The sequence below is a fragment of the Mchenga conophoros genome, linkage group LG1 (genome assembly GCF_057382185.1).
Source record: "Mchenga conophoros isolate Kocher_MC1m ecotype Shallow Benthic linkage group LG1, M_conophoros_male_GT1.1, whole genome shotgun sequence".
NCBI classification, from domain to species: Eukaryota; Metazoa; Chordata; class Actinopteri; order Cichliformes; family Cichlidae; genus Mchenga; species Mchenga conophoros.
The window spans coordinates 32,978,946-33,123,124 of NC_140526.1; the positions used below are offsets into that span (position 1 = coordinate 32,978,946).

Below are 144,179 nucleotides of genomic sequence, written 5' to 3' on the forward strand. Positions count from 1 at the left end.
ATTCATGAATGTACTGAAGCATAGTATTTGGGGCTTTAACGTGCTTCTTTTTTCAATCAGCACCAACCACCTGATTTTCTTTTTTCTGACAACATGTATATATTCCAGAAAACAAAACAAAACAAAGGACTAAGGCTATTGTTTGACTTGCAAGTCAAGACAAGACTTGACCCGAAGTGTTTGGCTGTCTTTTACTCTGTAATTCTATGTGCATTTATTAAACATGCTGATCAGTACAGGGAAAGAGTAAACTGCAGAGGAACATTGCTACTCTTGTAAAAGAGATGGGAGAGGATGCATTAATTGAATTAATGATAATAATGTAGGTAAGACATATTGTGCAGTGTGCCTCAGCACTTTCAAGGAGAATTCAACATCATAACTTTGGCTTTAGGGTCTTCATAAAGTCAATAAGATGGACCTGGTATAATGCCCTGTCAGATTTACATTATAAACCAGCTTGCAGTTTTATATAGCAAGCACTTTATGAGATTAGCACTTTTTTTTTCTTCATGAGCTGCTTCTGGAACAAAGCACAAGCTGCATTTAGCAGTATTATTTATGGGCTTTTCTTTGTTCAAATGTATATTTCCAGCTTAGATTTAGAATAGAACAGGTTGATGCTTTGGACCCTGAAAAAATCCAGTTGATGAATTTGTGCTGTCCATGACCTGCCAATAGGGCTTTGGCATTTCGTAATAACATTATCAATTAATGATAAGTGTGACTCGTAATCTGTGCTCATTTCTTCCCCCTGTTTAGGCACATTCTAATTATCCATGAAATAAGGGACAGGTGTTGCTGTATGTAATAAAAATAAAAGGCAGCTATGGATTTCTATTAGCACATGAAAGTTATAATAAATTCAGTATTTTTATTGATGATATTTCTAGTCCAATCTTTCCCGTTTGAGGAGGTTTTCAGAGCCTCGGGGAAAAGAACCTTAACTGAAGAGAAAACAAAAGAAGAGTCAAAGCAGTGTTCTCAAAGCCAAAGTTATAATGAAGTCCGCACAGACGTGCAGCTATCTTCTCTAGCTGCAAAAAACGCCCCCCCCCCCACAAAAAAACCCCCCAACTTATTCACAAGGGGTTGCCACAGTGGATTAGCCTGTATGTATGAATTGGCAGGTTTTAGACCGGATGCCCTTCCTGCCGCAACCAAAAAGGGATTCGTCTCCTGCCAGGACTGAACCAGGGATCTTTTACTTGTTAAATGAAAGTGTAAGCTCAAATATAAAATTATACTGTATAAAAACAGTTGGTGGATATTGTATAGACTTTTATGACTCAATAGAAATCTTTTTTTAGTGGAAGTATACTGCATTGAAATTTTAAATCGGATATCGACTATTTTAATTGTTTCCACCAACCATTTCACAGTTGCTTCTTCCTCATAAATATCGGCTGTGTGGGTAAAATATGGCAATATGTCGTTCTGCATTCTAGACACAATTAGCAAGTTGCCATGCAGTCACCAATTAACCCAACAAGCACAATGTAGTTTTGTACTTTAACCCAACCAAGTAGCAAATAAAAAGAAAGACAGGAAAAAGAGGTCCAGGCTTTTGGGAGATTATGTAACTTTATATTAAATATTCCCTACTGTTTTTTGGTAATCTTTGATAATGCCAAGCTCAGACTGCACACACCACTGGCTCTGCCTGGCTAGCTGAAGCTGTTTTGCTTTGATTTCTCTAATGATTCTGCCTGAAATGTGATCTAACTCAGTCAAACAGTACTTTATGTGTTTAAATACAAAAAAAATAAATAAATAATGAGAGGAAGAAGAAAAAAATAAACTGCTTAACTCCTGTATTAGCAACAGCCTTCATCAGACATTTCCTGTTGCTTCTTATGCAACTTGAACATAGGGTGAAGAGAAATTTCAGAGTATTCTTCCCTGCAAAAATGTTTTATTTCATCATCATATTTCTGGGATGTCTTGATTAAACAGCCCTTGTTAAGTCATGCTATAGCATCGCAGCTGGGTTGAAAATTTTTCCAACCATCCTGCCATTGATTTACTTGTGTGCTTTGGTTCATTGTCTTGTTGCATCACCCAGTTTTCTCCTAAGCTTCAGGTCCAGGCTTGCTGCTCTTATGTTCTCTATTCCCCCTGAAAGACATTTGAAAACCAAACCCACTACAACACAGTAAAGTATTGATAAAGCAGAGAACACACACACCCTTTTCCCTGTGCAAGCATTCTACAAATAGACAAATGATTGGATTTAAAGCACATTCTCTAAAGCATTAGCATATCTAAAGTTTAGAGAAAATAATTGCATTTGTGGATGCAAACAGGTTTTTGGGGTTTTTTTTGTTTTTTTTCAAAGCACAAGAAGTTTATTACGTTTATATCGGCAAAGTCAGAGCAGGCAAAAAAACAAAACAAAACAAAAAAAACCCAAAGTGAGGCCTGAGTGAAAGGATTAAGAGAAGAAGAGGGCCCAGAGCAAGAGCTGCTGCTGGTCTGATAACTTTGCTGAGGAAACTGATTCACATTGGCATTTGGCAGACATCAAACCATTACCACTCGCAGAGGACATAAGGAAAAATAAACCGACAGTTCACCCGACACCCGCCCCTTCAAAATATAGCTTGAAACCACAGCACACACTGGTTCAAATATTCTTTTGTTTTTAGAGCTGCAGCTCACATCAGCTACAGCCACTTAACTTGATTTATACATGGCTCACCAAGCTTATTTAGCCAGCTCCCCGAGTTAGTTTATATGGCATTGATGATCAGTAAATTAACCTGATAGAAAGGGTTTATTTTCAGTGCCAACCTGAATAAGCTACAGCACTTTGCCTCGAGTCCTTTTTTTCTGTTAGGTGCTAGAAATGAACGCCTAAAATCCTACACCAAAACATTTAATTGTCTGTGAGCACAGTTCATGTTTGCACTCAGTAATTACTGAATTACAAGTAATGACTCCTTGAAATTAAACAGTGATGGATCATTAAGATCCATTTGGGATTTTTTTTTGTCTCTAGATTTAACATACCAGTAATGACTATGGCTCAATATTCAACCTATTACCTTTGTTCATTTTAATGGTTTTTAACAAGTAGTGGTAGAAAAATCAGCATAAGCTTTAAATTTGATTTAGTAATTTAGGACTGACAGCATGCATAGGAGTAAACATGAAACATAAGCCTAACAGTCTCAGGCGTGAAAACAATGATCTTAATTGTCTGTATTTGGAAAATGACCAAATAAATGCAGAATGTCAAGAAGAGAGGAGTCAAAGAATGTCAAAATACTGAAGAGGTATTTCATAGAGTATACTTATATCATACCCTGATCTAAATGAGTGATATTCAAGTGTTGAGTGACTATGTGCCATGTAGGGTTACAGTACTGAACGTCAATAATGTAAATTCAGGTGACCATTTGGTGTGTCATGAAGCTTTTACTGAAGCTAAAAATCATAAACTCAATTACACTTTAATCAATGAGGAAAAAAAAAAAATTTATGGGTCGAGTGGCACCTCTACAGCACTTGACCTATTAAACATCCTTCATCTGATAGAAAAAGCTGGGCAAAACATAAGGAGATGGCCTGTGTAACAACTTGTGTGTTCTTGAGCAGGACTGCTAGCGGTTATACTGATAAATGAGAAAAGGAGTCGAATGATGTGATATCTAGACCATTCGGCTACAGTCATGAGCCCCTTTAGAGACACCTGTTCAACTACTCGTTGATGCAAATATCTAATTAGCAAATCACACTGCAGCAACTCATGGTATACAGACATGCACAAGACAATCAAGACAAGTTCAAATCGAGCATCAGAATAGAGGAAGAAACATTGTCTGCATGACTTTGAAAGAGGGATGGTTGTTTGCGCCAGACAGGCTGGTCTGGGTATTTCAGAAACTGCTGATCTACTGGGTTTTTCCCCATGCAACCATCTCTTGGGTTTACAGAGAATGGTTAGAGAGAGAAAATGTCCAGTGAGCGGCGGTTCTCAGACAGAAAATGTCTTGTTGATGCCAGAGAATGGCCAGGCTACACATGGGCTAGGCTCCAGTCGTCCAATGACCCTGAACTGGATAAGGACAAGATAGCTAGTTGGGTGGATAGAAAAAATAAGCTCCAAGATTGTGACACTTTGTCAGAAAATCTTATGGTGAAAATTAAGGGGAAAAAAAAAAGACCCATGGAAAATGAAATTGAATATTTCACCACTGAGACCTCTAAATAATGTCAAAAATGTTAAATGCCACAAGTGAGATATTGCCTCAGGAGCAGTTGACTGTACCGGCTGGCTGTGATGAATCAACAATCAATACGATAACCTGTGTGAAGCTTAATCTGAAGATAATCTATCCCAATTTTAGCAAAGATTGAAAAGAATTTGACCAATGACTTTGACCCTTTGCTTAGACACTATAGCACTTGGATCTAGAGGTGTTAAGAGACTTCAGAAAAGAATGGGTACCTACACAGCTATGCTGCTTGGCCACCAATAAACTTTTTGAGGGAATTCAAACTGAACCAGTGAGCAAAAACAATCAATTATCTGAGCTTGTTTGATTGAAAGCTTAAAGGTTTCAAGGGTTTGTGCCTTCAGCCATTTAGAGCCAGTACCCCTCAAAAGCCGGTCTTTGTATAAAAGTGGTTCCTCAACAGTTATTGCAAACTTTTTTGTAATGTAATGTCATTTTAGGCCAAGATTCAAGAGAAACACACACAAAAAAGGCTTCAAACAGCACAGTAGCACCAAGATCCAATAAGCCCTCATCTTCACCCTTCAATTACATCCTTGAAAATGGAGCTGATGACACTCCAGTACTTTTGCTATTTAAGGCCTTTTAATACACTTTATAGACACTTAAAAGGTAAATTATTAAATACTAAAACAAATACTCGCTTTGGGACAGAGGTCTTCTTCAGAAGAGATGCCATGATTTGATAACAGAACGTAAAATGTTTGCAATCCAATTATTTTTTTAAAAAATACCTTGCCTTTGCATTTTATTAAACCTAAATGGCCTTTCCTCCCAATACGTATTAGAGTACAAGATCATCCTGGTCACTTACAATACCAGTAGTTCTCTGCTCCTGATCTCTCGGGGACAAGTTCATACTTCATCCTAATCCCTCTTCACCATCAAAAATAAACCTGTATGTGTTTAACTTTGTATTTGTGAGTCAGGTGTCTGTACCCACTCAGCCCCACTTCAGCGTGGTTTAATGTGCCACAGCAACCCCCTGAGCTCTAATATCATCTGAGTCTTTCTTCATATTCTATTCTTAATGCGTCTGTTGCTGCTGAACTTTTCAGGCTGACAGGCGATAAATATTAATAGGAATGCATAATGGAATGAATATTGGGAATTATAATATACATAATATTAGGATGAGCAGTCTGAGTCTATCAAAATGATATTGTCAGATTTCAGTCCAACTTTCACATTGCTTTATACTTTTAAGTTTTTAAATGCGAATGATTTTTTTTTTTATAGATAAAAATCACTGAACAGCAGCTGCATAGAAAGAAAGAAGTAAAAATCAGAGAACTCATTTCCGTTGAGACATTGTGTCTCTGACATTGTGAGCTTCAGAATGTCATTTTCTGTGTTACAGGCTGGTGTTCGGTTTCTTTTGCAAATGAGCTTACCAGAGATCCTCATTAATCAGTTTGGGGGGGGGGGGGGGGGGGGTCTTGGCAGCGTTGGTGCAACACAAAAGAATATTTTTGTTTATGTTTTCTGTACATTTCTTGTTTTCACCAATTTTAAATAAGCCTGCGGCACATTTGACAGTGTTCTGTTTTGAATGAGTGTAGCGGTGGAAACAATGGGATAGTGGCAGCAGAGGGAGCTTGTTAAAAGAACAACAGCTCTGGCTTTCATGAGAAATGAGTATGCCGACGACTGAAGTCATGCTGTGCGAGGATCCGCAGACGCCGTGAGATGCCTGCACACAAATGCACATGCCTGTTCCTGGAATGGTGGTGTGAGAGCGAAACAACGTCCACGGGTACAGAAAGAGTTCTTTCATCCAACATGTGGTCACTTTTGGTAAACAGTGTTTGAGAAAAATGAGCAGCCATTTCTGTCTATGCTGTATTTTTTATAGGTTAAAGATGTGCTTTATTTACATATACAGAACGTCAGGTGTCTCCCTGGGCTTGCATTGAAAAATTAACATGAGAAAGATCGTGTTTTAGAAAGGAAAACTGGATTTTATTTAACTATAGCCGAAAACTTAAGAAACAGAAAACCTACACTTATTTTACACAATTACACATTTTATTGGCTTTTTTTTTTTTCTTTTCTAAATCGATTGAAGCAGTCAGTGAAATGCAGCGTGATGTTCATGCCTGGCATACACCGAGACCTTGATTTCAGTCCAGTCAGACTTGAATAGAGAAACATTTGAACCTAAGGACATTGATTTGACAGCTGCTCACTCATGAGTTGTCCCACAGTGCTTCACAGTGTTCCTTCAGATTCTTCCAGATCGCAGGCATTCAATCTCCTTCAACCCTGAATCTACCCTTACCATCAAATTTCATCAAATTTGAAGCAGGCTGGCATGAAAGGCAAATGATTACAATCTGCTCTCCTGATTGAACTCCACTAACCTTTCTGCCACAAATGTCTCTTTGAAAAGCACCATCAAATATCAAACTATTCCTTTTTCTTCCATCGGAAGGGCTGAGGGGTCCAGTCCACATTGCTTCATCTGGACTGCAACGTCAAACAGGTAGTCGTAGCATTCGCACCTGGAAAACACAGGAAAGATGCAACAGAAATTATTAAAACTAATATGCTTTTGCAAGATTATGACACAAAATAAATAAATAAAGCCATAAGCAGAGATGGTCTGACCTTTGCACTTTAGTAGAGGGGATTTGTGCAGTCAGGTAAAAGTCTTAAGTCCTGGAGTCTAAGTGGGTGTTGTACAAATTAGTTGCTTATCACGTCATGTAACCACTAGGTGGCGTTTTAGAGCACCCGCTATTTATATTTTACTGTATATCAAATGTAGAACAAACAATGAACATTTGTATCTCTGATAATGTTTATCACATAATGCCAAATTCCTGTTGAGAACAGGTGAAACTATATCAGTGAATATTGACATTGACAAAATTTGCCATGCTGCCACAGACATGCCCTGCAACAAAACCTCGAAATTTTTACAAGTTAGCATAACAAAAGCTTTTAGATTAAACTAACCAAAGAACAAGTATATAAGATTCAATCAAAATGGGGTGTTATTGTGTTTATTCTGTCACACAGGCCTAGAGAATGGTCAGCAACCATTTGGCAACCAGTCAGGAGGGAAAAGTGTTCATCACCCAGCTGGTTGCATACTGGTTGTTGGGAACAGTGATCAAAGGGGAGGTTTGGACACTAGCATGTGGCTATGGTCACCACTAGATTGGTTGGAATATGCCAACTTGTCGGCAAACAAACAGCTTGCCAAGCAGTATTGAAACTGTTGAAAAATGTGATGAACTGGAAACCGAGAACGTTCACCTTGAAAGTGAAAGTCCATCATGCTCCATCAATTTGGAAAACATTCCCTTGTACTCAGAAAAAAGTCAGTGTCTTGCATGCAAACTATAGCCGACTGCAGGAACTTCTAAAATAATCAGAAACCAATCTTTGAGACAGATTTCACCTGATGAAAGCCAGCAACCACTTGGGAGTACACATTTTTCGTTAGCAACCAGAGGTTGGCAGAGGGTTGCCTTTGTGACTGTGGTCTGAAAATGGCAAAAACCTGTTAAATTCAAAGTAGTGAACTTCCTGTTATATTGAGGCAGTGGTTTCAAAAATATTTCCTTTTTCAAAGCCATTCTTCATGATGCCGGGGCATGGCGTTAAATGAAAATGCAAATTTTTCATCATAAAGCATCATCTAGATCTGAAGGCTCTTCTGAGTAAGCTGGTAACTGTGCAGGGGCGGGTCTAGCAAAGTGTTGGCAGGGGTCCATGTAGGGCATTAAAAGGGAAAGGGGGGCACAAGGAAATACTTTCTTATTCTCATTTAAAATGTCTCACTTTTAAAAAAATAATTATCTGAGTCTTACAACAAACGATTGATAGATTGATACATATATACCATCAGAACAGTGTACATCACAGTCACAACAGTGTTTGTTTTCATTGAAAGGCTTTATGATTTTTCCTATAATGGCAGGCCGGTCTCTAGTCAAAATGCCCGGGACGATTTTTTTTGTCCCAGTCCAGCTCTGTATGCAGCTCATCTGCAGTCTGGTGTTACCTACATCTTCCTATTCAGAAGGCAGAATTTCCGAGTTCTGAGTACAATCGAAAGCACCACGACTGCAGTTTTTTGTGTTGCATGTAAAAAGCGAGGATAGAATGGCTAGGATAAAATCAGGCGTGGGATTTCTCTCGTGGAAATGTGCACATTATTTTTTCCTTTCTATTGGTAGGTGGCACAGTGCACTTGTGGCAAGTAAGCAAGCTAGAAGACTGGCAATCTTGCTGGGTATCCAGTTACGGAAGCAACACATTAACAAGAGAATTCTGAGTTAAACCAAAGTTACTTTCCCTAGTAACTAGTTACTCTGAAAGTAACGAGTAACTTGAAGTAACTGAGTTACTTTTGATAGAAGTAACTAGTAATGTAACTAAGTTACTAATTTAAAGTAACTTACCCAACACTGCTCATTAGTGATATGTAGATATGTTCGGGCTATCTTTTCATTAACCACAAGAGGTTTTGGACTGATTGGACAACGTATGTATGACTTACAACAACTTAAAATTTCATGGTGAAAGACAACCCTAATGGAAACTCCAAATCTTAACAATTCACCTTCTACGGAAAGTTTGACAAACTATACTAGAAATGTCAAAAACTTCATCAAAAGTCTTGTTTTGCATATCTTATCATGTTTATAGCAACAAGTGGAATAGTGCAGTGAAATAAATGCTCACATAGTCTTCGCTTTTTCCCACGACTCGCCCCACACATAGACACCATGCCTGCGGACAAGAACTGCACATGAATCTGGGTATTCTTCCATTGCCCGAGCCATCCGGTCTTTCAAGTCCTTCTCCTCTGGTGTATTTTCAATAATCGGCACAACCAGGAAGTCATCATACCTGTGTAAACATGACAAATGACACAAAGGCTGATAACTGCTAAAGTTGTTCCTTTTCACCCTTTTCCCACCAGAGTACAGTCAGATACATGCTCTATATGCTTGTTCTCGGAGGCTGACGCTGCCATCAGCTTGCCAGAATCTTTGATTGGGTGGCAATCAAAAGGAGGCAACACAGTGAGGGTAAATCAAGCTTTGAACTTAAAATAGTTGAGCATGAACCCTGTGAGGAGTTGCTGTTTCTCTTATTTGCATTTTATAACCAGGTTTTAGACTGCTGATTAAACAAAACAACCTCAGACCTGTGCAGCATGTTAAAAGCTAAACAGTTCATCATTTAATATAATCTGCTGCCACCCTATTTCAACAGGGTTTAACCATGGTGCCAAAATTTCCTTCATTCATTCAGCTGTGTGGTTAGATAGCTATCAGTACATAACAATGAACACTGCATAAAAGGTTTCCTAACCAACATCAGGGTTATTGGGAAAGAGATGGCAATAAACACGGGCAAGATGATGATGTATAAATAGCCAACATATTAAAAAAAAAAAAAAAAAAAAAAAAAAACCCCTCTTCAGCACATACTGCGGTTATGCTTTTCTTAACCCCGACCAAAACAATAAACCAAACATGTTTCCACGGAAAGCTCGCTGAACTACTAGGCAAATGCTGGAAATTTCTACTGCCAGATTGAAAGTACACGAGCTTGTGCCAAAACCCTGCCTCGACTTAATCATTCTCGTTGGACAGGTTTCCACTTCATTTACCATAATTGTTCTCAGCTCATGAGTTTGTTTGGGATACGTTGGATAACATAAAAATAAATAGTCTATACCAGGGGTCGGCAACCTGCGACTCTTTAGTCCTTCTATTGCGGCTCCGCGTGGTTTGGGAAAATAAATTACAAGTACTTAGCTGAAGTGTATTTTTTGTGTTAGTTCTTTTTAAACTTGTAGTTCTAAATTGGAAGATTATTGTGATTTTGAAATATAAAAATAAAATTATATTTTATTATTTTTCGTCGCTCAAAATAAGTGTCACACTCGCGGAAGCCGGTATACACGCTGAAACGCCATGCATTTACAGAGACTTTCAACCCCAGGTTGGCCAATTATGCACTGCAGACCACGCCCCGCCACACACATTTACCAGGTAAAATAAATATAAGTAAATAATATTTATGCAGAATTTTACAAATATTTATTTTTCATTTTTTAGTAAATGGCCTGTATTTGTATAGCGCTTTACTAGTCCCTAAAGACCCCAAAGCGCTTTACACATTCAGTCATCCACCCATTCACACACTGGTGATGCAAACTACACTGTAGCCACAGCGCACTGACAGAGGCGAGGCTGCCGGACACTGGCGCCACCGGGCCCTCTGACCACCACCAGTAAGCAACGGGTGAAGTGTCTTGCCCAAGTGTCTTGCCCAACGACCGAGACTGTCGGAGCCGGGGCTCCAACCGGCAACCTTCTGATTACAAGACGAACTGCCAACTCTTGAGCCACGATCGCCCCGTTGCATAGTAGCATAGTGCTTTATTCCGATATAAGGGTGGCGGCTCACAGCAGTTTTTGTTTGCTGGATCATTTTAGTTCAGCTGGGTGTCTTTCCTTTTTGTTATATTTCTTTAAGAGTTCAAAATGTGTTCGTTACATAAATAAAATGTAATTTTCTCTGTAGCACTTCATGGATTTCATAAGCAACACACTTTAGTTGTTCACAAAAAGCATAAAGGTAAAAAACAATACATACAGTGTTATCTTCATTTTAGATGTCAAAAAGTATTTGCAGCTCCCAGTGTTTTCCTTTGCATAGAAACCGGGTCCAAATGGCTCTTTGGGTGTTCAAGGTTGCTGACCCCTGGTCTATACGTAGCCTCAAGTTTAACATATCTAGTGTCAACCACTTCATTCAAGTTTGTGTTTCTACTCCTTTTCCGTGACCATATTTGCATAACAACTTTGTTACACCATGAGAAAATAAATAAATAAATAAATGCTTAGAAGCTCGTTGGACTTCACTAATCCTTGCTGCTTGATTGCATACCGATAGTTTGTGCCTGAGGTGCCCTTACGAATCCCCTTGATCATCTCCTGGTGTGTTATCCTGAACTCTTTGCCAGGATAGAGCAGCGTTGCCATGACAGCAGCCTTCGAGTGGGTGTGTATAACTGCCTGTGCCCCTGTATTTTAGCAAAGGAAGAGGAGATTTTGATGTGTGAGTGTTGTCTATTGGTACAGTCTTTCGCAAACGATAATTTAAAATAAAATAAAAAGTTGTACCCTTCCCCTAACAATGACCTCAAGTTAATGGTTTTCTACAATTGAATTTTGTTTCCATGACAAAACGGTGTACCCATTTAAGTGAACATAATCACAGCATTTAGTACATGAATCAGGAGCATGCACCACTCCCACATTTCATTTAGCTTTTTAAATTAGAAAACATCTGTAATTAAAGAAGTCTTTTCTTTTTTCTGTGTGCTGTACTAAATCATCACTCAGACTAAAAGAACTGCTTCATTTAAAAGATCACTTACAGATCTTTTTCTTTTTTTAATTGGTGTATGCAAATAGTGGCTAACGTGGGTGGTAAGCATTGTGCAAAGAGCGACTAACCTCTCATAGTATAGGCGTTCATAAAAAGTGGTGTGCACTGGCTCTTCTTCAATGTCTTCCAGGCAGGAGGACAGCTGATGTCCCTCTCCTCCATGTCACAAACAAACATATCTTCTGGCTGAAGAACAGAGTTTCAAAACTGTTGATCACTCACATCAATCTGCTCTCTATTGGGCAGAACAAAGTTTCACACCACTTACAGTCTCCTCACCTGGATTCTCTCTTTCTGAACACCTGATGGTGCAATGTAGATCTGGTCTCTGTAAGTTTTACAGCAAATACAGTTAATATCATGAGGATAACGTAGTACATCCTTCTGATGTGAACCTAGAAGTTATTTCTTCATAACTCCATGAGAAACTAAGGGTTTCCACGTCAGAAAAAAAAAAACTAGTAACTTAAATTTAGAAGGTATTGCATGGCGGCTCAAAATTTGACGTTACTTTTCCATGTTCATAATTCCATCAATTTTGGCACAATCTCCAACACCACTGGCTCAAATGCAGCCCTGAACCAAGACACAGCCTCCACTGTGTTTTACAGATGGCAGAAGACAATGCTGTAGCTGTCCCCATGCCTTTTTAGTCCACTTCCTGTATACCACAGCCTTTTTTTCTCCACCCTTTCCCTTTCTTAAGAACCATTTCTGACGAGTCTTCTGCAAACACTAGATGGACCAACTGAGGGCTAGAGGCATCTCCAAGTTCCTGCATCAAGTCTTTGCTTTTCCTATTTCCTAAGGACATGACTCAAAAAAAATGTTTATCTGCTGAATATCATCTGCTTGCATTTTTAAGCCAGCTGCTTCTTTTGTCCTTTACTTGTCCAGTTTACTCAAATTTTTTAAATGACACTGCGCACCATGTGGACATACGTTTTCACTTAATAGCTTTTTTAAGAAATCACGTCACTGGTGCAAAATCACTTTATATTGTACCATCTTTTGTAGATTCACCTAAAGAAATTGGAACAAATGATTTCCAAGACGTACAAGAAAGTCTGTCTCTTGGAATCAAACTATATCCAAGGACAAAAAATATGAAAAGGGGTGGTTCAAGACTTTTGCAATCCAATTTCACTTTTTTCTTTTTCCACCAGTTAAACACAAAGTTGGCTCAGAGTTTGGCCGTTCAGCTGGAGCACTTTATTGCTCTGCCTTTCCATTTACTTGGAACCGTCTTTGAACTGCAGTGTAAATATCACAACTGTTATGTGTGTAAATATCATGTGACATTTCCCTAATACAGCATTCTCTTTGTTAGAAAACCTGGTATTCTATAGCCTTGTTCACAAGACCTGATGGAACAAAGCCTGGAGTGAAATGCAAACAAATGCAAGTGGCAGTGTTAAATAGAGAAACTCAGCTGATTCCCTCAAAATCTCTGAAACAACCTTTCTTTTTGCTTAAATGTTTTGTGCCTTGACATTTCCCAATAGAGTCTAGTAGATGGAACCATTGTTCCCGTCTTTATCTAGCAACAAACATTTCCAGATAGAGGAGTAGCTTATTGATTTTGAGTGCAAGTTTCGGTGAGGCTGCCTCAGGCTGTGAGTCATTTCTGAGTCAAACCAAAGCAGCTGTGAAGAGGAGGGTGGGGGGCAGGAGAAAAAGGCAGAAGAGCTTAAAATTCAGCCCTGCGCTTACAGCAAACAAAAAAACCCCGAACAACAACACACTTTTGTGTAAAACAACACTACTGCATAATGTATTCTGGCTGCCTGATCGATTCAACATTAGGTCCAATACATATGATTTGTGTTGTTTGGTGATATTTTCTTTTTATCATCACAAAATGCACTGAGGTGATAAATGTCATGGCCGTAAATTACCACGGCATACTCCATCTGTAATGACACAAGCCTGCGTCAAATGTGTCCTATTTTTTTTGGCGGGCGGGCGGGGGGTATGATGTTAAAAAAAAAAAAAAAAAGTCAAACTGAAAGATAGTTATTCTGTCAAACTGCAGGCTTTTTGAGGAATGATCCAAAGTGGAGCTTACAACTGCTCATTTTCTATTTGAATCTAAAGGTATAATCATTCAACAAGATGGAAAACTCTCCCTCAAATCATTTTAGAGTTGCCAGTGTGCATGAAGCTGTGGCTGAATGGTTATCTGGCTTCACTGGAAGTTTCATCAAGTTACCTTGCTGGCTTAAATAAATGTCTGCCATTCCACTCTTCAAAGAGATTTGCTAATGGGAGGTGCTTTCTTTGTAGCTGCCTTCCAAGACAACATAGTTCAAAGATGCTTGTAATAACCTGTCAAAGCCTTCGGTTTGAATTCTGTTTCATTACAGCAAAACTACGGCCTTCTGCTTTTAACCTAGATTCACACACACTGTCAAAACTAATATAACAAACTCCCTATTAGCCTCACCGAATCCTGAATCACTGCCATGCACACACATCCACCAACAAAAAATATTTTTTGGCATCTTCGGCGTTTCCAAAGACATTCGTATTAACGGTGTGCCAATCAGTAATTTTAACAGGAAATATCCTTCACAGATGAGCAACAGAGGATAAGCCTCAACATTTCCAATATTTCACAATGCTCTGCATTGTAAGTTGAAAAAAAATTAAAAATTTACATACGAACCCTTGTTTCAGACTTATCCCTCCACCCGTCCCAGTCACCCATCCCAGCTGGTAGAAGAGCCGACATAACTCAGGAATGAGGACACGTGGATGGTCCTTGTCCTGTAACAGACGCAAAAGTGTAACTTGAGTAACAACAGTTGAACACGTTGCGTCAGCCAGCGTCAAGAAAAGTAAAAACTCATGCACTGCATTTTAAACTTTGAACGCTACAACATTTACACGGCGAACTTCAGTGTCTGCTGATACTTAAAATTGAACGGTATTTGCACATAAAGATAAAATTAACTAGATATTCACAGATAGGGTGGTTAAGAGCCAGATACTTTTTTCCCCACCTCAATATGAAGCTTTGTTTCCCCGGCACAAAAGAATAAATAAATACCAATTAAATTACAACTACCAGTAGCCTATTTGCTTTTAATGTTATACCAAGATACAATCACTTTTTATTGTAGCAAATCAAGGTTTAGTAATGTGGCAACTACATTAACAGTGGAATTTATGTCTGTAAGCAGTACTTCAAATTGCCATAGCAACAGTTCATAGGAAATTATTTGCATATAAAGACCAAAAATGAAAGTCCTCTTTTTTGACAGCTTTACAACCATATCAATCATGGCAGTTCATACATTAACCTTATTAGAAAAATGACATAAAAATCAGGCTTACAGCATTTTATATATCCATAATGTACATTATATAGATTTAGTTTACGAAGACAAACGTTTTCACCGATTCTTTTAACTACAGCACCCTTCGAACCCTCAGCTGGGCCAATAGATTTTAAACGCGCACATCATTAAGCCGTCTACCTCACTAACATCACGCATGAAGCTCAGCTGTAAAGTTACAACCAACAAACTACTCTCTGCATTGTCACTGGAATTCAGTGAGTGATGCAGAAATATAAATGTGACTGAAACTTGATTCTAAATCTGCTGCCAAGTCTCTTGTACTCTGGAATTGTAGCTACTAAAACACACAGTGCAACACCTAGAAAACCGACACAATCAACTCCTTTTATTAGCCCGTGGGTGAGTCATTTTTCAAACTAATTCAGTTAATACATCCTAAGCTTCAAGGTGTGACTGTTGTATTAGCAAGGATAACACAAAGTGCATCAAAATAATTAACTTCAATTAAAATGTTTATTATTTTATTTTATAATTTTTAACAGCATTAACTTCCTGTCTTTTGCATTTTACTGTAACAGTTTTCAAATTCTCACAAGTTTTTAAATCACCATCTCGCTTAAGAAAGGCATTTAGAAGACTTCAGTTTATACAAATACCTTAACATAAATAAATAAAAATCTCTCATGTCACGCACTACACTTGCCTGCTTTTCAGTGGTCTCTTGACCTGCATCTTGAAAGTCATCGCCGGTGCCGCAAAAAGACGACATCTCCTGTCAAAACAGTTAACGGCATTTAAAAGATGTGTCATAATGTCAACAGAAACTGGGCAACGTAATCGGTAACACTTTATTTGGTGGAAGGAGGAAGAGCGAAGTGATTTAAGGTCAAAAGGGAAAAGGATCAAGGAGGAAGAAGAAAGAATTACAGTTGGACTAATTTCCCTTATTCTTTATTCTCCCACATGTCAGTTTCCAAGAACTGACATGTGGTTTCCTTTGATCAATCTTAGATGCTGAGTAACATGTAAAAGGTTATGCTCCAGCTTGAAATCCCTTGAAAACACATTGTTAAATGTATTTTCCTATTATACAAGCATTTAGGCTCTTTTCTTTCATTAAGACATAAATTTTCCATGCCTCACTAGATTCAGAACCAAATACAATGATTTATATTGCATTTCAGCACAGGCGAGTGAGAGCAGCATGGCACTGGCATTAATAAATAGAAAGCACTATCATTAGTTTGACGATGAAGTGCGAAGGAGTTTCTTTTATTTGGAGACACATCGTCAATGAGGAAATGAAAAGCAATCAGCAAAGCAGACCATGACAGACAGTCTTTCATATTTACAGCTTCCCATGGTCACACCGTCTGCACGGGCATTAAGCACTGCGTGAACGGTTTGTTTTATTTGTGACTGCCTTTACTTTTAATGGATGATTTTTATTTTTTTTTTTAAAGGAACTTCTTAGCAAATCTTTTGCTAAATATTAACACCCAACTAAAACAAATTAACACACTGGTTTAACATAGTTGCATAACCTAACTGTAACTGATGTCTGCAAGCTACAGCTATCCAGAAATGGCTGAAGTTGAATGTTGGATGAATTTCGCAGTGTGGATCACACTAATTACAGTTAACTGTTTCCTTTATTCTGCAGTACAGCACTAAAAGTCCATCTGTCCTGTATTTTTTTTTCCTTTTTTTTTTAAATTTTTAATTAAAAATTAAAAAAAAAAAAAAAAAAAATTAAAATGGCCAAAAGTTGCTTTCTGTCTTTGCTTCCTACATTTTCACATGGAAAGGTAAATTTATGTCACAGACATTCAAGAAAGAGATAAATAATAAACCATTATTTCAAGTAAATATATAAGGGATAGGGATTTGTTTGTTTTTTTCCTCCATAGGGGACTTTTACATAATGAGGTGCTTGTTTATTCAAACATTCTTCTATATCACATTATTGAAATACCACAAAAAACACACAGATTCCTATTAAAGACTGTAACAAACTCATTCCCCACTGCACAACGAGGAGCTTTGTTTTATGGCTTATCTGAGATTCTAACTGCACTGAAAGAAAGACATAGCGGTAAATAACATAATATACATACATGTTTCTAGCATTTGCGATTCAACGTGCAGTAAAACTTTTGGCTTGCATAGCAGGTAGTTACGTACCGGTCTACTATTACAGAGGGGAAAAGCCTATTTTATGCCACATGCCAAACACTGGCAGTACAATTACTTAAAGGTTGTTGTAAATGTGCAATTCCAGTTTGAGAAATAAATAAATAAATACATATATTTATGGAAAATAAAACACAAAAGGATAAACCTTTAATATATTTTCTATCAGCCTTGTCATTCATTTCTGATATGCAGATTTTCACATCAAATATTAACTAATCCATTATATTCAAGACGTTTATCGTCATATACACCGCAAAACACAAGTGGTTACGCAGAACAATGAAATTCTTACTTTGCAGGTTCCCTTCACACAACTAAATAACAACTAACTAAAATGAAGAATAAACTTAACCCTGAGCATAGAGCATATATAACCACGGCGTACTTTTCAGTTCAGTTTCTAAAATCATACATACTGTCAATATAAATGCAGTTAAAGAACATACGTGGACTTTACATTTCACCTCAAGCATTACCCTGTGCACCACAACTACACAGGTGACTTTTCGGTTTGTGTTGCAGTTTCCAATGAAATACAGGCTGCTTGCTAACCTACATAATATATATTGTCAAGTCGAACATATACCATTTGCTACACTGTGATGAAAACAATAAAATCTGATTTATCCGAGTCAGTTTACACCGACAGGAATAATTAGACAGCGCTGCAGTGCAAAACATAGCTTTGATGTTAACTTTGACAAGTGACAGCACATATGAAAGTCTTCTTCTTCGAGGAAACATATGTTATCGCAATGCTCACAACTCAGCATTCAGTGTGAGAAGATGCTCGTTCATCTCAAACAAGGGAGGATTATGGGAGTTCATCAACTAAGTTCCTGAGGCTGAGCTCAACTGGTTGCACGAAAAGTTTGCAGTTGTACCATTTGTGCTAATAGCTATGGCTAACATGTAGCAGTGACGATAGCTTCGAAAAATGGTTCCCGAAGCGTGAAGTCTCGTCGTCAAACGTTAAAACAACGACTCGTTTACCTCGACTCTGTAAGCTCAGTAAAATAAAAGTGTAAAATACACCCACTTACTGGACTTTTGGTGCTAAATCAGTCTGTGTGCGATATCAGCGTTCGGACGTCATCAATACGCGACGTGCACAAGCGCGCGTGCAAATACACAACACCGGATGTGATGGCTCATAAACTTTGGCATTTAAACATTTTCGCAGAGCCATCTGCGTTATACGAGCAGGGGGGAATAAAATAAAACAAAACAAAAAGTATTAACCCTTTATGGGGCACTAGTTGAAATGTATATGTAAATTGTCAATTCTAACTCTAGGCTTGTTTTTTTCTTCACTTGTGCGACTTTTTTCAAAACTGTTTATTTTTATGCTGTAAATCAGGCCCAGTGAAGTTACTATATATGGTTACTCACTAATTTAGGGCGCACTTCTTTTTTTTCAAAATAGTGTGTATATAAAAACTATAGGAAGAAACAAATATTTGAAGGAATATGTCTTTATGGACACTTTTTTCTTGACTGACACGTTTGCTTTTCACATATCAAAATGCAGCCCTGTCTAGTTACAGACAAAATCTTCACAAATTGCAATAACGTCCAATAAGATATTGTGGCTAAGCATGTATACGTTTTTTCAAAGGTTTATGTTAATTTAAGTTTATTCCCTGAACTGAGTATGCCTGTATATATAAATATAAAGTAGGCAGCTGCAACAGAAAAATTACACACTTTTAAGTCAATTTAAGTGTAAAAATTACACTGCTGTAAGGTCAAAACAAAAAAAATCACACATTTCACTATTTCTGGCTAGAGAATTTTCATAAATGAGTTAAATTTCTCAATGGATCACTGTACACTGATATACAAAGTTGTGACTATAACATTTAGTATGCATCCAATGCATTGTCAAGTATTGTCCTATATCTATCATAGGTTGTTTTGCTTACCAATGTAAGCTTTTTGTGGTAGTAGGAAGGGGTGAGAACCCCATTTGGAATGGGGCATTAAATTAAACCCATAAAAAGTAGAGTAACCATGCCAATGCACCGACATAACAGTTATTAGTCCACACCAGAATATCAAAGTGCAGTTTAATTCATTCAGCACATTTGTACCGGAATCTTTACTATACTATGCTGTGTATAATGTAGTATAATATATAATATGGATATATGGATAATATGGATAACAACTAAGCAAAGATGTGCAAGAATGAAACAATTTTTTTTAAATTACATATTGGTATAAAGACTATACTACATAACAAGGTATATCTGTAATAGTGTGCAGCCCTACAGAGTTGTGAAAATGCAGTGCAAGTCAGGACAGCATCCACAAACATTAGATGTTATGTTGAAAGAAATCTTCTGCCAAAACGTGGGGAACACTTGATTTATGTTGTTGGTCGTTGCTGTTGTTGTTTGGAGACTGTTGAGAGGTGGGGGTTCTCATGTGCAATCCTGCCATCTATACTATTTTCCGATAAACCCACAGTATCATCAACCCAGGCGATTTTCAGAGAAAATGTATTCATAACAGCATGTTTTTTTCTTAGCGCAACGGAGAGGGAGTGAAAGAGACATGTACTGCTTTATGTAATAACTTTGTTATTGTTCATTACCAATAGCAGGGGTGTTGAACTCCAGGCCTCGAGTGCGGGTGTCCTGCAGGTTTTAGATATCACCCTGGGTCAACACACCTGAATCAAATGATCATCTAAAACCTGCAAGACACCAGCACTCGAGGCCTGGAATTGCCTACCCCTGCCTATAGCATCGTTGTCAGCTATATGGTTTGCCTGTTCAGACTATACAGCATCTGCTACCCTTAAATGCACAACAGTGCCTGTGTTTTACCTGAAGTCAGAAACTTACAGATTATTTCATAAGAATTTGTGCGCCTAGTCTGAACACGCTATCTGTTGGCTTGAAGCCTTTCCACACAGGCACTCCTCCCTCAGTTCATCCTTCTATCTTGTTGAACTCACTCAAAATCCTATTGTGTATGGGGAAGAGAGACTTCAAAGAGCCCTGTGGGCACTCTGTGAAAGTTCCCACATTGGTCACTTTTTAATCTGTCAGACATCAATGAGGGTTTTCCTCTAGCTGAGGTAAGTGGAGCAGTAGGATTTGTGCAACTGTTACCTAAAAATGGCCAAATAATAAATACATAGATAAATGCTCTAAATGCCATTAGCTAGATATTTGATGATCTTTCCTAAACTGACCCAAAATATACAAAATTTATACACTGAGACTTTCCTGGGTCAAATATGATCCATATTCATTCAGATGGATTTTAGAACCATCACCATGGAAAAAAGGTGGCAATAGGGAAGCTTGAAAATGCAAAACTACACATGCCATGTCTGTGAGTATCTTTTTATCCAGCAGTGGTGACAGAGTTCACTGTCATGGAGTATAGGAGTGATGATATATGATCATGTATTATGTCATAAGGAACAGATGTACACTGTATTGCCAAAAGTATTCACTCACCTATCCAAATCACTGGTAGTGTTCCAGTCACTTTCGTGGCCACAGTATTTTAATGGGAACGAAATATCTAACAATAATATTATAGTATAATATAATATTGCCAAGCAAGCTAGAAATGTATTTGAACAACAAGGAAAACAGAATTCCAACTTAATTAAACCAAAAGGATAACATGTAAATATGATAAGATAAAAAAAAACTTGTTCTGGGAATTTATTTTACATTATAACCAAGTATAATCTTTTTTCTTTTTCTTTTTTTTTGACTGAGGGAATTGTTTATACGCTGGCATAATTCCTCCATGTTAAACAAGATAAAAACATGATTACTGTGCTATGCTACTTATGCATAGAAATGTATTCTATGCATAAGTAGCTTTTCATTTTCATTAACCTAATCCTATATATGACCAAGCAACAGTAAAGTCAGACTATCCAGTAGGGTTTATTTTTTATTTATATTTTTTAATAAAGCAGAAAGCCTGTGAAAGAAAAAAAGAATCAATGGATCAACTTGACTTTTGTGACATATATGAACAAGCACTCATTGCTTGTTTGCTTTAAAGCAGTACTTCTTCATAAGGTGAAATAAACTAATATACAAAATTAACTTTTTGTTTATGGTCATTTAAGATTTGGTTGCCTAGTTGTGAAGTATGATGCAATTAAATGCTCCTACCGTTCCTATATTAAAGTAAGCACAGATGTTCTAATAATCCACCTCTGGGTTTTGGAGCAGTGTTGTTATGCTATTATAAACAGAGAAGCAAAGGAAACAGTTTAAGTCATTTTTAATAAAATCATCAATCAATCACAAAAAGTGATTGCTTGCGTTGCTTTTAAGTTGGAGTATAACCACAATGCAACCAGCGATGCGTGAAAAAATGCAAAAAAATGTGTCACAAACGAGTTGACTGATTACACCATCTGATTATTTACAAACTCTCACCAGTTCTCTGAGGATGAGTGCAGTAAGCCAGCGTTGTAACGTGATTGGAGACAGGTTCCTTCCCGCCAGGTGGGAGCAAACGTGGCTGCCCAGAGGCTGAGCGAATTGCATGCTCAACCTTTGGTTGAGCCATTGGTTGCTTGCACTACTTCCACGTGGTTGCCAGATGTGAAAAAGTGCAAACCAATCATTAAGATGATGCCACCTATTTTTACTCTTGTGTGACTTTGCCACGAATAGCAGAGTTTTAGACAGTATCATACACAACATGTATTTAATCATTAGCATGTCTCTTTATAAGAAGTACTTTCACTCGTTCTTTTTCCAAAAGGGTCATCACAGTGGCATAAACTTTACACCAAATGTTCCTGATGCTGTTTTCCCAATTCCCAGGTTTGGGTCTCTGTCCATAATCAAACAAAGGCTCGTTCACTCGTAAAGCAAATGTGTTAACCACTACACCACAGAGCCATAGTGTTTGTATGCTTTACTGAAAAGCATTGCTTAAAAACATAATCTGTCCTGTCTTTAAAGGGAAAAAATGATAATCTCTTACAAGAAAATACATATGATGAAAACACCTCAATAGTTTTTAGGGAATTCTGCTGATTAAGAAAACATGAGGAAAAATCTCTGCCGCATTTTAAAAAGCCTGAGCCAGTGGAGCAGAGGTTTGGAAACAGGGTTCCTACGTGAGACCATAATAAACAAGCTTTTTACACCAAGATCGAAATATCTTTCAAATGCAGATAAATAAAGCAGCAAAAGAGCAGACAACTTCAGATTTGTCCAGACTTGGCTCCCTCACCAAGTTATGAGAATCTGAAAATTTCATCACGCATGGCCCCCGCAGTCTTTGCAGTGCAAAAAGAATATTAGAATAAAACACAGTTTGCCAATAAACCTCATACCAACTGTGAAGCATGGTGTTAGAAATTCTATGAGTTGGAGTCTCTTTGATTTCACACAAACTCCTGGCAATGTTGGGACAATCAGTTGAGGATCTTGTCAGCAGCTGTCCTTTCTCACATGTAGCTCACAGCTCACAGATAGTCTGCTTTACACGCCTGGATAGAACCCGCAGGAGGCAGGACACATGACGCCCACTCGCTCGCTGTGAATTCACTAAATGAACAATTACCTGGACTATTTTTACATGGGTTCAATTAGACATCACACAGACTTTGAAGTTGTGAGCTGGCGAGAGGAAAGACCGTTTAATGTCTGAACCAACTGAGTCTGACATTTGCATTCTAACATACAGCTCTGCTGGGTAATGTCTGTGGTTTCAGGTACTGGTCCGTCAATGATTCATCTATAAATTAGGCCTCATATCAAAGAGAGCTTGAAGATAATGCGAGGCCATATTTTTAAAGTATTTGACTGGAGCTTTCAGCAGAATAATGATCCTGAGCACACCAGCAACCAAGCTACAACAAGAAACATTTTTGAATCACACTGAAATGTTGTGGGATATTTAAAACCTTTAGTACATGCAAGAAAAGAAAAAAAAAGGGAAGGAGGAATGGCTGAAGATGTCAAAGTCAAAGGTCATATTAAAGATCTATAAGATAGTATGTTTGTTAAAGGGCCTGTCTCTTGATTTTATTTATTTATTAACCCTTTAAAACCGGTCAGAGTGGGCACGCTCCGTTTTGCGTAACTATTTTTAAATCCCGGTAGCACTGCAACCACGTGAGCTAGCGCAATAAATTTTTTTGCATATGAAACCGGAGGAGTTGTACTTACATCTTATGCCATCAGCTTGTCCTCGGTCACGGTTTCCTTCCACATATAGCTTTGCTAAAACTGCATAAAAAGCGCTTGCAGCAACAAAAACATAATATTCCAGAAACTCGCTTTGCCGAGCCGATCAGCTGTTCATAACACTTCCTACATCCATCAGCGTGAACTATCACATGTCCGCCATGACCTGCCCGGAACCGGAAGTGACGTCATTTTCGCGGAAATGTAGTTTTTTACCATCAAGGCCTCATGAGCCTATACTGGTGTTTTTAAAAGTTATGTTTGACTTTATGACTTTCTGTGTCGTTTCTGGGATGCTTAGGACTCATATTGCACTGCTGGAAATAGTTTATTTTGATGCATATGCTGCTTTTTTGCAAATTTGCACTATAATATTTATTTTCGTTTTTCCTGCAGTGTATAGAAATTGGTGTATTTCAAAAATAAAACTATGAAGACACTCAAAATAAATTTCCTGTGGTGGGAAACTAGTTTGTGCAACTTTTTTGTATTTACAGTTTTGAGGGATACGCCTCTTAAATTTCTCTAACTAGAAATATATGTTAAAAAACAAAAACGATTTTCAATTTTTTTGTAGTTTATTGCACTTTTTTGCAATTTATGTAATTACTATGCACTTAATGCATGCATATTATTAAAATTTAGGCTGTAATGGTTGTATTGATGTATAGCAACTTGAAATGCTCCCAAAAATGGCTCTACAACATGTAAAAATATAATATAAGCTCTGGCGGACTTGGTTCTATGGTAGGTCTTAAGGGGTTAATCAAATATTCCTTTTGGTGTACCGACAGTAACAAAGTGGACTGGCTGTTTGTTTGTGCAGTTTCCATGATGTGATGACTTTTCCCATGTTACTTTACAACTTAAAGGAGCGGCACCCTACCTGCAATTTTTTTGTTTCATGCCAGGTAATGTTTTATCACATGTTCAGTGAAGCACATAGTCGGCCAATTGCATGTTCAGCACAAAAAAATAAAAATAAAAATGCCTGCCTAAACAGAAACAAAAACACCATTTAGTAATTTAGAACAGGTTATATACATGTTCCTTTTTCTGAAACATTTCTGTACGTCCCTACCTAAATAAAACTACTGGCTGGTTGATAAGGAAGAAAATTATTTGGCAGAGTCCCATTCTATCTGCCCTCCAGTTAAACTGCTTTCCTTCTTGTTGCTTCCAGGCAATATGGGGCATCTCTGAGGTTGGAATGTCATCCAGATAGGGTCACAACTCATAACTGTGTACTTCCTCAGAATTGTTAGCAGGTCTGATCTGTTTTCCAGCGAAGATTAACCCATATAACAGAATTCCAGTCCAGAGCTGAACAAGGAAGTAATGGTTAGAACAAGCAAAAGATTTTTTTGTTGCAAGAGAAATGTGAAACGGAAGAGGAGAATGTCATTGCCTTCAATATACGGCACTGTGCAAAAGTCTTGAGAAATCCATCATTTCTTTATGAGCAATGCTTTAGTGAAACTTGCAAACATTCTTGGAAATACCGGAAAACTGGACAGTAAGGTGAAAACTACACCTGTAGATCAATACTTGTAAACCTACAATAATTTGAACCAGCCAATCTGTGAGAGACACATGGAACTGTTCACTCTGGTGGCTCAGAGACACTGCCCAGTGTTATATAAACAACACAGAAAAAGGTGATCTGCAGTGTGTCCAGTGGACATCAGCAGCAGAAGCTTGAAAGTCAATATTTGGTGTGATCAGTTTTATTCTTCAGCACAGTCTGAACTCTCTTAGGCAAGCTTTCTTGTCATTTCTCCATGCTTTCTGAAGAACATTCAAAGCTTTTCTTTTGATGTTGGCTACCTTTTGTTCCCTTCTAGGTAGATGTTCCCACACTGCTTCAGTAATGTTGAGGTCCGAGCTCTGGGGAAGCCAATCCATGGCTCATATTGTTTCACTGTGTGTGTTTCTATCGAGGTATGCTTTTACTGCATTGGATGTGTGTTTGGGACCATTGCCATGCTAAAAAAACCCCATATTTTTCCATTAATTTTGACAAGATCTCAAACCATGACAGAGCTGAGAAGACATTCACTGTAGTACCTCATTCCCGACCTCCCTGATACATGCTGCAGATGATATGAGCCAACAATTTCTCATTTGGATTCATCACACCATGGCTTTTTGAAACCACCCTTCCACTGAGGCCACTTTCTGATGAGGCTGCAGTGAACAGTAGATGGATCAACTGAAGAACCAGTGAAAACATTGTTCTGTTTTCATTTCCCTAAGGACATGACTTTTGCATCTACTGTATAGAAATTGTTTTTAGACCTGACACTTTTTCTTTTGTCATATGCTTCTCTAGTTACCTCAAATTTTTTAGAGACAGTTGTAGAGACTCATACTCTGACTATGATAGGCCATTGAAAATCTCCTTTCTGTCCCGGCTAACAGATGGATCCAAGTGCAGACAAACACGGGAGGTTCAACGTTCCAGCACCGACTACTCTGTGCTGCAGCGTTAAATAGTCCAGAGGGACGCTGCCTGATCAGCAACAGGTGTAGTAATCACTGCTGGCGGGTGGGCCAAGGGTGAGAGCCCACAATGAGCTCCACCCAGGCAAGCAGGAGAAAAAACAGAACAAACTTGTGGCCAACATGAGCAAGCCAGAGAGGCACAGGGACCATGACACTTTTTGGTGCATAAATCAACTATTAAATCAAAGTCGAATGAAAAAAATAGGAAAAGTATTATTTTTTGAAAGATTACTTTTAATAAAGTGAAGTTTAAAATGTGTTCTTTGCTAGGCTTTCTGTTATGTGTAGAAACAACAGTTGTTCATCCATTTAGTTGGGTAACTTTTTTATGCATGAAGGATTTCACAGATCAGTCTTAAGTGGCTTGAAAACAAAAAAAATGGTAAAAGGACTGGACAGAAAATGACTGAAATAGTAATGTCCAAAGAAAAACTTTGAAGCGCCTTCAGAAAGCCTGGAGAATTATTTCTCATGGTCATTTTAAACAGTATTTTTTATTTTGATGAGCATGTACACATAAGCAAAGTTTTTTTAAATTTTACAAATCTTAAATTCACAAAGTACATTTTTATTTATTAGGTTTTTTGTTTTGCTTTGTTTTGTTTTTTAGAGCTCTTCTTCAGTTGATCATATTGAGCATTATTGTTCTTTGTTTCCCACCATGGTATGTTAAATCCAAACACAGCGTTGAAAGCTCTGACTTAAAATAAAAGTCATGCAATCATGGTTTTAATTTAAAATACAATCAGTAGTTATGTATAAGCGTGTGGTCATGTCTATACAGTGGAATTACATGCAGAGTTATTTATGCATAAAAGTTTTAGAAACATCCAGTAAATATAGTTATTCCATTTCATCCATCCGTTTGCTTCCACTTATCCTTTTCAGGGTCGCGGGGGACGCTGGAGCCTATCCCAGCTGTCATAGGGCAAAAGGCGGGGTACACCCTGGACAGGTCGCCAGTCTGTCGCAGGGCTAACACACAGGGACAGACAACCATTCACACTCACATTCACACCTAGTGACAATTTGGATTAATCAATTAACCTATCCCCTCAAGCTGCATGTCTTTGGACGGTGGGAGGAAGCCGGAGTACCCGGAGAGAACCCACGCAAACACGGGGAGAACATGCAAACTCCACACAGAAAGACCCCGGCCTGATGGTGGAATTGAACTCAGGACCTTCTTGCTGTGCGGCAACAGTGCTAACCACCGTGCCACCGTGCTAATTCCATTCCATTTCAATTAAACAAAAATGCTTATGGAAATGAATTCGACAGTTGCAGTGTGTAGGTCACTGGGTTTGAATGCCTTGGGATTTTGAAGAGGGGAACAATGGTATGAAACATGATAACAGTAAGGCAGAGGGAACAAAGAATGGTTGCTAATTGGTCTGCACAAACCCAGTGAATATGCCACTTGAAAAAAGCCATGCTGTTTTGTAAGTGTGCTACTGTTTGTCCATTCATGTATCCCCACCCCAATATTAAGGGCTCCTTTAATATTGTCTTAAGGATGATGAAACCCATAGTTGGCTTTCATAGGTGTGCTTCGTTTTCCACATTTTGCCATTGCTTCAACTTCTCCAGAATCCTTGGGCAAGATGCTAACCTCAAGTTGCACTCAGATGGATACATATTTGTGTGACAGAAAGCCCTTACATAGAAAGAGCATAGAAAAAAGTGCTGGTGTGAGTGGCTGAATGAGGTAAAGTGCTTTGAGTGCTCTGATAGAGTAGAAAAGCTCTATATAAGAACCAGTCCATTTACCATAGCTATAATCTGAAAGCTCAAAATACTCTTAAAAGTTCAACTGAACAATTTAATCGTGACTATAGTTCTACCAAACTATGTGAAAGACTAAGGCTTCCATGCATTGTACCTCATTATCATTGAATCACTTGCACCGTCTGGTTTGTGTTTTAGCCTGGTGATTCTTCCTACTGTGCATCATAGCTAATAAATTGTGAAATTCCATTCTTAACAGTAACAGAAACAAGCCTCTACTGGGTGTGGAATACAAGTCTGGACAAGAGCTCACCCACACACGCTGAGTAATTCATGACGAATGTCACAACTTCACAAATGCGCCAGAACACCTGAGGCAATAGTCTTGCTGTGACGCATGCATCAATTTCCATCAGATACCAGCATATCACAAGTGCTATTATATACAGCACACACTGCCTGCAGGAAGGTGATATTCAGCTGAGATTGTAACAAAAATCTTCCTAGTGAAGTCAAAAATTGGATATTAAAACTATGAAACCAGGCCAACAATGTATTGCCTTGTTTTGTTAAAATGCCAGGCTTCTTCTGTGACATGGTTATGGAAGATAGAATGATAAGAAAGCAGTGATAAAAAATGATGTGTTGTCTCATGCATCTGTAGAACTGCACATAATGTATCATTTGTCTAACTGAGTCTTGAGCAGTTTCCAAGCCTCTCTTCTGTCATCAACAGATTTTTCCATTTCTGTGAAGGCTTTTTTACATGGTACCCAGAGTTTCACCCGAGTTTCCCTATTATTCAACTGCTGGTTGGATTGCATTACATAACACCCGAGCAATCAGTAATGATCCCTTGTATGTTTTTCTTTTCTCTTGCATGCTTCTAGCCTGCATTACCAGACATGGAGAGATGTAATCTTACACTCATACACTCCTTTCAAACAAAGGCAACAATGGCTAACTTTATTAGGCTTTTAACAGATTCAAATGTGTCAGAATAAGTTCCCGTGTGTATCTTTCTTGTTAAAAAAAAATCCACATGTCATACTTAAATGTAGGTCAATTAAAAAAAAAAATTGCACCTACCCCTTTAGTGACAGGCTCAGGTCCTTGCAAGTATTTCATGCAAACTGTATTTTTCCATTTCTTATATAATCTTAGTAGGTTTATAGATTAGGATACTGATACTGTTTTGACATTTGGTGCATATGTTTGTGCAGCACTTTCTTTCAACTTTTTCTGGCCCCTGTTAAACACCACAGAAACATAACAGAAACACATGGACTACTACACACTAAAAAATGTTATTGTTTTGCCTTCATGTGATACAGCCTTGCAATAAATGATAACCAAATCCCATCATGCAACGCATTTGTTAGAACTTTCACTAGGCAAGGAAAATCCTGAGCAGGAACTTTACATTGATGTAATTTTGACATGAGTGCTGTGCCTGAGGGAGAAAAAAACCGTGAGAAAGTGGATAAGGAAGAAGGCGAGTCAAAAGGTGTGTCTGAGCTCTTGTGTGTTTCTGTGACGCTAGCTTTTGTGCTGTTATGACCTGCTGCTGTATAAAAAGGCAAAGGCATGATTTATCTGGCTCAAAGTATCAGTTCATTGTGCAATATAGTTCCAGCTGACTCTTAGTTACTTCCAATCCTTGATTTTAGCACCTTTCTCTATTATGAAGATGAGGAATCTTCTTTTGGGAGTTCTTCTGGGACTCCTTGCTGCTGTTCATTCAACACCTGTTAATAGTAAGTGGTATTTTTTTTAATAAGTATTGTAGTAAATTGTTTTTAGCAGAATTTTCAGCTTTTTTATTTCAATGTGGATTTGTCTTTGATAGTTAAACTGTAAAAACAACCACAACAAAGCTATTTATTAATTGATGATGAATGATGCTGTATAAAAAAGATTCCATCGCAAGATTTAGGAGCAAAGGGTGTTCTGTCTCAGACAAAGTAATTCCTTTATATCAACTGAAAGTTCACCACTTCCTGTCGAGCCTTTCTCTTTACCCCGTGAGTCAGCACTCTCCTGCTACTACCTAAATCTCTTTATATTTGAAGTATGGCACTTCCTTAACGAGTCACATTTCATTGTTAGTGCACAGGTCTCATTGGCAGAGCTCAATTAAACACAGAAGTCTTTGTGAAATGTTCTGTTCCAGGAGGTGCATTAATGAATTTGTCTTGAAACCAAAGATCAGCGAAGAGCTGTTACACATGTAATCTCATAGGGAACACCAGAGCTGAATGTGACTGGGTGGAGATGTGTGATTTGAGCTGAGCCGCTTTCTTTCATTCATCCTTCCTTTCTTTCTGTATAAATCTAAACTATACATCGTTTCATTGGTTTACTTACACTATTCCATCAGTGTATAAGTGGCATTTAACAACATAAAGCATTTTAAATATGGGCTACAAGGTTAAGGGGGACCTTTGGTAGTAGAACTGCTAACAACTCAATTCATGCTCCAAGATACTGCTAATGTAAGGTCTACTTGAAAAATACCAAGTAGTTGTAGATGTCAGGTAAATATAAGAATGAATTAACTTATAAAGTATCTTAAAATAGAAATATTTGAGAAAAGAAGCAATTAAATAAAAATTTAAATGTTTTCTATTTACCAGCGATTATAATGGTTTACCAGAAGATATGTGACTTCCTTCCTTTGTGACACAAAATCCTAACAATGGCTTAATACTTTTTGAAAGACAGAAAGCAGTTATGTTGGCCTGGTTTATTTGGCGTGGTATTAAAACTGATGCTTTGATGGAGCTGTCTCTCTTTTGTTAACACACTAATACACGAATAGTCACCTAGGTTAATTATTACTGTCTCTCACCACACCTTATCAAAGCGGGTCACATAACAAGCTAACACAAGACTTTGGGCTGAAGCAACATAAGCTCTGTGTGGTCCTTTTGTGTTTAACAAAGCTTGGTAACTTTCCTCCCTACTCATTTCAGAGCCAGTAGGTAAACACTTAAGATGATACATGGATTTTTTCCTTTTTCTTTGTCCTAGCTGTGACCCAGAACCCTGCCAACCCTGATGCAGGCTTTCTTGAGGATGCCATGACGGAGGGGTTCATTGTTGGTCCATCGCCTACGCTTACAACTGAAACACCCAAAATAAGTGCCACAGTTCAAGCATCACAGACACCGGTTTACAACTCTGAAGATATGACCGAAGGAAGTGCTGCTGGAAAGATCAGTGACATCTTAACAACGTCCATCTCACCTCATGAAACCACAACGCTGAGTATTTCAAATGCTCAGACCTCTGGATTCATAGAGAGTGCCGTGAATGATGGCAGTGGTTTAGGAGAGAACAGTGACGAATCACCGATCGCCTTCACACTCGATACCACAACAACGAATGCCACAAATGCACCGACTTCTAACTCCACAGACAGTTACATGTTTGAGGGGAGTGCTGTCGAATCAACAATACCCATCGCACTTGATACCACAACAGCAACGCATGCTCCGACGTCGGACTTCACAGAGCATTACATGTTAAAGGGGAGAGGTTCAGGATATACCTCACCTTCCCTCTTTAGCCATACCACCACAACATCAGTGACAAGTGAAGACCAGTCAATCAACACTTCAAACAACAACGTCTTCTCGCAAACTACTGATCCTACTGTCTCTACCAGTGACGTCACAACAAACCCGGATTCTGGTTCAGGGTCTGAACTGGTTTCTAAAAGCACCACTATGACATCTGGCTCGAGTGTAGAAACTAGCACTGTATCATCAATACTATCAAAACAAAATCGAAATTTTCAGCATCGGGAGAACATTAATAAAGGTAAATATTTTGTAATTAACAATAAGTACCTGTATGTTAAATTGTTGTGGTGTATATGGAGGGGTTTACAATTCTATTTTTATGTGCAATTAGCACCACAGACACAGACGCAGACGACAAACACTGAAACGACACACAAAGGACACGTTACACCTGGTGAGTCAGACAAAAACCACACTTCTGCACAATTAATACATGAATAACACTCATTCCACCTTTATAACACACCTCTCCCATATGACCAGATTGGATCATCATCCTTGGCTTTATCGTTGGTGTTGCAGCACTTGTAATACTCTGTGTTGCCATCGCAACCAGACACAAGTAAGACTCATATGTCAGAGAAACGAACAACATATCTGAGTAGATCTTCTCAAAGCACAGAATTTTAATTAATGTTTTTTATGTTGCAGGTGGAATGGACCAAACCAGGCAAATCTGACAGTGGCTTCAAATAACCTCTCGAACCAGAAGAGGGAGCGAGAGATGGAGACTTTCCTGCCTAATGAGAAACCCAAGGAGAATGGACATTCAGGGGAGTACACTGTCATTCCCCTGGAAGATGTTCCAGAAAATGGTCCCTCATACTGAGATCCAGAAACAAACCCTCTGAAAAACAGAACCGTGAGACTGTGTTTCAAGCACAATAATTTAAAAGAGGAACAAAATTGTCCAAACTGCGGAGCAAAAGGGGATTTGTGGACTCTCACACCTCTGATTCCTGTCTGAATGACAACAATATGTCTTTTCTTTTTTCCCCCACTGACTTTGAAAAACTTTGATGACACCTTTATAGCTGCAGTAAATTTTGATTAGTCTATTTATTGCATTATTACGTTTTTTTTCTTTCTTTTTAAATTTTTAAATTATGTGTTGGTCAGGTAAAGTGTGGTAATGTCATTTATTTCAAATGGAGCTAAACTCTCTACAGTGTTTTTTTCCCAGTTTTTCTTTGTAATTCACGTGGTTTCCTTTTTTCCAGCTGGCCTTTTTTTTTTTTTTTTTGTTAAAAGTGTCATTTGTTACAAAGCTATTTTCTGTAATAATCTTATTGAAGACTGTGTTGTGGACTGTAACTTATATTAAGCTGCTCTGTTGTTTTTTTTGTGGAATCTTGGAGTACTGAATGGTACTCAGGTCACTGAGTCTAGTTCCTCTTGAGAGCCTGCACAGCACTTCAGCAGTGGTAACATGCACTTACTGAACATTCATATGCTGTACTGCATCCTGCCTCCTATGAGGAATAATCACAATGGTAGCTCATCAATAAACATTTATTTGCTTACAATAATCTTTACACACATGCATTGAAACATTTATACACTTTCGGTCCATTTTTCAGACGAATATTTTTGCTCTTGTGATGTGATGGTGAAGCACAAATCCCTTCACTCTTACTTCCATTTAGCCAGTCAGAGCTTAGCATGATCATGAATGTCAGACACAAGAAAATATTTAATGCATTCTCAGACAGACATGTGTACAGAATCCCAAACAAAGATACAAAATAGGAGTTTAATCATCTAAAGATGGTACAAGTCTTACATCTTTATAGAAAACACTTGCTATGGTAGGCCAGTTGACTAATAACATATCATCAACTAAAACAATGACCAATAATAAATTAAAGAAATGGAGAAGCATAAAGAAAATCAGTGACAAATGACTGGCTTACTGCAGTCTTTCCCTTTAGAGATACCCATATTCTCACATACTGAAAAACCCCCATAAGCTTGCTCAGAACCCTTAAGCAACCAAATATGCAGTGGGTCAGTAACAATTTGTACCCACACTGACAAATAGTGGACTTTTTTCCCAGAAAACAATTTGCAATCTTTCTTAAAAACAAACACATGTAATGGATTCTTTGTTAATGAATAACCCTAAGGTCACAACCTATTGAGATAACTAATGGCCCGTTAAATAAATAAATTAGCATTGTTCTAGCATAACTGCAAAGTTGTATATCATTATGGTCATTATATAAATTTTTTAAATAGCAAAAACCATTATGATGACAAAAATATCAAGTCTATACATTTGATTTGTACACTTTTTACCTAAAGAGAGTATATACACAAAGTGCAAGCAGGCACTTTTATTTATATATATATATTTATATAAGCTTCTGCTTATATGAAAAAGAAATGAATAATCCAGTTTCATCTAGTTTTGAACACCAGAGTGAAACTCACAAACATGTACATACTGAGCCAACATCCAATGACCTTGTTGTTACAGCGTCAGATTTATGCGAGTGCTGGAGGCAGAATTTAGTGTGCACTTGCTAAACAGACGTGACCATAGCTAATTAACTGTAGGTGTAATTACAAGCTTGTTATTTCTATCTAAATCTGTTTTGTAGATGCTACAAAACCTTGTGAAGAAGGCCCAGCCATCCTCACTCACAAAACTTCTGTTACTCTTTTCTATTCTAGCACGACAATCCATACTAGCTTTCATCCAGAAATGCTTCAGTGATCATGATCATACTAACTGCACTCTGCAGGTGACATCATCAAGGCAAGGTTGTCATATAGTAAAGAAATAAACGGTTTGAAATAAAACACTGGACAATGCACTGGTCTGTTGAGAGTTTGAGAGACATCCCCACTTCTTCTCATTAAACCTCCAGTTTTTTGTTCCTTTTCTTTTCGTTAATCTCCCCCACTCTCTGTCAGAAACACACTCGTACACACATGATTTCTAGGACACAGCAGACTTTTGATTATTAACAGAAACTCAGTTATCCATACATTAAGGACATACATACAAAAAACAAAGAAATAAACATATGGATAAATAACTGGGAGGACACCCTTTATGTAATCTATTTGAGCTTTACTCTCAGCAACACATTCTGTACTTTGTGTTGCTACATTTAGAGGCCACGCTCTCTGCTTTTAAATCCTAATCTTCACTTATCAGCTCTGACCTTGTGTGTGACATCAGGGAATAATCCCATGAGCTGAACAGTCAAAGGTGATTCAAGGTTTAACTGCCATGACCTTTCTCTGCAATTCAACAACAAGACACTCTTTGCTTTGGTTTCTTTTCTTTTCTTTGCCATAAGCTTACAAATTGTGAAACCGCTGATGGTATCAACAATTCAGCAATAAAATCTGTCAGATTCTGATGCCTTTTATATCACATGCTCCTCGTATATAAGTTAAGCAGCAAGGCCATCAGTCACACACCCTCCTTTAAGCTACAAAGAAAATGGTTTGGTACAAAAGAAACATGACATGTTGCACAGAGTAGAAGAATTTGTTTGCGTTGACAGGACAGGTAGCTTGCAGCAGCACCAAGTAAGGCCCTGAGTGTTGTCAACTGAATGTTGTCTCTACAAGTGCATGGAAGTTTATTACAGTTTGTGCAGAAGTTATACAAACACAAGATCTGATCTAGGGTGAAGATTTGATCCATTCAGTTACCCAGATGGATAAAGGTATTTTCAAAATCTGTCCGACTCCTGTTAACCTCCCCTTAATGCTTTCTTTTCTTTTCTTTTCTTTTCTTTTCTTTTATGTCTTCTTCTTAATATGATTGCTTTTTGTCGTCGCTTGTATTTTTGCAGTTGTGTCGGCAGAAGGTAAAAGTAATACTCATGTAAGGTGCAGCGGCATCTGAATCTGCTTTACCCGCATTTCCATGGGTCTTCCTCAACAAGAGAGAATTCTGCAGTGTTGCCATTTTTGCCCATGGTGACCTGTAAGCAATTATCAAGAACAACTAACTGTTGTGACCAAGGCACTGTTACTGACAGACTGTCAGTGGTTGGGAGCAGAGAAACCATTGCTTCATTACATGTTGGCCATTGACCTTGGGGCTGAGTTTAGTTAGTCCCCGACAGACAAAAACACGTTGTCATGCAGTGATAGACAAGTACATTAAGTCATTTTTCCAGAGTTGGCCATGTATTTAATGGATTCTCTCCCCAACCAAATTACAATAATGATATTCATCACTATACAGGCAATGAACGTGAATAAATTTTTTTTTCTGTTGTTTGTTTAGAAATCTAGCTACAGTATAGACAGGAGGCATGAAACAGGCATTTCTTAAATGAATGCATCACTTTGGATGATTGATGATGATATGGAAAAAACAGCAGTCTTTATGTATACCACTGGCTAAAATCACTTTGAAAATATGGTTAAAAATGTAAGAACTAATAATTTGGTCAGGGCTACCATAAATACATGTCCAATTAAGTAAGCAAATGAAATAAAACAGAAAAATATGCCACATGTACGAGACAATGAATTAGATTAGTGTTGAGCCTTTAAAATAAACTGATTCAGTTTTTATAAACAATAAGAACAATGTATGATGTAGAAGTGAACAAATTTTGATAAACCTGGTATCACAAAAACTGCTTTTTCATATGATCAACAGGTGAATAAATAAATATAAAAAAAATATTTATTTAGCTTTTCACCACTTTAAAGATGACATTTTTCAGTCAAGAATGACTTTTACTATTCACACAGACACCAATATGCCAACATAGGAAGCCACAGAGAAAAGAGTAACAGACACAAAAAGAAAGACAAACACACAGCTGGGAAGGATGCGCTACATACAGGTCTCTATGTCCGTTAACGTGAAATGTACCTTGCAGTCGTCTATCAACACTGAGTTGTGGTGAGCGTACATATTCTGGTTGGTGTTATTTTCAAAGAACGATTGTGTCTTTGCCATCTCAAAGTCGTCCATCCGGACCTGCTGGGCGTCAAAGGAGTCAAGCTCATCTTTGGAAAGGTGGTACACGATGCCTGCTCCATAGGAGTCTCCAACCACATTAACAGAGGTACGGAAACGATCCCTACATGTTAAAAAAAACAAAAAGAAAAAAGCACTAGATGAATAAAAACACCATCCATGCATGCATCCATCAATTGTCTACTGCTTATTTGGGGCCAGGTTGTGGGGACAGCAATCTAAGCAGTGACACTCATATCTCCCTCTCCCCAGCTACCTCCTTCAGTTCTGGGGGAACACCGAGGCATATACAGGCCTGGGTCTACCCTGGTGCCTCCCTCGGTCCTCACCCAGGAGATGCCCAGGAGGTATCCTTGTCAGCTCAAATCACCTCAGCTGGCTCATTCTCGAGGAGTAGCAGCTCTACTCCGAGCCCCTCCTGAATGACTGAACCAGCCAGCCTTCATAGAAAGCTCATTTCCTTACTTGTATTTGTGATCTCAGTGTTTGTGACAATCCAGAGCTTGTGACCACAGGTGAAAGTTGGGACGTAGAGCAAATGATAAATCTATAGTTTTGCTTTTATGCTCAGCTCTCGCTTCACAACAATGGACTGTTACAGCAGCACCAATTAGTTTGTCAAATTTCTGCTCCTCTCTCCCACCACTTGTGAACAATACTCCAAGATTCTTAAAATACTCCATTCCTTACATAAAATCACTTTATTTTGTTTTTAGGGAGTTTTAAATGATGATTCATTTTATCAAGGGAAAAAAGCTAAACCTAAACCTAATTTGGCCTCTATGAAAACATAACAATTCCCCTTGCTAAATCATGAATTAAATGTGATTAACCACATTTTTGGTAAAGCAGGGTTCAGTTTCACTAGTCAAACCGAGGCCTTATTCCTGCCACTCCTGATAAATCAAGAAAGCTCATAAATAAAAGCCATGATATAAAGAAGCAACTTAGAAACAAAGTCACTGACACCTATCAAGAGTTCCAAAGCCATCTCTAAGGCTTTGGGACTTCAGTAAACCAGAGTCAGAGTCATTATCCACAAATGGAGAAGACTTGGAACAGTGCTGAAGCTTCCCAGGAGTGGCGGGCTGACCATAATTACCCCAAGAGTGCATCAACCACTCTCTCAGGAGGTCATAAAAGAACCCAGAGCAACAGCTAAAGGACTACAGTCTTCATATGCCTCAGTTAAGGACATAGTTCAAGTTGCAACAGTGAAAAAAAGGCAAAAATGCCATACATGGGAGAGTTCCAAGGCGAAAAACGCCTGCTGACCAAAGACAACATAAAAATCATCTTGATGGAGACTTAAGAGAAAATATTCTGTGGACTGATGAGATGAAAGTCTTTGGAAGCTTTGAATCCCATTGCATCTGATATAAAACTAACACAGCATTTCATAACGAGAGCATCATACCAACAGTTAAACATGGTGGTGGAGGTGGTAGTTTGATGGCCTGGGGCAGCTTTGTTGCTTCAGGACCTGGACAACATGTCATAACTGAACCATGAATTCTGCTCTCTACCAGAAAAAACAGGAGGAGAACGTATGGTCCATCAGTTCATGCCCTGAAGCTCAAGCTACCTTGAGCAGCACCTCTGAATAGCTAAAAAAAAAGAAAGAAAACAACCTCTGAATGCAAAATGAAGGCTCTGGAGTGGCCTAGTCAAAGTCTGGACTCTTTAGATGCATTTAGATGCTTTGAAATGATCTTAAACAGGCGGTTTATGCTCAAAAACCATCCACTATAGCTGAATTAAAATAATTCTACAGGGAAGAGAGGGCCAAAATTCCTCCAAGGCAATGTGAAAGACTCTTGCTGTCAAGGGTGGCAAAGCCAGTTATTAGGTTTAGGTAGGTAGGTAGGTAGATTTGGATAGCTTTTTTCTTCTTAATAAATGAAAGATCATTTTAAAACTAAACTTTTACTCCAGTTATCTTTGTTTAAATTTGTTAAAGATTTGAAATGCTGAAGTGTGACAAATCCCCCCAAAACAAACAAACAAACAAACAAACAAACAAACAAACAAACAAACAAACAAACAAACAAACAAACAAACAAACAAACAAACAAACAAACAAACAAACAAACAAACAAACAAAAAAGATCTAAGGAAAGGGGAAAATACTTTTTCATGGAGCAAATGTGTAGGTGCTAGAACTTTAGACATTTACTGTGGTTATGTGTTTTCTGAAACAATACAAATATTTCACTGTGTGACTCAATTAAATGGTTTTTCATTAAAGAACTTAAAACCATAACAACCACAGTTATAACAGTGATTACACATGTTAGAGGCCAGTAAAACAGGCACTCTACTCTTTTAATATTAGCAAAAATGTGTACATACAAATAAAATGATTACTTTAGCACATATGCTTGGGAAATTTACAAAAAAAAAAGATTACTTATTTGACTACACGTGATAATATATAGCGGGAAGGATTTGTCCTTATTATTGTAACATCTAAAACTGCTTACATAAAATTTAAAAAGTAAGAACATTGAATGGTGTTAGAATATGTCTGCATGCTTTTGTCATGATAGCAGTGTTGATGTGGCGCTCACAGAAGCCAGTCGACAGCAACCAGGAGGCTGATGTCCTGAGTGGGCAGCCCTACTGCTGTTAGGATCAGAAGCATGGTCACAAGTCCAGCACTCGGGATACTAGCTGCTCCAACACTGGCCAAGGTAGCTGTCATGCTAAATAGGAGAAATTTTCAAGTGTAAGGTTTTAATACACACACATCCTTACTATCTGTACACAGCTAACACCCTATACTATCTCTACAAAAGGTTTTATGATGACAAAAGTATTTTGATAACTAAGTATTGAAACTGGGAACTGTAAGAGTGTACACTGTCTAAGTAAATTTAAACCACAACCTTATTCTACACAATGACTTTTCCTGTAAAGTGAAGAGGGATAATGCAATAAAAGAAATAATGTGTTTTAGTAATTTGGACACCATGTCCATAGGACAAGCTTTTGCAAGAGTGTGGACGTTCTCCCCTGTCTCCCCAGTTTGGGTTGAGAAATGGTGACTGTGTAGGCTACAGCATGACTGACAATGCTTTTATACTAATCAAAGAACAGAGGGACTCCTTGTGTCCTATGGATAGGAGGACTGTAGGCTTACCTTACGGTAACAATCTGGCCCCAGTCGAGGCTGATGCCATTCATCTGAGCGATGAAGATGGCAGCAACAGCCTCATAAAGTGCTGTGCCATCCATATTGATTGTAGCTCCCACCGGGAGGACAAAGCGTGTCACTCTCTTGTCAATGCCCAGGTTTTCCTCTAAGCATCTGAACGTAACAGGCAAGGTACCAGCACTGTGGCAAATAAAACAAGACGAAGCTTGTTAATATGACATGAGAATGAGATTCAGCTTGGAAATTGTGCACCCAATTTGACACTATAAACGTGTAGGAATAAAGAACTCTGCAACAAATAATAGACTGTCTGTTGAGAATTAATTTGCCTGAATCACTCTTTATATTCCATTGATTTTTAAATTTAATTGCATCATTCTTCCATTCAAAATGAAAATAATTTACTCCAAACTATGGTAATTTGATTCATATAAGGTCTTTCAGGCGTTTTACTTTTGAAAACAATCAAAAACTTTAACTTGTTTGAATTTAAGACAGAATATCATAGAAATAACCACAGCTGTGACTCCAAACTTGCGTGGCTTCTTTCTTCTAAGGTTGTGGAATGGTGAGCTGGAAGGAACTGGGAAAAAGCTGAGCTCACCTCTGTAGAGGGAAGCGTGTATCTGGTGCCATTAATAAAACATGGAGATATTCCATGTGGAGGCAAAGTGAGAAAGTGTTGCTAGCAAGCTAATTCCATAGTTATCACTCCAAAAAAACGGTTGCCCTGATTATTTAGCATCTGTGATGGAGTATTTATAAAAGTATTTATAAAAGCATATATCACATTGAAAAACAAAGCCTGATTTCTAGACAGGGATACTGTGGTCCTCTGAGGGTCAAGGAGTCTGAATTCTACAATGTTCAACACAAACAGATGCAAAATTCCCCATACCTGGACGCTGTTCCCAGTGCCGTGACCCAAGCCTGGAATATTCCCATGAAGAACTTGTAGGGGTCTTCTTTTACTATTATAAAATATATCAGTGGAAGAAAAATTCCTCCATGTATGATAAGGCCCACTATCACAGTAACCATGTACATTCCCAGTTGTCTTGCAACCACCTCCAAGTCAGCAATAGAGATGATTTTTCCACAGATGAGGCAAGCAATACCAACAGGGGAATACCTGAAGACAGAGTGTGTATTTTGGTTACAAATATGTCAGGCACAGGAAAATATAATATATAGCATTCATGTCTGTGAAGGTTCTCAGTCATCCAGGTCATTGTAGTCAAATGAGCTTGCAAAGAAAAGCGTCTGGACTTCTTTAAGTTGCTTGAAGACGTTTCACCTCTCATCCGAGAAGCTTCTTCAGTTCTAAGGTCAAATGGTGGAGAGTCTGGTGAGATATCTGGGACTTTCCACCATTTGACCTTAGAACTGAAGAAGCTTCTCGGATGAGAGGTGAAACGTCTTCAAGCAACTTAAAGAAGTCCAGACGCTTTTCTTTGCAAGCTCCTTTGACTATATAGCATTCAGCTTAGATCCTACAACAAGTTGCTTCATGCTGTACACACATATATGTATATATATATATATATATATATATATATATATATATAAAAGAGAATAAATTGTTAGGAATAGGCAACACAGTTTTGCTTTGATTTAGCAGCATGTTGTTATTCAAGTGGTTTGATAGTGTACAAGGCAAGGCAAGGCAAGGCAAGGCAAGGCAAGTTTATTTGTATAGCACAATTCAACAACAAGGTGATTCAAAGTGCTTTACAGAGACATTAGAAACAAGAACAAATAAAAAGCATGATACAAGGCTCCTGTATTTACTCGAGAGTCTCTTTTCAAGCTTTAATGTTCCCCACAATAGAAGCTTTAGGCCAATCACTGGGCTTTTCAATCCAGATAATGAAAGTATTAAAGAGCAAAAATACTTATTATGGAAACCAACGCAACCTGTTGAAATGCATTAGGAATATCCCTTCAGGGAGTGGCGTTTTAGTGTTGGGGGCTTAAAATGGAGTGGGGTGAACTGCAGGTGGGGGGCATGTACTTTTAAGTTCTGATAGCTTTTTTCTACCTTTTAAAAATTGGGGCCTGCAGCTGTTTTAACCTTGTGTGGAACAGTGCTTGTGATGAACTGAACTTACCACATAATTGCACCAACGAGCTTCATAACAATCTCATTGAGTACGTTGAAAAACTCCAACATTAGCTTGGCCTTTTCGCCCATTTTCCCCATAATAACTCCAAAAGCAACAAAGAATCCAATTAAACCTGTAAGACACGGAATATGATAATTTAGTATAAATTAATAGAAAGTTAATCATTTTACTTGCTCGGAGGAAGAATTATTCAGACATATTACTAGACAGCAAAGCAACATTCTGCTATGTACAATACCTAATTTTAGAATATATAAAGTACATTTGTATGTATTGTAGACTAAATCTAAAGTGACAGGCAACCAATCATTCATTTTAAGTACTGTACAGAATGAAAGGCTGTCCTAGGTGTTGGGAATGTTCAAAATACCAACTAGAGCATTTAGTTATAGCATTAATGAAATGAAATGCAAACTAAATACAAATTAAAGTGTGTAAAGAAAATTCAGCCAATGTAAAGTTATAAGTCTTTCCTAAGTTGGTAATAATGTTAATAAACATGAGCACAATGGAGAGGGAGACACCCTACATTAGGCGCCCCTGGTGAGGAGCTCAAAAATCTGTGTTTGCAGACACAGATGCCAATCGATGCCTTTGTGTTATCTGAATGTTTCCCTTTGATGATGGAACTTTTTTTTTAAACAGAACTTTTGTTTTACATCAGTAACCCTGCTAAGTGATTCCATTTATGCACTGGGCGTGCTTTCAAACCTACCCAGGACATTCATCCCACTCTTGAACTGAAGTGACCTTTTGACTGTGAACTGCGGAGGTGCTCTGGTCCTGTTAGTGGGTACTGGTACTTTGGTGGTTACTGTCTGGATCTGGACAGCAAGCAAAGAAAACAAGAATCAGTTGGAGGAACTGACATGTGAATCACATTTTTGCGGTGGACGAAGACCATCTGTGAAACTCCTACCTGCTGGAAACAGGCCTGCACTAAGTTCTCTGGGAAAAGATTTCGGATGAGATCAAATAAAGCATCCACACTGGACACATCGTCGTTCTTCTTTCCCTGTCCAAGATTGGCCCTAAGCTTGGGGTTCCCGGGATGGATGGCCAGCACCAGGACCACTCCTAGGACAGCCGCAATCACCGTTGTCGACATATAGTACACCATGGCCCTGGTGCCTAGTCGCCCACTGGATTTGGCATCCAAACCAGCTAGTCCTGTTGGCAAAGTATGTTTTACAGGATATAATAATATTTACTCAGAATGACAATAATGAATCAAAATAGGCACTAAGATGTCATTAAATTAATCTGTTTAAATTAATCGGCTACTGTAACCAAATTGCTAAAGTCCTTCCAATAAGAGCAGCATGTGGCATGTGAGCTCTAAAGTCCACTTTCAGATACATTAGGATAACATACAGATGGGAAATAAATCAAGTGATTTAGAAATATTAAGTATGAAGTCCAGCAAGGAGTTAGGTCACAGAATGCCATTAGAACAGCTCAGCTGCGCTGTGACAGTCTCAAACTCTGAACTTGCCAATGATTGATGTTTAAATGAGTGCAGTAAAGAGTGCCATCTAGCATGACATGTTTTCATCATAAGATAAAGGTGAGGACTAAGTAACCTTTTACTGATGGATGCGACTGCGGTGGCAAAATCAGGAGGTGTGTAGGAATAAAGGGTTAATGTTCTTACTGTAAAACTGCCATTTAAGTATGAGCAAACTTACAGTGCTTAACAAATTTATTAAACCAAGTATCATAAAACTAAGAAATCACAAATATTTCAGACATCTGTAAAAAAACACATTTAAAACGTAATAATTATATTGCTATTTGTTAGGCAAACAACAAACTGAATTCGTGTTTTTCTACCCGAATTTGAGCCAAACTTCTCTGAGAAGTCTGACATTATCAAGCATAACATTCAACCAATAAAACTAAAGTTTGCTTTTTAGGAATGGAAGTAAATAAATGCATCTTGATATAAAAAAAATAATGATAATAATCATGTGCTTTACTATTTTCTGTATGTTTACTAAAACACTAACATCAACAAACAAATTATTAGATTTTATAATTAAAAATATAATTTGGATTTAAGAGCATGCACACACTGATGGATTAACCATTATAGAAACATAAAAACTCATTTGATTTATTGGTATTGCTAGTTTAAAGCAGCTGTGGCCATAATAAAAGCACCGTATCAGCAGGGGCGGAGCGTGGGGGTGGCTTACTGGGCTTAAGCCCGGGTTGTTTTGTCAGAAGCCCGGGGTCTTTTGGAGTGTAATTTTTTCATAGATGCCTGGCTGACAACTGTATAAAACAAAAAGTACACACAATATTCGAAGCACATAGTGCACCTGATATTGGTAAGATCTGAGCTCAGGCACTAAGCGACTGAGCGAGGGGGCGGGGCAGCTGCTGCCTGTGTGCGCTGTTGGTGAAACGGAGCCAGCCATACCAAGGAGAGCTTAAGTTTGACCAGGTACCAAAGCAAATCATTCGTACCGTACAAATAATGTAAATATGACGGTGCATCACGAAAGATTGATATCAAACTGATCACTTGACCAATATTACGTTACTTGCTCTTCAAGTGAATCAACAAATGGCGAAATGAAAAGCCGAACAAATGCTATTTTTTTAGAGAGTCTTAGCTTACGTGTGTTTATTTCATATTTTCAGTTCTTACCCTCCCCGACTAAATCGGTTTCAGTTATGTACTGAAATATAAGATTGGACATTAGAGGGTTCTTTCAAAGAAAAAACTCAGGTAAATGTTATTTTATATATTATGCTTTGTATGTTGTTCAGTATATTTCTATGCAAAATAAGAGGGATTTCAGTACACAGCAGGATATTCACATTTGTAACCAGATATTTACATACACTTTAGGGAGAAAACATAAAACATTTTTACTGTACAACATCAATTTAGAGTAAACTTTTGTTTTAGATAAATATTGAAATATATTTTGAATTAGTTAAATGTCAGAATAAAGAGAGACAGAGCTGTCTATTTTTTATCACTTTCATCAAATTTAGGAGTACATATACACTAAGTTTATTGTTAATTAATAAGAAACTCCAGACGATTCCATTCTGAGCTGAAGAAGCTTCTGATAGGTTAGTAGAGTCCATGTGAGTAAATTGGTGGCACAGCTGTGGATGCATATAAGGCAAAACACAGAGTCTGTTTCTTTGACATGGGAAAATCAAGAGATGTCAACCAAAACACCAGGAAAAGAATTGTGGAGCTCCATAAGTGTGGCTCAGTTTGAATACAATTTGGTGCCATTTACAATTAAGAAATACAGATAGTTTCTCTCTTTACTCTTAAAGTTAACAAATATGTTTTTTATATTTATCAATCTAAAAAATAAACATTTAGTCTGATTTGATGTTACAATTATAAAAGTGTTTTGATCTGAAGAGTTTGTAAATATCTGGTTTCAACTGTATATTTGATGATTGTCAGCACAAAGAGGGAGAGAGAGGAACAGAGAGGGAGATGGAGAATGAGGACAGAACAGAGATGAACAAGAGCAGGTGAGACACACATGTTAGTCAAATGGTTGTTTACCAAAAGTATCACCGTATCATAGGTCCTCATGTATCTCGTACCTAGTGTTTCTTTTTAGGTTTGTTATTTTTCAAATTCTATATTTATTAAGTTATGCAGGCTTGTTTGCACAACAAGGCTAAATAATTATATAAACTTTTCTCAATCTAAATAGTGGACTTTGGTAGAATTAAAAAAATAAGTGTAGTGCAGGTCTATGATGATTTTTAGTGCTACTATCATCTAGTTCTGATTCTGGTTCTGTCTTGGTTAAATCCTCGGTAGTCCTGATTTTGAACTGTTGTAGTCCTGTTTTAATTCTGGATCAGTTCTGGGTCTGGTTGAATTGGGGTTTAGTCCTCGTGTCTTGATACAGCCCTGACCTTGTTCTGCCTTGCTGCCTAATTAAAAAACTAGTTTTAGGTGTCCTGCATATGATATATATTTTTCCCTATATGAAGTCATTCTTCTTTGAACAAAACTCAAAACAGAGCCAATTAATCTTTCAGTCATTTCTACCCCCCCCCCCCCCCCCCCCCCCCCCCCAAAAAAAAAAAAAAAAAAAAATCCCACATGCATACTACCCTTTTTGGCTAAGCCCCGGGTGTTTCAACTGTCTGGCTCCGCCTCTGCGTATCAGTCTGAGAGAACACATTTTGCAACTAAAACTAAAACTTAGGGAAACATAACTGCTGTAAATAATGATGGGGTGTACAAAAAAAGACATTGTGCCACAGAACTGAATCTTTTAACTAGAGACTGATACAGTATCAGTTTGCTAGTATTATTTGCTAATATATTGGTCAGCAATATTTAGTTTTCTTAAAAGTAATTTGATATCTCATGTTGTAACCTCAGATATTTTTGAAATGAATAAATATAAAGCTATAACACAACTATAAGGCATAAAAAGGTCAAACACAATCCTATATTACAGTCATTCTGCTCAGCTTGTTAAAAAAACACCTGGCTCACAGGGAACTTACTGTAACTGTGTCTCTATGCTTCACACCAATGCGACTTTCAGCTCTATTTTTTTCTTTGCACAGTAACAGACTGTGGCTCATGCATTCACTAAAAATAGATCCCAGTGTAGAAAAACAGTAACACCTGTGTACTTGTGCAGTATGAAATCAACAAAATCTGTTCTGTGGCTCTTTTTCCTCCCACTGCTCCCCCCCCCCCCCCCCTTTTCTTCTTCTTCTTCTTTTTTTTCTTTTGCCAAAATGTAAAAAAAGCTATTTTAAGATCATTTTTTCCCCAGTTTACCAGGAAAAAAAATACACCCACTCTCACATCTCTGCTGTTGCGACTCAACTCCAAGGTAACAAGTAGCACCGTTGACCTCATTTCACGACAGTTGTCAGCAAATTCAGCAGAACATCGTATGTTCGAGTTACTGTGCCTCACCCACCTGTGACCAGACTGGAAACAACAAGAGGCAAAATAAGCATCTTCAGCATCCTCATTAGGATCTCTCCAGGAAAAGCAATGATCATTATAACATCAGGAGGGAGAGGTGATATGTGCCGCAGAAGCATTCCGGAGATGGAACCCAGAAACACACCTGAGACAACAAATGAAAAAGAAAAAATCAAACACAGAGCCAGTCATTTGTTTAACATCACCTGTCCTCCCACAGTCACTGTGTCATAGTATTACTTGTAGAAAGGTGATAAAGTGTGACAAAGTGTGAAAAATCAGACTTAATAAGGTTGCTTATTTTTCACCTTACAGCAGCTAATAAAGTAATGACACCAAAAATGTTATCACCTTGACTTCAGTCTAAATATTTTTCCAATTACCGTACATCTGTAAAAAGTTTGCAGGGAAAAAGCTCCAAAGGATGACATAAAAGTTACTGAAGCTTGTAAACTATTCTTCTTATACACTGAAATTACGTTTCAAAGTTAGTTCCTACTTTAGCGTTTTGCACGGCAGTCTAAATGCAATACAACCTAGGCTGTCATGGCTGCCTGCTAGTTTAACATCAAGAAAGAAGCTGTGAACATTTATGCATTTAAATGGCACTCAGGAGCACACAGTGAGAGCACTGATAGAGCAAGAATTAAAAAGGGAAAAAAATATTGGCTGCTTTTTTTACATTGAGTGGAGGGGATTTTTTTCCCTCTTTTTCCCCAAAGGTGATTTTCTTCTAGAAATGCAGTAAAGGTCAACTGCAGCTGCTTCACTGGTCGGAGCCAGGTGTTGCCATTCTCCCCTGACTGCGTAACCTCGGGGCACACGATGAGAAACACCTGCCTCTTATCTGCGCTAACAGCTGATCAGATGTGGGATCAACAACAGGAGGTTCCATTGAATAGAATTGTATTTATTTATTTAATAGGAAAGGTATTGATTTGTTTAGTTGGATTTTGTACTAAGAAGGTCAATAGACTCTGTGTACTTTAATGGGGACTTCTAATCAGAAAATATCTGTGAATGACGTTAACATGGCACCGTGCTTGCGGCGTCTCTTGTTTGTTTAGTTGTTTTTCAATATTTTCTTTTTGCCTAAAATTTCCTTTACAGATTGTTCTCAAAAAGTGCACAGTACAGTTTACGATAGTTCCATTTACACAACACAAAGCTTTTGCAGCATGAGGAGAACAGTGATGGCTATGACAGTCGAAATATCCTATAGCTTTTTTTTTTTAAATATTCTTCCATCACGCACCAAAACATTGGTCTCATAAGAAAAATGGAAGGAAGAAGTTCCTTCTGTACTCTCTGGGCAGCGTTTGGCAGTTGACACACAGTGATGGATTGGTATGTCGACATACCTTGCATGATGATCCAGATGAATCTAAGTTTGTGTAAATACCATCATGATGATTACACTACCTATATGTATTTTAATAAGTTCCCTGTCATAGAAGAGCCCAATAAAACAGACTGGAAAAAAAAAGATCTGATAACATTTTATTAACCTGGCATCATACCTTACAGGATGTGAGGCTTTATTTGCTTTTATTTATTTATTTATTTATTTATTTATAGGGTCACTTCACAGGCTATAACAACTGCTGGAAACTCAATCCTCATTGCAGATTTCTATCGTTGCCCTCCTGCTGACAACACCTGCACTTTTCCATCTGCACTTGGAAACCTGCCGTTCATCTAGAACACAATTTCTCTCACTCTGTTTTAAAATCACCCATGAAGCATGTATCCAATAGGGACAGTTACAGTGTTTTTTCACATCTGTAAGCTAAAGGTCTTGGACAGCCTAAAACTGCACAGTGTAAATGTAACCATGAATAAAAGCATATCGTGGAGGAATGAATGTAAATAAATAACTTACCAAGGATGGTGAGAGTGAGAACCATGTTCTTCATAATCTTATCACAGAGGGTTCCACATGGATTCTCAGGTGGGTCTACCCCTGGTCTCAGATGGCTCTCATCCATCCTGACCTCAACTTGCTTCTGCATTTTGTTGGCACTGGAACAGGTAAAGAAGGAAGATGTTATAATAATAATTGAGACCCATCATGACATCTCCGCCACACTACTATGTTTTTAGTGTAAAGCAGAACAAATGCTTAGTAAACAAAACTGCATTGATTTGTAGCTAAGAGAACACATAATCAATGTTTAGATTGCACTCAGATAAATTGTAATTATAGCTGAAATGCAGGAACACTCAAGTGCGATGTCCGCACGTGTTAATGCAATCTCACATACTGAAAATATATAAAAACAGTAGTGTGTGAATAGATGAGAAGGCACGAAATGTCCTTGGGCAGGTTAGTTGAAAGCCACTTAAAGATAATGCTGTTGTCACTGTACTAGCAACTACTGCTAATGCAGTAACGGTCAGCACAGATGATGATGGGCTCTATGAATCTCACTGTCCCCCCATATCCAGTTGCTCCTCATTGCAACTGATTGACACCGTAGAGGGGGCTCATGCCCATCTACTGTATACACTCAAGTTTCAACAGCCAAAGGAAGTTGCAGTTAGAAGAAGTAACATGAATACAACCCAGTGTGTTGCAGGTTCAAAATCTGCGAGGAAAAGCTGGCAAAATAAGGAAGAAATTGTGCTTGTAATTGATATTACACTTCTGGACAAAAGCACTGGGTCACCGACACACTACACCCACAGGAGTTGCTCAGTCATGGAAACGCATACCAGAAAGCACCTGATGCACGGTTTTTGTGCTGATGCTAAAACCACAGGAGGTTTTATTAGTCTGCATTCAATGAGTCACCAGAGCTGTGGCGACTTCACTGTCCACTATGTAACTCCGCACTCTGTGTGTTCTCCTGCTTTGCAGTAAGACCACTCACAGTTAACAGAGAGTATCTGGCAGGGAAGAAATTTCACAAACTGACTGTTTGCAATGGTAGCATCCTCTTATGGTAACTCACTCAAATTCAGTGAGCTCTTTAAAATGACTCATGCTTTTATAAAATTTGTAAGGGCAGACAACATGGCAAGAGGGTTGGTTTCATCACATGGTAGCAAGAAGACTCAAAACACCTGAATTCAAGGACTAAGCCCAAGGGTGACCCAGTATTTTTGTCCATAGAGAGTATGCTGAAATACTAGCTGTTAAGAGAACAGATGGCTGGATGGATTGATGCTTCTATGCTTCTGACATGTTTCTTGGTTCGCCTCTGCTGATCAGTCTCTTGTCTCCGGGAGCTTTTCTATGTGGAGTATGAATGTGCTCCCTGTGGCTGTGTGGGAATATTCTAGTTTCCTTTCACAGTTGGAAGACATACATACTGAGTTAAATGGTGATGCTATTCTGGGTAAAATACTACCTCTATATTTAATTTAAACAGAGAGCAATGCTCTGTTTAAATATATGAGTAACTTTGACTTGAGGTTTAAAGGTGTTTGAGTGGTCAGCAAGTCTAGAAAAGAGCAAGTGGCTAGCTAAGTGCTGGAGTTTTCTGCAGCTATTGTATAAAAATACAAAATGTATATATTTGCTTCACTGATTCATTTTTAGTTTTGAGGATATTTTCTTGGACATGGTGCTTTGTGTTAATTTCAGATAATGAGCTCATCCATCTGACTATGTACTTCTTTATTTTACTACCTTTTGATGCCTCTGAAGCAACAAGTATCTCAGGTTTGCTGTGGTCTGGAGTAAAGCCTCTTTGACTTAAAGATCAACTCTCAGCTGTACAGCCTTTAAATCCTGTAGAGCACAGACGTACACAGTTATGCAACAGCGCGTGCCTGTGTCATTTGGGCAACCATGACCTTGATGACACGAACAACTGGAATGATGTTTTAAAACAATAAACTCTAGAAAAATCCCTTTTCACCTACTAGTTAAAGTATTTTAAATATCCTGCAGATGAAAATTCACGGGTAACAGGAAAGACAAAGCTTCAGTAATGTGTCATATATGTATATCTGCTAAATCAATAGCATATTTGATGATTCATTATTTAAAAAAACCCTTCTGTCTAAGACATGTAAGTGGGCAGGGAACATGCAAGGTAAGGACAGAACAACTGCCAAGTCAATCATGCCTGTCTGATACACTGTGCTCTGGCATTAATGACATGTAAGCCTTTTAAAGAGGATAAATTTAGCACTTCAGGCATTCAAGTGATTGAGTTATGCAACAGACAAGGGCTTCCCAGGAAAAGTCAAAGTGTCACCACTACCTACCTAAAACTGTTATGCATGCATGTGAATGCTAACTTAATTTATAGTTTGGTATTCAAAGCGAATTTCTTCTTTTCTGCAGAAGGAGAAAATCAAAAGCACTGGACAAATAATTGGATGTGAAAAATGAGTAAGCAGGGTTGGACAGTGACCTCACAAGTGAAAGGTCTTCTGGAAAGTGCAGGCTAGGTAATAATTTTATGCTTTTACCATTAAAAGAAACACACCCCTTCAATGTGAGGTTGATTCAGAGCGAACTGAAGAATAGAACAGCAACAATGAAAAACAACGTTATCTACTAAAACATCACCAAGGACAGCAGGTCTACTGTAGCTGTACAACAGACAAAAGATTGTCCTTACAGCTTTTGTTTCTTAAATGCACTTACTGTATAATGCATCAAGCCTGTGCATAAAGTTGCATGATCCTTTGGAAAGTTTCACAAAAATTGCTAAAAAACATATGAAAAAGTATTTTGAAGACACACCGTTCACTGCCGTTACTCATCTCATGAACTACCACCACATCACTACATCCTGCGAATTGTGCTTACCAGTTGGTTTGTATGCTGCTTGAAGTTGGAATTGTACTTGTAGAGAGGCACTACACAACTACTGACTTCAGTGAAAAAATTAACAAAATCATGGCTCATGCATTGGTAAATCCTCCAATCAAAGCCCCCCAAAAGTATGTTTTTCTCCCTTTACACAAAAGCACCTTCAGTGCTTAAAATTCTGCAAATGACTTCCTCTTTAGCAATTGATGTACATCCACAATCACAGATGCCCGTTCATTCAGCTGCAGGAAGGTGCATAAAGGTGACTAACCTGGAGGTCTGACAGAAGCCTCCCAGACAGGAGGGGTGGAGTCACCTTGCTAAGATTAGCCAGAGAGTGGAAATCCTCGTCGCCATCTTTATTTTGTCCCTTCTATTTTTGCGGGTTTTTTTGTTTTTGTTTACTTTGTATTTGAGACAGAAAGGTTGCATGTATAAGTCCTTGGGGCAATGCAAATATGCAAAGTCTATTCGAGAGTATATAATTAATACTTTCAAATTCAGGGGCTGCACAAATACCATTCTGTACAACCCATTTTACTCATAATGACAGTACTGTAGATTTCATCATTCAAAGCCTGCTTTTCATGGCTGACACCTTTCATAATAGGAGTACTTCACAAGCTCTATTAACCAGTTTTTTAAATGTAAATGTACATTTTGGTGGAGATTAGGTAAAATCATAAGCATGGCCGTTTTACATAAGCAGTGCTGCTACCGTCTTTTCCCCTTGAAATTTTCAGCTTCATATGGCTCATGCTGCTATGTATTTATATCAGGTGCTGCATTTAATAATGGCTAATCAAATGTGGCCCGCTTATTAGTACTGCCTTATGGCTTGCTGCAAACTGATTTATTTGTAACATGATTTCGCTTGAATGTTAATCGCATGCTTCATTAGTACATTTGTTCAATTAATTGAAGGGTTTATGTCAAATTCTCAATTAATATTAAGCAAGAAGTTTAGAGTAAACAAAAACTTCCAAATTAGTCAGCAAAAAAGCTTGAAGGAGAAGTCATTTAGCAGAATAACGCTGGTTTATTAGAGCATAACGGAAAAACTGATTGCAGCTTTCGTGTTATTTTCATTTTGGAATATTTAATCAGACACAAATTAACACTCGTGTTTGAGTAAGATTTTGTGTCTCTCGTCAATTTTAAAGGCAGTTTTAGCATGCAGGGAGCGTCTGTCGGAGTCACAGCTTAAAAACAACAAGACTGAGATGATTGTATGACTTTGTTGAAGGAAAAAGTAAATCAAAGTAAATTAAACCCTATATATGTCTGTTATAATCCAATAACATAACACTGAATGTTTCTCTAATTCTACCGTGTTTAAATCAAGCAAACTTAGCATAGCAACAGCAGCAGCAGGTTATGCGTTTATTTGAGGTATCTGCAGAAGCTCGTGTGTTTAACACAGCTTCGACATTGATTGGCCCCAGTCTGATTGTTCTCTTGCTGAAAGTTCTTTTGGTCTAACAGGGTGACATGAACATGTTACATGCACTCATTGGTAGCAGGACTCCAGCCTTTATTTTAACAAATTAAAAAGAAAGATAGAACAAAAGTGTTGGAGTGATTGACTTTAGGTGGAAAAGATGATTACAGAGATGTGCATGATATCAGAGGAGCATTTTAACAACTTTGATAGTCGTCACACTGGCGAGAATCAAAGGAGATTTTTATTCAAAGGCTACATAGCTGTTCTAAGAAGTTGGCCTATTTTCCGCGCAGTTTGCAGAGTTGCTGGTTATAAGACAGAGTGAGGATTCCAATTACGGAGCTGCTCTCAGAGCATGAGCTAGGAGAAGAGATGGAGTCAGAGCACATGGCAAAGCATTTGTTCGTGCAACTCCGGACCTAGCCCCGCCTTTTTCTCCTCTCAGCAACAAGCCCGCCTCATGCCGCAACACCTGACAACACAAGCCACGCTTAGACTGCAGGTGTCTATAATTAACTAATCTGTCCTGAGCCGCCCTAATCCAGTGCACATACACACCGAAATGGATCAGGCACACTTGGAGAGTAAGTCTTAAGCTGTCATAGAATAAATTTCATAAAATCATTAAGATATCTTCTTTGAATTCCACAGCTAGATGGTAATATTATCAGATTTAGGAAAAATAATAATAGTAACACTCACTAATTATAAAAAAGAGCAAGCTAAGAACACCAAGCCCCACCCTTATCACAACTACTACTGCCCCTTCCAATCTACACAAATACCAGCCATTCTTACATTTGCAATCACTCCTGACTGCAGTTTGCAGTGCAGACGCTGAATTTCACCGCAAATAACCACAAGTCTGATTTTATTTTTAATTGTAATATTTGGTTTTGCAATTTAATGACATGCACGTTAAAATTCAAGCAATTCCAAGTGTCTACTATTTGCATTCAGATGTGCAAACTATATTTGTGCTGACCTCAGCTATCTAAAGACAAATTCAGTAAACCAAATGGCCATTTTATAATTGAATAAATGTTTAACTGAACAACTTATTGTTTGATGAGCAATAACATCAAGTGCGTAAAATTTAGAACAGCTGTTTCTTTTAATCTGATGAAAATAAAGCAATAGAATGGTGTGCACAGCTTGTAAGAGAATTACTATCAAATGGTTTCCTTATTGGTTTAATGTTCATTAGTTAATCAGGTAGCTATTGTGCATATAACTGAAGAGGATAAATCAAAGCCCAGGAACTGTGGGTTAGGGTTTAACAGTAATTGTTGTTGTCGCTAATGGGCCAGAGAACGAATGGCACAATGAGCTTTGGAGTATTTATATTCAGTTGCAAATGTGCAACACAAGATGCATGAATGCTCTTTTTATGTTTTTTTCTGGAGTCTGCATGGAACATGCAGGCTTAGGTGGTGAATTGAAGTTTAAGGTCCGAGCAGAACACCAAGTTGGTTCATCATCAAGTGATGAAGTGTGAGATCATGGGTATATACTTTGTCATGGATCCCAATTTCACTGTTCAGTCAGGCTAACAGTAGCAGATCTGATCAAAAAGTAGACAATTACATCAGCAAACAGTCTGTATTTATTTATTTTTCACCCCAATCACTTTTAAAGTTTGGTTGAATGGGTATTATGGATAAAGCATGGTGGCAGCATGGTGGCTGGTGGTTGCAGCGATTAGCACTGTTGCCTCAAAGCAAGAAGGTCCTGAGGTCAACTCCACCACCTGGCCAGGGTGTTTTTGTGTAGAGCTTGCATGTTCTCCCCATGTTTGCGTGGTCCTCTCTGAGTAATTAACTCCCACAGTCCAAAGACATGCAGTTAGTGGCATTAGCTTAATCGAGGATTCTAAACATGCCCATAGGTGTGAATGGCTGTCTATCTTTCTGGGTTAGCCCTGCGTCAGCTTGGTGACCTGTCCAGGGTGTACCCCACCTCTCACCCTATAGTAACTGGGATAGGCTCCTGCCTCCCTGCGACTCTGATGAGGATGGGTGGATGCGAATAAAGTATGCTTTTAACTAAAACCAAAGTCATTGCTACACAACTTATAATAGGACCCCTGCTAGTATGTTCTCATATTTACGGGACATATTTTAAGCAAATTAAGAAAGGAGGAATAATTGCCTCTTTTTTTCTTTGTAAATGCTACAAGGTCAAAGGAATACAACTTTACTGTAGTGCTTATTTCTACAAAACACACATTAAGTGAAAATGAGTAATTTCAGTAGGATTTTTTTTCTTTTTTCTTCTTGGAAGAAAATAAAGTCCTGTACAAATAGCAAAAGACTAAATGTCTCATCGAGACAGATGGCATTTTTACTGAATCACATTGCAATGTCCGAGATAGATATGCAGAATCTGTTCTATTCAGAGAGTCAGAGGAATACTAAATCAAAGCACTTTATTTCTTTTATGCACCAAGAAGAAGTAATGAAGTAAGTTATGTTTTTTATTTGTCCTTTGAATTTTCCTTTACTATTGTGTATGGTTTTGCCTTGACCACTCATTTGTATTCTGAGCATTTTCAAACTAATAACACACACAAAACAGTCACCACGGTGTTCTGAAAAATAGCTTTGACACTTCAAAGATATAACAGCAGCACGAGACTTTAGTGTATAGACACCGCCAATCAGTCACGTCTGCTCACATCCTGCAAATACTTTTATCAAGAGATTCTGTGTAGAGAGCAAACCAGAGATAGTCTATGCAAAATGTTCACTTAATATCGCAAAACATGACATCTGAGAAATCCATCTTGTTTAAAATATGTGTTGTAAATAAATAAATAAATAAAAATAATAACTTAAATCAGTTCATGATAGTTTACTACTGTAACATCCTCAATTGTAAGTCATGACTGATGGACTTGATGATTTATTTATTATTTGTTGTTTTTTTTAACAAAGACATGTATATGCCTCCAAACTGCAACAAGCTAAATGTCATATAGAGTGAGTGTTGTCACTGGCTAACAGCAGCCCATCATGCTTTGCATAAGTATGGATTGCAATCATGATTTACCACTACGACTGATGATCATATTTCAGTGATGATTTTAATGACACGTGTCTCGTAAGAGCAGGATTTCAGTTGGATCCGAGCCAGGGCTTTACTCCAGCTCCTGATTATGAGTGTTAATTGCTCTTACTTATGCAGGAGATGTACAATTAAAACATTTCAGATCGGATAAGGGGCTCTTGACTGGCTCTGCCATCATGCTCTCCACTTCAGAATGAGAAGCAGAGGAGGAAATGCTGTTTCTACTCAGACTCGTTTCACAAAGTCCACTTTTCCCTCATCGCACAAACTCAGGCAAAATAAAGCTAAATTATGCACATGCGCTTCTTTCCTGTTCTACCAGGCGTTGGACAAGAAGACTGATATTATTTTTTTTTGTCACTTTGCATTCAGATGCTGAAAGTGTGTAGTCTGGCACTAGATGCAACTGGCACTGATAATAAACAACCCATTCATTAGCTCCAAAATCATAAGCATACCATGTGTCAGGTTTTGTTTTGTGCTTTTTTTTTAATAAGGAGGCATCATGAATTTAGGAGCTGATGAAAATGACTTACACCTCTTCCCACGCTGCACCAGTGTGACGTGTTTTATAGACAGTGATGACATTTTCAGTATCGCATCTGGTCTTTTAAAATCATTTCAACATCTGCTACCAACTGCACAACTGAAGCTCACTTATAGAAAACTGGGGAAAAAAATCTAAAATGAGTGTTTGCATCTGTAAATTATAGTATGGCACATGTCAAAGTTCCTCTTGGTGCTTTTCAGCCTTCCTGTACTCTCTGTGCCTACTGAGAGTAATTGCACTTTTAAAGGTTAACAGTTTCCCTTATGCCTGGGGTCCTGAATAGACAAATGGAAGAGTTGGAATTTTAAGCCACCAAAAAGATTTTAACTAGGCGAAAGACTTAGAGGAGGTATTGATTTAATTGTAGAGTAGAGAAGGTAATTCTACCCATTTATGAAATGATTAAAAACTGATTATTGTTTCATAACCAGCTCGCTTTTCTTTGCTATTGTTTTTTAGTAAGTCAGTAACTTCTGCAGATGCTCATCCGAAGCATCCCCATATCGTAGCAAAGAAATGAGAGATGAAGCTCTGATCCTTTTGCATCTGTGGAACTTTAGTTAGGTTTAAATATACAGTAGCTGAACGTCACCTATAGGAAAAAGATGATGAAGTTCTCAGTGATTATAATAATACTACTTGGTATCAAAGGCTACTTAAATCTTTCTTGAAAATTTCACACACAGCGTTAAGAAACAGGAAGTCGCTACTCTGAATGGTTTTAATAATGTAGAGTGTTTTGCAATCTGCTTCAGCTCGAATGTGCTTGGACATGTAGTCCCAGACAGGAAATCCCTGACAGTTGTATCTTCAGCTTGATCTTTTACCTGTAAATGTCATGGCATTTACAAGGGCTGCCAGCCAATAGAGAGTCCTTTAATAATACTAAAACAAATGAATATTAAAAACTAATAGAAACTAATGTATAACAGCCATCGAAACTACTGAAGCCACCCTGGACAGGTTTGGCAGTCAGTCACAGGGCTGATTTATAGAGACAGACAGCCATTCATGCTCACATTTAGACCTACCTTTACAATTTAAAGCTGCCAGCCAGACTTCCATGTCTTTTAACTATGCCAGAAAACTAGAAGAAACTGGATAAAACCAAACCCAGGACAGGGGGACATTTTAAGCTGCATATATGAAGGCTCCAGTCTGCCAGGACCCAACATAAATGGGCACTGTGTGCAGAATTTAAGGTATTTGCATGACTGCGTCCAAGTCTTCTGTTGCACCAGTTGGAGGATTTTTATGTATTTCAGCGTATTTTCATATTTAATCAAATACTGCCACTTTGTTAAAGGCACTGGCATCTCAGAGATGTGCCCAAGATATTTCAGCATATTCTGCGTAGGCGTTGGTGCAGTAAACCAGGTCTTGGCAATAGTGAGATGGGTCTGACTCCAAACTCATCACATTTGGATGCTTGTTGAGCAACCCCTGGCATCATGTTTAAACACACTTTGTGGCCTTGAGTGCAGAAGAAAAAGGGCACATTTAAACCTAAACCACTACTTCTTAAACTTAACCTGAATGAAGAACAGTTTAGTTAAAGCTGTAACAGCAGCAGCCACATTTCCCTCCCTCCAATGGTAATATACTAAAAAAAAAAAAGTTGATAAATATTTTAAACCAGACTATTCTACAGCACTTTTGACCAGGGCCCACTACTGCTTCGTCACCCTTATTAGCTTACACTCCCTGACAGAAGAATTAAAAAAAACACTTTTTAAAAATTAAACTAAAAATAGAAGTGGGATTTGCAGTGTAGCCCTTTGGGATATCCTTCTGAACGTCATCCCCTTGCAGCCCTGTCTCCAGTTGAAGAATGTGGTGGGAGTCAATCGCACAGAGCAACAAATCTTTAATAATGCACAGTTGGCCAAAAGCAAGCAGTTTTGCATTCCTCTAAGAAACTGTCAGCTACATAAAATGCATTATGATTTGTTCCTCTCTTCAGATGTGAGATGTAAGTGATTCATTTTGTCTTTTAAAAGGATATTTGTTTGTGGCTTAATTCAAGTCTTTGTGGATGGATGATTTTCACTGGCTAGGCACTTTGTCAGTATCCACTGCTGACCTACAACAAACAATTGCCCTAAGAGCAGATGTGGGAATACAACCAAGCACCAAACATTACATTTAAAGTATACCTAGGACTCTGTCACAGCACTAAAAAAAAAAAAACATTTTGCAGATTTTTCTTGCCAAATAGTTACAGACAGCTTACCTCACTGTGACCAAAAAAGAACTTTTCCTGACCTTGAGTGGACTCCATATGTAGTGACTTGTACACAAACCTGCTTTCCAGTTATATGCCTATGAAAATTTCCTGTAAAACAAAGGAGGGTGTTGTTATTCACCTCTCCTCTTCCTTAGATGTAAAGTGCTCACCTGTGGAAGTCTTCTCCTTGATACATTTATCGCCTTTCCTGCTCAGCTTCCTTGTAAATTTCTTTAAAACTGAAGCAGCATCAAGATTCTTTGGAGAAAAGGTAGCTGCTTCAGCGGGATCCACCTACTCTAAGGTATGGAAATCCAAGCAAGCTAAACAAACACCCTGCACATGCACAGTGAGCGCACTGATGCACGCACAGAGGGCTGTGGATTTGAGATTAGAGGTCAGTACCTCCTCTCAGGTGTGGCTGTGGTGTTCTCTCTTCTAAAGAGTAACAGAAGAGCAGACTTTCCACCCATTTTTAGCCTCATGACATCATACAGTAAAATGGAAACCTTGGGAGACCTGTGACATTGCAAAACTCAAGGTTTCCAGTTAAATGTAAATAATAAGAGAAGGGGCTATGAGTGCATTTGCAATATTTGTTGTTGAGTAGGGTGGGTTTCTCGACAATTTCTGAATGAGCAGTAGATTCTTTTATGCATTACTGTCTAAGGCATTATAAATAAGAATATTGCATTTTCTCTGGTATCTCAAGATCAGAACTGCAACCATAAATAAGACGGCCAGCAGTTGCTTTAATTCTTGCAGTTCTCCCTGTAAGTTGCAGAGACCAACTACTGTGCTGCTCACTGTTTAATTGGCCAGCCTGAAAGGTGTCCTGCACAAAGCTGTAGAGAGCACAGCGGATGTCTGTGTCTCAGGAGTAAGAGCTAAGTTTAGCAAATCCTCTCAGTGTGTTTCTCAATGACAGCACATGTTGGACGGTCTTGCAGAGAAACTCACGAATGCATAACCTTACATGCCAACATGCTGCAGACACACAGGCACTGCTCATAGCGTATGTGCTGTGACAGATACATGCGCACACAGTGTGCTTCCATGCATCTGGACACATGCACAGATTGTAAATAAGTGCAAATTCAGGGAATTGTTTCTCAGTGTATTTTCAAGTACTGATAATGATGACGTTACTAAATTTCAGCTACGAAAAAAAAGCAAACAAACGCCTATTTGCACAGCTACACTCATCTTTAAGATGGTCAGAGGTATTGAGCCTTAAGTTGGCAGAGATTCAGTAACTTGTCAAACTTTACTTGGGTGAAGAGAGCGAACAACAGGGTGGAGATTGTAACTGGGCTCTTTTGCTTTGAGAGACGTATTGAAGTAGCTCTTATTTCAAACTCCTGATTTGTGACGGTCAAGTCCATTTGAGTTTTGAGACAGACTCTAGAGTTTGATCGAGAGAAACATTTTCTTAAAATGATCTGTGAATTACAAAAAATAATAATAATAGCAATTTCTTTTTTGTCAGTGATAATGCCAATAGCATGATTATACGCTACACTATAACCAAAGGCGCCAATATTCTTACCTGTGACAGTCAAATAATACTATTTAAACATCAGAAAGTATCTTAACCCTCTCTGCCTCTGGTATCAACACAGCCTGAAGGTATGCCTTTTGTCATTTCTCCCAAGTACATCATTCTATTATTCAATTTTTTATGCCTGCCAGTGGAGCTGGGCGATATGACCAAAAATATTTATCACGATATACATTTGAAAATTTGCAATAACGATATAACTGACGATATAATTGACACTAGACAAAACACTTTACAACTCCACAACTTTATTAGTGCAAAAAAAAACCATCAATGTATTTTCACTTAAACAAGCAGCTGTTTTTTAAGTGCATTAAAGTTATATAAAAAGTTTACAGTGCAAATGCAAATTCCTTGCTGACAGTTTAACCAAAAGGCATTTCCAGTGGAAATTGGCCGACATATCCTCAGCATAACCACGTATAATATCCACAAAACTTAAAAAGAGGTTATACACACGTAATACGGTAATACTATGTTGAAGCACAGTACGTATCACTCCGCAGAGGCTCCTGCCTACGATAGCCGTAATGCTCCGACAATCCATCAAGCGGTGCGGGTTCCTAGCTTAGCAAAGTCGTACTAAAACATTTGACAGATTTTCGTGCGCCGTGTACGACATAAAATTATTTCGAGGTCAGTAAACACAACCAGAATTCATACATAAGGCACACAGGATTATAGGGGGCACTGTCGATTTTCAGAAAAATCAAAGGATTGATTTTAAGTGTGCCGTATTTTCCAAAAAACACAATAATAACGACGGCCCGCTAGCATGCTCTACCAAAAATAGTGCTTTGTTGTTTATCTGACAGACGAAAGCCAAACCAGTGCCACACCACTGAAGTTTTACAAACCAATTGTGGTTCATCTGTTTCATTCAACGATTCGCTTTCTCCCTTCTTGTTCTCCGTCATCACCATGCTTTTTCTGCCATGTGCATATGAAAACAAAGGCCCTGCGCATTTTACCCATATTCTATCGTGATATTTTATTTTCTTATTGTTGCCCAACATTATACTGGTATTACCGTGAACGGTATGATATGGCCCAGTCCTAGCTGCCAGTCAGTTTGTTCCTGATAAGTTAATATAGGCTAACTATTTCATTTGCAATTGAAATAATTCTAAAGTACTTTATAATGACTGAAACAATGTGCAATAAAAATAATAATAATAAAATAATGATAATAACAATAACAATAACTTTATTTTTGGAGCAGTGTGTTTGAAAAAGTGCTCATACGTGTCAAAACGTATAAAAACACGAGCATATATCATACACTCCTTCCTGTCACACACTTCCACACATTAGATGTGAAAAACAGCCAAGAATATTGGGTGAAAGATTAAGAAAAACCTAGAAAAAAAAGAGTTATCAGCAAACAAAACACAGATTCAGCCACCTTGATAGGGTAGGAAGGCTCAATCTGTGTGCAGATGCAGCTACAACCTTAAAAATGTGGTGGCCAATGGTTATAAAATAAGAGCATGGAACAGTTAAAAGACCCATATTCAGAGAGGCTGATAGGTGGAATTGGGTCTCAGCAGGATTACTGTATATTTGTTTGTAATTAATGAAAAATAAAAATGAATTTTGAATTTCACTGGAAGACAGTGATGTTAGTTTTTGTTAGCAGCCTACTTGGTATGTTCTGGACCAGATGAAGATGGGAGGACTGCCAAATGTGAAAAGTAAGTGAAAGTAGTCAAGAAAGCACTGGATGAGCTTTGAGATATGAGATTCAATTTAAATGCTGGTCAAAAGTACTCACAAGGTTCTTTGCAGATGGTTTTTGTGTCATATTGTGTGATACAATTATTTAAACACAATTCATTTCCTAGTTGTAAATAGATTGTAAATATAACACAATTAAAGTTTACTTGAAATGGCAAAAAGTTAAATGATGCAGAAATACACATTTTTAATGCATATTGTGCAATTTATATTGTAGAAAAGCATGTTACATGTTTCACACAATATACTTTATAAATCAACTAGCTTTACTAAAAAACAAAACAATAACTGCTTGGAACTAATGTTTTAGATGTCAATAATTACATAACTACCCGTGTTTTGAGAATAAATAGGTCAACAGTTGTCTGTCTTTTTTATTACAGCAATTTATTCTTAGAAGCATGAGGATGTGTTTTATATGGGAGTGATCGCTGCAGGTGCAAACACATAATAGAGTTCTAACGATCACATGGTAGTATAGGAAGTAGGTATGCATTAGGTGCTTAAAACCAGTTTAGTTTAGTTTGTTTTGCATAATTAGCAGCACTGAAATATACAGAACTCAGATTTAATTATTAACATTGCTGAAATTCTGCCTTTTATAAGATTGTACCAAAAGCACCTATTTCACATGTTGCTCTATCCAGTCTTGAAAGTTTGCAATTTGTGTGTGAACTGTGTAACTCGGTTGGTTGCAGTTGTTTTTCTCAAAAGATGTTGCTCTCTCTAAACCAAGCAGCTGCCAGCCTGCACTAGAGGCTCGGTGAGTATCCTCGTGACCTGACAAGACAGCCCTTGTGGATGAAAACACAGCTGGCATGGTTGTGATGCCTGGAATAACAATTGGGCAGGCGCTCTGAGGACTGGACGGTTTGCTAATGACACACAATGAATTGTCACTGATCGCTGTGGTATGTGCCCCTCCTTGAGCAAAATCTCTTTCACAATGAGTAACATCAGTCAGCTCAACAAGTTTTGTCAGGCTCAAGGTTGCAGAGTGGCCCAGGTGCCTCGGATTGCTTGGTAAAATCCACCTCGCGGTGTAAGCCTCCTGCGCAGTCACCTCCCCTCCTTGTGTTTTGGGTAGACACACAGGCAACACGCGCTCTCTGATCTTGGCCTTGTCTTTTAGCTTAAGCACAGCCACATCAGAGTCTGGTGAGGAGAAAAAATTTGGATGGACTACTATCTCTGAAACCTGCTGGGGCAGAAAGAGAAGATGAGGGAGAATTGGAAGTTAGACTACTGAGTTGCATGCCAAGTTTTGTTGTTTTTGGAATACACATCAAGATTAGATTATATGCATGCAAGATGTGCAGAACCAAAGAAAATATAGCTGCATTCCATGTAAGCTTTAAGTGCATATCAAATATGCACCTTATCCACTTTATACCTTTACAAACAAATATATATCCAAAAAATAACTTCAATTTAATTAAGACTGATTTTTCTTTTTTTTTTATCAACTGTTGTGCTGCAGAATTTATAAGCATTTCTGCACTTTATGACTTACAAAAAAAGAAAAAACTAATGTAAGACCACATATTTATGAGCACTGTTTGGTCATTTTCAGGCCAAATGGTGGCTTCTAGGTTTAATGTGGGGTGAAAGTGAGATGGCCATTTGCCATATAACCTGACCTGCAAAGGATTTACTGATATAAAAAGGCATTAATGAATATTTTTTATTTGCATATTACATGCTCATCCATTTAGACTGCATTGTTTAGGCAAGTTTAAACAGTAAAAAGTTGTCATGCATATGGGACTTTACCCTCAGGTGGTGCTGGCTTTTCAACACATCCCTGGGTGTATGGTATTGCTTGCCTATGACAACCTTCACATGTTCAGGCTGAATGTGCTGCTGCTTGTTCTTGTCTACCACACACTGAGCCACCACCAGGACTCTATGCTGGGCGACAAGAGCTCCACTGCAGGCCAGGAACCAGAATGTGGACTCCTCTGAGGCCCCCTGCTGGTCTGTTATGATCCTTCCAGGGGACGTGTAGGTGCTCACAGTGTGATCAGGTGGTGAGCGGATATAAATGGCTGCGTGCCACGGCCACTGAGCGTCGGAGAGGTTGTGTCTGCTGAAAGCGTCAAATTTGCCACAAACTGTGACATCAGAGAGGACAAAGAACAGAAACGTATTAAATTTTACAGTGCAGATGTGAAAGTGGCTTTAAAATTAGAATCTAGCCCTTAAAAACAGACAGACAGGTAAGAATGATGATCAGTTGACTTCCAGAAATGTCAAAGAATTACTTCAAAATCAAAATAAGTCTGCGTAATTTTTTTCTTAATAAGATGTCACTGTGACCAAGATGATTCATTTAAAAGTGTCGTGACTCGTGTAACTGCAGAAGAGTCACAAAATTGCAATATAAATGTTACAGAATGAATCTAATATCTGCGGTAGGTTGCTTCTGAACTCAAACAGATCATCATTATTTCGTTTTAGTCAAACTACAATCTTTCAGGTGTAAGAGCTAAGTTCACACATCAATTTAGCTTACTTAAGAATATACTTCTGAAATTTGCTAACAACGCTGGAATGTATTGGTCAAGAAGAAAAATAAAGCCAAAAAGTGCAGTTCCTCAAATGACCACTTTAGGTTGGCTTTTTAAAAAACCCACCAAATTCCTACCATTTGTTTTTGGAATCATGTTATGAAGCCTCAAGATGAGCGTTTCCACCATCACCATCTTTGTTGCAAAAAAACTTGATATTATGAGGAAAGGCTAACGGGTAATGTGTGGTTAAAACTGGTTAACTATATGTAACTAACAGCCTGTCAGATGAGTCTATTCCTCACTTGTAGTCAGTGAAACTAATACTTTTTCTGTACACAGAAGTACAAAAGTACACATTTGTCTTGCATGCAAAAGATCCCTGGTTTGAGACCAGGAGGAGACACAGGCTAACATACTCCTGGTACTGTACCAGCCCAAAACCAGGATAAATCAGATTGTTGCTTCAGGAAGGGCACTCAGCATAAAAGCATGTGCAAAATCAAACATGTGGCTCCACCTGCTTTGGTGACCCTTTGCAGCTAAAAGTATCATCTCCATAAGCACGAGTTAGCTGGTATTTGTGTCTGTGCAATGTACCAATATGGTGTTTTATATTTCTCTGTTTTTTAAGAGAGATTTCACTTAACAAGCCAAGCGTAAACTTTTGCTGATCTCACCTGGTGAGCAGGAAACATAGTGCCCACTCCACCTTCCAGTCTTCAGACAGGTGCGTCGAGAGCTTCCTTTGTTTCGATAGAGAGGTGAAGCACACTTGTAGTCGATGCTAGTGTAAACTGGGTGAAAACCTCGAGGTATCTCAGCCAAAGAGGTGTCATCATTTTTCTCTCTGGACAATCCACCGGATGTTAGTGGAATAAAGCCAGCGGACAACAAATCATCCACGCTGTATCTGGATGAGAGGTGAGTCTGGTCTGAACGCTGTCTAAAAGAAAGAGATAGTTTGCCTTTAAAGCTCATCTTTTCAGTGTGATAAGCATTGTGAGTTTTTATACATATACATACATCTTGTTTATCTTTTATTTACCCATATACAGATTTGCTTATTCATTGTTTACAAACTGATATTTCCAATATTTTTTGAGCCTCCAAATTCTACCAATGTGCTCCCACTCATGTCCTTTCTTATTTTGTTTTAGAGCTAAATGACATTTCATTTTCAATGTGTGGATTTACTCAATCATAAAACCAAGAAGAGAATAAACTATGTTTGCTTCAAGTTCTACTAGTGCTTAGCATCTGGGACACAATAAGGGGCATAAATGACTTCTTCTTTCACATGCATGCTACATTGCTTTTTTTGAATATGCTGCACTTAAGTGCGCGATTCTGGTCTTTGAAGCACCCATGGCATGAATATGAGCAAAATTCAAAGATGTGTCAGGGCAATACACCAGATAGCTACATAAACTGCTGTCACTGCTATCAAATCAAAGAACAGGGAAGAGGAAAGTCTGTCGGATTGTTCAGTTTTTTTCCTCACAAAGTAAAACCATCACAGCAATTTGTATAATGACAAAGTAACATAAAAAAAATCCAAAATAATAACTTTAAGTGTGCAAAACTCATACATACACACATATAACATTACCTTAGCAATAGGTGTGGCTTCACAACACTTTGCCGTACAAGTTCAGAAACTCTGGGCTCTCGACAGACTGTGAAGGTAAATCAAGCAGGTGGCAACAATAAGTAGATGTGTATGTAAATGATTCTGCTTAAAAATATCAGGGACTTAAATACTGTAGTGACAAACACATAAGAATGTCTAATCTTTCTTTATAAACTTCCCAGTTTACAATATATTACAATGTAATACTCTATACTCTATTTTTTTTCCTCATGTAACAACGAGGAGGTAAAGCAGCTACAACCTAAATCTTTCTTCCTTTTTTTTTTTTGAAAACTATTACCTCTAATACACTTTGGTGACCTGCTACTCCAGGATCCATTAGAGAGACAGGTACTCTGGTGGTTTCCACTTAAAATGTAGGAGGTTTTACAAAAAAACTCAATTGTCTCAGCACCTCCAGCTGAGTCAAGAGCAGGTCTGTGATATCCGTGGAGCAGTTTGGGTGGAGGAGCGCACCGGACCAGGCTTGTTGGACCTGTATGCAGTTGAGACAAAAGAGAGAAAAATGTATTTCCTAACTGTCAATAATAGTGTGCAAACACTATAACAGAACACAACAAGCACCATGGGAGGAGTTAAAACACACAAGAAAAACCTTTTACACATGAGGGAGCAGTGCCACTCCATGTGCCATTAGGTAGACAGGTCCTCTGCTGCATGCCAATCAGCCTGAAAGGTGGATGGCACCAGTAGTTTACCAATATGAGCTCCTCTTCTGGACCATATACAGGCAGCAGGTATCCATTCACTGGTTTGTCTGGTGCTGCGCATGCTACATTCTTGATGGCTGACACTGTAAAGAAATTTTCTGACTGTGATAAATGAAAGATAACACTGAATAACCAATAAACATAACATTTATAAGGGTGCACATTATTATATTGACATAATATAAACAGCTAAAGTAACTTATATCTATCGATAGATAGTATCTATCTGTGTAAATCTCTTAGACAGACAGATAGATAGATAGATAGATAGATAGATAGATAGATAGATAGATAGATAGATAGATAGATAGTAGGGGTGCAACGATACTCGTATCGATATTGAACCGTTCGATACAGTGCTTTCGGTTCGGTACGCATATGTATCGAACAATAAAAAATTTGTAATTTATTTTATCAACTTTCCTTCTGACAATGCTGTCTGTGTTGAGCGCTCAGTGAATCTGCGTTCGACTACTCCGCCTAGGCTGCACTGTCGAACGCAGATCCACTGAGCACTCAACACAGACAGCATCGTCAGAAGGAAGAGTGCAGGGCAAGCTAGCGAGACAGAAGTTAAGCTCTCCTTGCAACATGGCAAATTGAACCTTCCCCACCCTCATTCAGATCTGGCGTTTGGAATTATTTTGGTTTTCATGTGACGTATGACCCTGAAGGTAAGCGCGTCATGGACTAAAGTAAAACAGTATGTTGGATGTGCCACGCAATGCTCAATTACATGGGTGGGAACTAGTGTGTTAGCGCAGTTAGCTTGTTAACGTGTTGGCCGTCTAGCCCCACGCACGGGGCGATCAGGGGTAGCTCGTTAACGGAGATTTGCCGTGTTGTGGCGTTAACGTCATTTCAACGAGATTAACGCTGACAGCACTAGTGGGAACACAATGAATATGACTGCACATTTACGCCGACATCATCCTAGTGCAAAGACAAGTGGAAGCAGACAAAAACAACAAGCATGCATGCTACAAACTTTACCTGAGTCATTTAGACAGCCGTTAGCACATGATTCTCCTTATGGAGACCTGATATGTTTAATATTGTGGCGAGCTCAGACAAGGTGGAGACAGAGGTATCGTTTGGTCTTGCTTCCCGTGAGCTAGCTAGGGAGCACAGCCGTTTATTGACATCTGCAGAAGAACACTGCCGCTAGCTAACTGGGGTCCGTTCTTCGTACCTTGCTTACTACATCCAAGATCAAATGACACATCCAAGATCAAATCATCGCGCTAACTTTGAGCTCGCTATTCCGGTTCTCCGAACACACCTGTTGTTGACGATTAGTATAGCTGGATGAAGTAATGTGAGATCACTGGGTGGCTTAACAGGGGCTACGCATCGATAGTAGAAACATTGATCGGCAACCCTTTGATTGGTCGGCGAAAATGTCGAAGGAACGCGCTCAGCATTTTTCGGCAGCAGAGCAAGAACTCTTGATTGAGGGATTTCAGGAGTTTCAGTTTAATTAAAACGCAAGGGAACACTGCAAAGGCTGCAAAAGCAAGGAGAGAGGGCTGGCAGAAAGTTGCTGACAAATTAAACTCGTAATTTAATAATAATAATAATAATAATAATAATAATAATAATAATAATAATAATGGATTGGATTTATATAGCGCTTTTCAAGGCACCCAAAGCGCTTTACAATAACACTATTCATTCACTCTCACATTCACACACTGGTGGAAGCAGCTACGGTTGTAGCCACAGCTGCCCTGGGGCAGACTGACAGAAGCCAGGCTGCCATATCGCGCCATCGGCCCCTCTGGCCAACACCAGTAGGCGGTAGGGTAAATTTATTATATTATATTATATTATATTATATTATATTATATTATATTATATTATATTATATTATATCCTCTTTCACATTAGAGCCACGACAGGACCCACCAGAACATGGGAACAAGTAAACGTGAAATATAAGAATATCCTACAGAATGGTAATATTTATCACTTATATTGCTTTTAGTCTCTTGAAAAGAGACCCTGAAATAAACTGTTTGTTTGTTTATAACAGCAACCAAGAAAAGGGCAGAGCAAAAAAAGACAGGTGGTGGTCCTGCACCCCCTCGTCAACAAGTTGGTTAAGTAAATAATACCCTCACGGGAAAATCGATATCTCTCTATGAGCACACTGTCGCGCTGAGCTAAAGGATCCTGTCTATCCCGCAATATACGCTGAATTCTGAGAACTCTCCATATCAATCTTGCACCTTCCACAATGGGTGGCTCGCGTATACGGACAGGACATGGCTGCGACAGACTTCCCAAATCCACCTTCACTTTTATAGCCATGGTCTCTCATCCTGATTACACGAAGTAATTTACTATTACTACTCTAAAATATGAATTACATCTGTAATAATCAAATACATGAAATAGAATGATTAATAGTACATTTCCCTTTTTTTAGGAAATGACCTGTATGTATCTGTATGGAATCAATAAAAGAATCAAATACTGCATTATCTTTAGTTACATTGATACTATTTATTTATGGTAAAACAGTGGTAAAATATTGCTGTTGCTTTCGTATACATGAAGCGGACATAACTGGGGCCTGTTCTTCGTACCGCGCTAAGTGAGTTAGCTGGATGAGATTGTTGACGATTTCGCGTGATCCTGGATCGTTCGGTTCCCCGAAGCCCATCCGGGACTTGCTGTCATAGCAACAGAGCCGTAAGTGTAAACCTGCTGGGGAGCAGGTTTACTTTATGTAAACAGGATTAGATCGCGGCCACTAATGCTCTAATGCTGGGCTTACACCGTGCGGTTTTAGGCCCATTTTGAGCCGATTTTTGAGTGATCGGACCGATTTTGGCCTTCATCGTGCATCGTGTAGTATACGTGGGGTAACGAGAAGTGATTAACACCTCACGACCAGCTCCCGATCATCAATCGCTCGTGAGGTTCTCACCACAGCCGCTCACACTGCTCGCGCGCAAACACGTAAACGTTGGTGTAAAAGACGGCGCAGCACGGCTGTGCAGCGTGTGATCTGGACACAAGCGATGGAGGCACAACTTGTAGATCTTTGGAAAGCTCATCCGAGCCTTTTCGATGTGGCATCACAAAATTATCACGACCACAACAACCGTGAAAACAGTTGGATTTACACTGCTGCTCAATCACAGCTGCCTGATGAGTGTTTTTCATTAGCAATTTAGCAAAGTTGATGGTGGTGGTGTGTGTGTCTGTGTGAGTGTAAGACGGAGAGAGAGAGAGCGCGACAGATTTTCTGTTATAACCTTCATGTTATGGAGGCACAGTGTGAGCACTCAGGTCGCATCAGAGCATCGGGCGGTATAGTGTGAGACCCTGCATCGTGACCTACCAACTTCTAACCCCTGCGAGTCAATCGTGCAGTTTGAGCAGGAGCTGAATAACGTGACTGAAAAAATCGCACAGTGTTTGCCCAGCTTTAGGTGTACTGTCGTCCGAGACTTGCACCGCCGTGTCGGCGTTTGTTTCCCTGTTGGCCATGCTTCTTGTTGTGGTCATCTGTTGTCTTCCGGTATTTTCTCCGTAAGCGACCTTTCCTCGACCAATGAGATGAGTGGTAATCTGAATTGTCATACTCGAATTGTCATAAGTGTGCTGTCAGCTCATTGGTCACAAAGCAGGAGAGGGGCTGGGAATTATGTTTTCAAACAAAGCGTTAATTCCATTAAAAGTTATAGACTACTTTTGATTCTCACTGTATTACGGGACAAAGTGCGTCCCTTATTAGCTCAATACGGGACGTGTACTTTTGTTTCGAAATACGGGACGATTTCGTATTTTAAGGGACGGTTGGCAACCCTAATGGCAACATAAACAAAACATAACTGTACAAACAGAACCCCGAACAGCCCTGACCCGCTACAATATGCTGCTGAGAATATAGCCCAGAAGAAGCGTATAGTATAGCTTTTATTTTGGAAAGAGCCATTTCTCTGTAATAAACTCTCTTTTCCAAAGATGAGTGATTCTTCAATCAGATACAGGGCTTGCAAAATCGCTAGCCCGACGTCCCGGGGCTAGTGATTTTTCCAGTCGGGCTACCAAAATCTATCTCTGCCCTGCCCGTCGGGCTATTGTAGGAAGGAAAAATATATGTCAATGCTTTTGCATTCTTTCGGAAATGTAGCTGGGTAATTATGTCATTGGCATCGGTGAGCCACTGTCAATATGTGACATATTGAAATCGCGTTTGAATTTGTGCTTGTTTTTTGCTTTCACTTTGCAATCGCGCAAACTGTGTATAGAGAGCGACAGCACTGATTGGTGAGTGATGATAATTTGCGCACCAATTCCTCTGACATCGTCTTATCAATCGTTAGCTTACTATGCAAACATGACAAGTGAAATCTCCCGCAGCAAGCTTAAACATGTGAGAGGTTGATCGCGCAGAGAATCGCTGACCGTTATGTGAGTGTGTGTGTGTGTGTGTGTAAAAGCAGCAGGATATATATTTTAGTTCTGCTGAGCCAAATAAGACAGGTCAGGGTGAAGAAGTGACAGCCAAAGAAAAGCTTACCACAAAACGGAGAAGTTATGACAAATCAGACTATAAGGCAAAAAGAAAGTGCAGCTTTATGGTTTCATGGACAAAAGAATTTCTGTGGCTGCAATATGACGAGCTAAATAACCAGGGGTGCACATAACTGTTTGCAGGTGCGCATTCGCTGTCAAAATAAAATAAAAAAAACGCGCACAAGATATGAAGTTGCAACGCGTGTTTGCATACATAAGATTTTCTGGAGGAGGACAGACATTTGTTTAGAACTCTTAAAGATGTCGAAGAAGCAAGCTCCTTTAAGCAATTACTTTGGTGTTCCTCCACCTCCAAACAAATGTCAGAAGGAGTCCGAACCACAAAAGAAGCGCGTATTCTCGGAAAAGTGGTTGCAGGAGGTGAGCTGGCTTCAAACAAATGATGAACGCACAGAGATGTGGTGCAGAATGTGCCGTGAAAATCCCACTCTAGCGGACAAAACAGGGCCTTTTAAATGGACGCAAACGCGCGTTGCAACTTCTTATCTGGTGCGCGTCTTTTATTTTGACAGCGAATGCGCACATGCGAACCACTTATGTGCACCCGTGTAAATAACATAATGTTCTGCCGGGTGTGTTGTTGGTTTTCTCTCGATTTCTGAGTCGACAAGCGCCTTTGTTACTGGGACCAGTCATTTTAAGAAAGGCCCCCATTAGAACCCATGAGAAATGCAAGAAATGCATTATTGCTCAGTCTGCAATATCTTTCCCAGAACAAACACCAATTGCAAATAACATACTAAAAATAAACCTGAAAAATCTGTTTAGAACAGCGTACTATGTTGCAAAGAGTGAACTACCACTGGCACAATTTAGCAGTCTTTGCAAACTTCAAAAAGCAAATGGCGTAGTTCTTGGTTCCACTTGCCTCTTACCCGTGACTTCAGTGGAAATTTCAAATTCAGGATCTGACACAGACTGGAATGTATTAAACAGAATAATCAAAAATGAATCAAGGAATAATGATTACCCTGGATACTTTATAGAAGGGACAAGAAGTATTAATAACATGGAGGAGATAGTAAATGGCTTTAATGAATTCTTCGTAAACATAGGGCCAAAACTGGCAGAAGAAATAAAGGTTGATGGAATAGAAAGGGACACTGGTGAAAATATTGAAAGGAATAGTAGCTCAATGTTTTTAAGAGCAGTGGAAGAGAAAGAGATTTATGACATGGTTAGAGGACTTAAGAACAAAACCAGTACAGACTGGAATGATATTGATATGGTAACAGTAAAGACAGTTATTGATGGTATCGTAAAACCATTAAAATATATATTCAACTTGTCGTTTCAAAAAGGAGTTTTTCCACAAAAAATGAAAGTTGCTAAAGTTATTCCCATTTACAAAACCGGTGAAAGACATCATTTTACAAACTATAGACCAGTGTCAATACTCTCCCAGTTCTCTAAGATACTGGAAAAACTCTTCATAAAAAGATTTGACAGTTTTGTGGAAAAATATGAATTAATGACAGATAGTCAGTATGGGTTCAGAAACAACAGATCAACAGCTTTGGCACTGATAGATTTAATGGAAAAGATAACGGAATGTATGGATAATAAGAGGTATGCGCTCGGAGTTTTCTTAGATCTAAAGAAGGCGTTTGATACTGTTAATCATGAAATTCTATTAAAAAAACTGGAAAAGTACGGGTTTAGGGGAGTGGTTTTGGAATGGTTAAAAAGCTATGTAGGGAATAGGCAACAATATGTACAAATAAATGAATATAAATCTAATTTGATGGATATAGCTTGTGGAGTACCTCAAGGTTCAGTACTGGGTCCAAAAATGTTTATTATGTACTTAAATGATATCTGCAGAGTATCGGAGATTTTAAAGTTTGTAATATTTGCAGATGACACAAATATACTGTGTGCAGGTGGGGAATTGCCACAGGTTTTGGAAATGATCACACAGGAATTAACGATATTAAAGAAGTGGTTTGATATAAATAAATTATCATTGAATCTCGATAAAACCAAATTTATGTTGTTTGGAAACCAAAAGAAAAACATCGAAGTAGAAATATGTGTTGATATTGTATATTTAGAAAGAGTAAATGAAATAAAATTTCTTGGGGTGATCATTGACCACAAGCTCTGTTGGAAGCCACACATTACTTATGTTCGGGGGAAATTGGCACGGGGCATTGCCGTCCTGGGAAAAGCAAAGCATATGTTGGATCAGAAAGCACTGCACATTTTATACTGTGCTTTACTACTGCCATATATGAGCTACTGTGTAGAGGTCTGGGGAAACACATACAAAAGTAACACACAAACAATAACTATAATACAGAAAAGGGCCATTAGATTAATAAATAATGTAGGGTACAGGGACCATACAAATGCACTCTTTGTCAAAATGCAAGCTATTAAATTCCAAGACTTGGTGAAGCTTAAAACAGCGCAAATAATGTATAAAGTCAGAAATAAATTGCTTCCCAAAGAAATCTGTAAATTGTTCATAGAAAGAGAAGGTGGGTATAACTTAAGAGGGAAATGGAATTTAAAAATACAAAGTGCTAGAACAACTTTAAGAACTATGTCAATCTCAATTTCAGGAGTTAAATTATGGAACAGTCTAACAGAAGAAATAAAAGACAGTCAAAACATAAAACAGTTTAAAGTAAAATATAAAAACCTAATTTTAAATAAGTATAAGAATGAAGAAAACGGGGTTAACCCAGGATGGTAATGTTGCTGGTAATGGTGTTGCGGTTCTTTTTTGGTTGTTTTTTTGTTTTGTTTTGGTTTGTTGTTTTTCCATAACTTGTGTATCTGCAAATATACACATTCTGTATTTTTCATATGAAAGAAACTATACTGTGGTGGGGCTTGCTAATTTCTTGTTTTTGATTTATGTATGTTATGTTTTGTTTTACTTCATATGTTTATATGTTTCATATGTTGTTTGTTTAATTTAAGACAAAAAAAAAATTAAATGAATGAGAGGTAAAACTTGAGGGGGTAGGGACAAATAAGTAAATACTTCAGCCTACTCCTTTTCAAACAAATAATGGAATGATATTTTGTAATGATTGTGAAGGCACATGTTTGAAATGTTTGAAATAAAAATGAACTGAACTGAACTGAACTGAACTGATTCATGTCCTACACAGTTCTTACAAGTTCATAGAAATTTCTGTTCAATTAGAACCAAGTACAGTGGGGCAAAAAAGTATTTAGTCAGCCACCGATTGTGCAAGTTCCCCCACTTAAAATGAAGACAGAGGTCAGTAATTTGCACCAGAGGTACACTTCAACTGTGAGAGACAGAATGTGAAAAAAAAATCCATGAATCCACATGGTAGGATTTGTAAAGAATTTATTCGTAAATTAGGGTGGAAAATAAGTATTTGGTCACCTCAAACAAGGAAAATCTCTGGCTCTCACAGACCTGTAACGTCTTCTGTAAGAAGCTTTTCTGTCCCCCACTCGTTACCTGTATGAATGGCACCTGTTTGAACTCATCATCTGTATAAAAGACACCTGTCCACAGCCTCAAACAGTCAGACTCCAAACTCTGCCATGGCCAAGACCAAAGAGCTTTCGAAGGACACCAGGAAAAGTATTGTAGACCTGCACCAGACTGGGAAGAGTGAATCTACAATAGGCAAGCAGCTTGGTGTGAAAAAATCAACTGTGGGAGCAATCATCAGAAAATGGAAGACATACAAGACCACTGATAATCTCCCTCGATCTGGGGCTCCACGCAAGATCTCATCCCGTGGGGTCAAAATGATCATGAGAACGGTGAGCAAAGATCCCAGAACCACACGGGGGGACCTGGTGAATGACCTGCAGAGAGCTGGGACCAAAGTAACAAAGGTCACCATCAGTAACACACTACAACGGCAGGGAATCAAATCCCGCAGTGCCAGACGTGTTCTGCTGCTGAAGCCAGTGCATGTCCAGGCCCGTCTAAAGTTTGCCAGAGAGCACATGGATGATACAGCAGAGGATTGGGAGAATGTCATGTGGTCAGATGAAACCAAAGTAGAACTTTTTGGTATAAACTCAACTCGTCGTGTTTGGAGGAAGAAGAATACTGAGTTGCATCCCAAGAACACCATACCTACTGTGAAGCATGGGGGTGGAAACATCATGCTATGGGGCTGTTTTTCTGCCAAGGGGACAGGACGACTGATCCGTGTTAAGGACAGAATGAATGGGGCCATATATCGTGAGATTTTGAGCCAAAACCTCCTTCCATCAGTGAGAACTTTGAAGATGAAACGAGGCTGGGTCTTCCAACATGACAATGATCCAAAACACACTGCCCGGGCAACAAAGGAGTGGCTCCGTAAGAAGCATTTGAAAGTCCTGGAGTGGCCTAGCCAGTCTCCAGACCTCAACCCCATAGAAAATCTGTGGCGGGAGTTGAAAGTCCGTGTTGCTCGGCGACAGCCCCAAATCATCACTGCTCTCGAGAAGATCTGCATGGAGGAATGGGCCAAAATACCAGCTACTGTGTGTGCAAACCTGGGGCCCGTTCTTCGTACCTCGCTAAGTAGGTTAGCCGGATTAGATTGTTGACGATTTCGCATGATCCTGGATCAGTCGGTTCCCCGAAGCTCATCCGGGACTTGCTGTCATAGCAACAGAGCCGTAAGCGTAAACCTGCTCGGGAGCAGGTTTACTTTATGTAAACAGGATTAGATCGCGGCCACGCAGGTATGTCCGCTTCATTTATACGAAAGCAACAGCGATATTTTTCCACTGTTTCACCATAAATAAATATTATCAATGTAACTAAAGATAATGCAGCACTTGATCCTTTTATTGATGTCACACAGATACATACAGGTCATTTCCTAAAAAAGGGAAATGTACTATTAACATTCTATTACATGTATGTGATTATTACAGATGTAATTCATATTTCAGAGTAGTAATTGTAAATTACTTCGTGTAATCAAGATGAGAGACCACGGCTATAAAAGCGAAGGTGGATTTGGGAAGCCTGTCGCAGCCATGTCCTGTCCGTATACGCGACCAACCCATTGCGGAAGGTGCAAGATTGATAAGGAGAGTCCTCAGAATTCAGCGTATATTGCGGGACAGACAGGATCCTTTAGCTCAGCGCGACAGTGTGCTCATAGAGAGATATCGATATTCCCGTGAGGGTATTATTTACTTAACCAACTTGTTGACGAGGGGGTGCAGGACCACCACCTGTCTTTTTTTCCTCTGCCCTTTTCTTGGTTGCTGTTATGAACAAACTAACAGAGTATTACAGGCCAGTATTACCTTGCCAAGAGACGCAAAGCAATCTAAGAGATAAATATTACCATTCTGTAGAATACTCCTGTATTCCACTTTTACTTGTTCCCATGTTCTTGTGGGTCCTGTTGTGGCTCTAATGTGAAAGGGGATATAATATAACATATTATAATATAATATAATGCCATATGATATTGGACAATATAGTGTCATATGATAGATCTACCCTACCGCCTACTGGTGTTGGCCAGAGGGGCCGATGGCGCGATATGGCAGCCTGGCTACAACCGTAGCTGCCTCCACCAGTGTGTGAATGTGGGAGTGAATGAATAGTGGTATCGTAAAGCGCTTTGGGTGCCTTGGAAAGCGCTATATATAAACCCAATCCATTATTATTATTATTATTAAATTACCTACGAGTTTGATTTGTCAGCAACTTTCTGCCAGCCCTCTCTCCTTGCTTTTGCAGCCTTTGCAGTGTTCTCTTGCGTTTTAATTAAACTCTGAAACTCCTGAAATCCCTCACTCATGAGTTCTTGCTCTGCTGCCGGAAAATACCGAGCACGCCCCTTGGACATTTTCGCCGACCAATCAGCGGGTTGCCGATCAATGTTTCTACTATCGATGCGTAGCCCCTTTTACGACACCCAGTGATGTCACATTCCTGCGTCCAGCTGTAGTAATCGTCAACAGCAGGTGTGTTCGGGGAACCGGATTAGCGAGCTCACGGTTAGCGCGATGATTTGATCTTGGATGTAGTAAGCGACGTACGAAGAACGGGCCCCTGGTAAAGACCTATAGTAAACGTTTGACCTCTGTTATTGCCAACAAAGGTTATGTTACAAAGTATTGAGTTGTATTTTTGTTATTGACCAAATACTTATTTTCCACCCTGATTTACGAATAAATTCTTTACAAATCCTAACATGTGGATTCATGGATTTTTTTTTCACATTCTGTCTCTCACAGTTGAAGTGTACCTCTGGTGCAAATTACTGACCTCTGTCATCATTTTAAGTGGGGGAACTTGCACAATCGGTGGCTGACTAAATACTTTCTTGCCCCACTGTATTTGAGTTGATGATTGTAATTTTTATACAATGTTGTAATTTGTTTTTCAACAATTTTTTGATTAATGTTTTGTTTCCTTTACAATATTATACTTTAATGTATTATATTGTAAAGGAAACAAAACAGGAAACAAAACATCAATCAAAAAATTGCTCTCTTTTTTATTCGGGCTACTTAAATTTATTTTGGGCTACCAAAAACTGAAGAGTCCCTGCCCGAAGGGCTACCAGGGATTTTGAAATTTTGAGAGCCCTGAGATATATTTATTTTTTTAATTACTTTTGTTTCAGCAACATTAAATTTAAAAACTGTACTTTTGAGTTAAAATATATATATTTATAATTTTAATAAATGACAAATTAAAAAGGCATGAACATTTTTTTTGTATCGAAAAAATATCGAACCGTGACACCAAAGTATCGAACCGAACCGTGAATTTTGTGTAGCGTTGCACCCCTAATAGATAGATAGATAGATCTTGTAGGACTATGAAGCTCAATGTTGCACTAGAGATTATTACTAATAATAGGGCATCTTCTGCATACATGAAAAAAAATCTTAAATCATTCTCTGGATACGTCCCTCTATTTTTTTCCAACAGAATTATTACTGAAGACTGCCATAACTCTCATTCATGCCGTGGTGCTTTGATATGTTGGGATTAGGAAACCACAGTTGATGCCCAATGAGGGAAAAGACTGTATAAATGGGACTGAAGTTAGATGCATGATTTGCTTTAAAGGCGGTAAATGGGGCAGAGAGGAGCAGGTATGATAAATCTGTGTCATTGACTGTCCGTCTCACATCACTGCCCTATGAAGGAGGCTGCACAGACACAGATGAAGAGTGAAAGTAAAGGTACGTCGACGAAATGTGCTGCATAGAAACAAAATACATGAATAGTGCCATGTATTTGTTATATGTATATCATAAAATAGACGCTATCAGTCCTAACAGCTTTGTACAGGTCTGCTGTAACTCTTCCCTCTAATTATAATAAAAAATGCTTTTTCTCTAATTTGTTAACTGCCTGTGTGCACACTGAGCCTAACACATTTGTATTGTTTGTTTTGTATGTGGATTACATAGAGGAAAAAAACCCTTCACACAGAGCATACGCTGACTCATATACCGTGATAACAAAATAAAAGGCCACGTATCGTAATGTAATGTAATCCAATATAAATCCAGTCTGCCTCCATGGACAGGCTTTAAAACATTATTGTGACCAATTGTATTACGCTGCATTATAATGTTAAGTGTTTGTGTTATATTGTCTGTCCTGCGGCAGTGTGTATACATTCACATTGCTTATGATTAATACCTACCTGAAATTTTCTGAAATGTAAGAACAAAGCCATCAAAGTTATTATAGCCATCAGAGGTGAAGAGAATGTGTAGGAAGTTCCCGGAGCTTTTTATTGGAGGAGGTAACTGATCCCCACAAAACCGACCAATCACAGGAGAAGTCAGGCTGTCACCATCACGGACCTCGACGTAATCGTAACGACAGCTGTGGTCAGACTCCAAACTCAGCAGTGAAAATCTGCAGCAAAACAATACAGAAATGATGTTTGTCACCTGATGTGAGTTAATCCCCATGCCAAGTCTGATGTATAGCACGTTAACAGGACAGATATAAAGCGGGATGAATGAGTTATACTAGTTAACGGCAATCCAAAGTATAGATTTGAAAGAAATTTCTATATCTTATGTTAATGTTCTACTATGTATTTTTACTGAAAAGTACATTATTTTCCCAAACAAACAAAATGATACCATTTGTTTTGTAACTGTTACCCTGCTTTGAACCCAAGAATGTCCTCACTCTAAAGTACGCTCATCTCCAGCTCTTTTATTATTCCAACACAGTCAATTGCAACCGCCAGATTGCTTGACTCTCTCCTGTATCATCTGCAGCTCAGTAGTTCTTTATTACCTGAGCTCACATTGATCCCTTCTGAGCCTTTCAAATAGAGACTTAACTAAATCTTTTCTCTTTGATCAAATCATGTGCCTTCAGTGTTGAATGATTTTCATATCAGATCTTTGGAAAAGTTACCTACCTGAGCTGGATACTGCTTCCCCTCTCCATTTGCACTATCCATTCACATCGAGCATTTGTTGGGTAACTCTCCAGGGCTATGTGACCCTGAGCTCGCTGAATGATGCCTCCACATGCTACCAACAAGAGAACTATAATTACTTATACTTATACCCATTAAATGTGTACTTATCTCAGTGGCACTGAGCATTTTGACTGTTGCAAGCTAAGCCCCATAATTTGACATGCTGTGTAAGAGGGCAGATAATACCAAAAAAAAAAAGGAAAAAGAAATATACATATATGTGCGTGTGTGTGTGCGGGGGGGATTCGGATGGTTCTGATTATCATCATCATGCTGCTATTAATGCTGTTAAGAAAAAGAAAGACGAGATACTAAAGCCATGTTGAATTGATGTTGACCAGTCTTCGCTAAGGGAATGGGGTTGTTTAGAATTTTAAAAAAATATCCCAGAATAAGATCATTCAGTCTATTCAAGGAGTTGGTCAGCCTGTGTAGAACATTCTGTAAAAAGCCTGTGTAAGAGAGAGATTGCCCAATGTCCAAATGTCTTCTTTTGTGTAACTCAGAATGTTAGAACATGACAGAATAACACCTGAGTGGCAATTTCCCCAACGCCATTAAATGTAGAGAATGGAAAAAGTACCATGTGAGAGAATAGGAGTGGCAACTAAGTAAACTTTTTTACTTTGCACTAATATCAGCTTCATGTTGCACTGAGTCTCACACTACAGTTGGTCTAAATTATTACGTGGTGGTTGTTGTTGTATCTGTATCTGTAGTTGTGTATATATATATATTTTTTAAAGTAGTATTCATCCATCTTTTTATTCTTTTTGTGAACTTGAGCTCTAAGTAGACACTAGGCTGCATACAGTTGTAGGCAAACCAATAAAAAGCACTGTCGCCACCAAATGTCCATAATGTGTATTGCAACGAAGGTTGTGTCATTTTGAAAATTCTTAACCATAGATCTGATTATTAAACAGCTTTTCCCGTATATCCTTTGCTGCATACATGAACTGTACATACTTTGGAGATGCTAAAGATATTTATTTTACATTAAATGGTGGTGATGTTTCCTCTTGATGTTTTCTTCCCTTTACACAACACTCTGAGCCACAGGATGTCATAGGGTACCAGCATCTCAGACAAAAACAAAGGTTCTTATGTTCCTTGGAGACATGTATTAAGTAATTTAATTAATTTAATAAAGTAGTTTACTAAAAGGACAAGGTCTCAAGGTTATTAGCCCTGCGACAGACTGGCGACCTGTCCAGGGTGTACCCCGCCTCTCGTCCTATGACAACTTGGATAGACTGCAGCACCCTAACGCCTCCTCACCACAACCCTGATAAGGATAAGCGGATAAGAATGGATGCATGGATGGATGGATGGACGCCTGTTATTCAGTCATAAGTCACTTTTACATTTTTTGTTTTACCTGCCTTTCAGCAGAATTGTTGCATTTGTGGCAACGAGCACTGTCAGCATCAACTCTTTTTTTCTTTTTTCTTTTTTTTCTTTTTTTTTCTTTTTCTTTTTTTTTTTTTTTTTTTTTCTTTTTTTTTCTTTTTTTCTTTTTCTTTTTCTGAAGTTTGGATGTTGGGTAGCTTGGATGTTACTGCCACTATGAATCTACTAGAATCTACTAGAAATGGTAGGAATGCAGTCACTGATGACATTGTGACTTCAAGCAACTGAATTTATGTACAACATATTTTTACTGTTCTGATCCATGTGTTATGTTTGAGGATGGTATGTCTACACTATTGATTTAATTAACAAACTAAGCAAAAAAGCATTTCACCCAGGTTAAAGGGCACTGTTGCAACACTTACTGTAAGTATGTTCCCTCCCCAGATTTTGGAAAATATCAACAGGTGCAGAAAATAATTCTTTCTTTCCATTATTGACAAAAGTTAAAGGATAAAACAATAGAATATCTGCTTTTTATTAAGTACATGGACACATTTGGGAATTGAAAACTTTTCAATACTTGCTACTAGCTTTTAATGTTTAATTTTGAAGACAGCATCAAATACTAAACAAAGAAAGCCCTACATCATAAGTAACTAAAAAACATTAGACTTTTTTCCAACGATATACTGGACTTGTAGAAATTGTTGCATGATAAACGTTTTGTGCTTTGTAAATCTATAAATGATTGACTTTTAAGATATCTGGAGACCAAATAGACGGGGCTTGTCATGGGTGTTGGTATCTGTGCTAAGTGGGAGGGGCATGGGGGTTGAGGGGGTGTCTATTTAACAGACGCTGACTCTGAAAATCTTTGCAGTGAGTCATGGGCTGTTCAAGAATTCTGACATGGACACTGAGTGTCCTCCTGAGCTGGATGTGTGTGGATCAAGCAGTGGCTGAACCGTAAGTTCAAGTGTTCTTTATAAAGAAAAATAGAATTTGTTTGTTTTGTGACTTTGTGTGTAACATTTGTAGTTAAAGTTTGCACGAGTACTGGTTTGCATCAACTCTAATGAATTGTAACTAAGGCCAGGGTCTGTCAGTGTGTGTGTGTGTGTGTGTGTGTGTGTGTGTGTGTGTGTGTGTGTGTGTGTGTGTGTGTGTGTGTGTGTGTGCTGCACAGTGCTATTCAGCATCCTGTACACAGCTTCTTCCACAAAAACTGGGCTCTGAGTAACAAAAAAGGAGAATTGAGGATTGTTTTCATCTTAGTCCAAAGAAGAAATAGAAGCGGTGAGATGAAATATCATTATGCACATGTTTCTGCTTGGCATTATTCGCAGAGCAGCTGTCTGTCTCTTAATATGATTGCATGTATTTGTACTTCTGTTGTAGTAAATAGTGTTAGCTACTTATCATGTATGCAGGGGGATGAATAATAGGACTTCTCTGCCTCACTGTTCCATGTAAATGTCAGATCATGAATATGATTTACTGGGTTAGTGCTCATAACTGGTATCCTGGTGCACATCTTATCACAGTCACAGAGAATGGAGCCCTTTGGCCAATAAAGAAAATAATTAAGTCAGTTTGTGTCTTAGTTATTTCTTTATTGGTTGTGATAGTTCTTTTTAGTATTTTTAGAGTTATTTGAATGAATTTATGTAAAGTCTTCAGGTATGTATACAGTTTGTATGCAGTGTATTCAACTGAGCACTGCAAACAAGCCGGATGGTCCCACTCTTCTTTAACCCAGAGGATAACAGCGTCCATGTTTTCCTAAAAGAATCTCAAATTTAGATTCATCTGACCACAGAACAGTTTTCCACTGTGTCTGTGAAGTTTTCCACTGTCTATTTTAAATGTGCTTTGATTCAGAGAAGCTGGGATCATCTTCACATATGTCTTTAACCTGTATCTGCAGTTGGAACAGTGAACTTTGATTTCCGGAAGTGTTCCTGTTGTGTGTTTTTAATGCACTACTGCTGGGGGCCAGAAGATCACAGGCATGCAATATTAACTTCTTGATCTTATACCTTATGCACAAAGATTTCTCCAGATTCCCTGAATCTTTGAATGGGATCTTCTGACTCTTTACAATTTTACAATGAGCAACATTATTTTGAAATTGTTCCAAAATTTGCAGATTAAAGTTTTTGCAGACTGGTGAACCTCTGCCCATTTCAACTTCTGAGAAACTCTGCCTCTTTAAGATGCCCTTTTTATACAGATAAGTATAAAAAAGTGAGAGTACAGACTCTGTCAGGGATGCTGTCTTCATACAGAGTCATGTTACTGACCTGTAGACAATTAAACTAACTAATTATATAGCACGTCTCCAAGTATTTCTTTTTAGAACCAGTTACTTTTCCAGCCTTTTGTGGCCCCATCCCAACATTTCAAAATGTGCTAATCACTTTTGTGAAATAATAACTCATCAAAGTTTAAATATTTGATGTCTTCTATCGTGAATAAAGTGTGGATTCATGAGAGGACACATTATTGCATTCTGTTTTGATTTACATTTTACATAGCATCCCAATATTTTTGACTAAATATAAGACACTACACTGGCAAATGTGACATAAAATGAAAATCCCTTAGAGAAAAACAACCTGGGATTGTAAAAAAAGATCAGCACTGCACTTATCTGTTCATTTTCACTTCATAATGTAGGCTTTGCATGATCTCTGTTTTCCTATCAGCAATCACATTTAAGAATATGATTCATAATATTAGACATTTCTGTAGCTTGGTCAGGCCTCACAGGAATACTTCATTAAAGCACTTACTCACTTTTACAATCCCCTCCACTCCAGCCTTGACGGCACTCAGTACAATACTTCCCATTCACGAAGAAGTCATCATTAGCTCTCCATGTTCCATTGTTGCAGGTTTTACAATTCTCAAATAGACTGCAGCCTGGAGAGAGACAACGGCAGAGCAAAAAGTAATAATCGAAAACATTTTTTAAGATAAATTGGAACTCCTAGTCATTTGCAGTATACCACAACAGCTCTGATATTTTTTCACAACAATATATCATGTAATATGTTTTGTTTAGAAAAAACAGAAAAGGACAAGAATTTACCTGGATGAACAATACAGGGGTCACATTCATCCAGGACATTGCGGCAGCAGGGAACAGTGTAGCCTACCCTTGTGCCTTTTGATGGACACCGACACTGGATCAGGTGGTACTCACAACACGGGCGACACATCACGTTCCACTGAGAGCTCGGGCAGTTGTCTCCCCTCAGGGCTGTGAAGGAAAAGGAAAATATTTAGATTTTAAATCTAAGAGCTGCCAGTGGAAACCTCAGCATAAGTAAAATAAGTAATCATAAATTATGTGTTTGTGATTGTAGAAAAATAGTCAACAGTACCAACAAGTCCCTTTCAAATATCGTCTGATGAGGCAGATCAAACTTCCAAGAACATATCACATGACGGAATGGCACCATATTGATCTTTTACAGCAGGTAAAAAACATCAAAATCAAACAGGGCTATACGAGTATACAGTGTGTGTACACCAAATCTCAGTTTGCCCTTGTTTAACCTCCTAGGACCTGGCATCCACATATGTGGCCATCACATTTTGACCAAAATACTAAATTTTGCTCTACAAGGGCCTGATATCCACTTACGAGAACATTATACTGCTACTGTTCTATCGAAATTTTAAACAAATATCCTCATATGTGGCTCTCATTTTTCTTAGAAACAAAAATTAGGTAAAAAAAAAATAGGTAATTTTGTTTTTACATTCATCGATATGCCCAAAGATCAAAGAGAAATTAAAAATGCATGCTGTGGAAGAGTTTGGGTCTTAGGAGGTTAAACCTAGTGTCACATTGATGCTGATCCAAATACATCCCAAAATCCAATTTATGATGCTTCATTTGGAGCACTAATGAATATACCTGCTGTGTAATGGTAGTTTTCTCTCAAACAGAAAACTGCAGTCAATCAGTGAACATGTTTCTCAGGTTATAGCTCCCAAAGGGCAACAAACAATTACAGCTTTCCCAGGTTTAATTCTACTCACAAAGGCAAATGAATTCAACTGTAAAAGTATCCCAGCTTTAGTCACTGGTATGCCTGATATCTGTATCTGTGTACGTTTTACTCTTGTTTCAGTAAGCCACACTGAGTGCATAGCATGAAGTGACTGAAGTCTCAGATGAGCAGAAGAAGTGACTCATAGTTATAAAATAACTCCACAATTAGTCAGCAACTCAGTCAGCTGGCTTATTTCTTGTTAAAACTTTTTTTTTCCCATAAAGACACAAAAGTTCACAAAGACGGTCTCATTGGAATTTCAGAATCAGAATATAATGTATTTTACTTACCGTGTGTCCAGCCCATTAGACACAAACTGAGATTTAGGAAGAGGTGGAAGATTAGGGGGACGCTCTTTGTGAGGAAAGGAAGCATGGTGGCTGCCAAACAACAAGAAACCTCCCGAGAAACTCCAAGAAAGGAGCAAAAGCTTGATGATATCCACAGTATCCTGGTCTGTCTGAAGTGTAACTGGCTATAGACGATTCATTTTCCTGTGTTAGCACGGTGGACGGAAATCTTTAACCCATTCCTTCCGTTGTGCTCTCATCTTGTGAAAGATTGCATTTGGTCTGAAGTTGTGCACAACTGTACTGGGTCTGCAAGCAGTTCCTGTTCCTCTCCTCTTGTTATGAGTCCGGTGTGTGCGCTGAGTAAGAATGGAAAAATATTGGCAAAGGTAGTGGAAAGTGCATTTAGTGGGAATAAAAAGACGATAATGAGAAGAACAGCGGAAAGTGATGAAGAAAGTGCAGGCAAAAAATATCCATCAAGTCCAGTGAGGAAGGTTTTTAAGGGAATCTTTCTGAAGCTGCAAGTTAGACACTCAAAACCAGTTGTTTTTGCACAGAAACACTTCATGATACAATTGCAGATTTTCATGTGCATCGACCCAAATGCGTTTACTGATAGTTCATCATGCACCAGCTGTCATACTAGACGTGACAGCTTCACAACATCTTGGAAAACGAATAACAGATGTACTCTCTAAAGTTGTTATGAAATGTTTATGTGCCTGAAGCTATGAGGCTGACAGCTCATCACCGCCTACTTTATGTCCAAGGTTTCTTTTCCATCGCCTAAGCTTTTAGTATTTCCATATTTAAGTATCTGTTTTCATGCTTTCCCTTACAAGCAGGGCGTGAACAGACAATTTGAGACTTTAAAAGACATGAGGTAAACTTGTTGTGATACCTAATATTCTAGATATTACAACAAATTTAACATTGCTATTAAATTCTTTTTGTTCTTTTTTCTTTTTTTTCTAAACGAGTTAGAGCATTGAAATTATTCATCTTGAAGATGTGGATGGTGTTGCCTTTCACTTCTTTTATTTTATAAATAACAATAACAAAAAAACATGGTTTCATCACATATGTTGATATTAAGTTGATCTACAGTACTTTGCATAGATTTTACATGTCATGTTTGAATGTTTTATGTTCCTTTTAGTCGCTGTAATGGTTTTTGTATAGTTGTCTGTGGGACTTTTCTGTTGTTTTTTGTTAAAACGTTAAATAGACTGGCCTAAGAAAAGCTCAGGAGAGATAGCATTGGAAACTTTTAAAATTAAAAATAAGTAAACTACGCTTTTATTTTTGAAAATCTAACTCACTGAGGGGTTTTATTTTGAAAATCTGATCCATTTCGGATGATCAAATTTATTTTCTAAAGTTAACTTCGGGTTTTCTAGCTTTACAATTTCACACCATTAAAGCAAACAGTTAACATTTAATATGTAATTTGAGTCTTTTATTTTGTAATTCTGAACATCCTGTAAGTATGCCTCAGCTTTTAGTCTTAAAAATAGAAATGTGGTAAATTGACACATACTTACACAGGACGTTTCTGCTCTAAATCAGTGTTCAAAGTGCGTTGTACTTCTAACATGATTCACCGAATTGCTTACATTCATAATTTTTTTTTTCTATGCCCAAGCGATTTTATCTAACATTCACACAGTCGTAAGTCGTAAAATGGCTGCGCGTCAGGCAGATTTGGACCCAGACTCAGGACCCCTGACACAAGGAATTAACTTCAAACTCAGCTATAGTCCTGGAAAATCACAGGAAACAACCCAAAACATACACAGAGCAGGGAATTAGCAGAACAAACTGAAAACCTGAAACCATGTCACATAACCACGAGGGAGGACACAACAAAGGGAAATGCACGATTCAGACAATAAATACACACCAGATACCGAGTACAGGAAACAGGTGAGAGACGAGCTAACACTAATCACAGAGGATGAGGCAAGGAAGTAGAACTAAATACAAAGTGAGATTGACAGAAGAAATTACTGGTACAGAGACAGAAAATCAAACAGGAACATTGGGAGTAGCTCAGTTCAGTATCTGGACCAAGACATGCAGAACAGAGGAGCTGGAGATCCAAACACCAGCCTTTCAATTGGTAGCCGACCAGCTCTGCTTTCTGAGCTCTAAACTGAAGGCTTTTGTTTTTAAAATCTCACTCATTTTAAAATAAACTGGTGGCTTTTAATTTGAAAGTTTGAAAGGCTGCTGCTCCCTATTGTCACTGTTTTCTATCGTTCATCAGCATATCTGTGTATAAGGCAGACATGGGAAGCTTTAAAGTGTAAATATCAGCTTAAATACTTGGAGTTGTGATGATTTGCCTTTAAACTGAAATATATCAACTAAAGTTAGATAACTTACTCAAAAATATAAGCATTTCTGTTTCCCACACATTATGTCTAACCTCAAACTTGCAGCCAGTCAGGGATGCTGGCAGGCTGGAGAATAAATAACTTTAAATTGGCTGAAATGTGTCAAAGTCCATTTCAAGCAGCTCCATGTATATCAGTTATTTTGAAGATCTAAGGCTTTAACAACTGGTTTGGCTTCACATACAGTATATGCTGAGATTTGAAATGTCTGAGACTCTGTGGTGTCAAGGTTATCATGGATGACACATCCAATATTTAATGTTGCAGGTTGTATATATCGTTAATGTATTATATTAATTTTCATAGAAGTGTTTAAAAAGAGAATGAGCTGGAAATACACGTATATCCAAATAAGCTACACAGGGCTATTGTCTCTATAAATGTGATTATATTTAGCTTAATGAATCAGGGCTTTCTCTTATAGATACATTTGCACGACTTGATGCACTTGTGCACAGTTTGGTCCAGTCAGCAAAAAGTTTGTCAACATTAACATTTAGTGAATTAAACTCATGCTGATTCTTATATTAGTTCTACGAGAAGGCTGCCACACAGCCAACTCACAACAAGTTTGACAAGCTTAAATTTCTTGACAGTAGGAGTTATTCGATAAAATCCAGTTCATCTTGTTGCAAAAGCAATGTAATGAATCTTTATTTTTATTCTTGAACATATTTCCAGTCTTACCTAGCCCGTTACTGAGCCTGACATCTCAACAGCCGTGTAGGTTTCATTTAAAAGAAAGAACTGAATTATGTAGTGCACCTGTAAAGTACCTCCCAGGTTTTCTGGCAGTGAAACTGGCCTTTACAGCTCCGTCTCTTATATTATATTATCCTGTGGTTACATGCCATTTGACTTTCTGAAGCTTCTGTTCTCTGTCCGTGACTCAACATCTTGACTGGTACATTGACTCAAATTTTAAAATGACACCACAAAATTCATTCTGTGTTTGCTGGGGATTAAACGGTCCTTGAGCGGCCTTTGAGGAGTCTCTCATGATGCAGAGAGCTTTCTTCTTGCATTGATCCTTGAAACTGGTTTCCAAGTAGGGGAGTGAGATCCTGATGACCCCTTCAACCATCCTCACACACGGCAAAATCTTCGTGTCAGTCACCATGCAACTTATCAGAATGCTCTCAATAGTACTTCAGTAAAAGATGGTGAGGATTGTGTATATATATGTGTGTGTGGCTGCGCGTGTGTGTGTGGCTTCAGCATCTTAAGTACGTGCATCCTCTACCTAAGTCTCCTTGGCCAGGCGTGTGGTGTTGAGTTCCACAAGAGAGCGTCTCTGATGTAGACAACCAGGAATTTTGTGCTGCTGACCCTTTCCACGGTCAAGCTCTTGATTTGAAGTGGAGCATGCTCAGCTTTTGTTGTGTCCACAATCAGGTCTTGGGTTTTGTTGACACTAAGAGACAGATTGTTGTCTCCACACCACACCAGCTCCACCACTGCTCTGCCAGATGTTTCATCCTGTCTGATGATGGGTTTTATACTGCTGCATCAAACTAGACGAGCTGATTTGTGCTAAGAATTTGGCAGTGCAGTCGTGTGTCACCAAAGAGAGCCTTGAGGCGACTGTTGGTGTGATTTGGTATTTGATATATACCAAATATGTTTTTTTTAAAAAACTGAATTGAACCTAATTTAACTGAACATGAAAAATGATCCCCTACCCCACCCTCTGCTACAGTTTCAACTGAGCCTGGTCATGCTAAATCCTTGGCTATCCGTCACTCTGTCTTTACAGCTTTTTGTAAGCAACAAATACGAAAATCTCAATGGTTGTAATGACCCATCTCATTTTAGGAAAACAGATTGGACCTCGCTTACATAATATTCCGACTCCTTACGGAATTAAAAGTGAAGGGGCTGTGTTAGCTTTTCTTGCATGATGAGAACCTGTTTCTACACGTCATGGTTTTTGATGGAAAACATCAAAGTAGCAATTAACTCTGCCATCAGTGAAGTGACAACCACTATTTGACCACCACTTTGAGCAGACAGACATGAAGAGGCCTGAGTGATTTCTTATGATACGTGCAGCCTTTGAAGTGGCAGTCATTGCTGAAGATTTTTTCCTCATTCTGTCATGTCAAATCTGACCTAGAGAGAAAGAGATGAGGAGTAGGGGATTATGTATTCCGCATTATGGCACAGTTATAAAACTTTCATCAGTGCCACAAGGCCAAACTCACTGTTGAGATGAGTTCTTGACATCAGAGACCAGTGTTTTTTAGCTCATGTAATTACGCACAGTGCTCTTTCAGCTATTTTAGCCCTCTGTTGCTCAGAGAAATATTTCATTTGGACGTCAAAGACTGTCTCATCCAACCCCACTCCGACATCCACTGGCCTCCATCTTGTGACAATAACCAAACTACCCAGTGAAACACAGAGACCTCTCACCATACACAGTAAAAAGGATTGTGGAAGACATATGATCGCGATACACCAGTTACATGAACCTTGCTGTTAATGTCTTTACCACAAGACTTAAAGATTTCATTTACAACAAAATTAAAACTGCAATAATACATTTAAAAAATGTTTTTGGAAGAAAATTCCTTGAATACATGAGACATATTGATCAGTATGCCTCACATATTTAAAGAGTTATTCATTTGGAGCATTGAATGCTAGGGTTGGGGACTGAATTAGATGGGTCCTACGGAGTACTAATTCATATGAAGTCATTCAGTGCCAAATTTCAGTATAAGAGGACATCTAGGCTAAGAACTACAAACACACATGGCAATGGCGGCAGCTGTGGGCCAAAAGCAGTCTCATCTGTGGTAATGCTTTTTAAAATTCAACACAGACAAAAATCTCTGCAACATTTGTAATGCTAAACTGAGCTAAGCTAAACTGAACTTTTTCCACTTTGTTAGTTGATGAAAGCACTTACATAGGGAAAGCACAGGAAAAAAAGTGTTTGCATGAATGGGTGAATGAGGCAAGCTGTATAAAGTTTCTTTAAGTCCTACAAGTAGAAAAGTGCTAATTAAGAACTAGTCCATTTACCATTTCACCAAATTTATTATAAGCATGCCATTCAAAATAAACACATTAGTTAGGATAGTCTGTTAGTATGTAACCATCTCACTATAATGATTGTAGAGTGCGAATTAATGTTTTTACCCTAAAGCTTGACTTAGACCTACCTACATAGTGAATGGAAACTATTTTTGTCCCTACACTGCAGTCTTCCACGGCGTTGAAGTCATTGTGGCATTTGTTGATCCGACGTGGTTACATAGAACGTTGACGCATAGGATTAAAATTGGGTTCCAGTTATGCCGTAAGTTAAAACGTATATTTGACGCGAAGTATAATTCATATGTCACTCCTCTTAAACGCGTTAATCAATCTGGATGAAATTACTATATAAACTGCCTGGGGTACCATGATTATCAGCATCTATATCTCTTCAGGGAATTGCAGTTTAAAAAGAAGAATAAATATTTTTATTATTCATTTTTGGGTGTTTATGAACAACCATTTTTCTATCTGACTAAAAACAGTCATATGTATTAGTGATAAAAAGAATAACATTGTAGACTAACTCACATGTCTGTGTTTTAATGCCTTAGCAAAGCAAACAAGCAATGCAGGCCTGACAAAAAGTAACCAATGATAGTACATTACTTTTTAATACTGCACTATGCAAACACTATGACTGTGACTTCAACATGACCGGTATTGTCAGAGAGTGACCAAGGCAGCTGAGGGGTTGCTACATGGAAGGTTCAACACAGCCAGGCTTTCTTTGGCTCGACAAAACCTAAATCCACAGCCGGTGATATTGTGATGGCGATTATCAACTTTCTCCATTAAACTGGGCCTTCTGCTTTAGGATCTGTGTGTGCCCACATAAAAAGGGGTGCTTCACGTGCCACATTACTCTTTGTCAAAATAACCCTGCACCCGCCAGTCCTTTTACTATCAGATGTTTTGATGACAATAAAATTGTGATAAAAATGTATAAAGAATAGAACAAATAAAAAAGTAAATCCAACTCTGCTGTAACTAAGAGATTAATGCTGCATAAAATTGTTAATCTTGAGATTTGCCACGCAGAGTGATGAAATTAACATTTTAATTCAAGCTAATATATTGATTTTAATGCTGAGTGCACTGTTGGTGATGCTGTTTATTTTTAACATGATAGCTGCACTTTAGAGTTCAGAATCTTTAAAGTGGGTAAATTTAAACATTAATGACTACTCATTGTGTTCAGCTCTGACTGTCCCATACAAAGGCGCTGTGAAAATCGCTTTAGTTTCTCAGCAGATCAAAGGAAAATGTGTTTTAGGTGAACAGATATTCTACTGCATGACTTTTTAATTTTGGGGGAGCTTTAGGGTCCCTATTAATATATCAATCATAAAATTTGACACCCTGCCCCCCCCCCAAACAGATATTGGTTTGTTGCTTCAAGACAACACTGTGCAACAAGGGTAGTCAAACACCAAGTTATTCTATAATAAGCTTTATTATTACAAGGATGAACAAACAATAAATAAACAATGTAAACATTTCACAGAACAATAAAACACCAAAATACATGCAACATTTGACCCTAACCCCATGCCCATGCACGCACGCGCACACACACACACACACACACACACACACACACACACACACACGTTGTGTTTCCATCACATCTGGGGACTTTACATTAACTTACATTTATTTCCTGGAGACTTATCCTGACCCCACCCATCACAAGTCCCTGCCTGAACCTAACCCAAACCTTATCCTAAACCTAACCTTACCCTAACCCTGACTCAAGCCTTCACCCTAAAATTTAATGATTTTCCTTGCAATTTGTCCCCATAAAGTAGGCGAGACCTCACAATGTTTGTAAACAGATTTGTGTCCCCACAACAATAAATAATACACGTCCACACACACACACACAATTACTTTACTAACTGACCCCTGAGCGCCCAAGTGTCCCTGAAACCTGATTCAGGGATCCACTACTTCACTGTCACTCCCCGAAAGCTCGCTGTCCTCACTTTCTGAGGACAGAAAATGCACATTCCCTTGGTTTCCTTCAATAAAAGGTTTTTACGTCCGTGTCCTGTAATCACCAGTAGATTGTAAAGTAAAAAACATTGACTATGATCATATAAATGCACACAAACACATCTCTACACACATATGCTAGTGCATTTTATTGCCTGAAAAAAAACTAGGCTAACTGCACAGTGTTACCTTGAGGCAACGAATGAAAATTAAGTTTTACTGTATAAATAAATTTTAAAAAGTAGAACAAACAATCAAATATGCTTCTTAACATATTCATGCACATAGAAATATTTTTATATACATTTATTTCACTATAAACATGTAAAATAGTGATCTTTATCTTACCTCCTAATGGGGATGCCTCTCATGTACTGCAGCTTGCAGAAAGGGACCCCCCCCCAAATGAAAGTCACACCACCTTCAATTCATCATTTTATTGGAAAGAGATGTGCCTGGTAGCATTAGTTGAGAAAAAAAAAAAAAAAAACATTTTGTTTTTTTTTGTGAGGCATGAAAATGTGGTTTGCTGCCTTAGGGCAACGCTACGCAGTAGAGGGTTAGGGCGAAGTACCGAAAACATCAGTATTTTTTGCATCATCAGCTGAATGCATGCAAGTTTCAGTGCTAATGTGATGCAGTCTTAGCGGCTACAGCGTTACAGCTGGGCTTCATCCACGATGTTGGTAACAACTTTCACATATAAAGCATACTGGCCCAGCAGAGAGTCTGTATAACGCAACATGCTGTAAATAAAGAATCGGTGAAAGCTCAAGACTCTAAACATGACTTGCTCCCATCTAGTTTATGTATTCAGCATAAGTTACCATGGTGATTTTTCCTGGTGAAAAGAGAGCCACCTTGATAGAAGGTAGAAGAAAACAGACTTTAAGCTCTACATAGCGTTGTAGCACACATCTTTGGTGTTGTGTTTAAGAATTTTCAATCAGAAAATATTGACAAATTTTGTAAGAAAAAAACAAAACATAAATTTGTTATTTTAAAATAAGTACTGAAAAAAAGGTTATTGAGAGATACTAGAGAACTATGTAGATAAATAAATATACTGAAAATGACTAAAGTTCATCATATACATTTAATAAAGAAACATTGTTTTATAAGAGTCATTTCTTAGCTTTTATTCATTCATATCAAATAGCTTTATGTTTCAGGGAAACTTCTCCATGTGCCAAGAATCAGCCACATTAAGTGGAAGAAAATATGTCACAATGACTGATCTTCTTTCCCATGTCCCAAATGAGCTACTGACATGACAACCAGGTTCATTTATCGCACAGGGAAGTGAAAGGGAAATGAGGAAAATGAGGCTGGCCTTTAACATTTTCTTAACAAGTGTCACACAGGAAATGATGTCAAAACTCAAACTTTACTACATTTGCTCTGGACTTTTGATCTATGGAAAATGTCTGTATAAAAATTAGTGGTGCAACGGATCAAAAATCTCACGGTTCGGATCGGATCACGGTTTTAAGTCACGGATCGCATCAATTTTCGGATCAGCAAAAAAAAAAGAAAAAAAGAAAAAAGACAAAAATTGAACATTATTTACTTATTGAAGTATTTTTTTTTCATTCCACGCAATTATTAAAAAAAAAAAAAAAAAAAGGGTACAATATAGGGAGTACAGTCTTTGTATCTACCACTCAATTCAATTTTATTTATAAATCTCCAAATCACAACAACAGTCGCCTTAAGGCGCTTTATATTGTAAGGTAGACCCTACAATAATACATACCGCTCATTATATCGTACTCTGCTGTGATATAATGAGCTGTCACGGTCACGTAGCTTTCCGTTGCCCTGGAGGTCCACCCATTTGTAGTAGTTAGGGCAACAGAAGATGCCTGGGACAGTTCAGCCATAACTTAAATCTTCTCCTGCTCATACATGCTTAGAACGATCTTGCCACTAAAGTGGACGCGAACGGGATATCATAGTTTAAACCCCTTGTTTTGCACAACGGAATACGGCCTCCAGTCTGCAGCTAAACACCCCAATAGCTTTTGTAATAGCTTTAGCCCGGTCGGACTGGGCAGCAAAGGGCTGCTTAAATACCGCAAACTCCTCCGCTCCTCCACTTGGACCGCTAGCGCTGGCCATAACTATAGCTTGACCCACCACGCGCACCATACACATACTTTTTTTTCTTCTTCTTTTTCGAATCTTCGGATCACGTGCGTACCAAACCGTGGAGTGGGATCGGTTCGGATTACGGATCAACCATGATCCGTTGCACCACTAATAAAAACTATACATTTCATTTGTCAACTGTAAATCAAAAGAGTACATGTGAAAACTATCATTTCATTAGCAAAGAGACCATAAATTACAATCTTTCATTCTGTTAAACTTAAATGCTGCGATGATTTTATGACACCTTAAAAAGCGAGATCACAAATTATAAAACCTTTTCAAGTAGCTTCTTTTGAATAAACCAGGTGCAGTTATAGTAAACTGTGGCATATGAAAATACATATTCACATATTCAAACAGGTCCTTTTCCTGATCTGCTTCACATTTGTTTGGAAATGTGATTATGAAATGAATATATCTCATGACAATATTTACTTTTAATTTCCAGTATTATTTAGTTCAAAAGCAAGTAGTAAATGGTGTACAGTTCAAGACTGTAACAGACTAAAACATTCATGGACTGCTTTCCTTAAGGATAAAAAAGGCCTGTAGTAGATCAATCAGTTACACAAGGTTTCTGATTACCTTGTCCCTCACATCTTCAATAAACTTCAACAAATTACCAATTCCCCTAACCTCTCGACATTTGTCACATAAAAACAAACAAAAACAAAAAGACAGGTTCCACAAATATCATAATTAACTTACTTTCCTTTTTCCTCTGGAATAAAAGTTACTTCCTTTGTACTGTCACAACATTCTCAGCCCACATAGATAAAACGCCAAAGTTTAATAACTTACACTGCTTGGTTTTCTTTATCCCCTGAAAGCAATTTTTCCTTTGCTGAGTCCTGAGGGACTGTGTTGGGACTCTTCTTCATTTCTAGACTTTTTACCCAAGTATAAGCAGACGAACCACCAAGAACCATCATGTTACTGGTCCACCACAGCAGGGTTTTAGTGGAAGAGTTGTACACTACTGCGATGACGGTCTGTGCACAGGCCTTTGCAGTCCCTGAGACATTATGCGTCAGCGGGCTTGTATATTTGATCTGGAGCCCTGTAACATAGCCTATGGCGAAACCAAACACTCCTCCGAGAGTCATCATTCCCCAAAAGCTGATGTCAGTGAGACGGCTGAACTTGATGAGCTGGCCCAACTCTCCGAACACAAGGATGAGAGGGAGGAAGAGGACGCAGGCGTTAATGTTGTTATAGTAGGACAGTTTCCAGATGTTTCCATCCAGGGCAGGCATTACCTTCTTAGTATAGATGGCATTGAGAGAGACGCAGGCGCTAGCCAGCACCCCAAAAAATATGCCTGTCCAGGAGAGGGACCCTGTGATGCCTTCCTGGTCCACACCAAGCCAGAAACCACCTGGAAAGCACAACATACAAATATTTTAAACACTTAAATATCTAGTATTTCATTTTTAATCTACACCCATTCAGTGTAACCCTATCCTGTCACTGTAACACTGCGTGTGGCAAAAAAAACCCCAGCTCAAAACAATGTGACAAAGGATGGAAACTGCACAGTCTTAGGGTGATATGAAGTGTTGCAATGTTTATGAATGTTAACATACACGAGGTATGAGTGTATGCATGTGATCAGTGTGAATTGGGAGGGTGAGCAGAGCAGAGAAGAGCCAATGAGAGGTTCTGGTAAGGCTGTTTCATGGTGCCTTAAGTCCAGCCTGTTCAGGTGTGCTACATAAACTAGGTCAACTCCACCCACCAGTTTCCTGGAAGTGATTAGAACGAGAAAGCCAACATGGAAAGTGAGCCCTGTGGCTGTCACATGTGGTACAGCTCTGCACACGCACGCAGTTTGTGTCAGGAAACAGGGACACACCAGGGAGTTTATTTCCCACTTCCAGGTTATTGTAGAAACTGAGTTTCTGTGACAACCTGACCTACTTCTAAGGTGCATGAAAAAAAATATAAAAAAAGAGAAAAGAGTGTAATCTGACAATGTGAAAATTCCATGACAATGCCCATTTCTAGGCTATCCCAGTATGGAAACATTTTGAATAGTATAGTATTAACACTATAACTTTTCCCTCCCTAAAATTTGATGCAGTTCTCTAAAATAGAGTATTATCCAGGCTGTATTTACAGCACAGCAAACTAAAAACTTCTATTGGCCTGCAAACCTTCTGAGTGTTATATTTCATATTTTCTTCGTTTCATACAGTTCTGTGCAAAAGTCTTAAACAACCCTTCATTTCTTCACATTTTGCAAGCGAAATGTAAGTAGGTGCAGAAAATTTGCAAAGATTTGCACATGGGTCACCATGGCAGGCCTGAACTGTCAAATCATAGTATGGCAGTGAGTTTTAGAGAGGAACGAAAAAAGCTGCCTGTCAGCAGCTAGTGAGTAGTAACAAATGCTTTGTCTTTTGAGATGTGGCGAGGTACGATAGACGTATTCCAGGCTAGCAGTTATCCATGAAATGAAGGTAAAATTTTCAGGTTCTCCACTCACAGCACCGTCTTCCTGTTTTTACTTTTGTTGCTCCCGCCTCATAAACGTTTGGCCAATATGCAGACTGAAAATTGTCACGTGATTTGTAGTGAAGCATTTCGCTTGGAGTTTACAAACTCACGAACTGATTCAGACCAGAGTAAACGAATTACAGCTGAGAAAACGCTCTATTTTAAAAGTGAGATATAGATATATATATAGTCAGTATTATTATTATTATTATTATTATTATTATTATTATGCAGAACCGAGTGTCCGTTTCCACCACTGTTGGTGTCATTTAGCTTTCTGAAAGGAGAAACTAAGTGCAGACTTATTTACAGCCAGTGACCAATTATCACGTGCAAATCATTATAAGGAACATGTCAGGGTAAACGCACCTAATATGATCCCACAGCACGCCAGAGCCCTGAAAGACGTGGTTTGTTTCAGGATAATGTACGATAACAGCACATTGAAAACTGTGCTCAGAGAGCGGCCGATCGTGTAGAAAGCCACCCCGAGATGTTTCAGGCACAAGTTGTTGAAGGTGATCATGCCGATGAACACGATGGACAGCGGTAGGACCTCCCGGGACAGCTTCACGTCAAACCTGACCGAGGGGAAGTCGATGAGTCGGGGGCACATTTTTGATAGCAGCTGCATGAGCCAGCAAAGTGCCACAGTGACCACACACTGATAAAAAGTGACGAACAACGGCGCGTCCAAGTCTTTGTTGTCCAGCAGGTGATTATTGAGGAACACCATCGTTATCGAGATAAACCAGTATAGCGCAACCACAGCTGCTATTCTCACTGCTCGAAATACGAAAGTCTCTCTGGATTCGTCCCGGTCCATCAATTCAGAACCGCTCAAAGCCATCCTCAAGATGCTGGAGCGCTTCAGCTGTGTCCTGTTCATGAGTGCAGATGAAGAAAACGAACCTGAGTAAAAGCTGGGACATTTACATGAGCTAATACGCCGCTCAAGACCAGCAAACTGACTGTATGAAAAAGCCAAACATGACTGCTGTTTGGTCAGTGCCGTCATCTAAGAGATTTCCGATCTGATCTTTTCAACATAAAAGCCCAATTCAAGCCTGTCAGAAATCGTTTCGTATTCCCATTAAAAATACTTTGCAAACAGATTTTATGTTTTACTCTGCTTTAACAGGCTAATTGCTAATCTTTGGCTTCTGTTGTTAAAAAGTGAATACTGTAAATCGTTATTATTGTATTCTCTTCTTTCATTAAGTGAACATTTGCTCTAAGCTTTACGTTTACTTTGAAAGGCTTCGGCTCCAACCGGAAGACTCATTAAGCGCCACAACTTCCTTGTTTGAACGACCTCTATTTAATTTAAAGACATGCCCAGTTTGTCCCTGCCAAACAAACAACTGCCAAAAATCTTTGTATGTACAGGACATTTGGCATGTACTTACATACTGTTTTCAAAACTGTTAAACTTATGGCCAAAACAATAACACAATGCAAAACTTAAAAAGACAGCAAAATTCAACAGCAATATTTTATTGAAACATATTTTAAATCTAAAAATGCAGTTTAACCAGCCACAGCTGATTCTCATTGTAGATAGTATTTAGTATTTAGTATTTATTTATTTATTGTCATTGTCAAGAACAATGAAATTGCGTTTGGGGCTTCCATACAACCCCAAAAAAAGAAGAAAATAATAAATACCCCTTAAAACCCAAGTGTACATATTTAACCCAGTGTGACTCCAATGCAATAAGACAATCCTTAGCAATAATGTTCGTAGAAATTCAGACAAAGACCTGAGAAACATGACAAAATACAACAATGCAACCCATTCAATATTATTGTACTGTGAGATATGATATCAGATATGATAGTTATCTATTTAAGAAAGAGGGGGGGGGGGGGCAGGAGGGGGAAGAGAATAAAGATATGATGCACCAATGCAGACCAGTTCATTGCTATTAAGAAGTTGGATATGGTTATTGTCCGTGAGAGGGGGGCAGAGAGTTCAGGAGCCTCACAGCCTGTGGATACAGGCTGTTGGCCAGTCTGGATGTTCTGGCCTGTATAGACCTGTACCTTCTCCCTGAGGGCAGCAGATGGAAAAGGTGGCGCGCAGGGTGATGTTGGTCCCGCAGGATACTGTGCACCCTCCTCAGACAGCGAGTGGGGAAGATATTACTGATCTCTGGCAGACTTGTTCCAATAATTCTGCCAGCTTCTTTCACCACCCGCTGGAGTGCTTGCTGATCGGCCTTGGTGCAGCTGGGGAACCACACTAGAAATCCATACGTCAGAACGCTGCTGATGGCACAGTTGTAGAAGTTCAACATCAGAGATCTGGGAATGTGTGCGCTCCGCAGTCTCCTCAGGTAGTAGAGGCGCTGTTGGGCCTTCCGTACAACTGAGGTGAACATCTACACAGGTGTTACTCCTTCAATTTTTCAACTCCTTCAATTCTGGCATGCCAGAAGATTATTTCCTAGGTGTATTGCCCTAGATGACATAAGATGTGATATGGATGAGAACCTGTGGCCAAATGGAGAAGACCGAGTAGATTAGCATTACTATTGTATGTGTATCAGTGGATGGTGTGTATACAAATTCTTGTATTTTGGGATTATTTAGTGCAAAAAAATAAAAATACATAAACAAATATTAACGAATTCTGCATGATGTCTGATTCATTCCAGTAACATATATTGAAATTATAAAGAGAGATGTGTCCTTGTTTTACACAAGAAAACACTGTGTAATGCTACATGTTGTTAGTGTTTTTTAGCTCATTGTTTTGTGGGTGACAAAGTGTGTTTGTCGACTGTCAACCTTAGTGTTCTGGAAGAATGAGTTTATTTGAGACCTGAATAAAGTGTTTTGGTAGTTGTAGTGCATTTTGAATGTGAAATGAACTGCTTTGCCAAGCTGAAGGTCAGTTAGGAGAATTGTGTGAAGAGTTTTGCAAAAGTGACCTAAGTATTGAGAAATGTGTCCTAGCGGCTGTAAAAAACTGTAATAGCACCAGTTATTGTGCTGTGTTGTTTTCTGAATCCTGACTGATGTTGGGAAAGAACTGAATTTTTGTCCAAAAAGTCTTTCAATTGTTCACTAATGAACTTTTCTAGAACTTTTGCTAGAACACACAATTTAGATATGGGCCTGTAGTTATTAACATCTGAAGGATCACCTCCTTTCAGCAAAGGGAGAACATAGGCAGATTTCCATATTACAGGGATCTCACTGTTTGAGAGGCTAAGATTAAAAATGTAAGTTATTGGTTCTGCTATAAAATCTGCAGCCAACTTAAAAAAATAGGGATCAAGTTGACTGGTCCTGCAGATTTATTTAGATCCAACAGATTTAAAGCCCTGTGGACCTCAAAAACATTTAGTGGAGAAAAACTGAAGGGTTGGACCACAGATTCAGTTTAAACGGTTGCAGAGAGAGCCTCTTGTTGATTAAGCTGTTTTAAATCTGGATATAAAGATTCAAATAGAGATCCTGAAGAAACAAAATGCTCATTAAAGCAGTTTAGAATGTCACATTTCTCTGTTAAAGTGCAGGAGTCTTTTACAACAAAAGTTGGCATCTCATTTGTAGTTATGTCCCCATAAGAAGATTTTATTATTTTCCAGAATTTTCTAGGATCGTTCAAATGTTTAGTAGTATTTGAAAGATAGAATTCTGATTTGGCCTTTTTAATTAAGGAAGTAGAACAGTTTCTGAGCTGTCTAAAAATCAGCCAATCCACTTCGGATTTAGTTTTTCTGGCCTTAGCCCAGGCAGCATCCCTTTTTTTGAGTAGACTGGAGAGCTGAGGAGAAAACCAAGGGTTGTTTCTGCATTTTACTCTAAATTTGCGGATGGGGGCATGTTTATTTATAATTTTGATAAAAGTATCATAAAAATAATTCCATGCCAGCTCAAGATCAGTTGTCAGGTAGATTCTACTCCAGTTATAGTCCCATAAATCATGAAAGAAAGCTTGCTCACAGAAATGCTTAAAATCTCGTTTAAAAACTATTTGTGGCCTTGATTTTGGGAGCTTCGATTGTCTGACTACAGCTACCACACAGTGGTCACTGATATCATTTGCGAAAACCCCAGTGTGAGAATATTTATACGGCATATTAGTTAAAAATAAATCAATAAGTGATGACTTTTCTGGGCATTTAAGATTTGGACGAGTTGTGCTGTAAATTAGTTGTGTGAGATTATATGAATCACACATGGATTTAAAACTGTCTGAGGCAGAGGACAACTAGTCCCAGTTGAAATCTCCGGCCAGCACAATTTCATTAAAATCTAAAGTAGATAGTTGTTCATTAAGTGAAACTAAAGCCTCACTACTAGCTGAGGGGGATCTATAACAGCCCACAATGGTAATAAAATAGCCCTTGAAAAGTTGGAGCTTGAGGGCAAGAAGTTCAAACTGTTTACAAACGGATACTGATGAATCGACAGTAACATGGAATTTGCTTTTTACATAAATTGCAACACCGCCACCCTTTCTGGGGTGGTCGCAACGGAAAAGATTATAGCCCGTTATTGCAATGTCTTTGTCAGTAATTGATTTAGTAAGCCAGGTTTCTGATAATATAAGAATATCAGTATCTAACTCTTTCATCCAAATTTTCACAAAATCAAGTTTGGGAAGAAGACTTCTGAGTTTTAAAATCACAAGGAGTACTTAAGCATTTGCAATCTGGACCGGGATTAGGTTGCACATTTCCAGATAAAAGAAGCAGAAGAACAATAAAACATTTTCTTTTCACAGATTTTTTTTGTAGGATTACAGACTGATTTCTCTTAGTGCCCAATCTCTTTGGGGGGATGAGAGGATTGGGAAATAAACCAGTGATATGGAATGAATAAATCAGTTAAATCAGTTGAAATGAGATCTCTGCTGATGATCACGTTTGAGAAGCTTCTAAAAGATGTAAAATCCCACCTTGTTCCCTTTGAGAGGAGTAAGAAGTATGGTGTCTCTTGCTCCACAGACTGTTCCTGCACCTCATGTAGACAAAAATCTGTCAATAAAAGCAATAAAGGAAAAAAGGCTACTGAGGATAACATGCTGACTGATAGATAGACCCGGTAGACCTGTGGTAGAGCCTGGTTGTGGCCTGCTAGGTGATAGTGGAGCCTGGCTGTGGGCTGATGGTAGAGCCTGGTTGTGGTCTGCTGGCTGGACCAGCTAACTGATGGTAGAGCCTGGCTGTGCGGCCTGCTGGCTGATGGTGGAGCCTGGCTTGGTGGCCTGCTGGTTGATGGTGGAGCCTGGTTGTGGCCTGCTAACTAGGGTTGCCAACTCCCTGAAAAATAAATAAGGGACACCTCGTGGCCAGGGCCAGGCAACCCAGTTCACCCTTCCCAGTGTGGTGAATTTTGTCGCTCTTTTTTTTGTGTGTGTGAAATTATTTTTTAACCATTTGACTTGAATTTGATTTAAGCAGATGCATATTCTTTGTGATATGACCATATGGGAAACAAATGATCATTTAGCCATTTATTTTTAGCTCAAAATGACAACATTAACACAGTAAAACAGGTCTCTTTCTTAAACAGAAGCCTGTCATGCTTAACTTTTGAGAATATAAGTAAATCTTTCTTTAAAAGAACTCTGTCCTGCTTAACTTAAAATTATATGGAGGCACAACTTGTAGAACTTTGGAAAGCTCATCCGAGCCTTTTCGATGTGGCATCACAAAATTATCACGACCACAACAACCGTGAAAATAGTTGGATCTACATTGCTGCTCAATCACAGCTGCCTGATCAATGTTTTTCATTAGCAATTTAGCAAAGTTGATGGTGGTGGCGTGTGTGTGTGAGTGAAAGACAGAGAGGGGGAGCGACAGATTTTCTGTTATAACCTTCATTTTATGGAGGCACAGTGTGAGCACTCAGGTCGCATCAGAGCATCGGGCGGTATAGTGTGAGACCCTGCACGTGACCTACCAACTTCTAACCCCTGCGAGTCAATCGTGCAGTTTGAGCAGGAGCTGAATAACGTGACTGAAAAAAATCGCACAGTGTCTGCCCAGCTTTAGGTGTACTGTCGTCCGAGACTTGCACCACAGTGTCGGCGTTTGTTTCCCTGTTGGCCATGCTTGTTGTTGTGGTCATCTGTTGTCTTCCGGTATTTTCTCCGCAAGCGACCTTTCCTCAACCAATGAGATGAGCGGTAATCTGAATTGTCATACTCGAATTGTCATAAGTGTGCTGTCAGCTCATTGGTCACAAAGCAGGAGAGGGGCCGGGAATTATGTTTTCAAACAAAGCGTTAATTCCATTAACATTTATAGACTACTTTTAATTCTCACTGTATTACGGGACAAAGTGCGTCCCTTATTAGCTCAATACGGGACGTGTACTTTTGTTTCGAAATACGGGACGATTCCGTTTTTTAAGGGACGGTTGGCAACCCTACTGCTAACTGATGGTAGAGCCAGGTTGTGGCCTGCTGGCTGGACCTGCTAGCTGATGGTAGAGCCTGGTTGTGGCCTGCTAGGTGATAGTGGAGCCTGACTTTTGGCTGGTGGTGGAGCCTGGTTGTGGCCTGCTAGCTGATGATAGAGCCAGGTTGTGGCCTGCAGGCTGAGGGTAGAGCTTGGTTGTGGCCTGCTAGCTGATGACTATTAATTGTTCTTTCCCTTCCCACATACTGTCTATCTGTCGCTCTGCTACTCCTCAGGCTCTCCAGGTGGCTCTGGATGAACACCAGGGGGATGTGAACTACCTGACTTCAGCTGTGGAGCTGGTCTTCCACAGCAGTGGCAGCCATGTTCCCCATAGTAGCCTGCTCTCTCATTTTTTAATTAAAATATTAAACCTGTAAATAACAAAACGTCATAATATGTTGTTTGCCAATTAACTAGGGTCTAAGGTACAACAACACCTGAACTATCATCTTGGTAGAGGTGCATATATCCAAGCATATCCTCTACAGGCTTGCTGGAAGTCCAAGCACAGAGACAAAAAATGTTATTTCTTAATACAAATGAATGAAGTCACCATCACCCAGTATTCATAAGTGAAGCCAATTTATTTATAAGCACTTTTAAAAGTAACAAGGGTGGACCTGTGCTGCACAACTAATAGGATTAAAACAGAGGAGTAATCACATAAGGGGCAGTGAGTAAAGATGTGTCCACATGTGGTTGTTGGTGAAATCCAAGCCTATAGATAAGGGATGTCAAACTCACTTTGCATCGAGGGTCACCTGCAGCTCACTTTGATGATTAAACATTGATTGAAAACAGTGACTATGGTTGCCGGTGTCTCTAGCTTCACATGTCTGAGAACAGAATCACCAATTACCAGAGTTTGACCCGGGTGTTTCGCCGAGTGGGGAAAAACGGTTAGACACATGAACAAGTATCATTACTGCTAAAGGAGGCCGAGGAGTAACTAAACATCTGACACAATAAGTAGGACAGTGCAGGACGGACAGGTGAAGTAGCCATGGTGATAGTGAGTTAGCTACGAGCTAAGCTAAATTAGCGAAATAGTACACACACAGTGAGTGAATACTTTGGTAGTGAGTACACAGAAAGTGTGCTTCGTATGAAACACATGAAGATTATACTATGAAAAAAGAATGTATTTAAAATAGGGATGCACCAATACCGATACTGGTATCGGGTATCGGGGCCGATACTGTAAAATGTGTGTGTACTCATATTCGTAAAAGTTAACCGATACCATGAACCGATACTAACTTATTTCATTAATCAGAGGGTGGATTGTCGTTTTTGTTGTAGTTTTTTAGATTGGCCACTAGGGGGACATCTCGTGCTAAACAGGCACAGGGTTAGACGAGTGAGACTGGCAGCTTCAGATTAAAAAAAAAAGAGAAACTGGAGGCTGCTGTAGCTAGGCTAAACAAAATGTCAGCAGTGTTGACCGGAACAGCCAACTTTAACTCAGGTTTTGGAAAAGCAATGAAAAATGTCAATAGAAAATCCACGGGCAGTTAAAATAACGGAGGCTCTGACTCATTTTATCGCTCTGGATGACCAGCCAATGCCGGTCGTGGAAAACATAGGATTGCACCATCTTCTCAGCATACTCGAGCTGCGATATGAAATTCCCAGCCGCCGACACATCAGGGAGATAATGGTGCCAAAACTTTCTAAAGAGGTAAAGACAAGCAGTGTGTGCGCGATGTCAGTCCTCGGTTTAACGGCACAGTGGACTGATGATCCACGGGCAGATGGGGAGTTCGTTCGTCAATGCCAAATACTTTCGTTATTTTGTTTGTTTGTTTACAATATGAACACTCTGCAACAATTTAAAAGTTTATTTTATTCTCAAACCTAATTTGTATTTATTTTATTCCCAACAGAAGTATTAATTTATTATTCTTAAAGCTTGAGACAGTGCCAATAGTTCAGTGATATTTTGTTAAATTACAATGTGGAGACTGCAATAATTTAACAGAAGTGTTTATTTTTCACTTGAAATTTTTTTGTGGTCATTTTTATTAAGATATTATTATCGGCAGAGAATAAATAAAACCTGTCTTCCAATTCATTGCATTTGTGTGTATGTGTGTGTGGTAGAAGTATCGGTTTTTGTACTCTGTATCGGCAAGTACTCAGATCCAAGTATCGGTATCGTATCGGTTTGAAAAAATTGGTATCGTTGCATCCCTAATGTAAAAGTTTTTAATTAAATTGCTAAGCAGATAAGCTACTCAAAAACACCACCAAAAACACAGCAGAGAGAGCAAACACCAATATGGCATGATTCAGAGTTGTAGCAGAAGTCAGGGGTGTGCAGGGTGAAGAGAAGAGGGGAAAGCTAGTGTCCTGTGTATCGGGTAATCTCGGGGTAGTTTTGTGAAGCGCCTATTGAGGCTTGCTTTGGTTAAGTATGGAGTGAGATTCGAATTCGCCAGATTCTAAATAAATTGGGCAACCAAACACAGCTGATTCCCCCATCACATTGTGTTGTGGAATTGGATTAAGTCCCAGTTACATACTTACTTGAGCATTTCTTCTTCGATGGAACCAGCAAGAAAGAGAAGATTTTCCCCAGTCTGGCAACATTTAGATCTCATTTTGTGTCATTATCCAGATGTACATAAGCATGATTACACACTTAAACAATCATACCAAAACTCTGTCCTGATAGTTTCCACTTTCTCTTTTATATCAGACATACTGAGAAAATATTCGGGATAAATAACCATGAAAACAATTTATTTATTAAGTTTAGAGGTTTTCACATCACATCATTATAATCATTGAGCCTATTTGACTTTAATCGTCCACTTGATGGCGCAGTAGAGCCAATGAATCATCACAATGCTTCGAACCATGAGTCGACCAGTTGGATGGAAAGCTTCAGTTCATCACAAGGCTTCATCTCACCATCACTAGTGTGCAGGCAGGAGTGGTGAAATGGAGCACCCAAAGTGCAGACTCCGGAGACAAACGTGAACTCAAACAGCTTTAATGCTGAACTCAAACAGAACAAAACTAAGACTACGTTCACACTGCAGGCGAAAGCGCATCAAATCCGACATTTTTGACCCTATGCGACCCATATCCGATCATGGTATGACAGTGTGAACAGCACAAATCCGATATTTTCAAATCCGACCTGGGTCACTTTCGTATGTGGTACTGAATCCAATGCAAATCTGATGTTTTAGAAAGCAACTGTTGTTTGAACGGTCATGTTGCATTAAAGCTGTCTTTTACATCACTGACACAAGACAGACGCCAATTATCAGCGCCCGAGAAGACATCAAGAACGCTTCCTGGGCATCCAGTGTAGATGTTAGTGAAACTGTTGGGAAGACAATGTTGAAACATGAACATTTTATTTGTACTTCATAATCTGCAACTATCCTTTGAAGCACCGCTCTTCCCTAAAACAGCAATAAGGATATTTATTAGGCCATATGTAAATAACACAATAACTTTATAACTTAAAGCATAATTGGGAAACAAAGTCCAAAAATCTTTATAGGCCATCAGTCAAACAATACTGTTTGGTCTGGGTCTAAACAGAGCGCATTGTGTGTGACATCTTCTTTTGCGCATGCAGACCACTTTGAGGGTTCACACGAGAGCGCGTTTGCTGTCACATTTTATTTGTAGTGTGAACAAGCAGACAAAAAAAAAAATCAGATTTGATGAAAAAGTCAGATTTGATGCGCTTCTGCCTGCAGTGCAAATGCCGCCCAAGAACCCAAATAACTTACATAGGCAGCCAGAACACACAGCATATACAATGGCAGATCACAACACAGACAGCGAGAAACACGGGGCTTAAATACACAGAGGAGCAATCAGGGAATGGGAAACAGGAGGGAAACACAGCTGGGGCAAATCAGGCCTAACGAGACAGGGGAAGCAAAACCAGACACATTAATATAAGACATGGACCTTCAAAGTAAAACAGGAAACAAATAGGTACAGACTTGACACAGGGATACAGCAGACAGGGGAGACAGCAACTATGGATCACAGAGAGAAAACCAGAACACAAAAACTCTAACAAAACCCACACAGAGAACCTAAACTAAGAATAATCCTATGACCTATAAGGCAAAGCTAGAATATAATGAAATAAACAAAAACAAAGAACCAAAAACAAAAAACACTGGGTTGTGGTGAGACAGGAATGGAATCTTGCCAGAGCTGGATTCGGCATGCTAAAGGATTCTTTCCTCGTTGCCTTGGAAGGGAGCCCATAGCATGTAATGTGGATGAAGTCCTGTGCCTGACCCAGCACAGAGGCGTAATGCTGAGACAGGATAAATTATCTGAATATGCTGTAAAAATATATAATTTTTTAATGTACATATAACTTTTTTTACTGCAGTTCTTTTTTTTTCTTTTCTTTTTTTACAGTCTTTTCTGATTGCCTAAGCACATTTTTTGTAACTGTTGGCTATTTTTGCAAAACTCTACACACAAATAAGAAAACCTGTCACCCATTTATCAAAACATTGTAGTTCTCTTGCAAAAGTGAACACAGCTGGATTAACTCTTCACACCTTCGTAAAAATGGTGTTTCCGTATCAAACAGCACACACAAGCCATCATCTACTAAGCACACAACGCGCCAACTGCACACTGATGGCTTTTGCTTTCTCTGTGTACAGATGCCAATTTGAGGTCACACTTTTGTCATAGGTCCATAAACATAGACGGATCCAAACTTCAAGTACTGGTGTTTATTTACACACGTCAAAACAAACACAAGTGTTTATTTGCAAGTCAAAACAAAATAGTAATTTCACTGAGGAAAAAAAAGAAATCAGTCTACATCGTGTTGTCTCTCTGGATCTGGCCACAAAATTTTGTCTACATCACATGCAATGTCCTCTAGCCAAAGGCACTGGGGAAAATATCTTCTGGAATTTTACATCTATGGTATTGTTGTGTTTCTCATTAGAATATGGCAGTGCTACAGATCTTAGTGCAAAGTGACTGTACTAACCGATTCTCATTTCAAAATGTCCTTATGATCTTGCTACAGTGTAGCGGCTCGAGTTAGGCTGAACCCGTTGGCCAGCTTCCCTCAGGGTCACTCCACGGTTGATTACATGGTCCACTATTGTAGCTCTGATGTCATCAGCAATTCTATTTCTTACTCTTCTTACCCTTCCTCCCCCCCCCTCCTCGTCCTCCTCTTGCTCCTCCTTGTCGTTCTCTTCGTCCTACTTCTTCACCTCCACGTCCTCTTCCTCGGCCTCCTCTACTTCTCACTCTTCCTGCTCCTTCCATTGTACTCCACACACAGAGCTTACCTGTGTTATAGTGCTTTGGCTGATTGCAAAGTGAACTAATTATCTAAAAAAGTTTTCACATGTGGCAGTGTGCCAGACAGTTGGCAAAATAGTGTAAATAATAGCCATAAATGTGTATAGTTTTGCTAGGAGTGTGTTGATCATTTGGGAATTGAGTGTAAAGCAGTGAGTTGTGTTTACAGTTCTGCAAAAAGAGTGCTGTGCAGAGGATTGTAGCTACAGGTTTGCAAAGTGTGTGTTACAAAATGGCAAACTGAGTGCAAAGCAGTGTTTGTGCTTTTAGTTTTGCAAACTCAGTGAGTGGTTTTGCTATAAGTATTAATAGTTTTAGAAATTGTGCTATAGGATTCACAGTTAGGGTTTAAGCATTCAGAAAAAACTGTATTCTGTTTCTTACTCTTCTTACCCTTCCTCTTTCCCCTCCTCGTCCTCTTCTTGCTCCTCCTTGTCCTCTTCCTCTAACTTCCTCTAACCCTCTTGCTTCTTCACCTCCACGTCCTCTTCCTCCAACTTCTTCACCTCCACGTCCTCTCCTTCGGCCTCCTCTGATTCTCACTCTTCTCACTCTTACTGCTCCTTCCATTGTACTCCACATAGACAGCTTACCTGTGGCCTGTTTATAGTGCTTAGGCTGATTGCAAAGTGGACTAATTATCTAAAACACTTTTCACATGTGAAAGTGTGCCAGACAGTTGGCAAAATAGTGTTACAGTTTTTTCTGATTGCTTAAGCACATTTTTTGTAACTATTGGCTAATTTTGCAAAACTCTTCACACAAATAAGAAAACCTGTCACCCAATAATCAAAACATTGTAGTTCTCTTGCAAAAGCAAACACAGCTAGATTAACTCTTCACACCTTCGTAAAAATGGTGTTTCCGTATCAAACAGTACACACAAGCCGTCATCTACTAAGCACACAATGCGCCAACTGCACACTGATGGTATGAATACAAAACACATCTGGCTTTTGCTTTCTCTGTGCACAAGGTAGGCTATGTCAGTTTGAGCTCATACTTCTGTCACAGATCCATAAGCATAGAGGGATCCAAACTTCAAGTACTGGTGTTTATTCAAACACATCAAAACAAACACAAGTGTTTATTTCCAAGTATAGGATTATTTGCAATCGCCATAACGACTATATGGGTTACTTGGTCTGCAGTGAACATGCTTCCTCTGCCCCCAGCATCTGGTCATCTAGCAATTCTGTAAAGTAACAATTTCAGTATTTTTACATCTATGGTATTGGTGTGTTTCTCATTGGCATATGGCAGTGCTACAAATCTTAGTGCGAAGTGACTGTACTAACCGATTCTCATTTCAAGATGTCCTTATGGTGCTTGCTACAGTGTAGCGGCTCGAGTTAGGCTGGACCCGTTGGCCAGCTACCCTCAGGGTCATTCCACGGTTGATTACATGGTCCACTATTGTAGCTCTGATGTCATCAGCAATTCTATTTCTTACTCTTCCTACCCTTCCTCTCCCCCCTCCTCATCTTCCTCTCCCCCCTCCTCGTCTTCCTCTTGCTCCTCCTTGTCCTTGTCGTACTCTTCATCCTACTTCTTCACCTCCACGTCCTCTTCCTCGGCCTCCTCTACTTCTCACTCTTTCTGCTCCCTCCATTGTACTCCGCACACACAGCTTACCTGTATTATAGTGCTTAGGCTGATTGCAAAGTGAACTAATTATCTAAAAAAGTTTTCACATGTGAAAGTGTGCCAGACAGTTGGCAAATTAGTGTTAATGATAGCCATACATGTGTATACTTTTGCTAGGAGTGTGTTGGAAATTTGGTAATTGAGTGTTGTGCAGTGAATTGTGCCTACAGTTGTGCAAAGTGTGTGTTACAAAATTGCAAACTGAGTGCAAAGCAGTTTTTGTGCTTTTGGTTTTGCACACTCAGTGAGTGGTTTTGCTATAAGTCTGAATAGTTTTAGAGATTGTGCTACAGGAATCACAGTTAGGGTTTAAGCATTCAGAAAAAACTGTAATGATAGCCATACATGTGTATAATTTTGCTAGGAGTGTGTTGGAAATTTGGTAATTGAGTGTAAGCAGTGAGTTGTGTTTAAAGTTCTGCAAATAGAGTGTTGTGCAGTGAATTGTGCCTACAGTTTTGCAAAGTGTGTGTTACAAAATTGCAAACTGAGTGCAAAGCAGTGTTTGTGCTTTTAGTTTTGCAAACTCAGTGAGTGGTTTTGCTATAAGTATTAATAGTTTTAGGAATTGTGCTATAAGAATCACAGTTAGGGTTAAAGCCATCAGAAAAAACTGTAAAATGTGAGTACAAGAATAAATGAATGAATAGATAAATATTATTTTCCAGCTATCTCACAGTGTTTTGTATTTATTTTTGTAGTGTCTAATCTTTGCTAAGTTGTGTTTGCACATTGGCTGGTTTTGTGTGGCTTTTGACAGTAGTGGTTGATTTTGAGTAAACTTCAAAAAGTTTTGGGTCAAACGTTTGGTTTTGCAAGACAAGTTAAAGGTTATGTGAGTGTAACTTGAATTTTACACTTTGTGTTTAGTGTTTTGACACAAAGAGATGAGATTTTAGGAAATGTGTTTTAGCAATTCAGAAAAACTGTAATGACAAGTACATTCCTGTCAGGTGAGTTCCTGTGGTCAGACTCTCACTGGACCTGAGTCATTACCTGTTACACTTGTGTGTTGCCTTCCTTGATGACTCTCACGTGTGCTGCGTGGAGGCCTCTGTGCTGCGGGCAGGCTGTATTTTCTGCTGCAACATCTCAACAGGAAATAATAAGACTGGTGATCTATTCATATCAGTAACATCGGCAGGTTTCTAGTGCAGGAAGTAATAAATTCAGCCCTCGTGTTTGCACTACAGGTTGCTTTCATGAGTATTTCTGTTTTTGTGGTGGGGGGATTTTTCCTCGTTCCAATGATGTAAACAAAAACATTCATTGTGCTTTCTACAATGGCTAGTAATCTTTTTGTCCTACTGTTCATTTACAGTACAGGAAAGGTTTTGTTTGGTTATGATTGTTTTGCAAGAAATACTTCAATTACAGTGGGGTAGTCTTGATTAAAATGTTATATGAGAACTGTGGCACCATGTGTGACCAGATATGGGCATGTAGTCATCGCCAGACTGTCATCAAACGTGAAGTTTGGGACAGACTGGACAAAGTACACTTTTAGAGATGAAAATCTTATGTCCAGTGGTAAATGATCAAAATTCCACCACAAACATGGCTTTGACCAAGATGTCCCTTTCTGAAGTAACCCCAACAAGTTCCTGAAGTAACCAAATGGAATTTAACCAGTGACCTCTCACTTTGCAGGCGAATGTGTAAACCAGCGATGCCTGGAAAACACTAAAACTGTGCCAAAATGCCATTTTACATTCAAAATGATGGACTTCCAGACTTCCTCTTTGGATTGGGCTCACTGAATCTGTGTGTAATAAATGTCATACACGTATTTCAAGCTGTAAATAAGCTGTTAGAAGTTCTACTAAAGTTTCTAAAGTGTTGGTGTAGATCCATTTCCACAGTGCCAGTGACTTTAAAAAAAAGTTACATTTTACAGTACATTTTGACCTGATGTGAAGAATGCAAAAAATTTCATTAGTTTGGAAGCATGTTTGATATATGACATAGGTGTCAAACTCTGGCCCGCGGGCCAAATTTGGCCCACAGCCTAATTACATTTGGCCCACGAAGCCATACCAAATTATTATCAGAGCTGGCCTACTGGTATTATACAGCTAATATATATATTGTTTAGTATTAAGCTTTGCTTGTTCCATATTCAGTTTTTCAGCAAAACGTGTTTGAGTCCATAAGAAAAGATTCATTCTTATATCTGGAGGAAGATATTTTTTCAATGAATATAAATGTTAGCCCACGACTTTGTTCCAGTTTTGAATTTTGGCCCACTTTGTATTTGAGTTTGACACCCCTGATATATGATATATTTGCCTGACCAATAAAATTTTATTATTATTATTATTGTTGTTGTTGTTGTTGTTGTTGTTGTTGTTGTTCTTGTTGAATGGGGCCTTTCCCCTGTGAGTGGCCAGCTCCCAGCTAAAATGTGGATTTTGTGCCATCTGGTGGTCAGGATTTATAAGGTCAGTGCTTTATCATAGCTTAAACTGTGCAGGGTAAAGGCCTCAGTTGCTGGGAAAAGCACAGGGCCCTGTTTCAGGAAGCCGGTTTAGTGGAAAAACTGAGTAAGTATACCCTGAGTTAACGAAAACTCTGGGTTTTCGGTTTCACAAAGCGAGTTCAGCTGAAGCCTGAGTGAGTCACTATGACGACACACGCCGTGAAGCTAACCTGCCCCCTAGCAGGTTTACTACAACTAACCCTGACTGTCCCCTCCTCTTTGTCGGAAACCTGACAGTAGGAAGTGTCGGACATGGCGTGCCACTTCCTTGAAGAGCCAGTAGATCGTGAAGCCCAAATTCTCCGCAGAGCTCACCGCCGGGAGAGAGTGATCAGAGCGCGTTTGGACATTTTATCATTTCCTGATGATTTTCTGTGCGAACGTTACCATTTCTCAGCACAATCTATAAGTTATGTGAATAACATCCTCAGGCCATATATTACACATGTGACACATCGCGGACATGCTCTCAGTTCATTACGTATTATCTGTATTGCACTTCGGTTTTTTGCAAACGGGAGCTTTCTGTATAATATTGGTGACGCTGAGCACGTTTCCAAGGCTACAGTCTGTCGGGCAGTCAGGAATGTTACAGTTGCACTGAAACGTCTCCTGTACTCGTTTGTGTTCCCCGGTCATAGACCCACAAGATTTATCAAAGAGGGATGCCACAAAATTGCAGGTATCAGGATGACCAAAACTTAATTTATGATGTGGTGATACTTGGACTACTACTTAAATTGTACATTTATTTTCACGGTTCCCAGGCGTGATTGGCTGTACAGATGGCACTCACATTCCAATCATTGCTCCTTCAGTAAATGAAGGAGACTATGTGAACAGGAAGTCTTTCCACAGCATTAATGTACAGGTACATAGTTCCCTGTAGCATTTCAAACTAACAAATCATTTCATTATAGTAATGGATGCTAATTTGTGTTCTCTGCACTGTGAAGATCATATATGATGCTGCCAACATTATCACAAATGTGGAAGCCAAGCGGCCAGACTCTGTCCATGACTCACAAATATTCCGTGAATGTACACTGAGCACAAAATTTGGACATGGTGAGTTGAGAATACTTTAAAATATATAAAGACCAATTGCTTCAGGGACATTTGAACTGAAGTGTATCCTTCTGTCTTAGGAGAGTTCACTGGCTACTTGCTTGGTGATAGGGGGTATCCATGTTTACCCTATTTGCTTACCCCTTACCCTGACCCTGAACCGGGCCCACAGCAGCGATATAATCTGGCTAATTGCAGGACAAGAGCCAGAATTGAAATGACTATCGGAATGCTTAAGGCCCGGTTCCAGTGCCTGCAAAGACTCAGGGTCACCCCAGAAAGGGCATGTGACATTATTGTGGCATGTGTGATTCTTCACAACATTGCCACAATTAGAGGAGAACACTGTCCTTCTGAACCAGACATCAGCAGTGATCCAAACCATGAACATCCTGACCCTCCCACGGACATACAAGATGGAAGCGCAGTCAGAGACACCATATGTCACAATCATTTCTTTTGACCCATCACCTCAACATGTTGAAAGAAGAATAAACAGATTTTTTGTTCAACTGGCTTTATTGGTCACCTGTGTTTCCTGTACACAAAGTATTAAAAGATGTAAACCTCATAAAGTGTCTCTGTTGCTTCCTCCTCTGTAACAGCTGTCAATGTTTCTTCATTATTTTCCTGTAGTAAAGAAATAAACAACATTGCTGTTCTACTGTAAACTCATATAATCTGTGGAGTATTACTCACAACTGCATGTTGGTCTGGCTCAACAGGAGGCTGCACCAGATGCAGTACACCACCACCATCAACTGATAGAATATGAGGTTTATACAGGTCACTTAAACTTACAAGGGACCAAATGGCAATTAACAAACATACCAAGCACCTTACACTTCATTGTCATTATGCTCTCAAAGACAACCAAGACTGAGGGAAGGCAAAATCAGTCGGAAAATTACTTCACTACAAAATAATCCATTATGGTGAAGAGTTTATCAGATGAATGAGTGGCACTGCAAAGGTGACTGTGAAGAAAGGATGTATGCACATCATGTATTATTTTGAATTTACCCCTTATGTCGGCACTTGTGTCTTGCGGGGTTATTGACTCAGAGGATGTCCCCGCAGAGATGCCTTCGGCCACAGGGCGCCCACTGTTTTGGCTGAGGGCCAACTGCTCAGCCTCTGTGTAGTGGTGGTGGAGGACCCCCACCTGTTTTTCGGGCCTCTGCTTTTTTTCTGTTGGCTATAACGGGCCACATTTGAGCATACAGAGTAAGCAAATATGTACTTGTAATGTGCTCAGATAATTTCAATAAGTGCTTACAGAAAGGAAATTAATGTAGCCTCTAACTGCAATTGATTTACATGGGACAAACAGACCAAGCACTGTGGCTCATAATACAATTACACCTTACCTGTTTGGACTATATTTTTATATTTCATTTTTACTTGCTGCCAGGCACGTTTGGGGCCTGTTGGGTTGCACCTGCGCTCACATCACATCACAAAATAAAATGTATAAAATAACAAATCAGCGCCTATTATAGGCACAGAGCTAGCAGCAACAACAAAGTTCCACTGAAAGTCACGGTCGTGAAAGCAAACAGTCACCAACCTTTCACCGAAGGTTTTGATGGGAGAGCCATTAGCCGCTGTTAGCAATGGCCCGCAACCCTCAGCTAGCCTGTCCGAGCCAGCCGGGGGAAGAAGGCTCTTCTGTGAGCCGGAGTCCACCAGGAAACGCCTCCCCGAGCGTGAGTCCTCTAAGAAAAGCAGCCTTTCCTTGTTGCCAGCGGTCGCGGCTGCTACAGAGCGCTGACATGCCCGTTTCCCTGGGTCTGGAAACTGCAAGGCGGGAGGCAGCGCCGTGCCTTCGCTCCAAAACGCTGGTGATAAAAACAAAGCCCCTTTCCGCGGTGCCGCCGTGCAGCGAATCCGGCCACAGTGGACGAGTCGGAGGGCCCGTGGAGCATCGGTGAGGGGGAGGGGGAAAACGCTGGTGGGTCCTGAATAACCGTCTGGACGCCGAAAGTCCTGGTAGCCAGGAGGATGCGATCCGCCTCTTCCGCAAGGGAGCGGTAATCCTTCGTGGCCAATAGCGGGGAGTTGGCAAGGCCAGCGCGCACTGGAGCCGGCAGCTGTCGAAGAAAGAGGTGGGTGAAGAGAAATCCTCCGTCCTCCGCGCCCAGCAAGGACAGCATGCTCTCCATGAGCTCGAGGGCGGTGCCGTCGCCCAGGCCCGCGATGGAAAGGAGTTTCTCGGCCCGCTCAGCATCAGAGAGGGAGTAACGCCGCAGCAGCAGCCCCTTGAGGGCGGCGTACTTGCCCTGGGCTGGGGGATCCCGGAGGAGAGTCATCACACGGCGGGTTGACAGCGGGTCAAGTGAGGCCACCACATGGTGGTATTTAGTGTCGTCGGCTGAAACTCCACGAAGAGCAAACTGAGCTTCTACGTGCATGAACCATGAAGGAGGATCGTGAAGCCAAAAATCCGGCAATTTAAGCGCCACAGCAAACGCAGCCATCGGCGGAGGTGAAGGTCCGGCGGCCGCCGATGCTTCCAGGCCAGAGCTGGCTTCGTCGTCGAGCCTTAGCATGTTCACTACAGGGGTCACCAATGTGGAGGTATGTAACAACGACAGGAGAGGTCTCAGTGTCTCACTCCAACAACTTTATTAACTGACAGAACTTCACATATAGTCAGCGCCAAAATCTCCACCCCCACACTTCCTTTCAACTTGTGTGTGAGTGGAGCCACCTGGTGGTCCGCCACAATATGATAAAATAACGTGTTAAATGGGTGGAAATCCCTAGATCAATGTTTAAATTAACACTCACGCATTGACTCTGTCGGCTATGTTTTGCCATGCATGCTCCCTTTCTTTTGCAGCTGTGGCTGTGTTACTTTTTTCCGCGGAATTTGTATGTTATCGGCATATGCTGCCATCAGAATTTCGGCCTCAAGCGCTGTGACATACATTGACCGCGCCTTTTTTCCCTCCGTCTCCATGGTGACTCGCTTAATCTGTGCTCCGCTTATCAGGGCCTTATGTATCCTCGTCCGCGCGCTTCACTTGGGGTTAAAGCAACTCCGCGTTGACTGAACTAATTGTTATCAGCCTTTCTGAAACCGAATATTCCGAGTTGGACAGTTCGGGGTTACTCAACCCTGCGTATCGTTTTTCACTCTGAGTTTTCTAAACCGGCTTCCTGAAATAGGGCCCAGGTGTATTACAGTTTTTCTGAACTGTTAAAACACTAAACCCCATTGTAAAAACTAAACTGTCAACTATGAAAACTCTTTCATCAAATCAATCCCACAGTTGCCAAAATCTAAACACTATTCATCTGGTTAGGACACCATTTGCAAATCTCAGTCTCCCATTTACCAAAACTCTAAACACAAAACACACTTAGCAGTGTGGTGCACTTGTTGTCATGTGAAGGCTGTGTGCAGGCAGGAGCGGTGAAATAGAGGACCCAAAGTGCAGACTCCGGACACAAACGTGAACTCGAACAGCTTTAATGCTGAACTCAAACAGAACAAAACTAAGAATCCAAATAACTTACACTGGCAGACAGAACACACAGCATATATGATGGTAGATCACAACACAGAAAAACTGTGTCCCTGCTGTACCTATACTCGTTACACATTAAGGATCACCAGTGTTTTTCATTTAGGCAGCGACTGTCCTTCTTCTCTCACCCGGAGAATTCTTCAAGCATCTTCCCGCCTTTGATAAATGCCTATCTGGGATAACCACATGTATTCAGGGTTTCTTTAATATAATGTTCTTCAGCTTCTCTACCTGCTGTCTATGTGTTCACGCTTTGTTGCAGTGACCCGATGCCACCTAATTTGCGCTCCAATGGATGATTAGAGTTAAATGTTTAAGAGTTAACCTTAAAAACATTGGTTTATAGACAATGTTCCCTGGCACGGTCTCTGCGCACAAAAAATCTGCGTTGTGCACAAAATAAAATCTAACCTGAATTGAAATTAAAATTAATACTTTAACAATTCTATTTTGCAGTGTTAGTCAGTGACTGGTTGCTCCCGTGTGGGATTAGAACGATGCCACCTTATCCCATAGTCCAGCCAATAATGCGATTCACAGTGGTATATACGCAGCCAATCACCGTCGTTGACAGGCTATGACAGCGTCCTTATGTGCCGACACCGGTGTTTTAGCTGGCAAAGCGGCGTGGCTGATGTGGAGTGAAGCCACGTTACAGTTTTTTCTGATTGCTTAAGCACATTTTTTGTAACTATTGGCTAATTTTGCAAAACTCTTCACACAAATAAGAAAACCTGTCACCCAATAATCAAAACATTGTAGTTCTCTTGCAAAAGCAAACACAGCTGGATTAACTCTTCACACCTTTGTAAAAATGGTGTTTCCGTATCAAACAGTACACACAAGCCATCATCTACTAAGCACACAATGCGCCAACTGCACACTGATGGTATGAATACAAAACACATCTGGCTTTTGCTTTCTCTGTGCACAAGGTAGGCCATGTCAGTTTGAGCTCATACTTCTGTCATAGATCCATAAGCATAGAGGGATCCAAACTTCAAGTACTGGTGTTTATTCAAACACATCAAAACAAACACAAGTGTTTATTTCCAAGTATAGGATTATTTGCAATCGCCATAATGACTATATGGGTTACTTGGTCTGCAGTGAACATGCTTCCTCTGCCCCAGCATCTGGTCATCTAGCAATTCTGTAAAGTAACAATTTCAGTATTTTTACATCAATGGTATTGGTGTGTTTCTCATTGGCATATGGCAGTGCTACAAATCTTTGTGCGAAGTGACTGTACTAACCGATTCTCATTTCAAGATGTCCTTATGGTACTTGCTACAGTGTAGCGGCTCGAGTTAGGCTGGACCCGTTGGCCAGCTACCCTCAGGGTATTGTAGCTCTGATGTCATCAGCAATTCTATTTCTTACTGTTCCTACCCTTCCTCTCCCCCCTCCTCATCTTCCTCTCCCCCCTCCTCTTCTTCCTCTTGCTCCTCCTTGTCCTTGTCGTCCTCTTCGTCCTACTTCTTCACCTCCACGTCCTCTTCTTTGGCCTCCTCTACTTCTCACTCTTTCTGCTCCCTCCATTGTACTCCGCACACACAGCTTACCTGGATTATAGTGCTTAGGCTGATTGCAAAGTGAACTAATTATCTAAAAAAGTTTTCACATGTGAAAGTGTGCCAGACAGTTGGCAAATTAGTGTTAATGATAGCCATACATGTGTATACTTTTGCTAGGAGTGTGTTGGAAATTTGGTAATTGAGTGTTGTGCAGTGAATTGTGCCTACAGTTTTGCAAAGTGTGTGTTACAAAATTGCAAACTGAGTGCAAAGCAGTTTTTGTGCTTTTAGTTTTGCAAACTCAGTGAATGGTTTTGCTATAAGTCTGAATAGTTTTAGAGATTGTGCTACAGGAATCACAGTTAGGGTTTAAGCATTCAGAAAAAACTCTAATGACAACGTGTACAACCACTGGAGATGTGAGCAGGACAGATGGAATAATTGAGGGGAAAAGTGTGGACTTTATAACAGTCTTTAAATTGTGTTGATAGGCCAAGTAAAACCAGAGTTGTGATAAAAAGAAATGCAATGTTTGGTTTTCTTCCTGAATACTATCGTTGTTTATATTTACTGTGGGAAGAAACGATAAAAGCGGCGTTTTATAAGAAAAAAAGCTCGGAAGCTCTCTCCGCCTGTGAGCAACAACAACCACGCCCCCTCTCCCCCGCTGCCCCTTTCTTATTCGTCCAAAAAAGTACAATGTCGACCAATTAAAAAATATGTCAACAACTTGGCATCTAGTTGTTAAGAAACGGGGGGAAGTTTTAGGAGTGATGGCGGTGTTTTGAGATGTGAGAGATTTCAGACGTTTAGCACAAATCTTGTGTAGTTAGTGTGTAGTGTAGTCAATAGTTTTGTTGTGTGTGTCAGAACAATGAGGCGACTGCTGAATGTTACAGGTGTAACAGCAGTGATACATCTCCTGTTGTCAGGCCTGCAGGTATCAGGCTGTTGTTCTCCTTTATCTCATAGTGGACAGAAATTATTTTTTGGAGTGGCACAAATAATTTGTGTGGCATCAAATTTGATGCAGAACAGCTGATTGTTCTGTAAATAGTTTGAAATGTTTATTTAAAAATGCATTGGCTGCATTTAAAAAAATAGCTGCAAAAAACTTTGTTTGCTAAACTCAGTTACTTTTTTGATGAAGTAACTATATAATTAATTGCCCAACATTGGTCATTATATACGGTATTTTGCAGACAGAGAGCTCCAGGACTCTCTCCCAGACCACAGACTCATACTCATAATACAAGTCAGAGCTTTACAAAAAGAAAAAAGAAAGAAAGTTGTGTTTTCGAAATTGGAGTTCAAGTTATTTTTACTTCCAATAGTTTTAACATGTCAATGACTAGATTTTTTTTACATTTTCATTGTAAGTGGGCTAAAGTAGTTAATTAAACGTAGTCTAACATAAATGTAACTCCTGTAATTTGATTTGATTTTAATAAACCATGTAACTTCAATCTTTATTTATAAAGCACTTTTCATACAAAAAAACTTGGATGGATTCGATGCTGGCATCACCACAGTGCACACGTCTGATGTCACTCACAGTGGTCCAAGGGATCGCTCAGGGAGTTTGTGTGTTCGCTCAGACACATGAAAAATTTGAGGGAACATTGGTGGTGACCATGGTGGCCATTTAGAAGTCGGCCATCTTGGATACAACTTTTGTTTTTTCAATCCGGTCGTTAAGTCTGACGTCACTAGCCGTGTCTGGGCCTAAACTCCGCTACAGGTCCATATATCAAACGATCACAATGGCATTACTGAGAGTTGAAAAACTGTCTAAAGTCTTTCATCTTTAATAAAATGATCAGCGTTCTGCTCTACCAGGTGTAACAATTGAGTTTAACATCCAGGCATCCATGAAAACGGAATTTATGACATTTAACGGAGTTAGAAGTTAGCAGGAAGTTAGCTTGCTAGCTTCTATCTAAATACAATATAGCATGTCCTGACTGCGGGGTTTTGGAAACAATTTAAAACGTACAGCTCTGTTATCACTTCCAACATAAATGAAGACAGAAAACTAAACAGCAGTGACGTTTGTAGGGTTACTGAAGTTTGGCTAGCTGGTATATAATGATGTGCTACGTGACTGCTAGTGACACAGCTATGTTAGCATAACATAAACAAGCTAACTTTTTTTCCACTCGATAAAAGTTAACGTGAGTGTTCTCGGTGCTCAGGAACAAATGTAATCGCATAGCAGGATGCTGTAAAAGGACCAAACTTCAGCCAGGAGAACAACTGAGATAATCCATCCACAATACGAGGTTAGTCATTCATATACTGCTGCATGGGCTGGGCTGTAGTTACATCCTAAGGTTTTAAAAACTGAGCTTAAATAAATGATTAACGGTAATAAAAGCCGAGGGAGGTCAACAGTGATCACTGACTGTTTTAGGAGCTTTTTGAGATTAAATAGAAGAAAATACATAACATTAAACATGTTAACAACACAAAAGCCATATTAAACGCAGACTACTTTAGTAGGATTCCTCACGTCATCACTTAACGACCGGATTGGAAGAGGGCCATGTGACACATCAAACTTATTGGTAATGTCACAAGAACAACAATTGAGTCTGATGAAAAACTTGTTCCAATCTTGTAAGCGGAGTTTACTTTGACTAATATTTTGACTCAATATGCAATTACAGAAGACACAACTTTATATTATTCTGTGAATACTCTGTGTCATTCCCCAAGGAAAAAAAATCAGGGAAAGTGTTTGGTTTTTTTGAAGAAAGGTAAGCAGGCAAGCAGAAGACGAGAGATTAAGAATGATTTAGCTTTGAGCAGCTGTAAAAGGCACTGAGCCAGTGTCAGATCAGTAACAGTATATCTAGATGACCTAGCACAACACCGTGACACACCAATGCCCCTGGACACGTGTGGCCCTTAATTTTAGAAACAGCCAGAGAGCATGAAGCAGCAGCAGGTCCCTCTGCAAATGAGCTGTAAGATGTGAGCTTATATAATGGCAACCAAAGGTTTTTCCAAGCAATCATTTACACCAATGACAGTTTCATCTGAAAACTGAGCAACACTAACGTTAAGTAGTGTTAGGCTTCACTTCAGCCAATTTTGGACCAGAAGTCTTCAACCAGGAGGCCTTGAAGTAAGCATTTAGAGGAAGCCAGTGGACTTCAGGCTGATGACATATCATTTTAAAATGCTTCAATAACACTGCTTCTCAATTTAAAAAAAAATGATGCATTTATTTAGCTTTTGCTAGTGAGGATACATCATTAGCCAGCACACCAACATACCTGTGTATACTGTCATGAATGTTTTCACGGATTACAAAACCACCCAGTATATCCTACAAGACCGTTAGACTGCTGTATAATATTTCAGAACATCAAAGAAATACTAACAGAAAATGGCTATTACATTTTATGTCATTGTACATACAGTATCATAAACCACTTGTCATCTAATACATTTTAATATGCTGCTATTAGTCCTATTCAACCAAGGTGCTGTAATTACGGTGTTACAGTTTCACACACACAAGTACATGTGGCCACTTACTTAAAACTTTCACAATTATCAATGCAATTGCGTTATTTACCATTATTATAGGGTGCCTGATATGGGCAGAAATCTGTGCCATCAGAAACTGAATTTGAATAAGTTAAATTTGAATTTGAATTGCTCTGATTGAATCTGAATTGTAACTTGAATAAATGCTTTTGAGAACTGAATTTGAATTAGTCCAATTTGAAATTGAATTTATGGTTTGAAAATGATCATCACTAAATTGAAATTGAATTTTATATTTTGAAAATGAATTGATTTGCTTTGAAACTGCATTTTATCCTTTAAAAATTCAGCTCTCGAATAATTTCAGTTTCACTTCTCACCATTCAGTTTCAGTTCTAAAATTCAATTTCAGTTCCAAAATTCAGTTTTTTGGAACTTACATCAAGCGCAGATTAATAGAACTACGTTTTACTAGCGGACCGAAAGTGTTACCGACGGGAATCTACAGCGTCTTGAGCTGAATTAAGACTTCAGAAGTCATTCGTCATGTCGAATGACCAGCGGATAAACTCTCAGGTTGGTAATAAATGTATTACATGTATAAGAACAAGCGTCATGTTAACAAATGACAGCCGTAAGGTAACTTTTATGCTTATTGCAGCTGCTAGCTAAAAACGCTAATTTAGCGTAGTTTGCCCTGAATTCAGCTTTGACCAACAAATATGATCGACTGTTTCTAGTAGAATTCCAAAGTTGTCATCTTGTACCCTCTCAGAGTACCCCCTCTGTATGCTTGCAGAGACCCCTACAGTAGGGAAACATGCAAAACAGTGTCCAAACCTTTGTATTTTAGCTTTATTTATGTCTTACACAGCATCCCAACTCTTTAGCTAACTATTCACTTTAGCTAAAGTGAATAGTTAGTCTAATTCATTAGTGCAGCATTACTGGATCATCTCTGTTTGAAGTGATATAATATGATATACAACTATCACTGTGTTTAACTACCATAATAATTCTTAGGGTACTGAGTGCATGCTTAATTAGATTTTTTTTTTAAACATACTGCTCCATTACTATGTTTGACAGGCTGAAGTTGTCGGGTCACCTCCTAAATCGACCATCTTTTACAGGTGTTTTGTGCCAGAAATGGAGTGTCCACTGAAGACTGAAGATACTGAATCTCTACGCCTTGCCATTGATCCCTCTTGTGCCTTCATCTAGACAAGAGACATTAACTTAACCACTCTCACATGCTCTGTACCTACATCACCTTCCCTGACAGCCGTAGCTTGGCTCATCTGAGGGTGAAATTATAAGAATGTGTTATTTTGCAAAGTGAAAATGAAGACTGCCCTGAGGCTGATGGGAAGGAAGAGGCGAAGGCAGAGTGTATTAGAAAAGTGATACAAAGCTAAGATTGCATTTTTAGGCTTTTTTTATACCATGGGAATCATAAATACTTCAACAAAATGAAGCAAATAATGCACTCTTAAGCTTGATACTCGAAGCAAAAATCACTTAACCGTGAAGTAATTGTAGACTACTACATGCTGAAACATCTGGGTCAAAATGTGAAATTTAAAAATGCACACACTCCTGGATAACAAGGGCAGCTCTGGCTTAGGAGAAAGAGTGTGCTGTCTGTCAATCTGAAGGTTGGTGGAACCACCGCTCTGCCCCATTTTAGGAGTCAAATGCTCAGGTGTTGGTTTTGAAATACTACTTCTGTTGCTTTTACGTTTTAAATCTACAGGATATTTCACTGCATTCCATATCAGTATAGATAGGCACATATACTAGATCTTGTTTTGCTCTAAACAGGACAAGAAAAATCTGTGAATATTAATATTTGAATCATAGACTGTATATAAGTAGGTAAGAATAGACAACAGCATTGAACAGCAGAAGAAACAAGAATGAGGTGTTTTAACACAATGTCCAAAATGAAATCACTAAGGCCGCTGCTTGAAAGCAGCGTAGTTACAATCAGCAGTATTAAAGCTCTTAAAACCCACTGTTAATTTTCACATATAATGCACACAACGTGGCATTTATCGTTGAGAACAGTAGGTGGCAGCAAATAATCATGGATGTTGGTTCAGTGGCTTGCAGCAGCAGCAGTGTAAACTCGTGCTGTCACGTAGCTTGTGGACACACGTCCTTGGGCTAAATGATGGTAACGATTATCATAATTCATTGATTTTTTTATCATTTCAATGAACTCACATATAGTAGGAATAGGCTACAACAAAAATCACAGGATAACAACCCAAACACCACCAGTGGTTATATCTGCATGTCATACAGGTGTGTAAATATCTCACACAGCATGCTTTTCTCAGACTATGCTCTCTTTCTCTGTCTCATAACAGCAGTCTTCGCTCAACTACAGGATGCTCAGCTGGTCTGTTAAGTCTAGTCCTGAGTCAATAATACCGTTCCTTAGATGTCTTGAGAGTCGTTGAACTGTATTATATGCATCAGTGCTTTATTTGGTTTGATTAGGCTGTGACGGATATGACGGAGATACCAAGCGCTGAAAGGTCACAAGCTGATTCAGACAAGTGACTTACAAATAGAGATCTAAATAGAGTAGTTGTGTGACAGTGTAACAATTCTAAGGCACTGTATCACATTTTTGGGCGTTTACATCGCCTAATTAGGCAGCGCTTCCTCCTCATCCACATTTTTCTTTCTCCACCCACATGTTCACTGCTAGCACACTGTCCGAGTGCAGGTGTTTTTCTAACGTAAGCCCCGGTTTGCAGTATTAGTACGACACTGCTGTGGGAGTTTAAAGCATACTTCACTACCAGACTTTGTGTCAAACCCAGTGTCTTCCTGCTGTCATTGTTCTCCTGTTCTACAGTTGCGAGCTTGCTCAGTCGCTGGAAAATTGCTGTAAGTGACTGTGTTTTTTTGTTGGTGTTATATTTTCTGCTACAGTGCACAGCAAGCCACTTTGCTGGTGCACGACTGTTAGCCACTGAGTTGTTAAGCTATGCCCACGGACTAAATCCTCCTCCGTGAACACACAGGTAGTTATTGTGTAGCCTGATTCAGCCTTTACAGCACATCCGTCAGTGGGTGTCTGATCTCACATTGTGCTTGTTTTTGCTCAGGGTTTTTAAGGGAGAGAAATTTCTTGTTGTAGAAGATTTAATATTCACGAAATAGCTTGCTTCCCAGAGCCCTGCCAGCTGGGGAGATTTCCACTATTTATTAGCCGGTGCAGAGATCTAAAGAAGAAATCAATCTAGTCAGCCTAGGACAAATTATCCTATCCAGCTTGACAATAACAGGAAAAATACAGGGAAACCATAATATAAAACACACAGAGTTAAGACTTTGATTTTAACTGAGATGAAATTTCTGAGAGTCTGCAAACATTTATAATCCAATCAAGTTCACTTGTGGACCATCGGGAGCTGATTTTTCATACAAATAAAGATTGGTATACAAAAAAGAAATAAAGGAGTTTTAAGAAAATAAAGATCCAGCTTGCTAAGTTATGAAAGTTTTTCTCATGACCTGAATGAAAGACATTTAAAAAAAATAGTCAAACTGTTATATGTTCAGTTAAGCTAAGCTAAAATCATATGAAAAAGAACATTTTCCCAGAACGACACAATTCCTGCAAAAATTTAAGTATTACTGCATTACTGCTTTCAAAGGGATTAAGAGGGGAAGTAGGAGTCAGATGAGGCCATTTTCATTTATTTATATAGCGCCAAATCACAACAACAGTTGCCTCAAGGTGCTTTATATTGTAAGGTAGACCCTACAATAATACATGCAGAGAAAAACCCAACAATCATATGAGCCGCTATGAGAAAGTACTTTGGCGACAGTGGGGAGGAAAAACTCCCTTTTAACAGGAAGAAACCTCCGGCAGAACCAGGCTCAGGGAGGCTATCTGCTGCAAATGGTTGGGGTGAGAGAAGGAAGACAGGATAAAACACATTGCGCAAGACAGACACAGATTAATAACAAGTATTATTCAACGCAGAGAGTTCTCTTAATACATAGTGAGTGAGAAAGGTGACTGAAGAAGAAATATCCAATGCATTATGGGAATCCCCCAGCAGCCTACACCTATTGCAGCATAACTAAGGGAGGATTCAAGGTCACCAGCCCTAACTATATGCTTTAGCAAAAAGGAAAGTTTTAAGTCTAATCTTAAGAGTGCAGATAGGGTCTGTCTCCCGAATCCAAACTGGAAGCTGGTTCCACAGAAGAGGGGCCTGAAAACTGAAGGCTCTGCCTCCCATTCTACTTTAAAATACTCTAAGAACAACAAGTAGGCCTGCAGTGCAAGTGCTCGAATGGGGTGATGTGGTACTACAAGGTCATTAAAATAAGATGGGGACTGATTATTACAAGACCATGCATGAGAGGAGCAGGATTTTGAATTCAATTCTGGATTTAACAGGGAGCCAATGAAGGGAAGCCAGTATAGGAGAAATATGCTCTTTTGGATTTTTATGGAGGTTTTAGGACATCTGGATAATAACAAATTACAAAAATAAAACAAATTGTGCAAGTGGAAGAAAGCAGTCCTACATATGTATTTGTTTAATATGTGTTCAACACCTATGTTGTGGCTCAGAGTGACTCAAATATGAGGGTATCTAGGTCATGCAACAGGACAATGAATCACAGCAGAAAATTTACAACAGAACAGAATCAAGATGTTGCAATGTCTAATAAACTGAAGAAACATTCCAAACCTTTCCAGTCATCAAAACTCCTAGATATCTCAGTTTTAAAACTGCCATTACACACTCCAGCTCACACAAAATTCACAGAGGAACCCGAGAGTATAGTTTTTTCCAGAGAACCATGAACTTGTCTGCATTATACCAAGTATTACAAGGTGCCATCTCGAAGATATGACATTGTGCATACCCTCCAGATGGACCCTTTTACCACAGGAAGCAAACTGTGGCTATACAATATCCTACAGCTTAAAGATATACGTGATTTATATTGAGTAAATTTTGTATATTGCAATTAGAAGGACAATATTAGACTTCTTTTTCTTGTATAAAGTTTAAAGCTCTTTCTGTAAATCTCTTAGTCTGTTGTGATGCAAAAATGAGCTTGCATGGGTTACAGGTTATGCTGGGTTACATGAATAATGCCACTGGGATATGGTTACTTAGCAGCAAGTAAAATACCATCAGTCATACCACATCCTGACTCCTACATGCAAGCATCAAGGTCATAATTTATGGATGTTTTTTTCCCTCATTCTTTCCATTAAATGTTAAGCGTGTCATTCAACAAACATCTGTGATGGATGATGGCCACTCAAGAAAGACATAAACTCCCATCATCTAAATGCCCCTCAGTTACATTTTGCTCTAGGTCACTGGAATGCTCCATATAAGGGAAAATGCTCTATGTATAATAGCACGGGGGAAAAATGAAGGCATGATGACCAAAAAATGTGATAAAAATGTGAATATTGAGGAAAAACAGGCAATATACGTACTGCATATACGTGTTTCTGCTATAACTGAATTAAAGAATTGATGTGCTATTAAAGCAAAGAGCAACAACAGACCTTTAAACAGATCACCAAACTGTAGAACAATCTAAAACTTCAGAACTGCAACAATTTTGAATTCTTTTAAAAGTGATAAATAATTTAAAAAACAAAGACACCATATCCATAAGATTCTGTAATACAGGATAGCCGTACTGTCTGGCTAAACGAAACGTCGGACCAAGTGACAATGTTTCTGTCTTCCTAATGAATCTTCACACAAGTAAGCTTAATGGATACTAGACTGGTGGGGGTGAGGTGTGTGGTACAGTCCACAGGGAAGCTTAATTTCAAACACATATAATCCTCCCTTTTGGACCAAAGTTAGTTTCTCAGAAACTCTCATGAATTTTTGCTTTATTTACAATACGTAAACTCTGAAAAACTACAGCTTGTGCCTCCGTATACTGGCTCCAGGTAGGATGCATTTCCACACGCAATATTAACGCTAAGCAGTCAAATAGTTATTTCCCGTCAGTCGGTGATGCCAATAAACACCTTTTACCATTTGCTCATCTATAAGCCCCGGCAATAGACTGGTGACTCATCCCACCTTTCCCCTTATTTCAGTTGGATTAGTTTCCAACCCTCCTGTGATCCAGAATTGGATAGCTGGTTAAGAAAACAGATGGATGAATGTTTGAATTTATGTTGCTGAAGCTTGCCAGGAATTCTTCGTGAGGACATTGTCTGCCGAGTGGGTCTAAAGCCAGTCTCAGATGTGACAAGTGACGTGAGAGGCATTTGCTTAGAGGGGCACTACTTTGGTCACCAAAGCACATAAACCATCCCAACCTTGCAAGACTTTTAGAGCCCAGAGTGGAGGACATCCACCTCGAGAGCTAAGACCATAAAACATGAATGAGCTATCCTCTCAGAATTAAATAGCACCATAGAGCTATTAAGGATCCTTTTAACTATTCAGTATACAGCAACCTGTCCATCGTCCTCTCAGCTTGATAAAATGAAATACATGCATATGTCCTATTTATCACTGTGACATGTTTGGGTTTTCTCAGTAGGCTGTCAGGCTCCAAACTGCTGTCGTCAGAGACCAAGGCGAGTGTGATGACTCATCCCTTTCTGGAAAACATAATGTGAAGAAGCATGATGACAATGGTGCTGCCATTTTGTTCAGAAACACCTCCTGCTCCATCTGTTTTCTCCTATTCATTCAGGTGGAGGATAGGAGAATCATATCCCAGTGTACTTTGGGTGACACTAACCCCCTTCAGGCAGGCCACATGTCAAACAACATAACAAAAGCTCAGACAGCACAAACAAATCAACTCGTAATTATAGGCAACTTGCAGTTTCACTTTTCCTTTCAATGGAAGTCCAAGGATGAGGAAAAAAGTGAAGCAAAACCACATGGAAAGCAACAAAATTCACACAGACTTTCTTATTTTAGCTAAACTTTTTATCGCCATGCTCCTCTGTTCAGTGCTGTTCTGTGTGTTTTTTTAAATTTCATAAACCAGTTAAACATTTAACTTGCATTTGTATGTATGAAATGATGCAATATAAACAAACCTGAACTTGAACTACCTTTCAGTTTTTTTCATGTTGATCTGCAGTCTGCCAGCTAATCCCTCTGTGTCATCTTTATTTTGACTTACAGTTCCTGACTTTTTACGCTCCTCATTTGCCAAAGGTAATTTATATATTTTACTGCCCAAATTGTCTTACATGTAAGGCACATGTTCATCTGGAGTCATATAACAAAGAAAGCAAAGAATATATGCATTCTATAAAATTGTGTCCAGTTTTCATGACATCTTTCTGGCTCAGCTAATTATTAGTATAGCACAGTCAAAGTTACAAGGTTAGTCAAGTCAAGGTTACATGGAGCTAAAGTGGTTTTTGTACTTTAGACTTGGATTTCCACTCACTTGTATGGCAGTCCAAGCGCTTGGTTACTTATCTTGCTTGTTTAGAACTATTCTCATACAAGCCTAAAATGTGCTCTTAGTGGTGAGAATGAGCGATTTGTGCTAGATCAATAAAAGGACTCCTGTGTAGCAAACCACCGGTTTGCTCTCTGTTGGATTTGTTCATCATCAAACCTTTCTTTTCTTTGGCTATATTTTTTCTGTTGTTTTGTTTTCATTGCTTAACTAGTTTGTCAACATTCTTTATTTTTTATTGCAATAATGTTGATCTTCATTTCTTACTTATTTATTTATGTTTTCAGTTTTATAAATGACTGTTTTGCAATAGTACTTTAATCACATCAATTCCCAACCACACAGGGTGGCAGAAACTAAGCCATTTGTGATGACTGCAGAATTATTGCAACTGCATGAAAAAAAATAGTCGTATAAATAAATCAATTACATCATATTAATGTTTTTTTTTGTTTCTTAACTATAAAGCTACCAATTCTCATTAAAAATATACAAACCTATATCTTGAACTCAAAATGTGCTTTTAGTTCTTGCAAGAAATCTAAACAAGTTGACAAGTCATCACACCATAAAAATCAACTTGAAATGTGGCAAAGAAAACAACAAAAAACATCCCCGTCGTGAAGTGAAAGCATCAAGCATCAAACAGAAACAAACACAATGACTCATCTATAGAATAAAATGGATTTCTGTCCGGATTTTCTTTCATCACAAAACTTCACTTTTATGACCTTTCTTTCTTATTACACAAACAAGCTGTTATTGTTTATTCAGCACGCTATAAAGGAAGAAGGAAAAATAAATACACAAATCTAAAATACAGGGTGGGCCATTTATATGGATACACCGTAATAAAATGGGAATTGAAAAAAACAAAAGTTGTATCCAAGATGGCCGACTTCTAAATGCCCACCATGGTCACCACCCATCTTGAGGAGTTTGCCCCCTCACATATACTAATGTGCCACAAACAGGACTTTAATATCACCAATGTTATTACCCATGTTATTACGGTGTATCCATATAAATGGCCCACCCTCTATATTACAAATGCAGCTGCTGTAGAACAGCGGGCAGTGAAACAGCGGTGGACACAGCAGGACGCTTTACACATGCAGTATGTAGTAAAATCTGAAGTAAATTAGGCACAAACAGTAAAAGGAAAAGATTTCTACTGTAACACAGGTCAAATGCAGTGCCACACAAAATAAATGCTTTATTTAATTCAGTCAAAAGAGGTCTTAAGTGGACTGGCTCATCTTTGACTCATTTTTACTTATTAGTTTTTCTTATCAAGATTTTATTTTGTTAGCCACACTGTTACCACTTTGTCATATGCTTTCAAATGTTATTTAAAATGTCAAAATTTTAAGATTCAAGATAATAATAATGTATTTATATCTATATAATAATAATATAGATATAAATACATTGGGTTCATTGGGCTTTGTTCAAGAACAACAGAATAAGATAATAAAGTGAAGTCAAGTGTAAAAGAAATGCAATGACTTGATCAGCAGTTGTTATTTTGGGAGGATTTTAGGTGGAACTCGATTTAAATCAAGACACAATTAAGTCCATGATGGAAATCATGAAAGGGGGTACGTCTAATATTGGTGGCTATTCAGTACGTTAAGCTGTAAATACTTGATCAACTTTGTACGTGTATTTTCTTGCATCCTTCCATCCCTCAAAATCAGTCAGTGAGGAAAATGACTCATCAGCGTAAAAAAAAAAAAGATTAAATAAGTGGGGCAGCTGTGCATATGCGTGTACACACAATTACTGTGTGTGTGCCTGTGTGTGTAGCAGTGGGGTGCGATAGGGAGGTAGGGCAGACTGGTTTTTTTAAAAAAGCCATATTTTCCACTCTCTTGTGGCCCAGCCGGTGTTTCTGCTGACATAGTGAAATATTGATGTGGAATAAATTCCCATCTAATTAGAGTGGCTGAATTAATCGGGAAGCGTTTAATTAGCAGAGTTTTCGTTTCAGTTGAGGGGAGGTTTTGATCTAAGCCATATGGCTTCTCCCTCTGATGTGCTGTGGTTCATAGACTTATAAATATGAACTACTTTGTTAGAAGCTTCAATGAAAATGAGTTTTGTGGTGACACAGGGTAAACTGTGTAATAAACACAGGTATAATGGGATAATTGTAATGGCTGTTTAAATGGTATATCTGTTTTGTTGCTCTGAAAACTGACATGAATTGTGGAAAATTAATGCACTGCCACCTCTTGCACTGCTCATTTAAATTTATAAAAAAAATACACAGATGTCATATTTGATATTAACTTTTGAGGAATTTACATAAACAGCAATTTAATACAGGCTTTAATTTTAGATTTGTTTACTTGTTATTTATCAAAATGTAAGAGTTAAAAGCCACACTAACAACTGCTTGAGGATGTACTCACATAGTAACAGTGTTGCCTTCTATATTACCCACCGTGAAACTACCTTCCAGGGTTTTTCCTACGTAGAGGAATTTTTGGCCAAAGAATAATAAGCCAGAGCCAAAATAAAACCATGTGCATACTAATTTTTGAACCAGCATTGTTTGTTTTATTTTCATTTATTTATGTATTCTTGTTTGGTCAGTTATGTACATATTTGCACATCTGTGTAACTGTCAGGAAGATAAGTGTGTTAATGTGCACACTTCTCATAGGGGTGCAACGATACACAAAATTCATGGTTCGGTTCGGTTCGATACTTTGGTGTCACGGTTCGATATTTTTTCGATACAAAAAATGTTCATGCCTTTCTAATTTGTCATTTATTAAAATTATAAATATGTATTTTAACTCAAAAGTACAGTTTTTAAATTTAATGTTGCTGAAACAAAAGTAATTAAAAAAATAAATCTGATTGAGGAATCACTCATCTTTGGAAAAGAGAGTTTATTACAGAGAAATGGCTCTTTCCAAAATAAAAGCTATACTATACGCTTCTTCTGGGCTATATTCTCAGCAGCATATTGTAGCGGGTCAGGGCTGTTCGGGGTTCTGTTTGTACAGTTATGTTTTGTTTATGTTGCCATAGTGACGAGTGACGCCCTCTCGCTGAGACGGTGTGTCCTTCCGGGGTCAGAGGGCGCCCTGTGTGTTGTTGTTGTTGCTGTGCGGTTGCCGCGCTGAGCAGTTAGCTAGCGGCAGTGTTCTTCTGCAGATGTCAATAAACGGCTGTGCTCCCTGGGTAGCTCACGGGAAGCAAGACCAAACGACACCTCCGTCTCCTCGTTGTCTGAGCTCGCCACATTGGTGTCAGATGTGGGATGATGGTGGCACCCCATGTTCTGACCCAAGTGACTTTTCCCCCGCCGGTTGTGACCGGCCGGTGCGCCAAAAGAAGGCACCTGGACATTTGCAGGACTTTGTGTGGGGTAATGGGGTAGTCGGGGACGACTGACCCCTTAGGTGGGGGCTATGTAGCGGGTCAGGGCTGTTCGGGGTTCTGTTTGTACAGTTATGTTTTGTTTATGTTGCCATAGTGACGGGTGACGCCTTCTCGCTGCGACGGTGTGTCCTTCCGGGGTCAGAGGGCGCTCTGTGTGTTGTTGTTGCTGTGCGGTTGCCGCGCTGAGCAGTTAGCTAGCGGCAGTGTTCTTCTGCAGATGTCAATAAACGGCTGTGCTCCCTGGCTAGCTCACGGGAAGCAAGACCAAACGACACCTCCGTCTCCTCCTTGTCTGAGCTCGCCACAATATTAAACATATCAGGTTCCCATAAGGAGAATCATGTGCTAACGGCTGTCTAAATGACTCGGGTAAAGTTTGTAGCATGCATGCTTGTTGTTTTTGTCTGCTTCCACTTGTCTTTGCACTAGGATGATGTCGGTGTAAATGTGCAGTCATATTCGTTGTGTTCCCATTAGTGCTGTCAGCGTTAATCTCGTTGAAATGACGTTAACGCCACAACACGGCAAATCTCCGTTAACGAGCTACCCCTGCATGGGGCTAGACGGCCAACACGTTAACGAGCTAACTGCGCTAACACACTAGTTCCCACCCATGTAATTGAGCATTGCGTGGCACATCCAACATACTGTTTTACTTTAGTCCATGACGCGCTTACCTTCAGGGTCATAGTCACATGAAAACCAAAATAATTCCAAAAGCCAGATCTGAATGAGGGTGGGGGAGGTTCAATTTGCCATGTTGCAAGGAGAGCTTAACTTCTGTCTCGCCAGCTTGCCCTGCGCTCTTCCTTCTGATGATGCTGTCTGTGTTGAGCGCTCAGTGGATCTGCGCTCGACAGTGCAGCCTAGGCGGAGTAGTCGAACGCAGATACACTGAGCGCTCAACACAGACAGCATCGTCAGAAGGAAAGTTGATAAAATAAATTACAAATTTTGTATTGTTCGATACATATGCGTACCGAACCGAAAGCACTGTATCGAACGGTTCAATATCGATACGAGTATCGTTGCACCCCTAACTTCTCACCCTCAGTGGTAACCAAGCCAGGAAAATCTGCCTGCATGCTGATGTTAGAAGTTAGAGTACCAAGAAAAAATATTTGCCCCTTTCCAAATTCCTTAGCTTTGTTGCATTTATTACATTTTGAATATTTAAAAAATTTGATATTAGATGAAGATAACCAGAGTAAATACAAAATGCAGTTTTTAAACTATTACATTTACTAAGGGGAAAAAACTAGAAGAAATGCCTGGCCCTAGTAATTGCCACCCCTTGTTAAATGATAAATTAAGTGTGATTAGCCACATGTTTTTGGAAAGCGAAGTTCAATTTCACTAGCTGCACCAACTCCTAATTACTGGCCTAATAGAACCTGCCTGACCAAATGAAGTAGGTTAAAATATTTCAAAAAGCAACACATCATGTCATTAACTTTGGAAATAGGTGATAAACAAAGTCATTGGCAATGATCAGTCTGGAAAGACTTATAAAGCAATTTCTAAAGTTTATGGACTTGATAAGAGCCGTCATTCCACAAAATCCACGAAAATCTGAAATAGTGGTGAATCTTCCAAGGAGTGGCTGGCTAAACAAAATTAGCCCAAGACACATTAATGACAGAAAACTTGAGCTTTTTGGAAGCTTTGAGTGCTGCGACAAAGAATATCACACCAACAGTCAAGCACGATGGTAGTACTACAACGATCTGGAGCTGCTATGCTGCTTCAGGACTACTTGCTGTAATTGATGGAACCAAGAATTTTACTGTCTTCAAGAAAATCCTGAAGATGAATCACAAGTTGTCCTGAATATGTTTGTTATGCTGGGCAATGATCAGAAACACATCATCAAGTGGACCTCTGAGTGGCAAAAAAAAAAAAAAAGTTTTGTAGTGGCCTAGTGAAAGTCTGTGCTATAGCATGACCTTAGACAGGCAACAACATGAAACACGTAATGCATTTTGAAACAATTCTGCATGGAAGTGGGCCACATTTCCTCCACAGAAATGTGAAAGACTCACTGCCAGTTACCTCAAATGCTTAATTGCAGTTCTTGCTGCAAAGGGTGGCACGGCAAATTATTAGTTTTAGGGGGCAATTACTGTTTCACATAGGCCCGGTTAGGTTTGGAGAGCTAAACCACCCTATGAAAATAGATTCAGAGTATGATGTTTTTAGAGTTCTTAGAGAAAAAATAACATCTGTGATACATGTTATGGCTAATGGGCAGCATGGTGGCACGGTGGTCAGCACTGTTGCTGCACAGCAAGAAGGTCTTGAGTTCAATTCCACCATTAGGCCGGGGTCTTTCTGTGTGGAGTTTGCATGTTCTCCCCGTGTTTGCGTGGGTTCCCTCCGGTTACTCTGGCTTCCTCCCACCATCCAAAGACATGCAGTTAGTGGGGATAGGTTAATTGGTTCATCCAAATTGCCCATAGGTGTGAATGCAAATGATTGTCTGTCCCTGTGTGTTGGCCCTGCGACAGACTGGCGATCTGTCCAGGGTGTACCCCGCCTCTTGCCCTATGACAGCTGGGATAGGCTCCCGCGACTGTGAAAAGGATAAGCGGAAGCGAATGGATGGATGTTATGGCTATCCATCTAACATTTGAGATATCTTAATTATTATCTATATGAGCTAATGTGTTAGGGAATATTATCATAGTTTAGAAGAATGTATGAGTACTGAACTGTATGTTAAACATCTGTGGCCTTCTTTATCTTTTTTATTTATCTTTTTTCTGACTAAATCATGTGTGAACATTTGAGTTTGGAGCTGGTTTCCAACACTGAAGTAAATCAGCAGCAGGTGTTTATCTCACACTTCCTTTGCTCTTTGTATTCTTGTGTTGTTGTTTTTTTTTTAATTCCTTCTTTTTAGATAAAGCTATCTTTTGATTGCCATTTTGTAAAACAGAACTAGGTTACTCGGTGTTCTGTTTTTCATTTATTCCCCACTCTTCAGTGGAGTGCCATACTGTTGGGATGCAATAGGCACCTTAGTTAACACACTCTTAATATGCACTCAGACAAAAAAAAGTAGATGTGAAAAATCTTATTGGCATTGCTAACTTCCTGTGGTTATTAATGACTTATTTTTATCCTTGAGTGCTCCACTCCCCCTGGCAAAGTGATTAACTGATTCCTTGTGAAAATATATCCGTCTTTTCAGTAAAAAACTCTGTCAGCCTCATCAGTCTGCAATGTATTATTTAAAGTTCATAATATTCCTGCCATGAGGATTGCTCAGGTGGCTTTGTCTCCTCCATCCTCTCTTAGTTATCCTCACCACACATAATGGTTATTTCAGAATAGAAACTACAGGTTTGTAACATCACCAGAGTCAAAAATACATCTGCTTAAGTAAAAATAACAAAAATATAGAAAACACATACAGTATGCTAAGCCATTATATCCTTTATCTGTGCATGTCAACATTTAGTGAATTCTTCAGTCCTCATGCAAACATAATAACAATGTCAGAGTATGTTCTGTGTGACTCCACTACACTCTAGGAAAAGAACATGAAACTACACATTTGTGTCTGAGTAAAATAATCGGTAAGTAGTCCAAGAGAGGCTGTTTTTCTGAGTATAAAACCTGTTATATTCTACACACCAAGCATGAAATATGTTTTACTGAACACATTTTACAAAGACATAAACATACATAAGAAGAACTTCTGTATGATCTGAAGGCAAAATCAATACAGGGAGTGCAGAATTATTAGGCAAGTTGTATTTTTGAGGAATAATTTTATTATTGAACAGCAACCATCTTCTCAATGAACCCAAAAAAACCTCATTAATATCAAAGCTGAATGTTTTTGGAAGTAGTTTTTAGTTTGTTTTTAGTTTTAGCTATTTTAGGGGGATATCTGTGTGTGCAGGTGATTATTACTGTGCATAATTATTAGGCAACTTAACAAAAAACAAATATATACCCATTTCAATTATTTATTCTTACCAGTGACACCAATATAACATCTCCACATTCACAAATATACATTTCTGACATTCAAAAACAAAACAAAAACAAATCAGCGACCAATATAGCCACCTTTCTTTGCAAGGACACTCAAAAGCCTGCCATCCATGGATTCTGTCAGTGTTTTGATCTGTTCACCATCAACATTGCGTGCAGCAGCAACCACAGCCTCCCAGACACTGTTCAGAGAGGTGTACTGTTTTCCCTCCTTGTAAATCTCACATTTGATGATGGACCACAGGTTCTCAATGGGGTTCAGATCAGGTGAACAAGGTGGCCATGTCATTAGTTTTTCTTCTTTTATACCCTTTCTTGCCAGCCACGCTGTGGAGTACTTGGACGCGTGTGATGGAGCATTGTTCTGCATGAAAATCATGTTTTTCTTGAAGGATGCAGACTTCTTCCTGTACCACTGCTTGAAGGTGTCTTCCAGAAACTGGCAGTAGGACTGGGAGTTGAGCTTGACTCCACCCTCAACCCGAAAAGGCCCCACAAGCTCATCTTTGATGATACCAGCCCAAACCAGTACTCCACCTCCACCTTGCTGGCATCTGAGTCGGACTGGAGCTCTCTGCCCTTTACCAATCCAGCCACGGGCCCATCCATCTGGCCCATCAAGACTCACTCTCATTTCATCAGTCCATAAAACCTTAGAAAAACCAGTCTTGAGATATTTCTTGGCCCAGTCTTGACGTTTCAGCTTGTGTGTCTTGTTCAGTGGTGGTCGTCTTTCAGCCTTTCTTACCTTGGCCATGTCTCTGAGTATTGCACACCTTGTGCTTTTGGGCACTCCAGTGATGTTGCAGCTCTAAAATATGGCCAAACTGGTGGCAAGTGGCATCTTGGCAGCTGCACGCTTGACTTTTCTCAGTTCATGGGCAGTTATTTTGCGCCTTGGTTTTTCCACACGCTTCTTGCGACCCTGTTGACTATTTTGAATGAAACGCTTGATTGTTCGATGATCACGCTTCAGAAGCTTTGCAATTTTGAGACTGCTGCATCCCTCTGCAAGATATCTCACTATTTTTGACTTTTCTGAGCCTGTCAAGTCCTTCTTTTGACCCATTTTGCCAAAGGAAAGGATTTTGCCTAATAATTATGCACACCTGATATAGGATGTTGATGTCATTAGACATCAGACATCCCATCCGGGAGGGGCTCAGAGTAGAGCAGCTGCTGCTCCACATCGAAAGGAGCCAGCTGAGGTGGTTCGGGCATCTGACAAGGATGCCCTCTGGGCGACTCCTGGGTGAGGTGTTCCAGGCATGTCCCACCGGGAGGAGGCCCTGGGGCAGACCCAGGACACACTGGAGAGATTATATCTCTCGGCTGGCCTGGGAACGCCTTGGTGTTCCCCCAGATAAGCTGGAGGAGGTGGCTGGGGAGAGGGAGGTCTGGGCCTCTTTGCTTAGGCTGCTGCCCCCGCGACCCGGCCTCGGATAAAGCGGATGAAGATGGATGGAGATGGATGTCATTAGACCACACCCTTTCTCATTACAGAGATGCACATCACCTAATATGCTTAATTGGTAGTAGGCTTTCGAGCCTATACAGCTTGGAGTAAGACAACATGCATGAAGAGGATGATGTGGACAAAATACTCATTTGCCTAATAATTCTGCACTCCCTTTAAATGAGGAAACATGTAGCTGAATCTTTATTGTACACTTTACAGTAAAACATATGTACAGTCTAATGTATACATGACTTTTCATAAAAAAATAAACAGACATCAAACAGACCTGCTCATCACAAGATGGAATGGGATAAAAATGAACTTGTACAAACTGGTGCAATACATCACAGAAATAAGAACATCAAAGAATAACCTTAGATAATGACTGAATCGCACTGCACATTAGGATTATCCAAAGGTGTGTTCCCTTTAATGTTCAAACTCATAAAGTATCAGCAGACATTAAATTTGATTGATGAGAAAGTCAAAAAACATAATCTTCTTTACTGTCATCAGTCCATCAGCTATGAGTGGGATGATGGAAATAAATATGACAGGCAGTAGTGTGATTTAGGAGTTGGGACTGTTTAAGGTGTGAATGCATACTGATGACTGTCACACATATCAGAAAATATGGGAAATACATATTTCCCTCTACAATAAAAGTACAACTTATCTGCTTGCAAAGCTGATATTATTATCAGTCCTTCATTTTACCATAGAGTGTGATATCTCAGACATCACTGGTACATTTTTCAATAGACTGCAGTTGGCACAATATAGAGTATATAATAGGATATATCTCAGAGTTTCACTGACTCCGAGCTATTTTTCTAACAGATATATCTGCTGAGCTGTAAATGCCTAGAATGTTTTAGCTAGCTGTTCAATTACTTTCACTTTAACACATTTACAGAATATGGTACCTATTGAAGAAAGACCATCATTTTATTCTTACCCCAACCGGTTGTGACAAATGGTCGCCCCTGCCTGAGCCTGGTTCTGCCGGAGGTTTCTTCCTGTTAAAAGGTCGTTTTTTCCTTCCCACTGTCGCCAAAGTGCTTGCTGATAGGGGGTCATATGATTGTTGGGTTTTTCTCTGAATGTATTATTGTAGGGCCTACCTTAAAATATAAAGCACCTTGGGGCAACTGTATAATAAAATTGGATTAAACTGTACTAACTGAATTTCATTTAGCAATGATTTATTGGCAAATAATGAACAGGAAGAAGACCGTTGTAAGTGAAAACCACTACCAGATGAGGAACATTTATTTATTTATTTCAACAATGCATTATGATAATAAAGAAATCCTGGCTCAAAAGACACATTCTCACATACTTAAATTAAGATGCACTTGTGCACTATTTTGTTTCTTTTTTCAAAACTATTTTCAACATATAATGAAAAACTAAAGAATAAAAATGTCATCCTGATCTCTATGGAAAAACATGAGCGCCACACAACATTGTAATGTTAGAAATGATAAAGAAGTGGCAAAAAGCAGCTCTCGGTCAACAGTTAGTCAACATTCTTATGGGAAGAAATAGTGTCTGCGACTGCTGGTAAGTGCAATTTGGGCTGGTTCCATTTATATTCTTTGATCAGGTATATTGAAGATAAATGGCTTGCTGTGTTTTTCTCTACACCCAGACCTCCCTGCTGTGGTAAAATAAATGCTAACATTAGCATGTGAATTTAAGACAAGGATATATTTACCTGCATTCCTACCAAAATCTTGAGGGAATACCTTGGTGAGAGCATGCTGTTTCAGGCGCTGGCAAAATGATGCTGATGTATGTTCCAGCAAGGTCAGTTTCATTAATATATTAATACATTTCAAAACTTGTCATACCCTGCACATTGGTTTCTAATAATTTATCACAGGGGCTATCATTCTATCCCCTGTGCCATTAGCAGTGATGTATACACTCAACTGATTGCAAACAAAGTGCATTGCTAGATGATACCATATTTTGTTACAGTAAAAGCTGAGCAAGGTTATATTTCATCTGACAGTAAGGTAAGCATAACCTTACTCTTTTCTTTTGTTGTGTGTGTGTTTGGTTGGTACTATTCTCTCTTGACTTTGCTCTTACTTAGGTTGGGGTTTCATTGAAATGGGGAGGCTATGCTCTTCATGTATTGCTCATATAAGTGTAAATATAGATTTACAGCTATTCTGAAAACTCAGCCATCTACTTTAGTTGTCTTTGCTGTCAAAATGTCATACTGTCCAACTTCAGCTAGCATATAAAGTATCCAAGTTTAGCCCTGAATGTTTTAAAACAAAATCGTATACTGTATATGGATAACAAGCATTTGCATATTGGCCTTTCAGCCTCCTGCGGCCGAACTCTGCCTTCACTGGGCCTAGACAAAAAGTAGAACATTTACACTAGCAGGATAAATAGTCTATCATGCCACTATTATCACATTGCGACAAACCGCACTTCACTTCAGAGATGCAAACTGGTAATGTATGCATACGCTGCTACCTGTTTAGATAACAAGCAGAGAGATGAGGATTATCACAGCTGCTCAGCTTGCATGGCAAACATGGCAGTGTTTGTTTGTCAGTGGGATCTGTCTGTTTGCTTTGGTAGGTCATTACCTCTGGAGTTCAAAAATGTACGTGGATGACCTTTTTATAAAGTTTCCATGTCTGTGCATGTTTATTCCATGTCAAAATTGCCCCAGTTTGCTCAGGTTCATAAAAAAACAGTCAAACATTTTTATGTTTTCATATAATAGAATGAGGGTGATGGGAGAATATTGGCTTTAGCGGCTAACATATACCATAATTATCTTTGTTTGCTGTTCAGTAAGTATGATTAGAGAGCCTATTTTTCCCTCTTTAAATATTCATAAGCCAACAGCAGAGTCAGTATTCATGTAAACCATACATTTTTGAAAGTTGCATATTTGTATGGGTACACTTTTATGTTGTGTAGCAGAGAAAATGTTTGCACTGATTCATTAGCTGGGCAAGATTAACTTTCAGATGGAGACTGTCAGTCTGAAAATTATATTTTAAGGAAGGCCTAAAGGAGAAAAAAAATAAAGGTCTCACAGACTGTATTTAATATGATACAAACATTTAGATTTACACCTCACAACCTCCAGGAAAGACTGGAATCTACACAAACAGCTTAGATAATGCTTTCCACATCATTATGTTGGAGCCACAACAGTTGAAATGTTGACACTGAGACTTGCTTTGATATGTCACATAAAAATGCAGTTTGGGTATTTGGCATCCCAACACTATAACTGTTCTATCTAACGCTGATGTAAACAGAGTCTCCATCTTACAGCATCAAGGAGAATACAAAGCTATGCATTACAAAAATCAAACATGTCACTCAGCCACCTGGTTCAGATAAAATGACCAGTTTATTCTGCTCTTTCTTATCGTCCATGAGCACAAAGAGCCGGGGTGTGGGCTCAAGTGAATGTCCGCGAATCTCTTTTGTTGCCAGGTGAAATGTGACACCGATGAATGAACAAGGAGAGCGATATCACAGCCTCATCTTTTATCCTGATTTTTTTTCTCCACAAATCCCCAACACAGAAAGTGTCAGAGAAGAGGTCAGCACACACCCCTCTGGTCTCTCCACCATGTCACACTGAAGTCACTGGATGCTCAGTTGTTGGATGCAGACAAGAAGATAAATATGTATGTATGTATGTATGTATGTGTAGTTTAAAAAAAAAAGCTGAAGTAAAGACATCATTTGAAATGCAGCCAAGCAAATGAATAAGCGTGTGTTAGATTCTTATATGGCAACACAGTCTCCCTTGAGGATTGCATAAAATGTTCATTTAATCTTTCTCACATTATGCTACATAATTAACCCCAAATGGCCAAAGACAGCTTTCAAATGTCACCATAGAGGTTATAGAATTGATCAACTCCTTTTAGGTGTTTTCTGCTTATTCTGCGCCTTGGGGAACTAAAATTCATCTTTATTGTCTGCTGAAATAAAAAAATGCAAAGAAGCCATCTATTTTCATTGGTTTTCTGTTACGCTCAACGCTAATGATGAGCAAAGCAACCCAGAAATCAATCCAAGAACTGATACTTGGGTAAGTAACTTGACTTAAGAGGTCCTTTCATGGACACACAAAAGAGAAATGGTGAGCAGCGATGTAATCAAACAAGGCCAGTGAGGGGCCATATATTTCTGGAACAGAATGGAGTCTGTCACTGGTTTACTAATGGGCTCTTGACTGAAAGCGGAGAGGGTGGGGATTCTGGACTGCAAGACTAATTTAATTTTAACCAGAGCCAGCAGCTCTGAACATCATTACAGATCCACAATCCACTTTGTTATAGATTGTATTGGATTTTGTGCGTCAGCACAGCTGTGAACAGCAAATTTTCTGACATCATTCACAATATGGTATACAAAGCTGTTCTTTTTCCAGTCTGATTGAAGTGGTCATAAGTCAAATACAGACTGAGATAAATGAAGGATTTGTCTCAGGGTTATGGTGTAAGGTTAAAAACAGAGCCCTATAATACATTTTATTTTTTCATTTTACAACAGACTCCAAGATCATAACAAACCGCATGAGATTTTTCATCAGAAGCACACATGGAGAGTTGAATAGTCATTTGTAGAGCCTCATAAAATATTTTTTAAAGGGCATAAAAGGCAATGTTGGTGTTCTAATTACACATTTCATGGAAATGCTGCTATAAAGAAGGATTGCTTTTTTAAAAGTTATGCAAGGACATACGTTGTACTGTAGTGTACAGTCAAAATCTGAAAAGAAAATATAGTACTCTGCCTCATGTTTTGCTAAAACTTAATTTGTTAGCATACTCCTTTTTTCATGCTGCTTGTATGACTGCTGATGAGCTGAAGTGTGATGGCTACTGCTTTTATTTTGCAACCTGTGCTGTAATTGACTCAATAAATGTTAGCTATTAGTTAAGTAGCTTCTGAAATCA

General features: G+C 39.0%; 5 protein-coding genes across 6 annotated transcripts; 1 reads left to right on the forward strand and 4 right to left on the reverse strand.

The window, feature by feature from the left end:
- Positions 1 to 6,086: 6,086 nt before the first annotated feature.
- On the reverse strand, positions 6,087 to 18,326 carry apip (APAF1 interacting protein). Its single transcript, XM_085275713.1, has 8 exons — positions 18,211 to 18,326; positions 15,675 to 15,743; positions 14,335 to 14,435; positions 11,946 to 11,994; positions 11,735 to 11,852; positions 11,163 to 11,298; positions 8,940 to 9,107; positions 6,087 to 6,745 (listed from the first exon to the last, which is right to left on the reverse strand). The coding sequence occupies exons 2-8, from the start codon at positions 15,738 to 15,740 to the stop codon at positions 6,646 to 6,648; spliced, it is 738 nt and encodes a 245-aa protein (XP_085131839.1). The 5' UTR covers positions 15,741 to 15,743; positions 18,211 to 18,326; the 3' UTR covers positions 6,087 to 6,645.
- Positions 18,327 to 29,181: 10,855 nt separating this feature from the next.
- cd44a (CD44 molecule (IN blood group) a) lies at positions 29,182 to 32,709 on the forward strand. Its single transcript, XM_085275716.1, has 5 exons — positions 29,182 to 29,348; positions 30,625 to 31,416; positions 31,510 to 31,572; positions 31,662 to 31,740; positions 31,830 to 32,709. The coding sequence occupies exons 1-5, from the start codon at positions 29,276 to 29,278 to the stop codon at positions 32,005 to 32,007; spliced, it is 1,185 nt and encodes a 394-aa protein (XP_085131842.1). The 5' UTR covers positions 29,182 to 29,275; the 3' UTR covers positions 32,008 to 32,709.
- slc1a2a (solute carrier family 1 member 2a) lies at positions 31,379 to 58,778 on the reverse strand. Of its 2 annotated transcripts, none has more exons than XM_085275714.1 (11): positions 58,604 to 58,778; positions 48,255 to 48,394; positions 46,365 to 46,517; positions 42,344 to 42,594; positions 42,140 to 42,248; positions 41,410 to 41,536; positions 40,197 to 40,430; positions 39,284 to 39,478; positions 38,712 to 38,846; positions 36,034 to 36,244; positions 31,379 to 35,125 (listed from the first exon to the last, which is right to left on the reverse strand). In XM_085275714.1, the coding sequence occupies exons 1-11, from the start codon at positions 58,627 to 58,629 to the stop codon at positions 35,054 to 35,056; spliced, it is 1,653 nt and encodes a 550-aa protein (XP_085131840.1). In that variant the 5' UTR covers positions 58,630 to 58,778; the 3' UTR covers positions 31,379 to 35,053. The 2 variants fall into 2 exon arrangements, with proteins under 2 accessions (XP_085131840.1, XP_085131841.1); XM_085275715.1 differs by lacking the exon at positions 58,604 to 58,778 and adding an exon at positions 51,141 to 51,385.
- A 1,444-nt stretch (positions 58,779 to 60,222) lies between these two features.
- Positions 60,223 to 85,620, reverse strand: pamr1a (peptidase domain containing associated with muscle regeneration 1a). The gene is made up of 11 exons (XM_085275728.1): positions 85,302 to 85,620; positions 84,039 to 84,209; positions 83,744 to 83,869; positions 79,526 to 79,640; positions 78,788 to 79,005; positions 66,491 to 66,688; positions 66,176 to 66,370; positions 65,854 to 65,920; positions 64,922 to 65,187; positions 63,505 to 63,845; positions 60,223 to 62,929 (listed from the first exon to the last, which is right to left on the reverse strand). The coding sequence occupies exons 1-11, from the start codon at positions 85,384 to 85,386 to the stop codon at positions 62,354 to 62,356; spliced, it is 2,358 nt and encodes a 785-aa protein (XP_085131854.1). The 5' UTR covers positions 85,387 to 85,620; the 3' UTR covers positions 60,223 to 62,353.
- Positions 85,621 to 93,159: 7,539 nt separating this feature from the next.
- slc35c1 (solute carrier family 35 member C1) lies at positions 93,160 to 98,417 on the reverse strand. Its single transcript, XM_085275743.1, has 2 exons — positions 97,769 to 98,417; positions 93,160 to 96,278 (listed from the first exon to the last, which is right to left on the reverse strand). The coding sequence occupies exons 1-2, from the start codon at positions 98,415 to 98,417 to the stop codon at positions 95,698 to 95,700; spliced, it is 1,230 nt and encodes a 409-aa protein (XP_085131869.1). The 3' UTR covers positions 93,160 to 95,697.
- Between the last annotated feature and the right edge of the window lie 45,762 nt (positions 98,418 to 144,179).

Coding starts and splice junctions, on each gene's coding strand:
- apip (XM_085275713.1), bottom strand. CDS start 15,740: ATGTCGTCTTTTTGCGGCACCGGCGATGACTTTCAAGATGCAGGTCAA. Junction 11,853..11,945: donor TTCAGAAAGAGAGAATCCAG/GTGAGGAGACTG, acceptor TCTGTTCTTCAG/CCAGAAGATATGTTTGTTTG. Junction 11,299..11,734: donor GAACGCCTATACTATGAGAG/GTTAGTCGCTCT, acceptor GCTAAAATACAG/GGGCACAGGCAGTTATACAC.
- pamr1a (XM_085275728.1), bottom strand. CDS start 85,386: ATGCTTCCTTTCCTCACAAAGAGCGTCCCCCTAATCTTCCACCTCTTC. Junction 79,006..79,525: donor GGAAGCAGTATCCAGCTCAG/GTAGGTAACTTT, acceptor GTTTTGCTGCAG/ATTTTCACTGCTGAGTTTGG. Junction 65,921..66,175: donor GTCACCAAAGTGTATTAGAG/GTAATAGTTTTC, acceptor TTACCTTCACAG/TCTGTCGAGAGCCCAGAGTT.
- slc1a2a (XM_085275714.1), bottom strand. CDS start 58,629: ATGTATCAAGGAGAAGACTTCCACAG. Junction 40,431..41,409: donor CTCGTTGGTGCAATTATGTG/GTAAGTTCAGTT, acceptor CTCTGTCTTCAG/GTATTCCCCTGTTGGTATTG. Junction 38,847..39,283: donor GGCCAGATTGTTACCGTAAG/GTAAGCCTACAG, acceptor TCTCCTATTTAG/CATGACAGCTACCTTGGCCA.
- slc35c1 (XM_085275743.1), bottom strand. CDS start 98,417: ATGACGGCACTGACCAAACAGCAGTCATGTTTGGCTTTTTCATACAGT. Junction 96,279..97,768: donor GTGCTGTGGGATCATATTAG/GTGCGTTTACCC, acceptor TGTGCTTTCCAG/GTGGTTTCTGGCTTGGTGTG.
- cd44a (XM_085275716.1), top strand. CDS start 29,276: ATGAAGATGAGGAATCTTCTTTTGGGAGTTCTTCTGGGACTCCTTGCT. Junction 29,349..30,624: donor TCATTCAACACCTGTTAATA/GTAAGTGGTATT, acceptor TCTTTGTCCTAG/CTGTGACCCAGAACCCTGCC. Junction 31,741..31,829: donor GCCATCGCAACCAGACACAA/GTAAGACTCATA, acceptor TTTATGTTGCAG/GTGGAATGGACCAAACCAGG.